We start from the raw sequence: 144,179 nt of genomic DNA on the forward strand, positions 1-144,179 counted from the left end.
GTCTCTTTGTGGTCTTGATTTGCATTTTACTCATGTTTACTAATGTTGAGAATATTTTCATGTACTTATTGGCTATTTTTATATCTTCTTTGGAGACATTTCTCTTCCAATTCTTTACCCTGTTTTTAGTTGGGTTATCTGTCTTTTTATTATTAAACTGTTAGAACTCTTTTGTATCATATACACATGTCCTTTATCAGATAAATGATTTGAAAATATATTCTCAAGTAGTAAGTTATTTTTCTTGCCAGTGTCCTTAGAAACACAATTTTTAAAAAAATTGATGGAATAAATCTTTAATAATTAAGTGTTTCCATACTCAGCTGAGTCTGTTAAAACTGTTAAAACTTCCTAGAAAGGCAACTCCCAGCACAGATGCCTTCACTAGTGAATACTTTCAAGTACTTAAAAAAGAAATACCACCAATCTTCCACAAACTCTTCCAGATAATCTCATACTAACACTCTCCAAGTCATTTTATGAGGACATAATATCCTTAATATCAGACCCAGATAAAGATATTACAACACAAAAGAATTTAAAAACAATTCCTTCCCTAAATCAAATATAAAAGAACTAAATAGAGTATCATATGAAAAGAACAAAACATCATGGCCAAAATGGGTTTATTACAAGATTCCATTATTGTTATTCCATTTTTCCATATTATTCCATTATTCCAAGATTCCTATATGTATAAAAATCAATAAAAATTATTCAATGAATTGTCAAAATAAAAGAAAAAAAAATATTATGACCATTCCAATGTTTCAGAAAAATTGATAAAAGTCAACATCCATTCATAATACTTTAAAAAAAAAAAAACCTTTTGCAAACTAGAAATAGAAAGAAATGCCCTTAATCTTATAATGATTATATAAAATCCCTATAAAATATTACACTCACTGGCAAAATATATACAGCTTTATCCTCTTCATTAGTCATCAGGAAAATATAAACTAAAACTTCACTATTAACTCATCATAAAAACTAAAATTTAAGGACTATCCCTATCAAGCATTGACAAGAATGTGGAGAAATAGGGACTCTCCCATACTACTGGTGAGAACACAAGTTAATAAACCACTTCAGAAAACTGTTTAGTGATAGCAATGAAACCCAAACATACATGCACCTTTCCCTCAGCCAATCCATTCCTTGATATATGACTAACAAAAATGTATAACTATGTAAACCAAAAGACATATACAAGAGTTATTGCAACCACATTAATAGTAATGGCCAAAAAACTGTGTATAATCTAAATGTGCATTGATCAAAGAATGAATTAATTATTTGTGGTATTGTCATACATGGGAATACTATACAACAATGGAATTAGCCACCATTTGCTACACAGGACAGACACAGAAAAGTATATACTAAATGATTCCAATATATATACAAGTATAATACTTCTATGGTGTTAGAAGTCAGGCTACTACTTACTTTGGGGAAGACAGAAGTGACTGGAGGCATCCACAAGGAAGGGGTACTTCTGGGGAGCTTACAGTACTCTATAGCATGATCAGGGCAGGGAGCTATCATTGTGTTTCACTTGGTGATCATTTTCTAGCTAATTTTGAATTTTGAGCTCTTTGCTTGGGATTTGTGCAGTTTTCATACATATTTTATACTTAAAGGTTTTAGAAAATATAACATTTAAATTTTCCTGCACATTAAATAGCAAAATAAACAACAAAAACAATAGAAGAAATGCCCACAACTACTATCGTAATGTGGTCAGGAAAATCCACTCTGAAGATGACACTGAAGCAAAGTCCTCAATCAAGAGGTAGAAGCAAGACCCAGGGGGTTGTGGGGAAGAATAATCCAGGAGAAGGACAGAGGGGACTGACAGTGCAAAGGTGCTGAGGTGAGAACATATTTGCAACGTGGAGGAACAGAAGGCCAATGTTCCTACAACCACAACAGAGTGTGCATGGAACAAAGTGACCAAGGAAGAGATTGCCAGGGGTCTGAACATGCAGGATGCTATCAGTAAAAGAGCAGCTTTGGGTTTTATTCTAAAAGTGATGAGAAGTCAGATGGAAATTTTGAGTAGCGGGGTATAATAATCTAAGACGTGTTTCCAAAAAATCATTCTGGCCACTGGTAGAAGATAGCTGGTAGAAGAGAGAAGAGTCAAAGCACCAGGATTGATTAAGAGTCATTTCACTATCCATGATTCAATTACTCTTTAAAAACTATAAGAGCATCATCCTAAAATGATACTTCCACCACCCAATTTATAGTGATTAGACTGGCTCATATCAATTCTGCCACTAGAAAAGACTGAATTTTCCCACCTGACCTTCCATTTTCACTGTTTAACTATTTGTTTATCAGAGAATTTTAAGTTAAGAGCCAAACTTTCTATGATGACCCAAATAAAAATGTCTACTATTTCTGTAACTGTATGACATTTATTTTGAATAATTCGTACGACATCTTGGAAAAACTATTTATGCTATTAGTATGCTAAAGCAAATTAACTATATTTAAATGTTGATATCTTTGTGCTTCTCCTTTAGCTATAAAGAGAATATTACGAGGTTATCAAGGATTCCCATGATCAGCCAGTGAAGCCCCTGGACCGAGCGGTCTTCTGGATAGAGTTTGTCATGCGCCACAAAGGAGCAAGCACCTGAGGCCAGCCACCCACAACCTCACCTGGTACCAGTACCACTCTCTGGATGTGACTGGCCTGTGTGGCAACTGCTGTCTTTGTCATCACAAAATGCTGTCTGTTTTGCTGCCAGAGATTTCCTAAAGCAGGAAAGAAGAAAAAAAGGGAGTAGCTCTATCTGAGGCCTAAAACAGGAATGCCCCATACATGACCCTCTTTCAGCTGACTCGAGCAAGAAGGAGTTATGATGAGGTTCCTGTCCTCCTGTGACAAATGGACTTTTCACAATTTAGCTTCAAAGGTCAAAATTTGCTTTCAAGGGGTTTTCATCCTGCTTGAGAGTTAGAAATATGTTGTGAAAAGAGAAAAGCTGCTGAAAATTAAATAAAAATAAAACTATAAGGGTATATATATTGAAATTGATTATTTTAATTAAAATTTTATACTAAAAAGAAATCATTGAATTTAATTCCATTTCACAAGATATGCACGGACAAAAGAACCATAACAAGTCTACTCACAGTATCAATATTATTTTGTAGATATTCAGAATATTTTAACTTTATTTTGGTGCAGAATTTTATAGTTTTATCTTGCTACAGAAACTGTTCAATACTTGAAATTGTGTAAAAGATACACTCTTCCATTTCATTTGTGAGTCCATGAACACTTCTTGGATTTTACTGTGCATCCAGCCTCAGCATCACTCCTTACCTAAAGCCATGGCAACTCACTTGCATTCCTCCGGGTTAAGTCATGTCCCAGTGAAATGTCTGTGGAATCAGTCATACAGCAACTGCTACCTGCTTCCTATTATAAAACTGAGCCATTTGTGAAAATCTTTGATTTCATGACTGAATGTTCTTTTTCTCCTTAACTTTAAAAATATTCACCTGATCTCTTTCATTCTTATATTCAGCCTTTGATAATAGATAAAACTTTTCAATTGTAAACCAAGAAAATATACAACCTGTACTCTACAGGGAATTACTGAATTTTCATTCTCTCCAAATGTACCTAAATATATTACATACCATATCTATATCTATATACATTCCTTCAAAACAAGACAGAGCATCACTTAGCTACTTGCAAAACAGTGTGAAATTCAATGTGTTTGTTAAACACAGAATGAAATAATTACTATTGTCCCATATACCATACTTCAGATTATGTGTGCCATTCTTCTGTCTCTTTTCTCAAGAGCTTAGTTCTCCATCTGTCCCACAACAATTATCTGTAAACATTCAATCCTTTGCCAAAACCAAAAATAATAAAAGCATCATTTTCTTTAAACCTAGGTCCTCCTTGACTTATGTAATCGGTAACAGTAGGTAGAATACAAAAATTATATAAATTTTATGGAAAATTGGTAAATCAAATGAAAGAAATCTTAAGGCACTCTTGAAAACTGCACATCAAGAAAGGACTTTAGTATCAAAGTGATCAGATGAGAAAAAGCATAATTGTCTTATTGGTCAAAACTATCATCTAAATCATATGACAATCATTCCTCAGCCTAAGGCATAATTTATTTTTAAAATAAATTACAACATTGATGTCTAGGGAATTATTGAAAAAATGTGCCACAGAATTTTCAATACAACTCATACATATACTTGACACTTTAAAAAAAAATGGAACTAATATGGTGTCATAGTATATAATATTTTTAAATCACATATCTAGACTTAAATAATTTTCTTCAAATTGATTCTACAACATGTGTAACAGAGAAAAGATTGGTAGTCATTGTCCAGTGAGAACTACTTCTAATCTCCAATAAAAAGTCATTCAATATGAAATTAGATGAAGCATATGAATTTTCAGGATTTTCCCAGAAGTGAAATTGCCAATGATATACGAAAGGTGACATAGGTCACTGATGAATTTGGAAACAAAAATTAAGTCAGTGAATTATTTTCCTGGAGATGATCTGCAGAACAAATAAACTTGGGGCACACCTTTTCTGAAGTATACTGTGGAAATACCCGTTTAAATAAAATATAAACATACTGTTTGAAATTGCAACTCTACATCTAGGAATCTTCATGCAGAAACACTTGTTTATGTTCATAATTATATTCTGAATATTCCCACTAGATTTTAAATGGCTATTCATTAGTGAGCATGGCTACAACATGGTATGCGTAATACAGCCAGGAGAGGAAGCACAGATTATGGGTAATACTGTTGAATGCTCTCCATGTCACTTTACTAAATAAAGAACAAGTCCAGAGATTACAAAAAAAGAGAGCATGACATTCTCCTTTGGAAATAAAATTAAATATATGTAAATTTGTAAACCATAGAGGAAATTCTCTTAAAGAATACACTGAATTCCCAATGATGAGAATTAAAATTTTTATTCTCTGGACATTATTATTTGACCTTTCACAATAGTTTTCATTTGTTAATTACATGGTTTAAAAATTAGTGAAATCAACATATTGATTCAAGATATTAAGTTCTATAATTTTCATATCTTATTATCAGTGTATTAGTTTCACTCAGAACACTTTACTGGAAACCTGACATACTATGAAATATATCAAATTAGGGCCTTTTTATAGTACACCAATTTCAGGTTTTATAGAGAAATATATTACATGTATTTGCAATTTCAATAGTCTTAAACGTCCTGACTCACAAAAATTTAATGACTTTACTATGGTTTTAATGTCAATACTGGAATAATTTTAGAATAGCTCAGGGACCTCTGCCAGCTTACTTCAAATATTTATATTTATAGTGTTTTATATAACTAAAAATACTTTGACATCTCTCCCATCAAGTAATTTCCACTCTCTTGACCTTTAGAAAGTCTTGTTGCTGGGAGGGGAAGGGTATAGCTCGGGATGTTGTGCGTGCTTAGCTTGCACAAAGTCCTGGGTTCAAACCCCAGGACTTCCATTAAAATAAGTAAATAAACCTAACTACTTCCCTTTCAAAAATTTTTTTTAAAGTTTAAAAAGAAAACTTTGTTGCTGTCTCACAAATGTTGCAGTCTAACCTCCAATACTCAGTTACAAAATGCAACACATTGTCTATTTATTTGTCTGTCTTTCTCTCTCTCTATCTGCCTCTCTCTTCCCTCCCTAGCTCCCTACTCATCATGGAGCCCTGAACCACACCCAAAGTCCCCATGGTAAATGATCATTTGTGGAGAGTTCATAGATATGTCTGAAAATATCCAGTACTTCGGCCCTCCAGCAGATTGAGTCTTCTAAAACCAATCACCAGATATGTCCAGATAATTACAACCCCAGCCACACAGGATTGTAACCAACTGAGAAACCTCCTACAACACTCCTGTAGCTAAGCGTAGACAACACCCAGAACTATAACAGATAAAAATAAAATGAGGACTGCTATTCTAAGCCCCTACTTTTAAGGGCACTTATTACGCAGTAATACCCCACTGGGAAAATAATTATACTTTTGTCGTAATATTACAATTAAGATATAGCTTAATAATGGGACATTATCAATGTTACGCCTTGGAAAACTGTAACCCAAAAAGGAGATCCACTATATCAAAACGGTTAAGAGGTTGCACTCTGTACTCAGACAGCATGGATTTAAGTCCCCGAAGAACTGCCACAGACTTGTGTGGGCTTGGGAGTGTTACTGTATCTCCCTAAGCCTCAGCTGCCCCATCAATGAAATGTAGATAAAGTAATGATATTAACCACTTCATGGAGTTGTTGAAAGTCTGAATACACTAACCTTGTAAAGCACTAAACGTAGTTGGTGTATATAGTGGAATATAGTTTACATTAACTATTCCCATTTAAAGGAATAGAAACATGTTCACAATACTTTTCATCCTCAGGTTTATGTAATATGTATTTTAACATAACTTGTTTCAAATGTAAATAATGATAATAATAGCATTTCCTGTAAATATGCAGAAATTAAATGAGGAATAAATCGATGGCACAGGACTGTGCCAAGAGTAGGAGGACATGGAGCTCACAATCCTCACAAACACATCAAAAATACATCTTCATGTGGAACAACTATCACAGAAAACTAACTGTAAACTGACAGAACTACAAAAGCAAAGCTACAAAAGTGTTCCCTATAACCAGATATGATGGAAAAAAGGTAAAGGATTGGGACCTCTGTCCCTGGGAAGGATCTAAAAAGAAAGGGTGGACCCTCACCCTATGGAGCTAATGAGTGGAGCCACGGACGGGGTGTCCCAGTCCTGGTGTTCTATTTGGAGAAAACAAGACTCTTAGATGCTGGGGAACTACTTAGACAAACAGCAGAGCTGGAGAGTCCATCAATCCACTCTCAAAAAATGCACAGGTGCTGGCTGGCAAAAACAAACAAACAAACAAACAAAACAGTAAGGATAAACTCTACACTGGCAGCTGTTGCCTTGCCAAAATCCCAGATATGAGGGAGGCAAGTATCCCATCCTGTTCATTCCACACCATAGATTGACACAAGATCTGGAATAGCTGGACCCTGGGAAAAGGCTCAGTCTAGCTGTGCAGAGAATGCTTGGGCCTTGGGTGTCGTCTGGTTGTGGAGGCCGTTTCCAGTGCTGTTGCTTATTAGCCAGCGTTACAAGAGTCACAGGGACCAGCAAGTGACAGTCCATCTACCAGCTGAACAAGTGCTCTGGCCCCACCTACTCCACATCTCAGTTTTGCAATACATCTGGTACAACCACAACAAGGTGAGGGACACAAACCAGGGCTGCACCTGAGCAGAGCCAAAGATGCCTACACACGTGGTATATCTTGACATCTGTGAGCACACAGGCCTTGCTTGCTTCAGCACTCCCTGCCCTTGGAGCAAGGAACACTATCAAAAAGAAAGGCCATGATTGTGTCCAAACATCCAGGCTTCTACTCCAACAACTGTGGAGCAGACATTCCCCTGCACAGGTTTTAGACAGCCACAACACTCCCTATCAAGGCAATAATGGCCAGCACAAACTAAGGAAAGACGTAGCTGACTACCATTTCCAATGAGGGCTCACATCAAAGACACTGGAAACATGCAGTTTACACAGGGATGCTCCCACATAAAAACACCCCTTCAAGACCACAATACAGAAGAGTTTCTCCTAAATTCAGAGACAGAGAAAGTTAACTGAAATGAAAAAGCAGGGGTGATACTTCCAATTCAAAGAGTAAGAGAAATTCCCTTAAAGAAGAAATAATGACACAGGAACACAAGTCTACCAGACCTTGAGTTCAAAAAGTAGGTAATAAAATAATCTAAGTGAATTCAGAAAAATTATAGATATAAATACAGATCACTGTAACAAATAGAAGTTATGATGACCAACTAGTCAAAAATAGATAATTCAATTTGTGAGATAAAAATTAGCACACAGAAAAACAATTTTAAAAAATGAAAGCAACATATGAGATCAATAGGATTATATAAAAGCACTGAATAATATAAAGCAAATACTAACAGAAATTAAGGCAGAAATTGATAGGAATACAATAATAGAAGGAGATTTATAACACCCCACAGACATCAATGGACAGATTGTTCAGACAGAAAACCCATAAGGCAACAGAGGTCCTAAAGACACAGTAGAACACTAGGATTAATATCTACAGAACACCACATCCAAAAAAGCAGAACACAGATGCTTTTCAAGCACATATGGAAGATTCTCTAGGAGACACCACAGAGTAGGTCACAAAACAAACCTCAAAAAATTAAAGAGGATAGAAATTACATCAAGCATTTATTAAACCACACAATGGTATGAAACTAGAAATCAGCTACAGAAAGAAAAAGAGTAAAAGGATGAACACTTTGAGGCTAAAAACATGATACTTAACAATGGATCAAAGATGAAATCAAAGAAGACATAAGAAAACATCACAAGACAGGGGGTAGGGTGTAGCTCAGTGGTAGAGTGCCTGCCTAGCATGCATGAAATCCTGGGTTCAATTCTCAGCATCTCTGCTAAAAATAAATAATTGATTAAATAAATAACCAATTACCTCTCCCCATTAAAAAAAGTTTTTTTAATCACAAGACAACTGAAAATGAAAACCCAACTTTACAAAATCTATGGGATGAAGCAAAAGCAGTTCTAAGAGGGAAGGTCATAGTGATGCAGGCCTTCCTCAAGAAAAAAGAAAAATCTCAAATAAACAACTTAACATACCTAAATAGACTTTAAAATAAAGACTGTTACAAGAGACAAAGAAGGAAACTACTCAATGCTCAAGGGAACAATCCAAGAAGATGTTAATATATATGCACCTAATACAGGAGCACCTCAACATATAAGGCAACTGTTAACAGACATACAAGGAGAAATCAACAATAACACAATAATAATGGAGGACCTTCGCACCTCACTTACATCAGTGGACAGATTATCCAGACAAAAAAATCAATAAGGAAACACAGGCCTTAAATGATGCATTAGGCCAGGTGGCCTGAATTGACATTTATAGAGCATTCTATCCAAAAGGAGCAGAATACACATTCTTCTCAAGTGCATGCGGAACATTCTCCAGAATAGATCACATGCTATCCTACAAATCAAGCCTTGGTAAATTTAAGAAAACTGAAACCACATCAAGTATCTTTTTCAACTACTACATCAGGAGATAGGAAATCAATGACAAGAAAAAAATTGCAAAAACCACAAACACACGGAGGCTAAACAATATGTTACTAAACAAACAATGGATCAGTGCAGAAATCAAAAAATACTTAGAGACAAATGAAAATGAAAACATGATGATCCAAAATCTCTGGGACACAGCAAAAGCAGTTCTAAGAAGGAAGTTTACAGTGATACAAGCTTACCTCAGGAAACAGAAACTTCTCAATAAACAACCTAATCTTACAGCTAAAGCAACTAGAGAAAGAACAAACAAACCCCAAAATTAGTAGAAGGAAAGAAATCATAAAGATTAGAGTAGAAATGAAACAGAGACCAAAAAAAAAAAAAAAAAAAAAGAAATAGAAAAGATCATTGAAACTAAAAGCTGGTTCTTTGAATAGATAAACAAAATTGATAAACCTTCCATCAGACTCATCAAGAAAAAAAGGAAGAGGGCCTGAATTAATAAAATCAGAAATGAAAAGAAGTTACAAAGGGATCATAAGAGGCTTCCATGAGCAACTATATACTAAGAAAAAGGACAACTTAGAAGAAATGGACAATTTCTTAGAAAAGGACAACTTGCCAAGACTGAACCAGGAAGAAATAGAAAATATGAATAGACCAATTACCAGTACTGAAATTGAATCAGTAATTTAAAATTCCCAACAAACAAAAGTACAGGACCAGATGGCTTCACAGGTGAGTTCTACCAACATTTAGAGAATAGTTAACATCTATTTTTCTGAAACTATTCCAAAACTTTGTAGAGGAAGAAATACTTCTGAATTCATTCTGTGAGGCTCCCATCACACTGATACCAAAACCAGAAAAAGATATCACAAAAAAAATTATAGCCAATAGCACTTACGAATATAGATGCAAAAATCCTAAACAAAATACTAGCATATCAACTCCAACAGTGCATTAAAAGGATCATACATCATGATCAAGTGGGATTTACCCCAGGGATGCAAGTATTATTCAATATCTGTAAATTAATCAATGTAACACACCACATTAACAAATTTAAGAATAACAACCATATGATCATCTCAATAGATGCAGAAAAACTTTTGATAAAATTTAACATCCACTTATGATAAAAACCCTTCAGAAAATGGGCATAGAGGGAACATAGCTCAACATAACAAAGGCCATATATGACAAACCCAGCTAACATCATACTTAATGGTGAAAAACTGAATGCATTTTCTCTAAGATCAGGAACAAGACAAGGATGCCCACTCGTACCACTTTTATTCAACATAGTTTTGGAAGTCCTAATTACAGTAATCAGAGAACAAAACAAAAGAAATCCAAGTTGGAAAAGAAGTAAAACTGTCACTGTTTGCAGATGACATGACATTATACATAGAAAATACTAAAGATGCTACCAGAAAACTACTGAAGCTCATCAATGAATTCAGTAAAGTTGCAGGATACAAAATTAACATACAGAAATCAGTTGCATTCCTATACACCAACAACAAATAGCAGAAAAAGAAACTGGGGAAACAATCCCATTTACCAAAGCATCCAAAAGAATAAAATACCTAGGAATAAACATGCCTAAGGAGGTACTTGCACCAAAAAAGACACATAGATCAATGGGACAGCATGGAAAGCCTAGAAATACACCTACACACTTATGATGAATTAATTTCTGATAAAGGAGATAAGAATATACAATGTGGAAAAGAGAATCTCTTCAATAAGTGGTGATGGGAAAACTGGACAGCTACCTGTAAAAGAATAAATTAGAACATTCTCTAACACCATATACAAAAAAGTAAACTCAGAGTGGATTAAAGACCCAAATGTAAAACTGGATACTCTCAAACTCCTAGAGGAAAACATATGCAGAACACCCTCAGGCATAAATTACAGTGATATATTTTTTGAACCAGCTTCTAGAGTAAATGGAAATCAAATAAAAAATAAACAAATGGGAACTAACTATACTTAAAGGCTTTTGAACAGCTAAGGATACCATCAACAAAACAAAAAGACAACCTACAAATTGGGAAAAAAATATTTGCAAATGATGCAACTGACAAGGGACTAATTGCCAAAATATACAAACAGCTCATTCACATTAATATTAAAAAAATTTTTAAAAATGGGTGGAAGAAATACACAGACATCACTCCAAAGAAGACAGATAAATGGCCAATAAGCATGTGAAAAGATGCTCAACATCACTAATTGTTATAGAAATGGAAATCAAAACTACAATGAGATATCATCTCACACCAATCAGAATGGCCATCATTAAAAAGTCTCCAAATGATAAATGCTGGAGAGGTGGTAGAGAAAAAAAAAACCCTCCAGCACTGTTGGTGGGAATGTAAATTGGCGCAGGAGCTATGGAGGTTCCTTAAAAAACTAAAAATAGACTTACCATATGATCCAGCAATCCCACACTATTTACAACAGTCAAGACACGGAAACAATCCAAATATCCATCTAAAGACGACTGGATAAAGAAAATGTATAAATACTATACACCCTAAAAAGAGAATAAAATAATGCCATTTACAGCAACATGGATGGACCTGGAGATCATAATTCTAAGTCAGCCAGAAACAGAGAGAAAAATATCACATGATATCGCTCATAGGTGAAATCTGAATAAAAAAAAGACACAAATGAACTTATTTATAAAAAGAAAAACTAACTCACAGACATAGAGAACAAACATATGGTTACCAGGGGAGGAAGGGGCTAGGAAGGAGTAAATTGGGAGTTCAAGATTTGCAGATATTAAATACTATATATAAAATAGATAAACAACAAGTTTATATTATATAGCACAGGAAACTATATTCAATATATTATAGTACCCTCTAATGAAAAAGAATATGAATATTTGTATACATACGTATGACTGAAACATTATGCTGTACACCAGAAATTGACACAACATTGTAAACTGACTATACTTTAATAAAAAATAATGAAAGTTTTAAAAATAAAGTATCCCTGCAGAAGAGCCTGAGCTTTTGGGGCTCAGACTCTGGAGCAATCTATGCTTCCAAGATATTCTCATCAACTATAGCCCAATTACCCAACAATTGGTGAAAGCAACAGTAAGAAAACAGACAGTCAAAAGGAGGTCCCTACTAAAACCTGAGGGTATAACTTCCAACTAGCCACATCAGAGGTTTTACACAGTAAAGGGAAGAGACTTCAGTAAAAGTCAACTTAGTCACTAAGCAAATAACAGCAACAATACATGGAACTGGAAAGAACCAGTATCCAGTGTTGCTACACTCTATTATCTAAATGTTCCTCTTTTTAGGAAAACTTTCACAAGACATAAAAAGAAATAGGAAAATGTGACCAACATGAGAGAAAAAAAAAAGCAAGCAATGGAAACTTCCTGTGGCAGGAACAAATGGTTGGCTGTAAGGGGGAAATTTTTCAATTTATCTGTTGTACATGGGTTCAATGACTTAAAGAAAACTACCAAGAAGACAAAACACTCAAAAATAAATAAATAAAATGAGAAACTAAAATAAAAAATATGAATGATCATAAGAGACTACTGTGAATCACAATATTCCTACAAATTGTACAAATTAGAAGAAACGCAAAAATTCCTCGAGGCATACAACCTACTTTCAGGAAACCATGCTTTAAGAAGAAAGGTATTAAAACAATATCCTAAGAACATCTATAAACAAATTGTATTTAACAAAAGAAACAAATGGAAATTGTGGAGCTGAAAATTATGGTATCTGAAATGAAAAATTCACTGGAGGCAGTCAACAGTAGATTTGAAGGAGTTGATAAAAAACCTGCAAACTTGAGATAGATCAAAGGATAACATAATCCAAATAAGAGAGAGAAAAAAGAATGAAAAAAATGGAGAGGCTTAGAGATAGTGGCAAAAAGAAAGAGGAACAGAGCAAAATATTCGAAAAACAGTTTCTGAAGACATCCCAGGTATAATGAAATATATTCATCTACAAATCTCAACAATTTCAGGTAAGATAGAGAAGAGCCACACGCAGACACAACTAAAATGTTAGAAGCTAAAGACAGAAAATGTTCAAGCAGTAAGAAAAAAGTAATTCATGCACACCAGCAAATTCCAATATGATACTGCTTCTATCTCATCAGAAGCAATGGAAGCTCTATGACTGTGGGATGACATATTCAAAGTGCTACAAACCTATCAATCAAAAACTCTGTATCAAACAAACCTACTTTCAAAACTGAGGGCAATATACAAATATCCCTCTATCTCATACTCCACCAAAATAGAATTCATTGGTGGGAAATCTGCCTTACAGGAAAAACTGAAGGAAGATCTTGATGCAAAAGAAAGTAAACCCCGACTGCAGTTCTACTCATCAGGATAAACCAGAGCACAGGTGAAGACAATTAACTAATTATACAACACAGTATAAGTGCACATTTCTTCTCCTTTCTTCTCTTAATAAATATAAAAATTAACTTCCAGGGGGTGGGGTGCAGAGCAGCAGCGGTGTGGCCCTGGTAACGGTGGGGCAGAGCGCTGGCTGAAGACCCAGGGTGAGGGGCAGAGCGCAGCCCTGCGGCCCCAGCAATGAGAGCTTAAAGCCCTGACTCAGGACTCACGGAAGGTGCGTACAGCAGCAGCAGCTCAGCCTAGGGAGTGGCCAGTCAGAGCCACAAGTAGGAATCCAGGGTGAGGTCCGAAGCAGTAGCAGCAGGGCCACATTTATGGCAGGACGCAACCCTGACTCGGAACCTGGGGCTCGGCGCACAGCAGCAGCTCCAGTCACACAGATGGCAAGGCCCGGTGGTAACTCCATCAGGGAGAGCAGGTTACAGGAGGGATGGGGCCCCAGGGTCAGGTCACACCACAGCGACATTTCCAGCCTCAGGAATGACGCAGAAGCAGGGACTCTGGGCAGCTCTGTCAGCTGGAATCTGTGTTGGTGAAGATCTTGGAAGTCCTCGGTGTCAAAGGCCACAAACACCTAGGGTGGAGAGGCTTGCTGGGGTCCTCCTGGTCTCTTCTTCCCCAGGGGGTGAAATGCCTTCAGGGCATCTCTGCTGTGACAGGCTGCTCTGAACTGGGGGATGAGGCGAGGTAGGTAAAGTCTTTCCTGTGCTTTCCTACATGGCCATCGTCAGTTTTGTACTCTGCAGGGATTCTGCTGCCTCTTCATTGTAGTCCAGAGATTTCCCAAAGTAATTCACATTGGTTGCCCTTGCTCATTTACAGTTTCTGCTGTTCTTGTGGAATACAAGTATTGGACTTTCTAACGTAACCCTCCATCTTGCTGATATCACTGTATCTAAATTCTGCATCAAGGAGACTGCAGACAAAAGAGCCTTTCGCTTCCTATTGTTCTCCATCAATCTTATTACTTACATAATACAGCTGACTTGCATGTGCAAGGTCATCGACATTTAGAGGGGTGACAGCACTGACAACACAACAGTAAACACACTGTAGAAACACCAAGTGTTCTACACTTTGCCCTTTCACTTGATTTCCACAGCTGCTGACTACTCATATAATGTACTAGTAGAGATTTAGAAGTTGTATTTTAACTTCCAGATTGATTTCTCCTTCGATATAAGCATGAGCGATAGCAAAAGAATACAATAATCTTTTAACAGCATTGCATCTGAACAAGATGTCTCTGAAATGGATCTCACTTCTGCTGCTGCTGCTGCAGCTGAATTGCTTCTTTAGCTCTGGGAGTTGTGGGAAGGTGCTGGTGTGGCCAGTGGAATATAGTCATTGGATTAATATGAAGACAATTCTGGATGAACTTGTCATGAAGGGTCATGAGGTGACTGTCCTGACATCTCAAGCTTCTGTTCTGATTGATCCCAGCAAACCATCTGCTATTAAATTTGAGATTTTCCCAACACTCTTAACCAAACATGATTTTGAGAATACCATTGAGCATATGCTCAATAAATGGACGTATATGGTAAAAGATTCATTTTGGACCTATTTCTCAACAGTACAAAGTATCTTTCGCGAATTTTTTGATATGCAAATGAAGATCTGTAAAGATGTTGTATCCAACAAGAAACTTATGACAAAACTACATGAATCAAGGTTTGACGTCGTTCTTGCAGATGCCATTGGGCCCTGTGGTGAGCTGCTGGCTGAGATACTTCAAATCCCGTTAGTGTACAGTCTCCGCTTCTCTCCGGGCTTTGCACTGGAGAAGTATGGTGGAAAACTTCCACTCCCACCATCCTACGTACCGGTTATCATGTCAGAATTAGGTGATCAAATGACATTCATGGAGAGGGTGAAAAATATGATGTACGTACTTTATTTTGACTTTTGGTTCCAGACATTTAATGAGAAGAATTGGAATCAGTTTTACAGTGAAGTACTAGGTAAGTCATGTTTCACTTGGTGGCATGAAGTCCTAACTTTTTAGTGCCTTGGGAGATGAAATCGTATAAATCAAAGTCACAGAAATTTATGTTCTATAAATTTGAACATGAAATGATGAAATGAAAATATAAAATTCGGCCTCAGTTTCATAATAAACATGGAAACATTAAGTTACAGGGCAAGGCATGACCCTGTGGCCCATTACTAGTGCAGCACACTCCGAAAAGTCATGAAACACAAATTGAAGCACTTAAGACATCTCCAAGCAATTATGTAATCCATCTTACTAAACTTCATTTTCTAACTTAAAAAAGGTCACTAGAAACCTCCTAAAATATCCTGAAAATAAAAACATGTAGATTTAAGAGCTATGTGCATATTCATACCACAAGTATCTGGATAGCATTTAGAAATACTTTCTACTTGTGTAGCACAGTTTCCGTGTTACAGCATAGTACAGATAATTAAAAATAGATTTGCTTTATCAAAAATAGACACATCTTTGGCTACATCCTTCCAGGTTCCATTTCAGAAATTATCTAACATTTTCACATGATAGTATTGCCATTTAATCTAACATTTGTTCTTTTTGTTCTCATTTTTCCTTTAAGGAAGACCCACTACATTATTGGAGACAATTGGGAAAGCTGACATGTGGCTCATTCGAACCTTTTGGGATTTTGAATTCCCTCGCCCACTGCTACCAAATTTTGAATTTGTTGGAGGCCTCCACTGCAAACCTGCCAAACCTCTGCCTAAGGTCACCTATTCCTGTGTGTTTTGTTTTTGTTACTTTTGCATTTTCAAGAGGAATACTTATGCATTCTTTGTTTAGAGTGATTAATACAGCAGAGAAATGTGCGTAGCTGGATAAACTGACTTGCTTATTAGAAACACATACATTTCTATACCAACACAAATATCTGAATTTCATTATCATTACAGAACAAATTGGGATGATTTGAAACTTTGTTAAACTACAGCCTTCATTATTCAACATATAATAACGCATCAGACAGTCATTAAAAGAATAATTATGAAGGGTCTAGCATCTTCCAGAAGTGAGTGCTCATATGCAGAGAAATAGTATAGACCCAGTTTCTGCTACTTGACAGTCCACCTGAAAAGACAGAATACAGGCAAGTCATAAACACTGTGTGAAGAGGGTTACAATAAGGAAAGACCACAATGCTAAGGAAACATTCACAGAAATCATAGAAAGTATCTCTGATTCTTTGATAATTAAGGTCAGATCTGAACATGTGCAGGAATAAGCAGAAGGGGTAGGTCAGGGGTGGAGGAAGATGCAAAAGACAGCCAGGCAGAGTAGTTAGTGACACTTCCGAAGAAGTCCAAGTTTAGTCTGAAAAGGAAGAGGCTGAGTAAAGACGCAGATGGTGCTGGAGAGATAAGTTTGGAGACAGACATTCTAAGGAGTTTGAAGCATTGAGTAAGACATTAGGGAGAAAATAAGAAGGTTAACCACGGAAGAGGTACGATCACATTTTTAAAAAGAAACAGCCAATGTAGTCACTGGGTTGGTATATAAAGGGGTAAGAGTGCAAAGGGAGACCATTTCACAGGTTGCTGAGAGATACAGGCAACAATGCTGAAAAAGTAGACTACAGTGTTCATAGAGACATGACCACGCTGACTCATGGTAAAAGTGCCAACCTCAAAAAGTTGTAGTGGGGAAAAAATTGTTAGTACACATGGAACATCCAAAATGTCTGGCATACTCACTGATTCAGAAGAAATACTGACTATTGTCATTATTGTTATTTTGTTACTATTACATACTAATAATAAACTAACGTGTGCCAGCCACCTAGATCTAATTCTTAATTGAATAGGAACTGGTTTTCCAAAACATCAAGATTATATCCTCTAGCAAATTCCAAGAGAGTAGATACTCCATGGAGGGCTTGAAAACTAAATTTTAAAATTTTTAATTAAAAAATTAAGTTAATAACAGTAATTTAGTAAAAACTTAAATAAAATGTAATTAATAAAATTAAGAATGTTTTAATGTTAAGAGTTTTTAAGGTTTTGGCAATCTGATGAGCAAGACGACAGGCTAAAATTTTTTTCTAAGGATTGAGGCACTTCACCAGGGCTATAGCTAAAAAGATCATTCCTCAACAATACAAATGTATGCGCTAACAATTTTTGCAGCCAAATCCAAAATTTCCTTCTTTCACAACAGCATTTCAGCCATTCCTTCATTTGAAATCTGAGAATTTTATATCTTACAGCATAAGAGACATAACTTAGTTTATTAGGGCAGGTGTTTTCTGCCTCAACTAACCCTATAGAAGACGTCAGTACAGCACTCTCAAGAATGTAGGTCTCAACCTTGTAGCTGCTGACAGAATGAGCACAGAGAAAATGTACACTGAGTATACAAGCACCATAAATTCTGGACATAAATAACGAAGGGCAAATAATTTCTATCACTGGAATCTGAAAACTTCCCATAGTGTCAAATTATAAAAAATTCTCTTCAGTTTATAGGATGCTATTCCTTATGAAAGGAAGCAAGAATCTAATCTGTTTTACATTAATATGATGTTTTAAATGAATTTAAGACATTAATAGGAGGCAAGCAATCTTTAGCAAACTATCTTGTGAACTTAGGAGATCCTTATTATTTTTTATTGGTGGAAAAATGAAACTGATATCTTTTTCAATGATAAAAATAATAAAATTTTGGACTGCAAATTCTTTTAACATTTTTTATTGAATTATAGTCATTTTAAAATGTGGTGTCAAATTCCAGTGAAGAGGGCAATTTTTCAGTTATCATGAACATACATATATTTGTTGTCACTTTTTTTTTTTTTTTTTGCTGTAAGCTACAAAGAGATCTTGATATATTTTCCTGTGGTATACAGTATAAACTTGTTTATCTATTCTGCATAAGCCTGTCAGTATCTACAAACTTTGAAATCTCATTCTGTCTCTTCCCACCCACCAGCCCCCTTGGCAACCACAAGTTTGTATACTGTTCCTATGAGTCTGTTTCTGTTTTGTATTTATGTTCTTTTTTTTTCTTTAGATTCCACATATGAGCAATTTCATATGCTATTATTCTTTCTCTTTCTGGCTTACTTCAGTTACCATGACATTCTCCAGGAGCATCCATGTTGCTGCAGATGGTGTTATGTTGCCAGTTTTTACGGCTGAATAGTATTCCATTGTAGAAATATACCACATCTTCTTCATCCACTCATCTGTTGATGGATATTTAGGCTCTTTCCATGACTTGGCTATTGTAAACAGTGCTGCTATGAACATTGGGGTGCAGGTGTCTTTTTGAAGTAGGGTTCTTTCTGGATATATGCCCAGGAGCGGGATGACTGGGTCATAAGGTAAGTCTATTCCTAGTCTTTTGAGGAATCTCCATACCATTTTCTACAGTGGCAGCACCAAACTGCATTCCCACCAGCAATGTAGGAGGGTTCTCTTTTCTCCACAGTCTCTCCAGCATTTGTCATTTGTGAACTTTTGAATGATGGTCATTCTGATTGCTGTGAGGTGATAACAAACTGTAGTTTTGATTTGCATTTCTCTGATAATTAGTGATACTAAGCATTTTTTTCATGTGCCTATTGATCATTTGTATGTCTTCCATGAAGAATTGCATGTTTAGGTCTTTTGCCCATTTTTGGATTGGGTTATTTGTTTTTTTCTTATTAAGTTGTATGAGCTGCTTATATATTCTGGAGATCAAGCCTTTGTGGGCTTCATTGTTTACAAAAATTTTCTACCATTTTGTAGGTTGTCGTTTTGTTTCACTTAAGGTTTTCTTTGCTGTGTAGAAGCTTGTAAGTTTAATTAGGTTCCATTTGTTTATTCTTGCTTTTATTTCTACTGCTTGGGTAGACTGCCCTAGGAGAAAATCTTTGAGATGTATGTCAGATAATGTTTTGCCTATATTTTCTTCTAGGAGGTTTATTGTATCTTGTCTTATGTTTAATTCTTTGATCCATTTTGAGTTGATTTTTGTGTGTGGTGTAAGGGAGTGTTCTAGCTTCATTGCTTTACATGCTGCTGTCCAGTTTTCCCAACACCATTTGCTGAAGAGACTGTCTTTATTCCAATGTATATTCTTGCCTCCTTTGTCGAAGATTAGTGACTAAAAGTTTGCGGGTTCATTTGGGCTCTCTATTCTGTTCCATTGGTCTATACGTCTGTTTTTGAACCAATACCATGCTGTCTTGATGACTGCAGCTCTATAGTATTGTCTGAAGTCTGGGAGGGTTATTCCTCCAGCCTCTTTCTTTCTCTTCAGTAATGGTTTGGCCATTCTAGGTCTTTTGTGGTTCCATATAAATTTTATTATGATTTGTTCTAGTTCTGTGAAATATGTCCTGGGTAATTTGGGAAAGATTGCATTAAATCTGTAGATGATGGCCTTGGGCAATGTGACCATTTTAACAATATTGATTCTTGCAATCCAGGAACATGGGATATCTTTCCATTTTCTTAAGTCTTCTTTAATTTCCTTCATCAATGGTTTATAGTTTTCCATGTATAAGTCTTTCACCTCCTTGGTGTGATTTATTCCTAGGTATTTTATTACTTTGGGTGTTATTTTTAAGGGGATTGTTTCTTTACTTTCTTTTTCTTTTGATTCATCATTAGTGTAAACAAATGCAAGTGATTTTTGAACATTAACCTTGTAATCTGCTACCTTGCTGAATTCTTCAATCAGCTCTAGTAGTTCTTCTGTGGACCTTTTAGGATTTTCTATATATACTAACATGTCATCGGCATTTAGTGACACTTTTATCTCTTCTTTTCCAATTTGGATCCCTTTTATTTCTCTCTCATGCCTGATTGTTGTGGCTAGGACTTCTAAGACTATGTTAAGTAGGAGTGGTGATAGTGGGCAGCCTTGTCTTGTCCCAGATTTTAGTGGGAACCTTTTGAAGTTTTCACCATTGAGTACTATGCTGGCTGTAGGTTTGTCATATATACGTTTTATTATGTTGAGATATGTTCCCTCTATACCCATGTTGGTGAGAGTTTTTATCATAAATGGGTTTGAATTTTATCAAATGCTTTTTCTGCATCTATTGAGATGATCATGTGGTTTTTGTCCTTTCTCTTGATGTGATGCATTACATTGACTGATTTGCGTATACTGAACCACCCTGTGTCCTTGGGATGAACCCCACTTGATCATGATGTATAATCTTTTTTATGTGCTGTTGGATTCTATTTGCTAATATTTTGATGAGAAATTTTGTATCTATGTCCATCAGTGATATTGGCCTATAATTCTCTTTTTTGGTAGTGTCTTTGCCTGGTTTTGGTATCAGGGTGATGGTGGCTTCATAGAATGAGTTTGGGAGTATTCCCTCCTTTTCAATTTACTGGAAGAATTTGAGAATGACTGGTATGAGTTCTTCCTTATATGTTTGGTAGAATTCCCTGGTGAAGCCATGCAGTCCTGGAATTTTATTTGTAGGGAGGTTTTTTATTGCTAATACTATTTCATTTCTAGTGATCGGTTTGTTCAAGTGGTCAGTTTCTTCTTGGTTCAGTGTTTGTGGACTGTATGTTTCCAGAAACTTGTCCATCTCCTCTAGGTGATCCATTTTGGTTCCGTATAGTTTTTCATAATATGCTCATATGATATTCTGTATTTCTGTTATTTGTTGTAATTTCTCCATTTTCCTTTCTTATTTTGCATATTTGTGCTCTTTTTTCTTGTTTGTGAGTTTGGCTAGAGGTTTGTCCATTTTATTTACTTTTTCAAAACACGAGCTTTTGGTTTCATTGATTTTTTTCTATTTTTTCTTAATCTCTATTTTATTTATTTCCTCCCTGATCTTTATTATTTCCTTCTGCTGCCTTTTGGGGTTTTTTTGCTATTCCTTGTCTAATTCTTTTAGCTGGTGGGTTAGACCGTTTATTTCAGATTGTTCTTTTTTAAGGAAGGCCTGTATTGCTATAAACTTCCCTGTTATCACTGCCATTGCTGTGACCCATAAAGTTTGTGTCGCTGTATTTCCATTTTCATCTGTCTCAGGATATTTTTTAACTTCAACTTTGATTTCATCATTGACCCATTGGATTACTATTACCATGTTGTTTAATCTCCATGCTTTCCTTTTTTTCTCCTTTGTTTCTCTGTAGTTGATTTCTAGTTTCATGGCATTGTGATCAGTAAAGTTGCTAGAGATAATTTCTATCTTCTTACAATCATAGAGGCTTCTTTTGTGCCCAAGTACATAATCAATCGTAGAAAATGTTCCATGTGCACTTGAAATGAATGTATATCCTATTTATGGGGTATGTAATGCTCTGAAAATATCCACCAACTCTAATTTTTCTATTGTATTATTTAGTTTCTCTGTTACCTTATTTATTTTCTGTCTGGAAGATCAGTCTAGTGATGTTAATGTGGTGTTAAAATCTCCAACTAGGATTGTATTTCCATCAATATCCCCCTTTATCTCTGTTAGTAATTGTTTTATGTACTTAGGTGCTCCTATATTGGGTGCGTATATATTAACGAGTGGAATATCCTCATCTTGTATTGCTCCTTTAATTCTTATGAAACGTCCTTCTTTATCTTTCTTTATGGCCTTTGTTTTAAAGTCTATTTTGTCTGAAATCAGTACTGCTACACCTGCGTTTTCGGCTTTTCCATTTGCATGGAATATCCTTTTCCATTCTTTCTCTCTCAATCTATATGTGTCCCTCTCCCTAAAGTGGGTCTCTTGTATGCAGCATATTCAAGGTTCTTGCTTTATTGTCCTGTCTGCCACTCTATGTCTTTTGATTGGAGCATTTAGTCCATTAACATTTACAGTAATTAATGATAGATGTGTGTTTATTGCCATTTTGAACTTACCTTTGCAGTTGATTTGGTATTTCCTCTTTGTTCCTTTCTTCTTCCTTTTGTGGTTTGGTAATTTTCCTTTGTATTATCATGGATTTAATTTAGTTTTTGTGACTCCCTTGTAAGTTTTTGGCTTGTGGTTACCCTTTTTTGTAAGTCTATTAACCCATTACTATAACTGTTTGTATTAAACAGATAGTAATATAAGCTCAAACCTATCCTACCGAGAACAAAAAATTCTAAAAAGAAAGAAAAAATACTCTATATATTCTTACCTCCTTCTCCCACTGTTAATGATTTAGAAGTCTTCTTTTACAATTTTGTGTTTATTCTATTTGCAATTCAGGTAGTTATCACCTTTCCAGTGATGAGTTTCTCTTTTCCGTAGCATCCTGCTTCTTTTCTATTGAGAGTAGACCTTTCCATATTTCTTTTAGCATGGGGTTACTGTTGCTAAACTCCTCTAGTTTTTGCTTGGCTGTGAAATTCTTTATCTCTCCTTCTATTCTAAAGGATAGCCTTGCTGGGTAAAGTATCCTAGGCTGCATCTTTTTTTTCATTCAGGACTTTGAATATATCTTGCCACTCCCTTCTGGCCTGTAGTGTTTGTGTAGAGAAATCAGCTGAAAGCCTTATGGAGGTTCGCTTGTAACTCACTCTTTGTTTTTCTCTTGCTGCCTATAGGATCATTTCTTTATCCTTGACTCTAACCATCTCGATTATATTCTTGGTGTAGGTCTGTTTGGGTTCTTCCTGTTTGGGACTCTCTGAGATTCCTGTACTTGGATATCTGATTCCTTCTTTAAGTTTGGGAAGTTTTCAGTCATGATTTCTTCAAATACCTTTTCAAACCCTTTTGGTTTTTCTTCCACTTCTGGAACTTCTCTTATGTATAGATTGGCATGCTTTATATTATCCCATAGGTCCCTTATACTGTTTTCATTTGTACTTATTTGTTTTTCTCTCAGCTGTTCTGATTGGGTGCTTTCTGTTGTCCTGTCTTCTAGGTCACTTACTTGTTCCTCTGCATCATCTAGCCTGCTTTGTACAGCCTTTAGAACAGCTCTCATCTCAGCCAGTGAGTTTACCAATTCTACTTGGCACTTTATAGCTTCAGTTTCATTTTTGACATATTTTACATCTCTAAACACTATCTCTTTTAGTTCCTTCAGTACTTTGATCACTCCCTTTTTTTTGAAATCTTGATCCAGTAGGCCATCAATGTCTATTTCATTGATCGTTCTTTCAGGGAATTTCTCTTGCTCTTTTAATTGGGAGTGGTTTCCTCTGCTTCTTCATATTGGTCAGATCTCTCTGGCACTGTGGCTTATGGAGTATCCAGTTACCTATTGTGGTCCTTAAGGAGTTTATTTATTTACCCATCTATAGCCTTTGCAGGAATAAAACTTTAAAAAGTACAATTTAAAAAGAAGGGAGAAAAAAAGGTTTAAAGACAGTGTATAATCAATAATGGAACAGCAAGTTGAAGCAGAATAGCAGTTGAGACATCTTTCAAATCCTTAAAAAAAGAGAAAAGATTAAAATATATATATGTTTGAGACCTGTGTATAATCAATTACAGAAGGTCAATACCAAGAGAAATAAAAATGAAATGAGATGGATTTTTAAAAATAATAATAACAAAAATATTTTAGAACAAAAATTTAAAAGGGATTAGAACTGTAGACATATACAATTGTTTAAAAATTAAAGATTAAAAAGGTAATATAAAAGAGAACAGATAAGAAAAGATTTTTTAAAAAAGGGATGTGTTCTCCTGGAGACTGTGCACTCTTTATGATTATATTGAGAAATATTTCTGTCTTCACCCTGTTTCGCAAACTCATCTTGCTGTTTCCAGAGGCCCTCCATTGATGACCTCATCTGTGCTGCTCCCAGTGCCTGTTAGCAAGCAGATTGCACCCTCTCCCAACACTGGGTCAGGTACTGCCCTTTTACAAGGTGGGTAGCAGGTCACTCCCCCTTCCAATGTCGCAGGCGGATGCTGTCTGTGCTCAACAGAGTTAAGCGGGCAGATCGTGCCCCCTCCCAGCATGGCGGTCAGGTGTTGCGTTTCTTCCAGGAAGGCTGGTGGCTGCCTGCCCTCTCCTGGTGCCAGTTGCTCCGCTGCTCTGTGCAGCTGTCCGCCTAGCCTCCGATTGGCACTCCATAGGCCGGCTAGGGGGAAGACCGTGAAACAGCCCCGTCCCTGCTCCATGCCAAAACTCATCTCCTTGTTTGTCTTGGCGGCCCAAGTTCTTTGACGTACCAGGGCAGAAAGATGCTATCTGCATCAAGCTGTAAACAGACCTCAGTCATGCCTAGAAAGTTGCAGAACCCCCAGGTGCGGGTTCAGGTCTTGGCCACACTCCCACCCAAGCATTGCACACAGGAGGATATGACAGCTGTGGCTGGGCCCCGCCTCTGTTCTCCAGAGAAGCGCCAGTAATGGCTCCGCGAGTCTGAAGAGACAAAGTCTACAGCGCCTCTCCCCCCGGGGCACACCAGTAGTGTTGCTTTGTTTTTGTTTTTTTTAGTAATTTATGGGGGACCCAGGTTGTTCTGCTCTGTATCCACTCCAAGCCATGGGGCACAGCACCCTGCATTCCCCCCAGGGTGCCTCAGTGCAGCTGCCCCAGTTCTCCGCCCAGCTTGGGCAGCTTGTCCTGTCCCACAGCTGCCGGCTCATGTCTCAGGCTGGGTGTCACAGGGACACTTAATGCCCGTTTAACTTATTCCTGTCAGTCAAGGGCGGCTGTGTACAGATCCGAGCCTCGGTGGCTCCCCCTCCGCTGCACTGGCCTCTCCGTTGGAGAGGGGGAGACCACATGAATGAGCACTATTCCTTCTTTGCCACTCACTCCCCATGGGACTGGTCCCGCACTGTTTTGCTTTTTCTTCTTTCTTTTTTCCTTTTCTCCTACAAGATTCATGGCGTCTTCGTCTTTTGAAGAGGGCAATGTTCTGTTGGAGTTCAGCAGGTGCTCTGGTGGCTGGGTAGATCAATGGATGTGAGTTTTGGTGTATTTGTGGGAGAGGGTAAGCTATGAGCATCCTTCTACTCTGTCATCTTGGCCCCAAGTTCTGGATTACAAATTCTTTCATTTATTTACGGTAACATTCTCAGTGTCCATAGGCTGAAACAACATTAGTAAAAGTTCTGTGCAATCTAACCCTATTTTTAAAAGACATATTCATTCCCATTTCAGGAAAGTCACAGTGTTTGTAAAAGGAGAAGTTAGGAGCAGAGAAAGGACAAATAGATGATTTGTAGTATAATGATATTAATTAGTAACTGTAGCTGTTTTATTAAGTTGCAAAACAAGATCTGAATCCAAGAGGATGACTGTGAATTTTCATTATATAAAAAAATCTATTCCTTCAAACTACTAATTTTTCCATTAGTTTTGAGTTTCACATAAAATTTCTGAGGAGTGTTATGGTATCCGGTCTTATGTTTAAGTCTTTGATCCATTTTGAGTTAACTTTTGTAAGAGAGAGAGATTCAAAGCAAGATGGTGGAGTAGAAGGATGCTTGTAGCTCACCTTCTCTCACAATACACCAAAACTCACTTCTACAGACCTACTCAGCCAACCAGAGCACCTGCCAAACTCCGACAGAACATCGCCATGCTAAAAGAAATATTGACAGGTCTACTATAAATAGAAAAGAAGCAGGATGCTACAAAAATGAGAAACTCATAACTGGAAAGGAGATAACTGCCATGAATTACAAAAACAATAAACATAAAATTGTAAAAGAAGCCATCAAAATCATTAAGAGTGGGAGAGGGAAGCCAGGAAAGCCACTGTGGAAAACTGCATGGACATTCGTCAAAAGAGTAGGATAGATTTACCATATGACCCAGGAATCCCACTCCTGGGCATAAATCCAGAAGGAATCCTACTTCAAAATGACACCTGCATCCCAATGTTCATAGCAGCACTATTTACAATAGCCAAGACATGGAAACAGACTAACTGTCCATCAACAGATGACCGAGTAAACAAGATGTGGTGTATTTATATGATGGAAAACTATTCAGCCATAAAAACCAACAACATAATGCCATTTGCAGCAGTATGGATGTTCCTGGAGAATGTCATTCTAAGTGAAGTAAGCCAGAAAGAGAAACACAAATACCATATGAAATTGCTTATATGAGGAATCTAACAACAAAACAAAACAAAACAAAACAAAAAACATAAATAGAAAATAGAAACACACTCATAGACAGAGAATACAAACTTGTGGTTGCCAAGGGGGCGGGGGATGGGAAGAGACAGACTGGGATTTTAAAATGCAGAATAGATAAACAGGATTCTACTGTATAGCAAAGGGAAATATAAACAAGATCTTGTGGTAGCTCACAGCAAAAAAAAAAGTGACAATGAATATATAAATATTCATATATAACTGAAAAATTGTGCTCTACACTAGAATTTGACACAACATTGTAAAATAACTATTACTCAATAAAAAAAAAGTTAAAAAAATTTTCTAGTAGAGTCTAAAATAGGGGTCCCTTTTCATTTTGTGCATTTGGTTATCCACTTTTCTGAGAAGAAAAAGAGACTAACTTTTCCCCACTGAGGGACTTCCCTCCCCTGTTGGATATTAGTTGACTATATATGTAGAGGTTTAATTCTGGACTTTGCATTCTGCTTCACTTGTCAAACTCTCTATTTTTAGGTCAGTACCATATTGTTAAATATGATAGCTTGTACTGCGATTTGAAATTGGTAGGTGTGACGCCTTGGGCTTTGGGTGGTGTGGATAGTTTAACAAGATCAATCCTTCTGACGCATGAACAAATGATGCCTTTCCATTTATCTCTCTTTTTTTTTTTTAACTTTCAACAAATTCTTATAATTATTACTGTACTAATCCTTCACTTCATTGGTTAAATTTATTTTTAGTTATTTTATTGTTTCTCATGCTATATTGAATGAATAGTTTTTCATATATTGCATTATTAATATAGAGAAATGCACCTAATTTCTGTATGATAATTTCTTTATCCTGCAACTTTACTGAATTCATTTACTACTTCAGGTTTTCTTTGACTCTCTGGAATTTTCTGTACAAAAAAATGGGTAATCTGCAAAAAAAAAATGAATATTTTACTTCTTCCTTTCTGAATTGAGTGTCTTTTAATTCTTTATCTTGCTTAGATGATCTAAGCTAGGACTTTTAGTTCTATGTTGAATGAGTGTGACAGTGGGAACCCTGGCCTTTTCCCGATCTTAGAAGAAAAGCTTTCAAGTTTTCACTGATGATGATAATGTTACTTTTGGGTTTGTCACATATGGCCTTTATTATGCTGAGGTATGTCTTCTATATACCGAACATGTTGAGGTTTTTTAATCATCAAAGACTATTGTATATTTTCAAATGCCCTTCTTTCTCTTGAGATGATCAAGTTATTTTATCTTTCATTCTATTAGTGCAATGGCCTATACTTATTGATTTGGGTATGTTGAGCCATTCTTGCGTTCCATGGGGAAATCACACTTGGTCATGGTATATAAAATTTTCAGTGTGTTTTGAATTTTAAATTTGGCTGGCTGATATTTTCTTGAGAATTTTTGCATCTATATTCATCTTGCATATTGGCTTATACTCTTCTTTATTTGTAATGATCTTATCTATTTGGTATCTGCATAATACTGTCCTTGTAGAATGAGTTTGGAAAGGTTCCCTCCCTCTTTCTAATTTTTGGAAGTGTTTTTGAAGGACTGGCATTAATTACTCCACAAATGTTAGAATTTAACAGTGAATCCACCTGGCCCTGTGGTTTTCTATGCTGGGCAGTTTGTGATTACTGATTTAAACTCTTCACTCATTATGACTGTTCACATTTCCTAAATCTATCTGTTTCAGTATTTACAGGTTGCATATTTCTAGAAATCTACCGATTCTTCTCGGTTATGTATTTTGTTAGCACGTAATTCTTCATAGAAATCCCTTATGATCCGATGTATGTCTGTAGGCTCAGTTGTAATGTCTCCTCTTTCATTTCTAATTTTATCTGAGTCTTCTTTCTTAGTTAATCTAGCTAGAGGTTATCATCAGTGTTCATCTTTTTGAAAACACAGAGCAAAACAAATACTGTATGATACCTTTATATGTGGAATCTAAAAAAAGTAAACTTGTAAAAACTGAGAGTAATACAGTGGTTACCAAGGGCTAGGGGATGGGAGAAAAGGAGAGATGTTATTTAAGAGTAAAAACTTGCATCTTATAGTAAATTACCCCTAGAGATTTAAGGTAAAGCATAGTGAATGTAGACAACAATTTTATAACCATCAAACTTGGTAAGAGACTAGATCTTAGTTATTCCAACTACAGAAAGGAATAATAATCATGTGTCACGATAGATGTGTGATATAACATCAAAACGGGAATCTTATTAAAATATATAAATGTATCAAATCAATATTCTATACAACTTAAATTCAATAATCTTACATGTCAAATATATTTATCTTTTAAAAATGACATAGCATTTTAAACTAAGGATCGAGAGTATAGATAAATCTTATTTAATTTTTATACATTTTCATATTTTGCATACTTTCATGCCATGAACTTTTATTTTCATAAAGATGTCAGACAATGAGAATAACCAGTCCACAACGGCAATTAAATTTTAAAGAAAGGATGTATTACAACAGTACGACAGAGATCCATCATCCCCAGGAGACATGAAGCAGCTTTGGGGGGCAAGCCAATGAGAAAAAAAACGCTGAAGACATAACACTTTAAATGCTGGAACATGGTCACAGGGAATACACACATTATCTGGATACACCATTAGACTCACAGGAAAGTTCAGCGAAATCAAAACTGAAACTGATCATCAGGGTGCAAATATACTTTTGAAGAATAATCTACACAATACACAAGCCTGGAGGGTAAGAGTTTGAAAAAAATTCCCTCTTGTCTTGTTCCTATTAAAACTAGTTTTGAAAAGAAGTTTTTAAAGAAGTTTCTACTCTATAGCACAGAGAAGTATATTCGATAACTTCTAATAACCTATAATGAAAAACAATATGAAAAGGAATGTGTATATATAACAATCACAATGCTGTATAGAAGAAATTAATATAGTAGAGTAAACTGACTATACTTTAATAAAAAATATGACATTAATCATGATCATAAACTATACATTTTAAACGGAAAGATGGGGTCAGAATTTTCCAGAGAGAAAATAATAGTGAATGTTAAAAAGAAGAAAGACATTTCAAAGAGAGCAGTATATGGTTTCATCAGATAATCAGGAAAATTTTGCTCCTCTGCATTTTTTTTCAATAGAGAATATTGAACATTGTGGAACTATTCTAGTGCAGAGTAAGAAATTTTTTTAATTAGGGTCAAGGACTACAAGACAAATTAATTCTGAGAGAATTCCAATCAAATACAGCTTCACCAGGAGCTTTATTTAGTCTGACATGAACTACTCACAGGTGACCAGATCTCTGCTACAGAAAGCCTGGTGTTCCTCTCCCACTGTGGGGCAGGTGCTCCCCCAGGGATTTAGTGAGGTGATGATGAGGGTCCCTCACAGCCCCTTGCACATAGCACATCCTACTGTGACAGCAAATATACAAGGTGATTTCAGAGCAGAGGGTGTCCTATGGAAACAAACCCAGCAGTATGCTCACTCAGAAATGCAACTACACAAGCATATCTCTTGCTTATTAATAGGACACACAGGGCTGTTTCACAGAAATTCTAAACTATAATACCAGACTCCTCAATGTCAGTGACTCGTAATTTAGAGACAGATTTGGGGAACTTCTGAGTAACTTAAAGTTAAGGTATGAGGATTATAGATCTGTGAGAAGGATAAAGTCATTCAAATCCTAACTTTTTCTTAGTGATCACAGTCAGGGAAATGAAATACTAATGACTACTCCAAACTAATTCTCTAGAAAGGGCCTGGAATAAACAAAGGATTTAGTAGAACTATAATAAGAAAGAATTAAAGATGAGTTAAGATCCTGCTGTGTGACCTCCTTCCAAGGATCTATGTTAGTAATTAATAACATGACTGATGAAGAGTCTAACACTGTTTACCAGTGTGTCCTCCTCACTACTGTGTACTGCCTCTATCTCATTTCTTCCTTATACGCACACATTTGCACACATACATATAACAGAAGAAACCGACCTCACATCACACATCTCCTTCCCAAGGACCTCATGGATGAGGCCTATTAAAAACAAAGCCATTACTAAAAACATTTCAGGAGTTTCCTCAAAAAATATAAAATAGAATTACCATATGGTCCAGCTATTTCTCTTCTGGATGTGTATACAAAAGAACTGAAGCTAGCACCCTAAGGAGATATTTGCACACCATATTCATAAAGGCATTATTCACAAGAGCCAAGAACTTGAAGCAACCCAATTCTCCATGAACAGATAAAGCAATAAACAAAGTATGGAATACAAAAACACTCGAATATCACTCAGTCTTTAAAAGAAGATTCTGACACATGACACAACATGAATGAACCTTAGGATAAGGGAAGTAAGCCAGTGACAAAAAGACAAGTACTTTACAACTCAACAGATATGAGGTATGTGGAGTAATCAAATTTGTAGAAACGTAGAGTAGAATCATGATTACCAGGGGCTGGGATCACAGAGGAAAATGGAGTTTTTAATGGGCACAGACTTCCAGTTTTGCCAGATGAAAAAGTTCTACAGATCGGTTCCACAATGTGAATGTACTTAATACTTTTGAACTACAGACTTAGGAATGACTAAGATGGTAAATTGTATGTTACATATATTTTATCAGGTTTTTTTTTTCAAAAAGCCACTACTGAAATAATTCCTGATTGTATCAGAATTTTTACTATTCAGCTGTTTGTAGCAATCCTTTCAATAACGTTTGCTATGCTGTTGCTCATTTGTAATGGAGAAAATTCTTTTTTGACAGGAAATGGAAGAGTTTGTCCAGAGCTCAGGAGAAGATGGTATTGTGGTGTTTACTTTGGGGTCGATTGTCACTAACATAACAGAAGAAAGAGCCAATGTGATTGCATCAGCCCTTGCCCAGATTCCACAAAAGGTAGATAAAGAAACATAATAGTAGACAACTATAAAATCAGACAGTTAAATCTTGTAAAAAGTTTGACTATAAACATACTTTGCAAGAAAGGTAAATTACTATGATAGCCCCAACATGTCTCAAATATTTAAAAGCCAGAATATACATAGCAGGTGCTGCAATAATACAGACAGTGTCTTGACAATGATTTTGGATACACACTATAATCAAGTAAATATACATGAGAGATGCAGTGCGAAATCTGGTTAGTATAATGGTACTGTGGGCAGGTAGAGAAATCACCAAATTCTGCCTTGTCATCGCTGCTTTCCTTGAAGGATTCCTGAGGACACAGTACACACACAGAAGTTCTCAGGAGTTAAATTTTAACAGTAATTGTACTAGCACAGTAACGTTGGGCAATATTGATAAAAGTCGGAAATGTGCTATGCAGTTTATACTTGCCAGGTAATCCTGGCTGCCTTTATTTTCCCTAAATTTTGGAACAGATCTATTCAGTGTGCTTTTCAGGGTGCTATTCAGAGAAAAGATGATCAGGGCTCCCCAAGCTGCCTGCAGACACCCAGTCAGGCACCATGATTTACACAAAAACAAACATCAGCCTGCCCTGGGTGCCTTGGTCCTACCAAAGCCTGAAGCAGGAAGATAAAAGAGAAACAGTGAAGATGGGGTTCTGCCCTGAAGGTGAACCCTGTGCATTGTAAAGGGTGGACTATAACGGACTCTGCATCCAGCCTATCAGATTACTCTTCCTGACTGAGGAGGGAGAATGGACTATTTGAGAAAGTCAAGCATAAGGAAGACTGGCATGGAAAAGATTCTACTGCCTCCTTCCCCATATTATACAGCAGTAACTTACTCTCTACAAAATAAAATACACCTGGGATCTTTGGTTATTTGTGACCTACTCCTACTTTACTATCTGATATTGTAGTCTTCTCTTAAACAACTGAGCTAATTTTTTGCTGAGAACATAACGTCACTTTCACTCACACAGCAAATAGAAATTGGACACCAGGAAATTATAATCCAATGTGTAAGAATTACTTGGAAATCCAAAATGGGTGGCTTATTTTGGTGCTGAATATGAAAACCGCATTAACCACTGCTGTCAATGCACTGTGCTTCACTGTTGAAGTGTTCAGGGTCAGCTGAATAATTTTAGCATCCCACTTTTGGAGCTTTTCCAATACCTTATTGTTACTTGTAAATTACCACATGCTCCTCCTTTCTAAACTTAAATGTTTTCACACTTACTAATAGTGGTAATAATCTGGATTTATGTCAAAAAATACCAATTCTCTCTTTTTTTTTTTTTAAAGCGCTTAACAATTTGTAATCTAAAAGAAGTTTTACTTTCTAAGCAGCATTAATTGTCTTATTATTAATAAATTATAAATAAGCAGAAATACTTACTTCTCTTAAGTGGCTAACTGCAGGTACTTTCTATTAGTAAATCAAAACATGTAAAATTCTAATAAAATAACTTGTCACATTAACGAGTGGATATACGTAAACTCCATTCCTTAAGAGTCGATAAGAAATAACTCAGCAAATAACAACTTTGAAAATAAGAGCTAGTATATAAAATAAAGCAAAACAAATGTGTAGATTATTAGTAATTTGCCACTGTTTTGCTTTTTCACTAGAATCCAGACTACCTAACAATTTCATAAATACTTGAATTTGTCATTGAAAAATTCATTTGTCAATGACATCATGTGTGATATGTCATGATTCATTCCATACCTCATTGAACATAAAAATAAGTACACAGAATGTGGGTATTCCTATTGATGTCAGTGCATTACTAGTCATCCCTACTTAGGATCTGCTGTCTTCATTTCCTGACCTGTCGTATGGAAGGCATTTAACTGGATGTCTTTTCATCTCTTTAGAATTCTAACGTGCTATAACTTTGAAGTTCAACTCATGAATAAGCTATCTACTTCACCCTAACAGGTTCTTTGGAGATACCATGGCAAGAAACCAGATACCTTAGGACCCAATACTCGGCTGTACAAGTGGATCCCCCAGAACGACCTTCTTGGTGAGACCTGGGAGAACAAATGTTGGAAACAAGGGTAACAGCTGAGGGAGTGACAGCACTGGGACAGGAAACCTACTTATCCGCACTTATTATTCAAACATGCAAAAATTCTTCAATGTTGTTTCCAGTCCTAGTGGGAAACCAGAATAAAACATAATAGTTGGTTTTTTATTGAAGAGTCACATCTTTTATGGACAGAATCTTTATTTTGGCTGTAATTACTTCTCACAGTAAAATTATCAAGAACACCCTGGCTTGTTGCTGTGTCTCTGAACTCACTCCTTATACACACACATCTTTCCCCCTCTTACGGGTATTTTAAATGTTCCTGAAAAACAGCGGCTCCTTTTTATTATCCCCATTTTCTGTAGGAAAATACTTTTAATTGTTTTCATGAAGCTGTCAACACAATTCATGATAAAATGTAGCTTTTCCTTTCTCTGGTCTCAGTGTCACGACCATTATCTTCCGTGTTGCCTTGACACCCTTCCTATCAGACTAAATGTCTTACTATTTCTTTAAGAGACTATGTTTTCTGACATGCCCTCACCCTTTTGTAGCTCATGTGGTTTTTTCTACCAGAATGGTCTTTCCATTTGTTCACCTGACAATCTGGAGTACATTTGTGAATTCAACTCACACAGCACTCCTTTCATGAAGGCTTCACTTCCCTCTCCAGCAGACTGAGTGGTTTCCTGATCTGAGATCTGAAAGCAGTTGGAATGCAGTTTCATGTGTATAATCATCTGTTATCGAAAGGACACTGCTTCTTTCACTGCCTTTTAATGGCCAGTTCTCATTTGATTTCTAACTATAATTAACCAATTTACTGAAATTCACTCAATCCTAGGTCATCCAAAAACCAAAGCTTTTATAACTCATGGTGGAGCCAACGGCATTTATGAGGCCATCTACCACGGGATCCCTATGGTGGGCATTCCTTTGTTTGCTGACCAACCCGATAACATCGCTCACATGACGGCCAAGGGGGCAGCTGTCAGGTTGGACTTCAATAAAATATCAAGAATAGATTTGCTCAATGCATTGAAGCAAGTCATTAATAATCCTTCGTGAGTACATATGTATATTTTTCTACTACATACTCTGTCTAGAGAAGTTCTCATAGGGAGGCCAGGGAGGCAGTAATACATTTTCACATAAACGCAATGAGGAGTAAGTGCTGGTCAATGCTTTGAACAGTCAGTGACAGCCTACTGTCAATGTTACATTAAGGTTTTGTTTTGGGGGGGGTGGGTTTGGCGGCTTAATGACAAAGCTTCCTCAAAGGTTTAAGGATAGTGGAGAAATTTGAAAGGGCTAATCATTAGAATGAGAAGAGTCACCAAAATGGTAACAGAAGGATTAAGAGGAAGCTGGACGAACAGGGTTCAGGATGGGAATCATGAGGTTATAAGAGTACCCACCCGCACAGTTATGACTTTCCTTCAGCATAAGAACTCCTCAAGTGTTTTAAACTCTTCCAAGATGCCTGTGCCATGTAAACTACATTCATATTCAATTTCAAATTCTTATTACATTCAACAACTTCCATGTTTTCTGTGCTAATATTCTGAACCCATTGCTGATAAGTAGTAAACAACTAGAACTTTATATAGATATAAAAGCAGTGTTATCTATTTTCATTTTAGCCCTTCTGTTCTCCTAAAAGAGCAGCATAAGGAGCACATTTTCCTCTTTTCTTAGGAAATCTATCTTTCATTTGGTGATTTTATGTAAAAGCACATTTCTCTAATATCATTATACCTTTTTAATTTTTAATAATGTAAAGCTGATGTCAGAAAATGAAGATAAGTTATTAGGTGCTACGTACAGAATGTTTACTACATGCTACACATTGTATGAAGTCCTTCGCACGTATTGAGTAACTTCTTCATGTTGGTCTTTCCCTATTGTATTACAAAAACTTCAGCATAACTTCCTCCTCTGAAAAACCCAAGGCTCGCCCAGCACATGAAGAGAATGTGCCTCCAAGGCTATTGCTACAGAGCCATGCTATCGCACTTTGTGATTCAGACTGCGTGAGCCATCTCTCCTTATTCCTCCTCCCCTCTGGTCTGTTAGTCCATAACCATTTCAGCAGTAACTGCGACACCTGAAACTGAAAGGTTGAGTACTTCCCAGATTCTAAAATCACTAACAAGAAAAACAACAATACTAGCAATGACCTACTGAGAGTGAATTGTGCACTACAAATACCTCTAAGAATCGATATTATTCCCCCAAATAATCACATGAGATCCTATTCCTAACCATTCCACTTAACAATAAAAACCTGAGGAAAGAAGAATAACAAAGCAGGCAACAAGGTAAGTGCCAGAGTCAGGATTCAAACCAAGGCAATCACTTCCACACTTTAAACCACCACTTCACTAATAAGACGTCAATACCAGTTCCTGCTCACTACCAGCTGCTGCCCAGCCCCACCTGGACGTGTCTCTGAACCTCGACACGGATTTTCCACCTATCTCTGGATTATTATAGTATTTCAAAACTTGTCTGTGAACAATCACTTACGGGGTCGTTCACTAGCTTGGAACACTCAAATCACGTTTTCTTGTTTGTTTTTTACTCTTGTGTCTCAACTCATTCCATTCTTTAGGCTAGAAATACTCCTCCTCTCCCAGTTTCTCTCTCTTTCCATAGCCTGAAATCAAATGCATTTAACAACCTCTAGCCATTAGCTAAGATCTCTATAATCATCTCTGAGGAAGATAATCTTTCCTTCCACTCACTGTGGCACTCATTCTTACCACCTGCATGAAAATCTTGCAGACTTTAATTTTCTAGATCACTCTCTAAATTGATGTCTATTTGTTTTTCCTTCAGCTACAAGCAGAATGCTATGAGGTTATCAACCATTCAGCACGATCAGCCAGTGAAGCCCCTGGACCGAGCAGTCTTCTGGATCGAGTTTGTCATGCGCCACAAAGGAGCTAAGCACCTGCGGCCAGCCGCCCACAACCTCACCTGGTACCAGTACCACTCTCTGGATGTGACTGGGTTCCTGCTGGCCTGTGTGGCAACTGCTATCTTTGTCATCACAAAATGTTGTCTGTTTTGCTGCCAGAAGTTTCCCAAAGCAGGAAAGAAGAATAAAAGGGAGTAGTTGTATCTGAGGCCTGATACAGGAACGCTCCATACATGGATCACTTCCAGTTGATCCCAGCAAGAAGGAATGAGGTTCCTGTCTTCCGGTGACAAAAGGACATTTCTCAATTTAGCATCAAAGATCAAAATTTGCTTTCAAGGGGTTTTCGTCCTGCTTGAGAGTTAGAAATATGTTGTGAAAAGAGAAAAGCTGCCAAAAATTAAACAAAAATAAAACTATAAGGGTATCTATTGAAATTTATTATTTTAATTAAAAACTTATGCTAAAAAGAAATCATTGAATTTAAGTCTGTTTCACATGGTATGCACGTACAAAAGAACCATAACAAGTCTACTCACAGTATCAAAATTATGTTGTAGATATTCAGAATATTTTCACCTTATTTTGGTGCAGAATTTTATAGTTTTATCTTGCTACAGAAACTGTTCAATACTTGAAATTGTGTAAAAGATTCACCCTTCCATTTCATTTGTGAGTCCACGAACACTTCTTGGATTTTACTGTGCATCCAGCCTCAGCATCACTCCTTACCTAAAGCCATGGCAACTCACTTGCATTCCTCCGGGTTAAGTCATGTCCCAGTGAAATGTCTGTGGAATCAGTCATACAGCAACTGCTACCTGCTTCCTATTATAAAACTGAGCCATTTGTGAAAATCTTTGATTTCATGACTGAATTTTCTTTTTCTCTTTACCTTTAAAAATATTCACCTGATCGCTTTCATTCCTATATTCAGCCTTTGATAATGGATATAACTTTTCAACTTTAAATCAAGAAAATATACAACCTATACTCTAAAGGGAATTATTGAATTTTCATTCCCTCCAAATGTACCAAAATATATCTATATCTCTATATATTCCATCAAAATAAGACACAGCATCACTTAGCTTATTGCAGATACACTATGAAATTCAATGTGTTTGTTGAACACAGATTGAAATAATGGATATTACTCTACATAACCATACTTTGGTTCAGTATAGCTCATTCTTTTGTCTCTTTTCTCAGGAGCCTATTTCTCCATCCATTCCATAACAATTATCTGTAAACACTCAATCCTTTGTCAAGAGAAAAAATAATAAAAGCATCATTTTCTTTAAACCTAGGCCCTCCTTGACTGACATAATTGGTAACAGTGGGTGGAATACAAAAATTATATAAATTTCATGGAAAATTGGTAAATCAAATGGAAGATATCTGAAGGCACTCTTGAAAATTGCACATCAGGAAAGGACTTTATTATCAAAGTGGTCCAGATGAGGAAAAGCATAGTTGTCTTATTGGTCAAAACCATCATCCAAATCATGTGACAGTCATTCCTCAGCTGAAAGCATAATTTATTTTAAAAATAAATTAAAACATTGACGTTTAGGGAATTATAGAAAACATGTGCCACAGAATTTTCAATACAATTTGTATGTATAACTGACACCTTGTATTTAAAAATGGAACTAAAATGATGCCATAGTATATAATAGTTTTAAATCACACATCGAGGCTTAAATAATTTTCCTCAAATTGATTCTGCAACATTTAAATATTATAGATAAATGTATTACTACTTGTATTTAAAATTTCAATAGTTTTAAAAATCTTAACTCACAAAAATTTAATGCCTTTACTTTGGTTTTAATGTCAATATTGAATTAATTTTACAATAGCTCAGGGACCTCTGCTGGCTTACTTCCAATACTTACATTTATAGTGTTTCTGAGATATCACTACAAATATTTTGACATCTCTCCCATCAAGTAATTTCCTCTCTTTTAAAGTTTAGAAAGTCTTGTTGCTGGGAGGAGAAGGCCATAGCTCAGGGGTAGTGTGTTTGCTTAGCATGCACAAGGTCCTGGGTCTAAACTGCAGTACTGCCATTAAAATAACTAAATAAACCTATCTATCTCCCTTCCAAAAAAAAAAGTTAAAAAACAATTTTGTACTTGTCTCACAAATGTTGCAGTCTAACCTCCAATAGTCAGTTACAAACTGCAACATATTGTCTATTTCTTCGTCTGTCTCTCTCTCTCTGTCTCTGTCCACTCCCTACTTCCCTACTCACCACGGAGCCCTGTACCACACCCAAAGTCCCCATGGTGAATGATCATTTGTGAAGAGTTCATAGATATGCCTCAGAAGTCCTAGTACTTGGCCCTCCAACAGATTGCATCTTCTCAAACCAATCACCAGATAATTACAACCCCAGCCACCACAAGACTGTAGCCACCTGAGAAACCTCCTACAATAATCACTTAGCTGAGCCTAGACAACACCCAGAACTATAATAGATAAAAATAAAATGAGGACTGCTCTTCTAAGCCCCTACTTTTAAGGGCACTTTTTATGCAGTAATACACCACTGGAAAAATAATTATACCTTTGTAATAATATTACAATAAAGATACAGCTTAATAATGGGACATTATCAATGTTACATTTTGAAAAACTGTAACCCAAAAAGGAGACCCACCATACCAAAATGGTTAAGAGTTTGAACTCTGTACTCAGACAGCATGGATTTAAGTCCCCGAAGAACTGCCACAGACTTGTGTGGGGTTGGGAGTGTTACTGTATCTCCCTAAGCCTCAGCTGCCCCATCAGTGAAATGCAGATAAAGTAATGGTATTAACCACTTCATGGAGTTCTTCAAAGTCTGAATATACTAACCTTGTAAAGCACTAAATGTAGTTGGTGTCTATAGTGCTATGTAATTTACATTAACTATTCTGATTTAAATGCATGGAAATACATTCATAATAATTTTAGTCCACAGGTTTATGCAGTACATTTTATGTAACATGTTTCAAATGCAAATAATGATAATAACAGCATTTCCTGTAAATATGCAGAAACTAAATAAGGAGAAATAAATTTGTGGTACAGGACTGTGCCAAGATGCCAGAGTAGGCGGACATGGTGCTCACGATCCTCACAAACACATCAAAAATACATCTTCACGTGGAACAGCTGTCACAGAAAACTGTAAACTGACAGAACTACGAAAACAAAGCTACAAGAAAGAGTTCCCTGTAACCAGGCACGATGGAAAAAAAGTAAAGGGGCAAGATGGTGAAGCGATAGGACCATGAGCTCGTCTCTCCTTGCAACTACAACAAAACCACAAATGACTGCTAAACAACCATCAAAAAAAAAAAAAAAGAGTGGAATCTAGCGAAAAAAAAAAAAAAAACTTTTTCAACTCTAAACATAAAGAGGGAACCACAGTGGGATGGTAGGAGGGGCATGCTTCCAATATTATCAGGCTCCATACCCCTGGGTTGAGTGACCCACAAGCTGAAAGACGATTAAGTTGCAGGGGCGCACCCACAGGAGTGAGACTTCTCAGCCCCACATCAGACTCCCCAGCCCAGGGTTCCAGCATTGAGAGGAGGAGGAGATCCCAGGACATCTGGTTTTCAAGGCCAGTGGGGCTTAGCTCCAGGAGCATCATGGGACTAGGGGGAAACAGAGACTTCATTCTCTAGGGAATAGAACACAGAATCTCACGTGTGCCAGGTCCAAGGGCAGAGGCAGTGATTTCATAAGAACCTGGGACAGACCTGTCTGCTGGTTTTGGAAGGACTCCTGGGGATGTAGGGGAAAGCTGTGGCTCACCTAGGGGACATAAAAGCTGGTGCTGGACATTACAGGAGTGTTCATCTGCATGAGCTTTCCTGGAGGCTGGTATCATTATTGGATCACTAGCACCAAGAACTAGCCCCACCCAACAGCCTGTAGGGAAACCTCAAGCCAAAAAACATACTGGGTGGGAACACAGCGCACCCATCAGCAGACTTCCTAACCCCACAAACACCTCTAGACAGGGCCCTACCCACCAGAGGTCCAGAACCAAGCTGCACCCAGCAGTGGGCAGACACTAACTCCTCCTGCCAGGAAACCTGCATAAGCCTCTAGTTCCTCCCTCATCCACCAGGGGGCAGGTACCAGAAATAAAAAAACAATCCCAAAGCTTGTGGAAGGAATCCACAAACACAGGCCAGACTCTACACTGGGACCAGCTGGACCCTGGCCCTTGAGTAACAAGAGAGGAGTGTACCGCTGGGATGCATAGCACATCTCCTACAGAGGGCCACCTCTCCAAGGTCTACAAATGTAACTGACCTACCTAAAAACACAAATAGAAAGACAGACAATATGACATGGCAAAAGAATACTGCCCAGACCAAGGCACAAGATAAAATCTCAGAAGAAATAAGTGATGAGTTGTGGGAGCCCATGACTGGGTTAACAAACTGTAATAATCCCAGTCACTTACCTCCTTAAAGAAGATGTGCTTAGTACCTGCCTTGAGGTTTTAGCAATGACCCAGGCCCCCAGCTATAAACGCTGGGCATGCCTGGTGTTAGTCTTCTATCCCCAAAACAGCCTTGGGCTGGAATGGTAAACAACTTATAGAAAGCTGCAGACTCAGAGGTGAGAAGGCTGGTTAGCCAATGACAGGTAAGACCCCCTGAGGGGGCAACCTAAGACAGGCACAGCCACCTGAGTCCAAGAAAATCTTGTCAAGCAAGCTGATTCTCATACGTTCCGCCCTGATAAGCTGAAAGGCTCAACACGATTATGATTCACCAAAAAGGGTCTTCTGACCTTGAGCCAAACACCAACAATAAACAAAGCCTTTGTACTCATTGTGATCCTACCCTGTACTTCCCTAAATTCCTGCTTCAACTGTACTCAGTAAATATGAGAGATTTGAGAGGCTTGTGGAGTTGGCTCCCGACTCCCTCTCGCTCTCTTGACATTTCCCCAGAGTCTTGAGTAATTCATTCCGTCTCGGTGGGACTTCTGCTGGCCAGAACCCACAAATGGTGACGAACCCACAATGAGAAGAAGGCAATTTATCTGAGGAAGGAGTTTAAAGTACTGATGGCAAAGATGTTCAGAGAGCTCAAGAGGTGTACAGATGCACAGAGGGAGTTTTTTAGCAAAGACTTGGAAAATACAAAGAATACCCAAACACAGTTGAAGGATAAAATCACTGAAATGAAAAACACACTAGAAGGAAACAAGAATAGACTAAATGAAGTATAAAAATGGATCAGTGACCTACCAGACAGATTAGTGGAAATTACTACAGCACAACAGAAAAAAAAGAAAAGAAAAGAAAGGAAGATAATTTAAGAGAACTCTGGGACAATGTGAAGCACACTAATTTTCACGTTACAAGAGTCCCAGAAAGAGAAGAGAGAGAGAAAGGACCTGAGGAAATTTCTGGAGAGATAATCACTGAAAACTCCCCCAACTTGGGAAAGGAAACAGTCATCCAAGTCCAGGAAGCTCAGAGAGTACCACACAGGATCAACCCAAAGAGGAACACACCAAAGCACACAGTCATCAAATTGATAAAAATTAAGGATAAGGAGAAAATATTAAAATTAGCAAGAGAAAAGCAAACAATAACATACAAGGGAACTCCCATAAGGTTATCAGCTGATTTTTCAGCATAAACATGACAGGCCAGAAGGGAGTGGCACAATATATTTAGAGTGATAAAAGGGAAAAACTTGCAACCAAGAATACTCTATCCTGCAAGGCTCTCATTTACATTTGATGGAGAAATCAAAAGCTTCACAGGTAAATAAAAGCTAAAAGAATTCAGCACCACCAAACCAGCTATACAACAAATATTAAAGGAACTTCTCTAGTCATCAAACCATAGAAAACAGAACAAAAAGAAGAAAGATTTAAAAAAAAAAAAAAACCTACAAAAGATTGCTTTGGCAGTTCCAAGGCTTTTGTGGTTCCATAATATACTGTATATGTGCAGTCAAATTTGTAACAATTCTATATAATAAAATTGAAAAATGAAAACCGGAAGGTAAAGGGTTGGGACTTTGCCCCTTGGAAGGATCTGGAAGAAAGAGAAGTTCCTCACAGGTGGACCTTCACCCTGGGGAGATAATGAGCAGAGCTACAGACTGGGCACCTCAGTCCTGGTCTTATACAGAGGAAACAAGTGTCTTGGATGCTGGGGAACTACTTAGACAAATAGCAGGGCTGGAGAATCCATCAATCCACTCTCAAAAAATGCACATGTGCTGGCTAGCAAAAAAAAAAAAAAAGTAAGGTCAGACTCTACAGTGGCAGCTGTTGCCTTGCCAAAATTCCAAATCTGAGAGGGGCAACTATCCCACCCTGTTCATTCCACACCATAGATTGACACAAGATCTGGAATAGCTGGACCCTGAAAAAAGACTCAGTCTAGCTGTGCAGAGAATGCTTGGGCCTTGAGTGTCGTCTGGCTGCGGAGGCCGTTTCCAATGCTGTTGCTTATTAGCCAGCGTTACAAGAGTCACAGGGACCAGCAAATGACAGTCCATCTACCAGCTGAACAAGTGCTCTGGCCCTACCTCTTCCACATCACAGTTTTGCAATACATCTGGTACAACCACAACAAGGTGAGGGACACAAATCAGGGCTGCACCTGAGCAGAGCCAAAGATGCCTACACACGTGGTATATCTTGACATCTGTGAGCACACAGGCCTTGCTTGCTTCAGCACTCCCTGCCCTTGGGGCAAGGAACACTATTAAAGAGAAAGGCCCTGACTGTGCCCGAATCTCTAGGCTTCAACTCCAACAACTGTGGAGCAGGTACTACCCCTGACAGGGTGGTGATAGTCATGGAGCAGAGAGCAGTCTCACCCCTGCCCAGGTTTTAGACACTCCAATAGCCACAACACCCCCTATTAAACTGATAATGGCCAGCACAAACTAATGAAAGATGTAGCTGACTATCATTTCCAAATGAGAGCTCACACCAAAGACATTGGAAACATACGGTTTACACAGGGATGCTCCCACATAAAAATACCCCTTTGAGATCACAATACAGAGTTTCTCCTAAACTCACAGAGGCAGAGAAAGTTAGCTGAAATGAAGAAATAGGGGTACTACTTCCAATTCAAAGAGTAAGAGAAATCCCCTTAAAGAATAAATAATGACACAGGAACACAAGTCTACAGACCCTGATTTCAAAAAGGAGGTAATAAAAGTCTAAGTGAATTCAGAATAATTTTAGATATAAATAGAGATCACTGTAACAAATGGATAGAAATTATGATAATCAACTGAAAAATAGGTAATTCAATTTCTGAATAAAAATCAATCTAGAAGCAATGAACATCTGACTAAAATACACAGAACAATGAATAGGTGATCTGGAAGATAGAATAATGGAAATCACCCAATTGGAACAGCACACAGAAAAACAATTTTAAAAAATGAAAGCAACATAAGAGATCAATAGGAATATATAAAAGCACCTAAAAATATAAAGCAAACACTAATAGAAATTAAGGCAGAAATTGACAGGAACACAGTAATAGAAGATTTATAACAGCCCACTGACATCAATAGACAGATTGCCTAGACAGAAAACCCATAATGCAGCAGAGGTCCTAAACACACAGTAGAACACTAGGACTAATATCTACAGAACACCACTTCCAAAAAAGCAGAACACAGATGCTTTTCAGGCACATATGGAAGATTCTCTAGGAGACACCACAGAGTAGGTCACAAAACAAACCTCAAGAAATTAAGGAGGATAGAAATTACATCAAGCATTTATTAAACCACAATGGTATGAAACTAGAAATCAGCTACAGAAAGAAACAGACTAAAAGAATGAACACATTGAGGCTAAAAACATGATACTTAACAATGGGTCAATGATAAATCAAAGAAGACTTAAGAAAATATCACAAGACAAATGGAAATGAAAACCCAACTTTACAAAATCTATGGTATGAAGCAAAAGCAGTTCTAAGAGGGAAGTCATAGCAATGCAGGCCTTCCTCAAAAAATGAGAATGATTTAATCTACTACCTACAAGAAAAAGAAAAAGAAGAACAAAGACCAAACATGGCAGATGGAATGAATTAATAAAGATGAGAGAGAAAGTAAATAAAATGGACATTAAAAAATCATTAGAAAAGATAAAAAAAGGGAATCATTTTTAAAAGATAAACAAAACTGACAAAACATCAATTGTGCTCAAAAAGAAGAGAGAAGACCCAAATAAACAAGATAACAAGTGAAAGAAAAAGAATACAACCCAATACCACTGAGATACAAAAAAAATCATAAGAGAATACTATGAATAGTTATATGCCAACCAATTGGACAACCTAGAAGAAATGGATGAACTTTTAGAAATACACTACTTGACGAGACTAAATAAAGAAGAAAGGGTCAATTTGAACAGAGTGATCACCAGAAGTGCAATAGATTCTGTAACTTAAAAAAGACAAAATTTGCCTGTAAACAAAAGTCCAGAACAGGGACTTCAACCAAACATATAAAGAAGAACTTATACTTATCCTTCTCAAACTATTCCAAGAAATTAAAGATGATAGAATACCCCAAATTCACTTTACAAAGCAACAATTAGCCTGATATCATAACCAAATACATTACAAAAAACTACAGGCCAGTATTTTTTATGAATATATATGCAAAAATCCTCAACAAAATATTAGCCAACAAAATCCAAAAATACATTAAAATAACCATTCACCTGATCAAGTTACAATTATTTTAGGGTCACAAGGATGGTTCAACAGAGGCAAATCAACCAGTGTGATACTGCTGTCAACAAAAGGAAACTCAAAAACTACATGATCGTCTCAATAAAATAAGATTTGATAAAAACATACATGAATAAAAACTCTCATCAAAGTGGATATAGAGGGAATATATCTCAATGTAATAAAGGCCATTTATGACATACCAACAACCAACAACCAACATAATACTCAACAGTGAAAATCTGGAAGACTTCCCACAAAATTCAGGTACTAGACAAGAATTCCCACTCTCACAGCCTCCATTTAACGTGGGATGCTATGTTCTAGCCACAGCAATCAGACAATAAAAAGAAAGAAAGTTATCCAAAATATAAGGTAAGAGGTTAAACTGTCACTATGTGCAGATGACATGATACTCTACGTAGAGAATCCGAAAGTCTCCACACAAAAACTGTTAGAACTAGGAAATGAATTCAGTAAAGTGGCAGGATACAAGATTTATATACAAAAATCTATTGCATTTCTACACACTAATAATAAAACATAAGAAAGACAAAGAAAAAGCAATCTCATTTAAAATTATATCAAATAATAAAATCAAATAAACTATCTAGGAATCAACTTAACCACAAAGTGGAAGGCCTATACACTGAAAACTATAAAACACTGATGAAGGAAACTGAAGATAATTCAAAGAAATGGGAAGATATCTCTTGCTCTTAGATTGGGAGAATTAATAATGTTAAAATAGCCATACTACTCAAAGCAATCTACAGTTTGTATGCAATCCCCACCAAAATTCCCAGGATATGTTTCATAGAACTAGAACAAATAATACTAAAATTTACATGGACCACAAAAGACCTCCAATGGCAAAACATTCTGGAGAACAAAGAACGAAAAAGGTGATATAACCCTTCTTGTCATCAGTCAAAACTGCAAAGCAATAGTAATGAAAACAGTGTGGTACTGGCATAAAAACAGACACATAGATCAATAAAAAAGAATAGATGGCCCAAAAATAAACGCATGCACCTACGGTCAATCTATGACAAAGGAGGCAAGAATAGACAAAAGAGAGAAGAGTCTATTCAACAAATGGTGATGAAAAAATGGACGGCCACATTAAAAACAATGATATAAGAACATTCCATCACGTCAAATACAAAAATAACCACAAATTGGTTTAAAGACCTAAATATAAGTCTTGACAACATGAAACATCTAGAAGAAAACATAGTCAAATCTTTGGCAAAAATCATAGCAAAATTTTCTTAGGTTAGTCCCCCAAAGGGGGAAAAAATAAAAGCAAAGTAAGCAAATGAGGCCTAATGAAACTTAGAAGTTTTGAACAGCAAAGGAACCGTGGACAAAATGAAAACACAACCTGTGGGATGCAAGCAAATAGTTACTAATGATGCGAACAAAAGGAGTTATTCAAGTACACAAACAGCTCATACAACTGAATAGCAAAAAACAATCCAATCAAAAAATGAGCAGAAGACCTGAATAGACATTTTTCTAAAGATGACATATACGTCTGACAATCACATGAAAATGTGAAAAACACTGTTAATTATTAGACAAATGCAAATGTGCAGAAAAGGAATACCTCATACACTGTTGCTGGAAATACAAATTGATGCAACCACTATGGAAAATTTATGGAGGTTCCTTAAAAACTGAAAATACAACTGCCACAAGATCCAAAAACTCCATTCTTGGGTATATATATGAAAAAATCAAAAACTGTATTTCAAAAAATTACATGAATTGCAATGTTCATAGCAGCACTAATTACAATAACCAAAACATGGAAGCAATCCAAATGCACATCAACAGACGATAGTCTTAAGAATTCATGATGTATGTGTACCAAGGATTATTACTCAGCTGTAAGAAAGAATGAAATATTGCCTTTGGGAGCAACATGGATAGATCTAGAGAAAATTTGGCTTAGTGAAATAAGTCAGACAAATGTAAATATGCTTTAAGTTATCAATTAAATGTTAAGTCTAAAAACTAAAACTATATACAAAACAGAAACAGATTCAGGAAATAGACAATAATGTATGCTTACCAAAAAGGAGGATGAATGGACAAATTAGGGGTATGTGGTAACAAAGTACTATGCATAAAATAGATAAAAAACAAGATTTATCATGGACCATGGGGAACTATTTCCAATATCTTATAATAACCAGTAATGGAATATAATATAACAAAACACTGAATAAATATGCTGTAACTTGAAACTGAACAAAATTGTATATCAGGTATACTTCAACGCAAGCAAGTAAATGAATGACTGAAAATTTAATTAATTAATTAATTAATTAATAAAATTATGTTACAAACTAGGGCTGAAGCCCACTGTCAGGACCCAAGGAGTGAGGTGCAGAGTAGCAGCACCTGTTCTCAGTAATGGCCTGTTAAAGCCCCCTGTCAGGACCCAGGGGGTGGGGTGCAGACCAGCAGCAGTGTGGCCCTGGTAACGGTGGGGCAGAGCGCTGGCTGAAGACCCAGGGTGAGGAGCAGAGCGCAGCCCTGCGGCCCCAGCAATGAGAGCTTAAAGCCCTGACTCAGGACTCACGGAAGGTGCGTACAGCAGCAGCAGCTCAGCCTAGGGAGTGGCCAGTCAGAGCCACAAGTAGGAATCCAGGGTGAGGTCCGAAGCAGTAGCAGCAGGGCCACATTTATGGCAGGACGCAACCCTGACTCGGAACCTGGGGCTCGGCGCACAGCAGCAGCTCCAGTCACACAGATGGCAAGGCCCGGTGGTAACTCCATCAGGGAGAGCAGGTTACAGGAGGGATGGGGCCCCAGGGTCAGGTCACACCACAGCGACATTTCCAGCCTCAGGAATGACGCAGAAGCAGGGACTCTGGGCAGCTCTGTCAGCTGGAATCTGTGTTGGTGAAGATCTTGGAAGTCCTCGGTGTCAAAGGCCACAAACACCTAGGGTGGAGAGGCTTGCTGGGGTCCTCCTGGTCTCTTCTTCCCCAGGGGGTGAAATGCCTTCAGGGCATCTCTGCTGTGACAGGCTGCTCTGAACTGGGGGATGAGGCGAGGTAGGTAAAGTCTTTCCTGTGCTTTTCTACATGGCCATCGTCAGTTTTGTATTCTGCAGGGATTCTGCTGCCTCTTCATTGTAGTCCAGAGATTTCCCAAAGTAATTCACATTGGTTGCCCTTGCTCATTTACAGTTTCTGCTGTTCTTGTGGAATACAAGTATTGGACTTTCTAACGTAACCCTCCATCTTGCTGATATCACTGTATCTAAATTCTGCATCAAGGAGACTGCAGACAAAAGAGCCTTTCGCTTCCTATTGTTCTCCATCAATCTTATTACTTACATAATACAGCTGACTTGCATGTGCAAGGTCATCGACATTTAGAGGGGTGACAGCACTGACAACACAACAGTAAACACACTGTAGAAACACCAAGTGTTCTACACTTTGCCCTTTCACTTGATTTCCACAGCTGCTGACTACTCATATAATGTACTAGTAGAGATTTAGAAGTTGTATTTTAACTTCCAGATTGATTTCTCCTTCGATATAAGCATGAGCGATAGCAAAAGAATACAATAATCTTTTAACAGCATTGCATCTGAACAAGATGTCTCTGAAATGGATCTCACTTCTGCTGCTGCTGCTGCAGCTGAATTGCTTCTTTAGCTCTGGGAGTTGTGGGAAGGTGCTGGTGTGGCCAGTGGAATATAGTCATTGGATTAATATGAAGACAATTCTGGATGAACTTGTCATGAAGGGTCATGAGGTGACTGTCCTGACATCTCAAGCTTCTGTTCTGATTGATCCCAGCAAACCATCTGCTATTAAATTTGAGATTTTCCCAACACTCTTAACCAAACATGATTTTGAGAATACCATTGAGCATATGCTCAATACATGGACATATATGGCAAAAGATTCGGTTTGGACTTATTTTTCAACGGTGCAAAGTATCTTTCAGGAATATTCTGATATGCAAATCAAGGTCTGTAAAGATCTTGTTTCCAACAAGAAACTTATGACAAAACTACATGAATCAAGGTTTGACGTCGTTCTTGCAGATGCCATTGGGCCCTGTGGTGAGCTGCTGGCTGAGATACTTCAAATCCCGTTAGTGTACAGTCTCCGCTTCTCTCCGGGCTTTGCACTGGAGAAGTATGGTGGAAAACTTCCACTCCCACCATCCTACGTACCGGTTATCATGTCAGAATTAGGTGATCAAATGACATTCATGGAGAGGGTGAAAAATATGATGTACGTACTTTATTTTGACTTTTGGTTTCAGACATTTAATGAGAAGAATTGGAATCAGTTTTACAGTGAAGTACTAGGTAAGTCATGTTTCACTTGGTGGCATGAAGTCCTAACTTTTTAGTGCCTTGGGAGATGAAATCGTATAAATCAAAGTCACAGAAATTTATGTTCTATAAATTTGAACATGAAATGATGAAATGAAAATATAAAATTCGGCCTCAGTTTCATAATAAACATGGAAACATTAAGTTACAGGGCAAGGCATGACCCTGTGGCCCATTACTAGTGCAGCACACTCCGAAAAGTCATGAAACACAAATTGAAGCACTTAAGACATCTCCAAGCAATTATGTAATCCATCTTACTAAACTTCATTTTCTAACTTAAAAAAGGTCACTAGAAACCTCCTAAAATATCCTGAAAATAAAAACATGTAGATTTAAGAGCTATGTGCATATTCATACCACAAGTATCTGGATAGCATTTAGAAATACTTTCTACTTGTGTAGCACAGTTTCCGTGTTACAGCATAGTACAGATAATTAAAAATAGATTTGCTTTATCAAAAATAGACACATCTTTGGCTACATCCTTCCAGGTTCCATTTCAGAAATTATCTAACATTTTCACATGATAGTATTGTCATTTAATCTAACATTTGTTCTTTTTGTTCTCATTTTTCCTTTAAGGAAGACCCACTACATTACTGGAGACAATTGGGAAAGCTGACATGTGGCTCATTCGAACCTTTTGGGATTTTGAATTCCCTCGCCCACTGCTACCAAATTTTGAATTTGTTGGAGGCCTCCACTGCAAACCTGCCAAACCTCTGCCTAAGGTCACCTATTCCTGTGTGTTTTGTTTTTGTTACTTTTGCATTTTCAAGAGGAATACTTATGCATTCTTTGTTTAGAGTGATTAATACAGCAGAGAAATGTGCGTAGCTGGATAAACTGACTTGCTTATTAGAAACACATACATTTCTATACCAACACAAATATCTGAATTTCATTATCATTACAGAACAAATTGGGATGATTTGAAACTTTGTTAAACTACAGCCTTCATTATTCAACATATAATAACGCATCAGACAGTCATTAAAAGAATAATTATGAAGGGTCTAGCATCTTCCAGAAGTGAGTGCTCATATGCAGAGAAATAGTATAGACCCAGTTTCTGCTACTTGACAGTCCACCTGAAAAGACAGAATACAGGCAAGTCATAAACACTGTGTGAAGAGGGTTACAATAAGGAAAGACCACAATGCTAAGGAAACATTCACAGAAATCATAGAAAGTATCTCTGATTCTTTGATAATTAAGGTGAGATCTGAACATGTGCAGGAATAAGCAGAAGGGGTAGGTCAGGGGTGGAGGAAGATGCAAAAGACAGCCAGGCAGAGTAGTTAGTGACACTTCCGAAGAAGTCCAAGTTTAGTCTGAAAAGGAAGAGGCTGAGTAAAGACGCAGATGGTGCTGGAGAGTTAAGTTGGAGACAGACATTCTAAGGAGTTTGAAGCATTGAGTAAGACATTAGGGAGAAAATTAAGAAGGTTAAGCAAGGAAGAGGTACGATCACATTTTTTAAAGAAAACAGCCAATGTACTGACTGGGTTGGGTTATAAAGGGGTAAGAGTGCAAAGGGAGACCATTTCGCAGGTTGCTGAGAGATACAGGCAACAATGCTGAAAAAGTAGACTACAGTGTTCATATAGACATGACCACGCTGACTCATGGTAAAAGTACCAACCTTATAAAGTTGTAGTGGGGATAAAATTGTTAGTACACATGGAACATCCAAAATGTCTGGCACACACTGATCCAGAAGAAATATTGACTATTGTCATTATTGTTATTTTGTTACTATTACCTACTAAAAATAAACCAACATGTGCCAGCCACCTAGATCTAATTCCTAAGTGAATAGAACTGGTTTTCCTAAACACAAGATTATATCCTCTAGCAAATTCCAAGAGAGTAGATACTCCATGGAGGGCTTGAAAACTAAATTTTAAAAAATTTAATTAAAAAATTAAGTTAATAACAGTAACTTAGTAAAAACTTAAATAAAATGTAATTAATAAAATTAATTAAGAATGTTTTAATGTTAAGAGTTTTTAAGGTTTTGGCAATCTGATGAGCAAGACGACAGGCTAAAATTTTTTTCTAAGGATTGAGGCACTTCACCAGGGCTCTAGCTAAAAAGATCATTCCTCAAAAATACAAATGCATGCTCTAACAATTTTTGCAGCCAAATCCAAAATTTCTTTCCTTTCACAGCAGCATTTCAGCTATTCCTCATTTGAAATCTGAAAATTTTATATCTTACAGCATGAGAGACATAACTTAGTTTATTAGGGCAGGTGTTTTCTGCCTTAACTAACCCTATAGAAGACGTCAGTACAGCACTCTCAAGAATGTAGGTCTCAACCTTGTAGCTGCTGACAGAATGAGCACAGAGAAAATGTACACTGAGTATACAAGCACCATAAATTCTGGACATAAATAACAAAGAGCAAATAATTTCTACCACTGGAATCTGAAAACTTCCCATTGTGTGAAATTACAAAAAATTCTTTTCAGTTTATAGGATGCTATTCCTTATGAAAGGAAGTAAGAATCTAATCTGTTTTACATTAATATGATGTTTTAAATGAATTTAAGACATTAATAGGAGGCAAGCAATCTTTAGCAAACTATTTTGTGACCTTAGGACATCCTTTCTTATTATTTTTTATTGGTGGAAAAATTAAACTGATATCTTTTTCAATGGTAAAACACAATATACCTTTGGACTGCAAATTCTTTTTTTTAAAACATTTTTTATTGAATTATAGTCATTTTAAAATGTTGTGTCAAATTCCAGTGTAGAGTACAATTTTTCAGTATATACATGAACATGCATATATTCATTGTCACATTTTTTTTTGCTGTGAGCTACAATGAGATCTTGTACATATTACCCTGTGCTATACAGTATAATTTTGTTTATCTATTCTGCATACTCCTGTCAGTATCAACAAATTTTGAAATCCGAGTCTGTCCCTTCCCCCTCCTTAGCCCCCTTGGCAACCACAAGTTTGAACACTGTGTCTATGAGTCTGTTTCTGTTTTGTATTTATGTTGTTTTTCTTTTTCTTTTTTTTAGATTCCACATATGAATGATATATGGTATTTTTCTTTCTCTTTCTGGCTTACCTCACTTAGCATGACATTCTCCACGGACATCCATGTTGCTGCAAATGGCATTGTGTTGTCATTTTTTATTGCTGAATAGTGTTCAGTTGTAGAAATATACCACATCTTCTTTATCCAGTCATCTGTTCATGGACATTTAGGCTCTTTCCATGTCTTGGCTATTGTAAACTGTGCTGCTATGAACACTGAGGTGCAGGTGTCTTTTTGAAGTAGGGTTCCTTCTGGATATATGCCCAGGAGCGGGATTCCTGGGTCATATGGTAAATCTATTCCTAGTCTTTACTTCAAAATGACACCTGCACCCCAATGTTCATAGCAGCACTATTTACAATAGCCAAGACTTGGAAACAGACTAAATGTCCATCAACAGATGACCGAGTAAAGAAGATGTGGTATATTTATATGATGAAATACTATTCAGCCATAAAAACCGACAACATAACGCCATTTGCAGCAACATAGATGTTCCTGGAGAAGGTCATTCTAAGTGAAGTAAGCCAGAAAGAGAAAAAAAATACCATATGGTATCACTCATATGAGGAATCTAAAAACAAAACAAAACATAAATACAAAATAGAAACAGACTCATAGACAGAATACAAACTTGTGGTTGCCAAGGGGGCAGGGGGTGGGAAGGGACAGACTGGGATTTTAAAATGCAGAATAGATAAACAGGATTCTACTGTATAGCAAAGGGAAATATAAACAAGATCTTGTGGTAGCTCATAGTGAAAAAAAAAATGTGACAATGAATATATAAATATTCATATATAACTGAAAAATTGTGCTCTACACTAGAATTTGACACAACATTGTAAAATAACTATTACTCAATAAAAAATGTTACAAAAATTTTTTTGTAGGAGAGTCTAAAAGAGGGGTCTCTTTTCATTTTGTGCATTTGGTTATCCAGTTTTCTGAGACGAAAAAGACTAACTTTTCCCCACTGAGGGACTTCCCTCCCTTGTTGGATATTAGTTGACTATATATGTAGAGGTTTAATTCTGGTCTTTGCATTCTGCTTCACTTGTCAAACTCTATTTTTAGGTCAGTACCATATTGTTAAATACGATAGCTTGTACTGCGATTTGAAATTGGTAGGTGTGACGCCTTGGGCTTTGGGTGGTGTGGATAGTTTAACAAGATCAATTCTTCTGACGCATGAACAAATGATGCCTTTCCATTTATCTCTTTTTTTTTTTTTAACTTTCAACAAATTCTTATAATTATTACTGTACTAATCCTTCACTTCATTGGTTAAATTTATTTTTAGTTATTTTATTGTTTCTCATGCTATATTGAATGAATAGTTTTTCATATATTGCATTATTAATATAGAGAAATGCACCTAATTTCTGTATGATAATTTCTTTATCCTGCAACTTTACTGAATTCATTTACTACTTCAGGTTTTCTTTGACTCTCTGGAATTTTCTGTACAAAAAAATGGGTAATCTGCAAAAAAAAATGAATATTTTACTTCTTCCTTTCTGAATTGAGTGTCTTTTAATTCTTTATCTTACTTAGATGATCTAAGCTAGGACTTTTAGTTCTATGTTGAATGAGTGTGACAGTGGGAACCCTGGCCTTTTCCCGATCTTAGAAGAAAAGCTTTCAAGTTTTCACTGATGATGATAATGTTACTTTTGGGTTTGTCACATATGGCCTTTATTATGCTGAGGTATGTCTTCTATATACCGAACATGTTGAGGTTTTTTAATCATCAAAGACTATTGTATATTTTCAAATGCCCTTCTTTCTCTTGAGATGATCAAGTTATTTTATCTTTCATTCTATTAGTGCAATGGCCTATACTTATTGATTTGGGTATGTTGAGCCATTCTTGCGTTCCATGGGGAAATCACACTTGGTCATGGTATATAAAATTTTCAGTGTGTTTTGAATTTTAAATTTGGCTGGCTGATATTTTCTTGAGAATTTTTGCATCTATATTCATCTTGCATATTGGCTTATACTCTTCTTTATTTGTAATGATCTTATCTATTTGGTATCTGCATAATACTGTCCTTGTAGAATGAGTTTGGAAAGGTTCCCTCCCTCTTTCTAATTTTTGGAAGTGTTTTTGAAGGACTGGCATTAATTACTCCACAAATGTTAGAATTTAACAGTGAATCCACCTGGCCCTGTGGTTTTCTATGCTGGGCAGTTTGTGATTACTGATTTAAACTCTTCACTCATTATGACTGTTCACATTTCCTAAATCTATCTGTTTCAGTATTTACAGGTTGCATATTTCTAGAAATCTACCGATTCTTCTCGGTTATGTATTTTGTTAGCACGTAATTCTTCATAGAAATCCCTTATGATCCGATGTATGTCTGTAGGCTCAGTTGTAATGTCTCCTCTTTCATTTCTAATTTTATCTGAGTCTTCTTTCTTAGTTAATCTAGCTAGAGGTTATCATCAGTGTTCATCTTTTTGAAAACACAGAGCAAAACAAATACTGTATGATACCTTTATATGTGGAATCTAAAAAAAGTAAACTTGTAAAAACTGAGAGTAATACAGTGGTTACCAAGGGCTAGGGGATGGGAGAAAAGGAGAGATGTTATTTAAGAGTAAAAACTTGCATCTTATAGTAAATTACCCCTAGAGATTTAAGGTAAAGCATAGTGAATGTAGACAACAATTTTATAACCATCAAACTTGGTAAGAGACTAGATCTTAGTTATTCCAACTACAGAAAGGAATAATAATCATGTGTCACGATAGATGTGTGATATAACATCAAAACGGGAATCTTATTAAAATATATAAATGTATCAAATCAATATTCTATACAACTTAAATTCAATAATCTTACATGTCAAATATATTTATCTTTTAAAAATGACATAGCATTTTAAACTAAGGATCGAGAGTATAGATAAATCTTATTTAATTTTTATACATTTTCACATTTTGCATACTTTCATGCCATGAACTTTTATTTTCATAAAGATGTCAGACAATGAGAATAACCAGTCCACAACGGCAATTAAATTTTAAAGAAAGGATGTATTACAACAGTACGACAGAGATCCATCATCCCCAGGAGACATGAAGCAGCTTTGGGGGGCAAGCCAATGAGAAAAAAAACGCTGAAGACATAACACTTTAAATGCTGGAACATGGTCACAGGGAATACACACATTATCTGGATACACCATTAGACTCACAGGAAAGTTCAGCGAAATCAAAACTGAAACTGATCATCAGGGTGCAAATATAATTTTGAAGAATAATCTACACAATACACAAGCCTGGAGGGTAAGAGTTTGAAAAAAATTCCCTCTTGTCTTGTTCCTATTAAAACTAGTTTTGAAAAGAAGTTTTTAAAGAAGTTTCTACTCTATAGCACAGAGAAGTATATTCGATAACTTCTAATAACCTATAATGAAAAACAATATGAAAAGGAATGTGTATATATAACAATCACAATGCTGTATAGAAGAAATTAATATAGTAGAGTAAACTGACTATACTTTAATAAAAAATATGACATTAATCATGATCATAAACTATACATTTTAAACGGAAAGATGGGGTCAGAATTTTCCAGAGAGAAAATAATAGTGAATGTTAAAAAGAAGAAAGACATTTCAAAGAGAGCAGTATATGGTTTCATCAGATAATCAGGAAAATTTTGCTCCTCTGCATTTTTTTTCAATAGAGAATATTGAACATTGTGGAACTATTCTAGTGCAGAGTAAGAAATTTTTTTAATTAGGGTCAAGGACTACAAGACAAATTAATTCTGAGAGAATTCCAATCAAATACAGCTTCACCAGGAGCTTTATTTAGTCTGACATGAACTACTCACAGGTGACCAGATCTCTGCTACAGAAAGCCTGGTGTTCCTCTCCCACTGTGGGGCAGGTGCTCCCCCAGGGATTTAGTGAGGTGATGATGAGGGTCCCTCACAGCCCCTTGCACATAGCACATCCTACTGTGACAGCAAATATACAAGGTGATTTCAGAGCAGAGGGTGTCCTATGGAAACAAACCCAGCAGTATGCTCACTCAGAAATGCAACTACACAAGCATATCTCTTGCTTATTAATAGGACACACAGGGCTGTTTCACAGAAATTCTAAACTATAATACCAGACTCCTCAATGTCAGTGACTCGTAATTTAGAGACAGATTTGGGGAACTTCTGAGTAACTTAAAGTTAAGGTATGAGGATTATAGATCTGTGAGAAGGATAAAGTCATTCAAATCCTAACTTTTTCTTAGTGATCACAGTCAGGGAAATGAAATACTAATGACTACTCCAAACTAATTCTCTAGAAAGGGCCTGGAATAAACAAAGGATTTAGTAGAACTATAATAAGAAAGAATTAAAGATGAGTTAAGATCCTGCTGTGTGACCTCCTTCCAAGGATCTATGTTAGTAATTAATAACATGACTGATGAAGAGTCTAACACTGTTTACCAGTGTGTCCTCCTCACTACTGTGTACTGCCTCTATCTCATTTCTTCCTTATACGCACACATTTGCACACATACATATAACAGAAGAAACCGACCTCACATCACACATCTCCTTCCCAAGGACCTCATGGATGAGGCCTATTAAAAACAAAGCCATTACTAAAAACATTTCAGGAGTTTCCTCAAAAAATATAAAATAGAATTACCATATGGTCCAGCTATTTCTCTTCTGGATGTGTATACAAAAGAACTGAAGCTAGCACCCTAAGGAGATATTTGCACACCATATTCATAAAGGCATTATTCACAAGAGCCAAGAACTTGAAGCAACCCAATTCTCCATGAACAGATAAAGCAATAAACAAAGTATGGAATACAAAAACACTCGAATATCACTCAGTCTTTAAAAGAAGATTCTGACACATGACACAACATGAATGAACCTTAGGATAAGGGAAGTAAGCCAGTGACAAAAAGACAAGTACTTTACAACTCAACAGATATGAGGTATGTGGAGTAATCAAATTTGTAGAAACGTAGAGTAGAATCATGATTACCAGGGGCTGGGATCACAGAGGAAAATGGAGTTTTTAATGGGCACAGACTTCCAGTTTTGCCAGATGAAAAAGTTCTACAGATCGGTTCCACAATGTGAATGTACTTAATACTTTTGAACTACAGACTTAGGAATGACTAAGATGGTAAATTGTATGTTACATATATTTTATCAGGTTTTTTTTTCAAAAAGCCACTACTGAAATAATTCCTGATTGTATCAGAATTTTTACTATTCAGCTGTTTGTAGCAATCCTTTCAATAACGTTTGCTATGCTGTTGCTCATTTGTAATGGAGAAAATTCTTTTTTGACAGGAAATGGAAGAGTTTGTCCAGAGCTCAGGAGAAGATGGTATTGTGGTGTTTACTTTGGGGTCGATTGTCACTAACATAACAGAAGAAAGAGCCAATGTGATTGCATCAGCCCTTGCCCAGATTCCACAAAAGGTAGATAAAGAAACATAATAGTAGACAACTATAAAATCAGACAGTTAAATCTTGTAAAAAGTTTGACTATAAACATACTTTGCAAGAAAGGTAAATTACTATGATAGCCCCAACATGTCTCAAATATTTAAAAGCCAGAATATACATAGCAGGTGCTGCAATAATACAGACAGTGTCTTGACAATGATTTTGGATACACACTATAATCAAGTAAATATACATGAGAGATGCAGTGCGAAATCTGGTTAGTATAATGGTACTGTGGGCAGGTAGAGAAATCACCAAATTCTGCCTTGTCATCGCTGCTTTCCTTGAAGGATTCCTGAGGACACAGTACACACACAGAAGTTCTCAGGAGTTAAATTTTAACAGTAATTGTACTAGCACAGTAACGTTGGGCAATATTGATAAAAGTCGGAAATGTGCTATGCAGTTTATACTTGCCAGGTAATCCTGGCTGCCTTTATTTCCCTAAATTTTGGAACAGATCTATTCAGTGTGCTTTTCAGGGTGCTATTCAGAGAAAAGATGATCAGGGCTCCCCAAGCTGCCTGCAGACACCCAGTCAGGCACCATGATTTACACAAAAACAAACATCAGCCTGCCCTGGGTGCCTTGGTCCTACCAAAGCCTGAAGCAGGAAGATAAAAGAGAAACAGTGAAGATGGGGTTCTGCCCTGAAGGTGAACCCTGTGCATTGTAAAGGGTGGACTATAACGGACTCTGCATCCAGCCTATCAGATTACTCTTCCTGACTGAGGAGGGAGAATGGACTATTTGAGAAAGTCAAGCATAAGGAAGACTGGCATGGAAAAGATTCTACTGCCTCCTTCCCCATATTATACAGCAGTAACTTACTCTCTACAAAATAAAATACACCTGGGATCTTTGGTTATTTGTGACCTACTCCTACTTTACTATCTGATATTGTAGTCTTCTCTTAAACAACTGAGCTAATTTTTTGCTGAGAACATAACGTCACTTTCACTCACACAGCAAATAGAAATTGGACACCAGGAAATTATAATCCAATGTGTAAGAATTACTTGGAAATCCAAAATGGGTGGCTTATTTTGGTGCTGAATATGAAAACCGCATTAACCACTGCTGTCAATGCACTGTGCTTCACTGTTGAAGTGTTCAGGGTCAGCTGAATAATTTTAGCATCCCACTTTTGGAGCTTTTCCAATACCTTATTGTTACTTGTAAATTACCACATGCTCCTCCTTTCTAAACTTAAATGTTTTCACACTTACTAATAGTGGTAATAATCTGGATTTATGTCAAAAAATACCAATTCTCTCTTTTTTTTTTTTTAAAGCGCTTAACAATTTGTAATCTAAAAGAAGTTTTACTTTCTAAGCAGCATTAATTGTCTTATTATTAATAAATTATAAATAAGCAGAAATACTTACTTCTCTTAAGTGGCTAACTGCAGGTACTTTCTATTAGTAAATCAAAACATGTAAAATTCTAATAAAATAACTTGTCACATTAACGAGTGGATATACGTAAACTCCATTCCTTAAGAGTCGATAAGAAATAACTCAGCAAATAACAACTTTGAAATAAGAGCTAGTATATAAAATAAAGCAAAACAAATGTGTAGATTATTAGTAATTTGCCACTGTTTTGCTTTTTTCACTAGAATCCAGACTACCTAACAATTTCATAAATACTTGAATTTGTCATTGAAAAATTCATTTGTCAATGACATCATGTGTGATATGTCATGATTCATTCCATACCTCATTGAACATAAAAATAAGTACACAGAATGTGGGTATTCCTATTGATGTCAGTGCATTACTAGTCATCCCTACTTAGGATCTGCTGTCTTCATTTCCTGACCTGTCGTATGGAAGGCATTTAACTGGATGTCTTTTCATCTCTTTAGAATTCTAACGTGCTATAACTTTGAAGTTCAACTCATGAATAAGCTATCTACTTCACCCTAACAGGTTCTTTGGAGATACCATGGCAAGAAACCAGATACCTTAGGACCCAATACTCGGCTGTACAAGTGGATCCCCCAGAACGACCTTCTTGGTGAGACCTGGGAGAACAAATGCTGGAAACAAGAGTAACAGCTGAGGGAGTGACAGCACTGGGACAGGAAACCAACTTACCCAGCACTTATTATTCAAACATGCAAAAATTCTTCATTGTTATTTCCACTCCTAGTGGGAAACCAGAATAAAACATAACAGTTGGTTTTTTATTGAAGAGTCACATCTTTTATGGACAGAATCTTTATTTTGGCTGTAATTACTTCTCACAGTAAAATTATCAAGAACATCCTGGATTGTTGCTGTGTCTCTGAACTCACTCCTTACACACATCTTTCCCCCTCTAACGAGTATATCAAATATTCCTGAAAAACAGCGGCTCATTTTCATTACCCCATTTTTTGTAGGAAAATACTTCACAATTGTTTTCATGAGGCTGTCAACACAATTCATGATAAAATGTAGCTTTTCCTTTCTCTGGTCTCAGTGTCACGACCATTATGATTCCTGTTGCCTTGACACCCTCCCTATCAGACTAAATGTCTTACTATTTCTTTAAGAGACTATGTTTTCTGACATGCCCTCACCCGTTTTTAGCTCATGTGGTTTTTTTACCCAGAATGTTCTTTCCATTTGTTCACCTGACAATCTGGAGTACATTTGTGAATTCAACTCACACAGCACTCCTTTCATGAAGGCTTCACTTCCCTCTCCAGCAGACTGAGTGGCTTCCTGATCTGAGTTCTGAAAGCAGTTGAAATGCAGTTTCATGTGTATAATCATCTGTTATCGAAAGGACACTGCTTCTTTCACTGCCTTGTAATGGCCAGTTCTCATTTGATTTCTAACATTAATTAATCATTTTACTGAAATTCACTCAATCCTAGGTCATCCAAAAACCAAAGCTTTTATAACTCATGGTGGAACCAATGGCATTTATGAGGCCATCTACCACGGGATCCCTATGGTGGGCATTCCTTTGTTTGCTGACCAACCCGATAACATCGCTCACATGACGGCCAAGGGGGCAGCTGCCAGACTGGACTTGGACACAATGTCAACAACAGATTTGCTCAATGCATTGAAGCAAGTCATTAATAATCCTTCGTGAGTACATATGTATATTTTTCTACTACATACTCTGTCTAGAGAAGTTCTCATAGGGAGGCCAGGGAGGCAGTAATACATTTTCACATAAACGCAATGAGGAGTAAGTGCTGGTCAATGCTTTGAACAGTCAGTGACAGCCTACTGTCAATGTTACATTAAGGTTTTGTTTTGGGGGGGGTGGGTTTGGCGGCTTAATGACAAAGCTTCCTCAAAGGTTTAAGGATAGTGGAGAAATTTGAAAGGGCTAATCATTAGAATGAGAAGAGTCACCAAAATGGTAACAGAAGGATTAAGAGGAAGCTGGACGAACAGGGTTCAGGATGGGAATCATGAGGTTATAAGAGTACCCACCCGCACAGTTATGACTTTCCTTCAGCATAAGAACTCCTCAAGTGTTTTAAACTCTTCCAAGATGCCTGTGCCATGTAAACTACATTCATATTCAATTTCAAATTCTTATTACATTCAACAACTTCCATGTTTTCTGTGCTAATATTCTGAACCCATTGCTGATAAGTAGTAAACAACTAGAACTTTATATAGATATAAAAGCAGTGTTATCTATTTTCATTTTAGCCCATCTATTCTCCTAAAAGAGCAGCATAAGGAGCACATTTTCCTCTTTTCTTAGGACATCTATCTTTCATTTGGTGGTTTATGTAAAAGCACATTTCTCTAATATCATTATACCTTTTTAATTTTTAATAATGTAAAGCTGATGTCAGAAAATGAAGATAAGTTATTAGGTGCTACGTACAGAATGTTTACTACATGCTACACATTGTATGAAGTCCTTCGCACGTATTGAGTAACTTCTTCATGTTGGTCTTTCCCTATTGTATTACAAAAACTTCAGCATAACTTCCTCCTCTGAAAAACCCAAGGCTCGCCCAGCACATGAAGAGAATGTGCCTCCAAGGCTATTGCTACAGAGCCATGCTATCGCACTTTGTGATTCAGACTGCGTGAGCCATCTCTCCTTATTCCTCCTCCCCTCTGGTCTGTTAGTCCATAACCATTTCAGCAGTAACTGCGACACCTGAAACTGAAAGGTTGAGTACTTCCCAGATTCTAAAATCACTAACAGAAAAACAACAATACTAGCAATGACCTACTGAGAGTGAATTGTGCACTACAAATACCTCTAAGAATCGATATTATTCCCCCAAATAATCACATGAGATCCTATTCCTAACCATTCCACTTAACAATAAAAACCTGAGGAAAGAAGAATAACAAAGCAGGCAACAAGGTAAGTGCCAGAGTCAGGATTCAAACCAAGGCAATCACTTCCACACTTTAAACCACCACTTCACTAATAAGACGTCAATACCAGTTCCTGCTCACTACCAGCTGCTGCCCAGCCCCACCTGGACGTGTCTCTGAACCTCGACACGGATTTTCCACCTATCTCTGGATTATTATAGTATTTCAAAACTTGTCTGTGAACAATCACTTACGGGGTCGTTCACTAGCTTGGAACACTCAAATCACGTTTTCTTGTTTGTTTTTACTCTTGTGTCTCAACTCATTCCATTCTTTAGGCTAGAAATACTCCTCCTCTCCCAGTTTCTCTCTCTTTCCATAGCCTGAAATCAAATGCATTTAACAACCTCTAGCCATTAGCTAAGATCTCTATAATCATCTCTGAGGAAGATAATCTTTCCTTCCACTCACTGTGGCACTCATTCTTACCACCTGCATGAAAATCTTGCAGACTTTAATTTTCTAGATCACTCTCTAAATTGATGTCTATTTGTTTTTCCTTCAGCTACAAGCAGAATGCTATGAGGTTATCAACCATTCAGCACGATCAGCCAGTGAAGCCCCTGGACCGAGCAGTCTTCTGGATCGAGTTTGTCATGCGCCACAAAGGAGCTAAGCACCTGCGGCCAGCCGCCCACAACCTCACCTGGTACCAGTACCACTCTCTGGATGTGACTGGGTTCCTGCTGGCCTGTGTGGCAACTGCTATCTTTGTCATCACAAAATGTTGTCTGTTTTGCTGCCAGAAGTTTCCCAAAGCAGGAAAGAAGAATAAAAGGGAGTAGTTGTATCTGAGGCCTGATACAGGAACGCTCCATACATGGATCACTTCCAGTTGATCCCAGCAAGAAGGAATGAGGTTCCTGTCTTCCGGTGACAAAAGGACATTTCTCAATTTAGCATCAAAGATCAAAATTTGCTTTCAAGGGGTTTTCGTCCTGCTTGAGAGTTAGAAATATGTTGTGAAAAGAGAAAAGCTGCCAAAAATTAAACAAAAATAAACTATAAGGGTATCTATTGAAATTTATTATTTTAATTAAAAACTTATGCTAAAAAGAAATCATTGAATTTAAGTCTGTTTCACATGGTATGCACGTACAAAAGAACCATAACAAGTCTACTCACAGTATCAAAATTATGTTGTAGATATTCAGAATATTTTCACCTTATTTTGGTGCAGAATTTTATAGTTTTATCTTGCTACAGAAACTGTTCAATACTTGAAATTGTGTAAAAGATTCACCCTTCCATTTCATTTGTGAGTCCACGAACACTTCTTGGATTTTACTGTGCATCCAGCCTCAGCATCACTCCTTACCTAAAGCCATGGCAACTCACTTGCATTCCTCCGGGTTAAGTCATGTCCCAGTGAAATGTCTGTGGAATCAGTCATACAGCAACTGCTACCTGCTTCCTATTATAAAACTGAGCCATTTGTGAAAATCTTTGATTTCATGACTGAATTTCTTTTTCTCTTTACCTTTAAAAATATTCACCTGATCGCTTTCATTCCTATATCAGCCTTTGATAATGGATATAACTTTTCAACTTTAAATCAAGAAAATATACAACCTATACTCTAAAGGGATTATTGAATTTTCATTCCCTCCAAATGTACCAAAATATATCTATATCTCTATATATTCCATCAAAATAAGACACAGCATCACTTAGCTTATTGCAGATACACTATGAAATTCAATGTGTTTGTTGAACACAGATTGAAATAATGGATATTACTCTACATAACCATACTTTGGTTCAGTATAGCTCATTCTTTGTCTCTTTCTCAGGAGCCTATTTCTCCATCCATTCCATAACAATTATCTGTAAACACTCAATCCTTTGTCAAGAGAAAAAATAATAAAAGCATCATTTTCTTAAACCTAGGCCCTCCTTGACTGACATAATTGGTAACAGTGGGTGGAATACAAAATTATATAAATTTCATGGAAAATTGGTAAATCAAATGGAAGATATCTGAAGGCACTCTTGAAAATTGCACATCAGGAAAGGACTTTATTATCAAAGTGGTCCAGATGAGGAAAAGCATAGTTGTCTTATTGGTCAAAACCATCATCCAAATCATGTGACAGTCATTCCTCAGCTGAAAGCATAATTTATTTTAAAAATAAATTAAAACATTGACGTTTAGGGAATTATAGAAAACATGTGCCACAGAATTTTCAATACAATTTGTATGTATAACTGACACCTTGTATTTAAAAATGGAACTAAAATGATGCCATAGTATATAATAGTTTTTAAATCACACATCGAGGCTTAAATAATTTTCCTCAAATTGATTCTGCAACATTTAAATATTATAGATAAATGTATTACTACTTGTATTTAAAATTTCAATAGTTTTAAAAAATCTTAACTCACAAAAATTTAATGCCTTTACTTTGGTTTTAATGTCAATATTGAATTAATTTTACAATAGCTCAGGGACCTCTGCTGGCTTACTTCCAATACTTACATTTATAGTGTTTCTGAGATATCACTACAAATATTTTGACATCTCTCCCATCAAGTAATTTCCTCTCTTTTAAAGTTTAGAAAGTCTTGTTGCTGGGAGGAGAAGGCCATAGCTCAGGGGTAGTGTGTTTGCTTAGCATGCACAAGGTCCTGGGTCTAAACTGCAGTACTGCCATTAAAATAACTAAATAAACCTATCTATCTCCCTTCCAAAAAAAAAAAGTTAAAAAACAATTTTGTACTTGTCTCACAAATGTTGCAGTCTAACCTCCAATAGTCAGTTACAAACTGCAACATATTGTCTATTTCTTCGTCTGTCTCTCTCTCTCTGTCTCTGTCCACTCCCTACTTCCCTACTCACCACGGAGCCCTGTACCACACCCAAAGTCCCCATGGTGAATGATCATTTGTGAAGAGTTCATAGATATGCCTCAGAAGTCCTAGTACTTGGCCCTCCAACAGATTGCATCTTCTCAAACCAATCACCAGATAATTACAACCCCAGCCACCACAAGACTGTAGCCACCTGAGAAACCTCCTACAATAATCACTTAGCTGAGCCTAGACAACACCCAGAACTATAATAGATAAAAATAAAATGAGGACTGCTCTTCTAAGCCCCTACTTTTAAGGGCACTTTTTATGCAGTAATACACCACTGGAAAAATAATTATACCTTTGTAATAATATTACAATAAAGATACAGCTTAATAATGGGACATTATCAATGTTACATTTTGAAAAACTGTAACCCAAAAAGGAGACCCACCATACCAAAATGGTTAAGAGTTTGAACTCTGTACTCAGACAGCATGGATTTAAGTCCCCGAAGAACTGCCACAGACTTGTGTGGGGTTGGGAGTGTTACTGTATCTCCCTAAGCCTCAGCTGCCCCATCAGTGAAATGCAGATAAAGTAATGGTATTAACCACTTCATGGAGTTCTTCAAAGTCTGAATATACTAACCTTGTAAAGCACTAAATGTAGTTGGTGTCTATAGTGCTATGTAATTTACATTAACTATTCTGATTTAAATGCATGGAAATACATTCATAATAATTTTAGTCCACAGGTTTATGCAGTACATTTTATGTAACATGTTTCAAATGCAAATAATGATAATAACAGCATTTCCTGTAAATATGCAGAAACTAAATAAGGAGAAATAAATTTGTGGTACAGGACTGTGCCAAGATGCCAGAGTAGGCGGACATGGTGCTCACGATCCTCACAAACACATCAAAAATACATCTTCACGTGGAACAGCTGTCACAGAAAACTGTAAACTGACAGAACTACGAAAACAAAGCTACAAGAAAGAGTTCCCTGTAACCAGGCACGATGGAAAAAAAGTAAAGGGGCAAGATGGTGAAGCGATAGGACCATGAGCTCGTCTCTCCTTGCAACTACAACAAAACCACAAATGACTGCTAAACAACCATCAAAAAAAAAAAAAAAGAGTGGAATCTAGCGAAAAAAAAAAAAAAAACTTTTTCAACTCTAAACATAAAGAGGGAACCACAGTGGGATGGTAGGAGGGGCATGCTTCCAATATTATCAGGCTCCATACCCCTGGGTTGAGTGACCCACAAGCTGAAAGACGATTAAGTTGCAGGGGCGCACCCACAGGAGTGAGACTTCTCAGCCCCACATCAGACTCCCCAGCCCAGGGTTCCAGCATTGAGAGGAGGAGGAGATCCCAGGACATCTGGTTTTCAAGGCCAGTGGGGCTTAGCTCCAGGAGCATCATGGGACTAGGGGGAAACAGAGACTTCATTCTCTAGGGAATAGAACACAGAATCTCACGTGTGCCAGGTCCAAGGGCAGAGGCAGTGATTTCATAAGAACCTGGGACAGACCTGTCTGCTGGTTTTGGAAGGACTCCTGGGGATGTAGGGGAAAGCTGTGGCTCACCTAGGGGACATAAAAGCTGGTGCTGGACATTACAGGAGTGTTCATCTGCATGAGCTTTCCTGGAGGCTGGTATCATTATTGGATCACTAGCACCAAGAACTAGCCCCACCCAACAGCCTGTAGGGAAACCTCAAGCCAAAAAACATACTGGGTGGGAACACAGCGCACCCATCAGCAGACTTCCTAACCCCACAAACACCTCTAGACAGGGCCCTACCCACCAGAGGTCCAGAACCAAGCTGCACCCAGCAGTGGGCAGACACTAACTCCTCCTGCCAGGAAACCTGCATAAGCCTCTAGTTCCTCCCTCATCCACCAGGGGGCAGGTACCAGAAATAAAAAAACAATCCCAAAGCTTGTGGAAGGAATCCACAAACACAGGCCAGACTCTACACTGGGACCAGCTGGACCCTGGCCCTTGAGTAACAAGAGAGGAGTGTACCGCTGGGATGCATAGCACATCTCCTACAGAGGGCCACCTCTCCAAGGTCTACAAATGTAACTGACCTACCTAAAAACACAAATAGAAAGACAGACAATATGACATGGCAAAAGAATACTGCCCAGACCAAGGCACAAGATAAAATCTCAGAAGAAATAAGTGATGAGTTGTGGGAGCCCATGACTGGGTTAACAAACTGTAATAATCCCAGTCACTTACCTCCTTAAAGAAGATGTGCTTAGTACCTGCCTTGAGGTTTTAGCAATGACCCAGGCCCCCAGCTATAAACGCTGGGCATGCCTGGTGTTAGTCTTCTATCCCCAAAACAGCCTTGGGCTGGAATGGTAAACAACTTATAGAAAGCTGCAGACTCAGAGGTGAGAAGGCTGGTTAGCCAATGACAGGTAAGACCCCCTGAGGGGGCAACCTAAGACAGGCACAGCCACCTGAGTCCAAGAAAATCTTGTCAAGCAAGCTGATTCTCATACGTTCCGCCCTGATAAGCTGAAAGGCTCAACACGATTATGATTCACCAAAAAGGGTCTTCTGACCTTGAGCCAAACACCAACAATAAACAAAGCCTTTGTACTCATTGTGATCCTACCCTGTACTTCCCTAAATTCCTGCTTCAACTGTACTCAGTAAATATGAGAGATTTGAGAGGCTTGTGGAGTTGGCTCCCGACTCCCTCTCGCTCTCTTGACATTTCCCCAGAGTCTTGAGTAATTCATTCCGTCTCGGTGGGACTTCTGCTGGCCAGAACCCACAAATGGTGACGAACCCACAATGAGAAGAAGGCAATTTATCTGAGGAAGGAGTTTAAAGTACTGATGGCAAAGATGTTCAGAGAGCTCAAGAGGTGTACAGATGCACAGAGGGAGTTTTTTAGCAAAGACTTGGAAAATACAAAGAATACCCAAACACAGTTGAAGGATAAAATCACTGAAATGAAAAACACACTAGAAGGAAACAAGAATAGACTAAATGAAGTATAAAAATGGATCAGTGACCTACCAGACAGATTAGTGGAAATTACTACAGCACAACAGAAAAAAAAGAAAAGAAAAGAAAGGAAGATAATTTAAGAGAACTCTGGGACAATGTGAAGCACACTAATTTTCACGTTACAAGAGTCCCAGAAAGAGAAGAGAGAGAGAAAGGACCTGAGGAAATTTCTGGAGAGATAATCACTGAAAACTCCCCCAACTTGGGAAAGGAAACAGTCATCCAAGTCCAGGAAGCTCAGAGAGTACCACACAGGATCAACCCAAAGAGGAACACACCAAAGCACACAGTCATCAAATTGATAAAAATTAAGGATAAGGAGAAAATATTAAATTAGCAAGAGAAAAGCAAACAATAACATACAAGGGAACTCCCATAAGGTTATCAGCTGATTTTTCAGCATAAACATGACAGGCCAGAAGGGAGTGGCACAATATATTTAGAGTGATAAAAGGGAAAAACTTGCAACCAAGAATACTCTATCCTGCAAGGCTCTCATTTACATTTGATGGAGAAATCAAAAGCTTCACAGGTAAATAAAAGCTAAAAGAATTCAGCACCACCAAACCAGCTATACAACAAATATTAAAGGAACTTCTCTAGTCATCAAACCATAGAAAACAGAACAAAAAGAAGAAAGATTTAAAAAAAAAAAAAACCTACAAAAGATTGCTTTGGCAGTTCCAAGGCTTTTGTGGTTCCATAATATACTGTATATGTGCAGTCAAATTTGTAACAATTCTATATAATAAAATTGAAAAATGAAAACCGGAAGGTAAAGGGTTGGGACTTTGCCCCTTGGAAGGATCTGGAAGAAAGAGAAGTTCCTCACAGGTGGACCTTCACCCCTGGGGAGATAATGAGCAGAGCTACAGACTGGGCACCTCAGTCCTGGTCTTATACAGAGGAAACAAGTGTCTTGGATGCTGGGGAACTACTTAGACAAATAGCAGGGCTGGAGAATCCATCAATCCACTCTCAAAAAATGCACATGTGCTGGCTAGCAAAAAAAAAAAAAAAAGTAAGGTCAGACTCTACAGTGGCAGCTGTTGCCTTGCCAAAATTCCAAATCTGAGAGGGGCAACTATCCACCCTGTTCATTCCACACCATAGATTGACACAAGATCTGGAATAGCTGGACCCTGAAAAAAGACTCAGTCTAGCTGTGCAGAGAATGCTTGGGCCTTGAGTGTCGTCTGGCTGCGGAGGCCGTTTCCAATGCTGTTGCTTATTAGCCAGCGTTACAAGAGTCACAGGGACCAGCAAATGACAGTCCATCTACCAGCTGAACAAGTGCTCTGGCCCTACCTCTTCCACATCACAGTTTTGCAATACATCTGGTACAACCACAACAAGGTGAGGGACACAAATCAGGGCTGCACCTGAGCAGAGCCAAAGATGCCTACACACGTGGTATATCTTGACATCTGTGAGCACACAGGCCTTGCTTGCTTCAGCACTCCCTGCCCTTGGGGCAAGGAACACTATTAAAGAGAAAGGCCCTGACTGTGCCCGAATCTCTAGGCTTCAACTCCAACAACTGTGGAGCAGGTACTACCCCTGACAGGGTGGTGATAGTCATGGAGCAGAGAGCAGTCTCACCCCTGCCCAGGTTTTAGACACTCCAATAGCCACAACACCCCCTATTAAACTGATAATGGCCAGCACAAACTAATGAAAGATGTAGCTGACTATCATTTCCAAATGAGAGCTCACACCAAAGACATTGGAAACATACGGTTTACACAGGGATGCTCCCACATAAAAATACCCCTTTGAGATCACAATACAGAGTTTCTCCTAAACTCACAGAGGCAGAGAAAGTTAGCTGAAATGAAGAAATAGGGGCTACTACTTCCAATTCAAAGAGTAAGAGAAATCCCCTTAAAGAATAAATAATGACACAGGAACACAAGTCTACAGACCCTGATTTCAAAAAGGAGGTAATAAAAGTCTAAGTGAATTCAGAATAATTTTAGATATAAATAGAGATCACTGTAACAAATGGATAGAAATTATGATAATCAACTGAAAAATAGGTAATTCAATTTCTGAATAAAAATCAATCTAGAAGCAATGAACATCTGACTAAAATACACAGAACAATGAATAGGTGATCTGGAAGATAGAATAATGGAAATCACCCAATTGGAACAGCACACAGAAAAACAATTTTAAAAAATGAAAGCAACATAAGAGATCAATAGGAATATATAAAAGCACCTAAAAATATAAAGCAAACACTAATAGAAATTAAGGCAGAAATTGACAGGAACACAGTAATAGAAGATTTATAACAGCCCACTGACATCAATAGACAGATTGCCTAGACAGAAAACCCATAATGCAGCAGAGGTCCTAAACACACAGTAGAACACTAGGACTAATATCTACAGAACACCACTTCCAAAAAAGCAGAACACAGATGCTTTTCAGGCACATATGGAAGATTCTCTAGGAGACACCACAGAGTAGGTCACAAAAACAAACCTCAAGAAATTAAGGAGGATAGAAATTACATCAAGCATTTATTAAACCACAATGGTATGAAACTAGAAATCAGCTACAGAAAAGAAACAGACTAAAAGAATGAACACATTGAGGCTAAAAACATGATACTTAACAATGGGTCAATGATAAATCAAAGAAGACTTAAGAAAATATCACAAGACAAATGGAAATGAAAACCCAACTTTACAAATCTATGGTATGAAGCAAAAGCAGTTCTAAGAGGGAAGTCATAGCAATGCAGGCCTTCCTCAAAAAATGATATGATTTAATCTACTACCTACAAGAAAAAGAAAAAGAAGAACAAAGACCAAACATGGCAGATGGAATGAATTAATAAAGATGAGAGAGAAAGTAAATAAAATGGACATTAAAAAATCATTAGAAAAGATAAAAAAAGGGAATCATTTTAAAAGATAAACAAAACTGACAAAACATCAATTGTGCTCAAAAAGAAGAGAGAAGACCCAAATAAACAAGATAACAAGTGAAAGAAAAAGAATACAACCCAATACCACTGAGATAACAAAAAAATCATAAGAGAATCTATGAATAGTTATATGCCAACCATTGGACAACCTAGAAGAAATGGATGAACTTTTAGAAATACACCTACTTGACGAGACTAAATAAAGAAGAAAGGGTTCAATTTGAACAGAGTGATCACCAGAAGTGCAATAGATTCTGTAACTTAAAAAAGACAAAATTTGCCTGTAAACAAAAGTCCAGAACAGGGACTTCAACCAAACATATAAAGAAGAACTTATACTTATCCTTCTCAAACTATTCCAAGAAATTAAAGATGATAGAATACCCCAAATTCACTTTACAAAGCAACAATTAGCCTGATATCATAACCAAATACATTACAAAAAACTACAGGCCAGTATTTTTTATGAATATATATGCAAAATCCTCACAAAATATTAGCCAACAAAATCCAAAAATACATTAAAATAACCATTCACCTGATCAAGTTACAATTATTTTAGGGTCACAAGGATGGTTCAACAGAGGCAAATCAACCAGTGTGATACTGCTGTCAACAAAAGGAAACTCAAAAACTACATGATCGTCTCAATAAAATAAGATTTGATAAAAACATACATGATAAAAACTCTCATCAAAGTGGGATATAGAGGGAATATATCTCAATGTAATAAAGGCCATTTATGACATACCAACAACCAACAACCACATAATACTCAACAGTGAAAATCTGGAAGACTTCCCACAAAATTCAGGTACTAGACAAGAATTCCCACTCTCACAGCCTCATTTAACGTGGGATGCTATGGTTCTAGCCACAGCAATCAGACAATAAAAAGAAAGAAAGTTATCCAAAATATAAGGTAAGAGGTTAAACTGTCACTATGTGCAGATGACATGATACTCTACGTAGAGAATCCGAAAGTCTCCACACAAAAACTGTTAGAACTAGGAAATGAATTCAGTAAAGTGGCAGGATACAAGATTATATACAAAAATCTATTGCATTTCTACACACTAATAATAAAACATAAGAAAGACAAAGAAAAAGCAATCTCATTTAACAATTATATCAAATAATAAAATCAAATAAACTATCTAGGAATCAACTTAACCACAAAGTGGAAGGCCTATACACTGAAAACTATAAACACTGATGAAGGAAACTGAAAGATAATTCAAAGAAATGGGAAGATATCTCTTGCTCTTAGATTGGGAGAATTAATAATGTTAAAATAGCCATACTACTCAAAGCAATCTACAGTTTGTATGCAATCCCCACCAAAATTCCAGGATATGTTTCATAGAACTAGAACAAATAATACTAAAATTTACATGGACCACAAAAGACCTCCAATGGCAAAACATTCTGGAGAACAAAGAACGAAAAAGGTGATATAACCCCTTCTTGTCATCAGTCCAAAACTGCAAAGCAATAGTATGAAAACAGTGTGGTACTGGCATAAAAACAGACACATAGATCAATAAAAAGAATAGATGGCCCAAAAATAAACGCATGCACCTACGGTCAATCTATGACAAAGGAGGCAAGAATAGACAAAAGAGAGAAGAGTCTATTCAACAAATGGTGATGAAAAAAATGGACGGCCACATTAAAAACAATGATATAAGAACATTCCATCACGTCAAATACAAAAAATAACCACAAATTGGTTTAAAGACCTAAATATAAGTCTTGACAACATGAAACATCTAGAAGAAAACATAGTCAAATCTTTGGCAAAAATCATAGCAAAAGTTTTCTTAGGTTAGTCCCCCAAAGGGGGAAAAAATAAAAGCAAAGTAAGCAAATGAGGCCTAATGAAACTTAGAAGTTTTGAACAGCAAAGGAACCGTGGACAAAATGAAAACACAACCTGTGGGATGCAAGCAAATAGTTACTAATGATGCGAACAAAAGGAGTTATTCAAGTACACAAACAGCTCATACAACTGAATAGCAAAAAACAATCCAATCAAAAAATGAGCAGAAGACCTGAATAGACATTTTTCTAAAGATGACATATACGTCTGACAATCACATGAAAATGTGAAAAACACTGTTAATTATTAGACAAATGCAAATGTGCAGAAAAGGAATACCTCATACACTGTTGCTGGAAATACAAATTGATGCAACCACTATGGAAAATTTATGGAGGTTCCTTAAAAACTGAAAATACAACTGCCACAAGATCCAAAAACTCCATTCTTGGGTATATATATGAAAAAATCAAAAACTGTATTTCAAAAAATTACATGAATTGCAATGTTCATAGCAGCACTAATTACAATAACCAAAACATGGAAGCAATCCAAATGCACATCAACAGACGATAGTCTTAAGAATTCATGATGTATGTGTACCAAGGATTATTACTCAGCTGTAAGAAAGAATGAAATATTGCCTTTGGGAGCAACATGGATAGATCTAGAGAAAATTTGGCTTAGTGAAATAAGTCAGACAAATGTAAATATGCTTTAAGTTATCAATTAAATGTTAAGTCTAAAAACTAAAACTATATACAAAACAGAAACAGATTCAGGAAATAGACAATAATGTATGCTTACCAAAAAGGATGAATGGACAAATTAGGGGTATGTGGTAACAAAGTACTATGCATAAATAGATAAAAAACAAGATTTATCATGGACCATGGGGAACTATTTCCAATATCTTATAATAACCAGTAATGGAATATAATATAACAAAACACTGAATAAATATGCTGTAACTTGAAACTGAGAACAAAATTGTATATCAGGTATACTTCAACGCAAGCAAGTAAATGAATGACTGAAAATTTAATTAATTAATTAATTAATTAATAAAATTATGTTACAAACTAGGGGCTGAAGCCCACTGTCCAGGACCCAAGGAGTGAGGTGCAGAGTAGCAGCACCTGTTCTCAGTAATGGCCTGTTAAAAGCCCCCTGTCAGGACCCAGGGGGTGGGGTGCAGACCAGCAGCAGTGTGGCCCTGGTAACGGTGGGGCATAGCGCTGGCTGAAGACCCAGGGTGAGGAGCAGAGCGCAGCCCTGCGGCCCCAGCAATGAGAGCTTAAAGCCCTGACCTCAGGACTCACGGAAGGTGCGTACAGCAGCAGCAGCTCAGCCCTAGGGAGTGGCCAGTCAGAGCCACAAGTAGGAATCCAGGGTGGAGGTCCGAAGCAGTAGCAGCAGGGCCACATTTATGGCAGGACGCAACCCTGACTCGGAACCTGGGGCTCGGCGCACAGCAGCAGCTCCAGTCACACAGATGGCAAGGCCCGGTGGTAACTCCATCAGGGAGAGCAGGTTACAGGAGGGATGGGGCCCCAGGGTCAGGTCACACCACAGCGACATTTCCAGCCTCAGGAATGACGCAGAAGCAGGGACTCTGGGCAGCTCTGTCAGCTGGAATCTGTGTTGGTGAAGATCTTGGAAGTCCTCGGTGTCAAAGGCCACAAACACCTAGGGTGGAGAGGCTTGCTGGGGTCCTCCTGGTCTCTTCTTCCCCAGGGGGTGAAATGCCTTCAGGGCATCTCTGCTGTGACAGGCTGCTCTGAACTGGGGGATGAGGCGAGGTAGGTAAAGTCTTTCCTGTGCTTTCTACATGGCCATCGTCAGTTTTGTATTCTGCAGGGATTCTGCTGCCTCTTCATTGTAGTCCAGAGATTTCCCAAAGTAATTCACATTGGTTGCCCTTGCTCATTTACAGTTTCTGCTGTTCTTGTGGAATACAAGTATTGGACTTTCTAACGTAACCCTCCATCTTGCTGATATCACTGTATCTAAATTCTGCATCAAGGAGACTGCAGACAAAAGAGCCTTTCGCTTCCTATTGTTCTCCATCAATCTTATTACTTACATAATACAGCTGACTTGCATGTGCAAGGTCATCGACATTTAGAGGGGTGACAGCACTGACAACACAACAGTAAACCACTGTAGAAACACCAAGTGTTCTACACTTTGCCCTTTCACTTGATTTCCACAGCTGCTGACTACTCATATAATGTACTAGTAGAGATTTAGAAGTTGTATTTTAACTTCCAGATTGATTTCTCCTTCGATATAAGCATGAGCGATAGCAAAAGAATACAATAATCTTTTAACAGCATTGCATCTGAACAAGATGTCTCTGAAATGGATCTCACTTCTGCTGCTGCTGCTGCAGCTGAATTGCTTCTTTAGCTCTGGGAGTTGTGGGAAGGTGCTGGTGTGGCCAGTGGAATATAGTCATTGGATTAATATGAAGACAATTCTGGATGAACTTGTCATGAAGGGTCATGAGGTGACTGTCCTGACATCTCAAGCTTCTGTTCTGATTGATCCCAGCAAACCATCTGCTATTAAATTTGAGATTTTCCCAACACTCTTAACCAAACATGATTTTGAGAATACCATTGAGCATATGCTCAATAATGGACATATATGGCAAAAGATTCGGTTTTGGACTATTTTCAACGTGCAAAGTATCTTTCGCGAATATTCTGATATGCAAATCAAGGTCTGTAAAGATCTTGTTCCAACAAGAAACTTATGACAAAACTACATGAATCAAGGTTTGACGTCGTTCTTGCAGATGCCATTGGGCCCTGTGGTGAGCTGCTGGCTGAGATACTTCAAATCCCGTTAGTGTACAGTCTCCGCTTCTCTCCGGGCTTTGCACTGGAGAAGTATGGTGGAAAACTTCCACTCCCACCATCCTACGTACCGGTTATCATGTCAGAATTAGGTGATCAAATGACATTCATGGAGAGGGTGAAAAAATGATGTACGTACTTTATTTTGACTTTTGGTTTCAGACATTTAATGAGAAGAATTGGAATCAGTTTTACAGTGAAGTACTAGGTAAGTCATGTTTCACTTGGTGGCATGAAGTCCTAACTTTTTAGTGCCTTGGGAGATGAAATCGTATAAATCAAAGTCACAGAAATTTATGTTCTATAAATTTGAACATGAAATGATGAAATGAAAATATAAAATTCGGCCTCAGTTTCATAATAAACATGGAAACATTAAGTTACAGGGCAAGGCATGACCCTGTGGCCCATTACTAGTGCAGCACACTCCGAAAAGTCATGAAACACAAATTGAAGCACTTAAGACATCTCCAAGCAATTATGTAATCCATCTTACTAAACTTCATTTTCTAACTTAAAAAAGGTCACTAGAAACCTCCTAAAATATCCTGAAAAAAAAACATGTAGATTTAAGAGCTATGTGCATATTCATACCACAAGTATCTGGATAGCATTTAGAAATACTTTCTACTTGTGTAGCACAGTTTCCGTGTTACAGCATAGTACAGATAATTAAAAATAGATTTGCTTTATCAAAAATAGACACATCTTTGGCTACATCCTTCCAGGTTCCATTTCAGAAATTATCTAACATTTTCACATGATAGTATTGCATTTAATCTAACATTTGTTCTTTTTGTTCTCATTTTTCCTTTAAGGAAGACCCACTACATTATGGAGACAATTGGGAAAGCTGACATGTGGCTCATTCGAACCTTTTGGGATTTTGAATTCCCTCGCCCACTGCTACCAAATTTTGAATTTGTTGGAGGCCTCCACTGCAAACCTGCCAAACCTCTGCCTAAGGTCACCTATTCCTGTGTGTTTTGTTTTTGTTACTTTTGCATTTTCAAGAGGAATACTTATGCATTCTTTGTTTAGAGTGATTAATACAGCAGAGAAATGTGCGTAGCTGGATAAACTGACTTGCTTATTAGAAACACATACATTTCTATACCAACACAAATATCTGAATTTCATTATCATTACAGAACAAATTGGGATGATTTGAAACTTTGTTAAACTACAGCCTTCATTATTCAACATATAATAACGCATCAGACAGTCATTAAAAGAATAATTATGAAGGGTCTAGCATCTTCCAGAAGTGAGTGCTCATATGCAGAGAAATAGTATAGACCCAGTTTCTGCTACTTGACAGTCCACCTGAAAAGACAGAATACAGGCAAGTCATAAACACTGTGTGAAGAGGGTTACAATAAGGAAAGACCACAATGCTAAGGAAACATTCACAGAAATCATAGAAAGTATCTCTGATTCTTTGATAATTAAGGTGAGATCTGAACATGTGCAGGAATAAGCAGAAGGGGTAGGTCAGGGGTGGAGGAAGATGCAAAAGACAGCCAGGCAGAGTAGTTAGTGACACTTCCGAAGAAGTCCAAGTTTAGTCTGAAAAGGAAGAGGCTGAGTAAAGACGCAGATGGTGCTGGAGAGTTAAGTTGGAGACAGACATTCTAAGGAGTTTGAAGCATTGAGTAAGACATTAGGGAGAAAATAAGAAGGTTAAGCACGGAAGAGGTACGATCACATTTTTAAAGAAAACAGCCAATGTACTGACTGGGTTGGTATAAAGGGGTAAGAGTGCAAAGGGAGACCATTTCGCAGGTTGCTGAGAGATACAGGCAACAATGCTGAAAAAGTAGACTACAGTGTTCATATAGACATGACCACGCTGACTCATGGTAAAAGTACCAACCTCATAAAGTTGTAGTGGGGATAAAATTGTTAGTACACATGGAACATCCAAAATGTCTGGCACACACTGATCCAGAAGAAATATGACTATTGTCATTATTGTTATTTTGTTACTATTACCTACTAAAAATAAACCAACATGTGCCAGCCACCTAGATCTAATTCTAATGAATAGAACTGGTTTTCCAAACACAAGATTATATCCTCTAGCAAATTCCAAGAGAGTAGATACTCCATGGAGGGCTTGAAAACTAAATTTTAAAAATTTAATTAAAAAATTAAGTTAATAACAGTAACTTAGTAAAAACTTAAATAAAATGTAATTAATAAATTAATTAAGAATGTTTTAATGTTAAGAGTTTTTAAGGTTTTGGCAATCTGATGAGCAAGACGACAGGCTAAAATTTTTTTCTAAGGATTGAGGCACTTCACCAGGGCTCTAGCTAAAAAGATCATTCCTCAAAAATACAAATGCATGCTCTAACAATTTTTGCAGCCAAATCCAAAATTTCTTCCTTTCACAGCAGCATTTCAGCTATTCCTCATTTGAAATCTGAAATTTTATATCTTACAGCATAGAGACATAACTTAGTTTATTAGGGCAGGTGTTTTCTGCCTTAACTAACCCTATAGAAGACGTCAGTACAGCACTCTCAAGAATGTAGGTCTCAACCTTGTAGCTGCTGACAGAATGAGCACAGAGAAAATGTACACTGAGTATACAAGCACCATAAATTCTGGACATAAATAACAAAGAGCAAATAATTTCTACACTGGAATCTGAAAACTTCCCATTGTGAAATTACAAAAAATTCTTTCAGTTTATAGGATGCTATTCCTTATGAAAGGAAGTAAGAATCTAATCTGTTTTACATTAATATGATGTTTTAAATGAATTTAAGACATTAATAGGAGGCAAGCAATCTTTAGCAAACTATTTGTGACCTTAGGACATCCTTATTATTTTTTATTGGTGGAAAAATTAAACTGATATCTTTTTCAATGGTAAAAATATACCTTTGGACTGCAAATTCTTTTTTTAACATTTTTTATTGAATTATAGTCATTTTAAAATGTGTGTCAAATTCCAGTGTAGAGTACAATTTTTCAGTATATACATGAACATGCATATATTCATTGTCACATTTTTTTTTTGCTGTGAGCTACAATGAGATCTTGTACATATTACCCTGTGCTATACAGTATAATTTTGTTTATCTATTCTGCATACTCCTGTCAGTATCAACAAATTTTGAAATCCGAGTCTGTCCCTTCCCCCTCCTTAGCCCCCTTGGCAACCACAAGTTTGAACACTGTGTCTATGAGTCTGTTTCTGTTTTGTATATTATGTTGTTTTTCTTTTTCTTTTTTTAGATTCCACATATGAATGATATATGGTATTTTTCTTTCTCTTTCTGGCTTACCTCACTTAGCATGACATTCTCCACGGACATCCATGTTGCTGCAAATGGCATTGTGTTGTCATTTTTTATTGCTGAATAGTGTTCAGTTGTAGAAATATACCACATCTTCTTTATCCAGTCATCTGTTCATGGACATTTAGGCTCTTTCCATGTCTTGGCTATTGTAAACTGTGCTGGCTATGAACACTGAGGTGGCAGGTGTCTTTTTGAAGTAGGGTTCCTTCTGGATATATGCCCAGGAGCGGGATTCCTGGGTCATATGGTAAATCTATTCCTAGTCTTTACTTCAAAATGACACCTGCACCCCAATGTTCATAGCAGCACTATTTACAATAGCCAAGACTTGGAAACAGACTAAATGTCCATCAACAGATGACCGAGTAAGAAGATGTGGTATATTTATATGATGAAATACTATTCAGGCCATAAAAACCGACAACATAACGCCATTTGCAGCAACATAGAGTTTCCTGGAGAAGGTCATTCTAAGTGAAGTAAGCCAGAAAGAGAAAAAAAATACCATATGGTATTCACTCATATGAGGAATCTAAAAACAAACAAACATAAATACAAAATAGAAACAGACTCATAGACAGAATACAAACTTGTGGTTGCCAAGGGGGCAGGGGGTGGGAGGGACAGACTGGGATTTTAAAATGCAGAATAGATAAACAGGATTCTACTGTATAGCAAAGGGAAATATAAACAAGATCTTGTGGTAGCTCATAGTGAAAAAAAAAATGTGACAATGAAATATATAATATTCATATATAAACTGAAAATTGTGCTCTACACTAGAATTTGACACAACATTGTAAAATAACTATTACTCAATAAAAAATGTTACAAAAATTTTTTTGTAGGAGAGTCTAAAAGAGGGGTCTCTTTCATTTTGTGCATTTGGTTATCCAGTTTTCTGAGACGAAAAAGACTAACTTTTCCCCACTGAGGGACTTCCCTCCCTTTTGGATATTAGTTGACTATATATGTAGAGGTTTAATTCTGGTCTTTGCATTCTGCTTCACTTGTCAAACTCTATTTTTAGGTCAGTACCATATTGTTAAATACGATAGCTTGTACTGCGATTTGAAATTGGGTAGGTGTGACGCCTTGGGCTTTGGGTGGTGTGGATAGTTTAACAAGATCAATTCTTCTGACGCATGAACAAATGATGCCTTTCCATTTATCTCTTTTTTTTTTTAACTTTCAACAAATTCTTATAATTATTACTGTACTAATCCTTCACTTCATTGGTTAAATTTATTTTTAGTTATTTTATTGTTTCTCATGCTATATTGAATGAATAGTTTTTCATATATTGCATTATTATATAGAGAAATGCACCTAATTTCTGTATGATAATTTCTTTATCCTGCAACTTTACTGAATTCATTTACTACTTCAGGTTTTCTTTGACTCTCTGGAATTTTCTGTACAAAAAAATGGGTAATCTGCAAAAAAAATGAATATTTTACTTCTTCCTTTCTGAATTGAGTGTCTTTTAATTCTTTATCTTACTTAGATGATCTAAGCTAGGACTTTTAGTTCTATGTTGAATGAGTGTGACAGTGGGAACCCTGGCCTTTTCCCGATCTTAGAAGAAAAGCTTTCAAGTTTTCACTGATGATGATAATGTTACTTTTGGGTTTGTCACATATGGCCTTTATTATGCTGAGGTATGTCTTCTATATACCGAACATGTTGAGGTTTTTTAATCATCAAAGACTATTGTATATTTTCAAATGCCCTTCTTTCTCTTGAGATGATCAAGTTATTTTATCTTTCATTCTATTAGTGCAATGGCCTATACTTATTGATTTGGGTATGTTGAGCCATTCTTGCGTTCCATGGGGAATCACACTTGGTCATGGTATATAAAATTTTCAGTGTGTTTTGAATTTTAAATTTGGCTGGCTGATATTTTCTTGAGAATTTTGCATCTATATTCATCTTGCATATTGGCTTATACTCTTCTTTATTTGTAATGATCTTATCTATTTGGTATCTGCATAATACTGTCCTTGTAGAAATGAGTTTGGAAAGGTTCCCTCCCTCTTTCTAATTTTTGGAAGTGTTTTTGAAGGACTGGCATTAATTACTCCACAAATGTTAGAATTTAACAGTGAATCCACCTGGCCCTGTGGTTTTCTATGCTGGGCAGTTTGTGATTACTGATTTAAAACTCTTCACTCATTATGACTGTTCACATTTCCTAAATCTATCTGTTTCAGTATTTACAGGTTGCATATTTCTAGAAATCTACCGATTCTTCTCGGTTATGTATTTTGTTAGCACGTAATTCTTCATAGAAATCCCTTATGATCCGATGTATGTCTGTAGGCTCAGTTGTAATGTCTCCTCTTTCATTTCTAATTTTATCTGAGTCTTCTTTCTTAGTTAATCTAGCTAGAGGTTATCATCAGTGTTCATCTTTTTGAAAACACAGAGCAAAACAAATACTGTATGATACCTTTATATGTGGAATCTAAAAAAAGTAAACTTGTAAAAAACTGAGAGTAATACAGTGGTTACCAAGGGCTAGGGGATGGGAGAAAAGGAGAGATGTTATTTAAGAGTAAAAACTTGCATCTTATAGTAAATTACCCCTAGAGATTTAAGGTAAAGCATAGTGAATGTAGACACAATTTTATAACCATCAAACTTGGTAGAGACTAGATCTTAGTTATTCCAACTACAGAAAGGAATAATAATCATGTGTCACGATAGATGTGTGATATAACATCAAAACGGGAATCTTATTAAAATATATAAATGTATCAAATCAATATTCTATACAACTTAAATTCAATAATCTTACATGTCAAATATATTTATCTTTTAAAAATGACATAGCATTTTAAACTAAGGATCGAGAGTATAGATAAATCTTATTTAATTTTTATACATTTTCACATTTTGCATACTTTCATGCCATGAACTTTTATTTTCATAAAGATGATCAGACAATGAGAATAACCAGTCCACAACGGCAAATTAAATTTTAAAGAAAGGATGTATTACAACAGTACGACAGAGATCCATCATCCCCAGGAGACATGAAGCAGCTTTGGGGGGCAAGCCAATGAGAAAAAAAAACGCTGAAGACATAACACTTTAAATGCTGGAACATGGTCACAGGGAATACACACATTATCTGGGATACACCATTAGACTCACAGGAAAGTTCAGCGAAATCAAAACTGAAACTGATCATCAGGGTGCAAATATAATTTTGAAGAATAATCTACACAATACACAAGCCTGGAGGGTAAGAGTTTGAAAAAAATTCCCTCTTGTCTTGTTCCTATTAAAACTAGTTTTGAAAAGAAGTTTTTAAAGAAGTTTCTACTCTATAGCACAGAGAAGTATATTCGATAACTTCTAATAACCTATAATGAAAAACAATATGAAAAGGAATGTGTATATATAACAATCACAATGCTGTAATAGAAGAAATTAATATAGTAGAGTAAACTGACTATACTTTAATAAAAAATATGACATTAATCATGATCATAACTATACATTTTAAACGGAAAGATGGGGTCAGAATTTTCCAGAGAGAAAAATAATAGTGAATGTTAAAAAGAAGAAAGACATTTCAAAGAGAGCAGTATATGGTTTCATCAGATAATCAGGAAAATTTTGCTCCTCTGCATTTTTTTTCAATAGAGAATATTGAACATTGTGGAACTATTCTAGTGCAGAGTAAGAAATTTTTTAATTAGGGTCAAGGACTACAAGACAAATTAATTCTGAGAGAATTCCAATCAAATACAGCTTCACCAGGAGCTTTATTTAGTCTGACATGAACTACTCACAGGTGACCAGATCTCTGCTACAGAAAGCCTGGTGTTCCTCTCCCACTGTGGGGCAGGTGCTCCCCCAGGGATTTAGTGAGGTGATGATGAGGGTCCCTCACAGCCCCTTGCACATAGCACATCCTACTGTGACAGCAAATATACAAGGTGATTTCAGAGCAGAGGGTGTCCTATGGAAACAAACCCAGCAGTATGCTCACTCAGAAATGCAACTACACAAGCATATCTCTTGCTTATTAATAGGACACAACAGGGCTGTTTCACAGAAATTCTAAACTATAATACCAGACTCCTCAATGTCAGTGACTCGTAATTTAGAGACAGATTTGGGGAACTTCTGAGTAACTTAAAGTTAAGGTATGAGGATTATAGATCTGTGAGAAGGATAAAGTCATTCAAATCCTAACTTTTTCTTAGTGATCACAGTCAGGGAAATGAAATACTAATGACTACTCCAAACTAATTCTCTAGAAAGGGGCCTGGAATAACAAAGGATTTAGTAGAACTATAATAAGAAAGAATTAAAGATGAGTTAAGATCCTGCTGTGTGACCTCCTTCCAAGGATCTATGTTAGTAATTAATAACATGACTGATGAAGAGTCTAACACTGTTTACCAGTGTGTCCTCCTCACTACTGTGTACTGCCTCTATCTCATTTCTTCCTTATACGCACACATTTGCACACATACATATAACAGAAGAAACCGACCTCACATCACACATCTCCTTCCCAAGGACCTCATGGATGAGGCCTATTAAAAAACAAAGCCATTACTAAAAACATTTCAGGAGTTTCCTCAAAAAAATATAAAATAGAATTACCATATGGTCCAGCTATTTCTCTTCTGGATGTGTATACAAAAGAACTGAAGCTAGCACCCTAAGGAGATATTTGCACACCATATTCATAAAGGCATTATTCACAAGAGCCAAGAACTTGAAGCAACCCAATTCTCCATGAACAGATAAAGCAATAAACAAAGTATGGAATACAAAAACACTCGAATATCACTCAGTCTTTAAAAGAAGATTCTGACACATGACACAACATGAATGAACCTTAGGATAAGGGAAGTAAGCCAGTGACAAAAAGACAAGTACTTTACAACTCAACAGATATGAGGTATGTGGAGTAATCAAATTTGTAGAAACGTAGAGTAGAAATCATGATTACCAGGGGCTGGGATCACAGAGGAAAATGGAGTTTTTAATGGGCACAGACTTCCAGTTTTGCCAGATGAAAAAGTTCTACAGATCGGTTCCACAATGTGAATGTACTTAATACTTTTGAACTACAGACTTAGGAATGACTAAGATGGTAAATTGTATGTTACATATATTTTATCAGGTTTTTTTTTTCAAAAAGCCACTACTGAAATAATTCCTGATTGTATCAGAATTTTTACTATTCAGCTGTTTGTAGCAATCCTTTCAATAACGTTTGCTATGCTGTTGCTCATTTGTAATGGAGAAAATTCTTTTTTGACAGGAAATGGAAGAGTTTGTCCAGAGCTCAGGAGAAGATGGTATTGTGGTGTTTACTTTGGGGTCGATTGTCACTAACATAACAGAAGAAAGAGCCAATGTGATTGCATCAGCCCTTGCCCAGATTCCACAAAAGGTAGATAAAGAAACATAATAGTAGACAACTATAAAATCAGACAGTTAAATCTTGTAAAAAGTTTGACTATAAACATACTTTGCAAGAAAGGTAAATTACTATGATAGCCCCAACATGTCTCAAATATTTAAAAGCCAGAATATACATAGCAGGTGCTGCAATAATACAGACAGTGTCTTGACAATGATTTTGGATACACACTATAATCAAGTAAATATACATGAGAGATGCAGTGCGAAATCTGGTTAGTATAATGGTACTGTGGGCAGGTAGAGAAATCACCAAATTCTGCCTTGTCATCGCTGCTTTCCTTGAAGGATTCCTGAGGACACAGTACACACACAGAAGTTCTCAGGAGTTAAATTTTAACAGTAATTGTACTAGCACAGTAACGTTGGGCAATATTGATAAAAGTCGGAAATGTGCTATGCAGTTTATACTTGCCAGGTAATCCTGGCTGCCTTTATTTTCCCTAAATTTTGGAACAGATCTATTCAGTGTGCTTTTCAGGGTGCTATTCAGAGAAAAGATGATCAGGGCTCCCCAAGCTGCCTGCAGACACCCAGTCAGGCACCATGATTTACACAAAAACAAACATCAGCCTGCCCTGGGTGCCTTGGTCCTACCAAAGCCTGAAGCAGGAAGATAAAAGAGAAACAGTGAAGATGGGGTTCTGCCCTGAAGGTGAACCCTGTGCATTGTAAGGGTGGACTATAACGGACTCTGCATCCAGCCTATCAGATTACTCTTCCTGACTGAGGAGGGAGAATGGACTATTTGAGAAAGTCAAGCATAAGGAAGACTGGCATGGAAAAGATTCTACTGCCTCCTTCCCCATATTATACAGCAGTAACTTACTCTCTACAAAATAAAATACACCTGGGATCTTTGGTTATTTGTGACCTACTCCTACTTTACTATCTGATATTGTAGTCTTCTCTTAAACAACTGAGCTAATTTTTTGCTGAGAACATAACGTCACTTTCACTCACACAGCAAATAGAAATTGGACACCAGGAAATTATAATCCAATGTGTAAGAATTACTTGGAATCCAAAATGGGTGGCTTATTTTGGTGCTGAATATGAAAACCGCATTAACCACTGCTGTCAATGCACTGTGCTTCACTGTTGAAGTGTTCAGGGTCAGCTGAATAATTTTAGCATCCCACTTTTGGAGCTTTTCCAATACCTTATTGTTACTTGTAAATTACCACATGCTCCTCCTTTCTAAACTTAAATGTTTTCACACTTACTAATAGTGGTAATAATCTGGATTTATGTCAAAAAATACCAATTCTCTCTTTTTTTTTTTTAAAGCGCTTAACAATTTGTAATCTAAAAGAAGTTTACTTTCTAAGCAGCATTAATTGTCTTATTATTAATAAATTATAAATAAGCAGAAATACTTACTTCTCTTAAGTGGCTAACTGCAGGTACTTTCTATTAGTAAATCAAAACATGTAAAATTCTAATAAAATAACTTGTCACATTAACGAGTGGATATACGTAAACTCCATTCCTTAAGAGTCGATAAGAAATAACTCAGCAAATAACAACTTTGAAAATAAGAGCTAGTATATAAAATAAAGCAAAACAAATGTGTAGATTATTAGTAATTTGCCACTGTTTTGCTTTTTCACTAGAATCCAGACTACCTAACAATTTCATAAATACTTGAATTTGTCATTGAAAAATTCATTTGTCAATGACATCATGTGTGATATGTCATGATTCATTCCATACCTCATTGAACATAAAAATAAGTACACAGAATGTGGGTATTCCTATTGATGTCAGTGCATTACTAGTCATCCCTACTTAGGATCTGCTGTCTTCATTTCCTGACCTGTCGTATGGAAGGCATTTAACTGGATGTCTTTTCATCTCTTTAGAATTCTAACGTGCTATAACTTTGAAGTTCAACTCATGAATAAGCTATCTACTTCACCCTAACAGGTTCTTTGGAGATACCATGGCAAGAAACCAGATACCTTAGGACCCAATACTCGGCTGTACAAGTGGATCCCCCAGAACGACCTTCTTGGTGAGACCTGGGAGAACAAATGCTGGAAACAAGAGTAACAGCTGAGGGAGTGACAGCACTGGGACAGGAAACCAACTTACCCAGCACTTATTATTCAAACATGCAAAAATTCTTCATTGTTATTTCCACTCCTAGTGGGAAACCAGAATAAAACATAACAGTTGGTTTTTTATTGAAGAGTCACATCTTTTATGGACAGAATCTTTATTTTGGCTGTAATTACTTCTCACAGTAAAATTATCAAGAACATCCTGGATTGTTGCTGTGTCTCTGAACTCACTCCTTACACACATCTTTCCCCCTCTAACGAGTATATCAAATATTCCTGAAAAACAGCGGCTCATTTTCATTACCCCTTTTTTGTAGGAAAATACTTCACAATTGTTTTCATGAGGCTGTCAACACAATTCATGATAAAATGTAGCTTTTCCTTTCTCTGGTCTCAGTGTCACGACCATTATGATTCCTGTTGCCTTGACACCCTCCCTATCAGACTAAATGTCTTACTATTTCTTTAAGAGACTATGTTTTCTGACATGCCCTCACCCGTTTTTAGCTCATGTGGTTTTTTTACCCAGAATGTTCTTTCCATTTGTTCACCTGACAATCTGGAGTACATTTGTGAATTCAACTCACACAGCACTCCTTTCATGAAGGCTTCACTTCCCTCTCCAGCAGACTGAGTGGCTTCCTGATCTGAGTTCTGAAAGCAGTTGAAATGCAGTTTCATGTGTATAATCATCTGTTATCGAAAGGACACTGCTTCTTTCACTGCCTTGTAATGGCCAGTTCTCATTTGATTTCTAACATTAATTAATCATTTTACTGAAATTCACTCAATCCTAGGTCATCCAAAAACCAAAGCTTTTATAACTCATGGTGGAACCAATGGCATTTATGAGGCCATCTACCACGGGATCCCTATGGTGGGCATTCCTTTGTTTGCTGACCAACCCGATAACATCGCTCACATGACGGCCAAGGGGGCAGCTGCCAGACTGGACTTGGACACAATGTCAACAACAGATTTGCTCAATGCATTGAAGCAAGTCATTAATAATCCTTCGTGAGTACATATGTATATTTTTCTACTACATACTCTGTCTAGAGAAGTTCTCATAGGGAGGCCAGGGAGGCAGTAATACATTTTCACATAAACGCAATGAGGAGTAAGTGCTGGTCAATGCTTTGAACAGTCAGTGACAGCCTACTGTCAATGTTACATTAAGGTTTTGTTTTGGGGGGGGGTGGGTTTGGCGGCTTAATGACAAAGCTTCCTCAAAGGTTTAAGGATAGTGGAGAAATTTGAAAGGGCTAATCATTAGAATGAGAAGAGTCACCAAAATGGTAACAGAAGGATTAAGAGGAAGCTGGACGAACAGGGTTCAGGATGGGAATCATGAGGTTATAAGAGTACCCACCCGCACAGTTATGACTTTCCTTCAGCATAAGAACTCCTCAAGTGTTTTAAAACTCTTCCAAGATGCCTGTGCCATGTAAACTACATTCATATTCAATTTCAAATTCTTATTACATTCAACAACTTCCATGTTTTCTGTGCTAATATTCTGAACCCATTGCTGATAAGTAGTAAACAACTAGAACTTTATATAGATATAAAAGCAGTGTTATCTATTTTCATTTTAGCCCATCTATTCTCCTAAAAGAGCAGCATAAGGAGCACATTTTCCTCTTTTCTTAGGACATCTATCTTTCATTTGGTGGTTTTATGTAAAAGCACATTTCTCTAATATCATTATACCTTTTTAATTTTTAATAATGTAAAGCTGATGTCAGAAAATGAAGATAAGTTATTAGGTGCTACGTACAGAATGTTTACTACATGCTACACATTGTATGAAGTCCTTCGCACGTATTGAGTAACTTCTTCATGTTGGTCTTTCCCTATTGTATTACAAAAACTTCAGCATAACTTCCTCCTCTGAAAAACCCAAGGCTCGCCCAGCACATGAAGAGAATGTGCCTCCAAGGCTATTGCTACAGAGCCATGCTATCGCACTTTGTGATTCAGACTGCGTGAGCCATCTCTCCTTATTCCTCCTCCCCTCTGGTCTGTTAGTCCATAACCATTTCAGCAGTAACTGCGACACCTGAAACTGAAAGGTTGAGTACTTCCCAGATTCTAAAATCACTAACAAGAAAAACAACAATACTAGCAATGACCTACTGAGAGTGAATTGTGCACTACAAATACCTCTAAGAATCGATATTATTCCCCCAAATAATCACATGAGATCCTATTCCTAACCATTCCACTTAACAATAAAAACCTGAGGAAAGAAGAATAACAAAGCAGGCAACAAGGTAAGTGCCAGAGTCAGGATTCAAACCAAGGCAATCACTTCCACACTTTAAACCACCACTTCACTAATAAGACGTCAATACCAGTTCCTGCTCACTACCAGCTGCTGCCCAGCCCCACCTGGACGTGTCTCTGAACCTCGACACGGATTTTCCACCTATCTCTGGATTATTATAGTATTTCAAAACTTGTCTGTGAACAATCACTTACGGGGTCGTTCACTAGCTTGGAACACTCAAATCACGTTTTCTTGTTTGTTTTTTACTCTTGTGTCTCAACTCATTCCATTCTTTAGGCTAGAAATACTCCTCCTCTCCCAGTTTCTCTCTCTTTCCATAGCCTGAAATCAAATGCATTTAACAACCTCTAGCCATTAGCTAAGATCTCTATAATCATCTCTGAGGAAGATAATCTTTCCTTCCACTCACTGTGGCACTCATTCTTACCACCTGCATGAAAATCTTGCAGACTTTAATTTTCTAGATCACTCTCTAAATTGATGTCTATTTGTTTTTCCTTCAGCTACAAGCAGAATGCTATGAGGTTATCAACCATTCAGCACGATCAGCCAGTGAAGCCCCTGGACCGAGCAGTCTTCTGGATCGAGTTTGTCATGCGCCACAAAGGAGCTAAGCACCTGCGGCCAGCCGCCCACAACCTCACCTGGTACCAGTACCACTCTCTGGATGTGACTGGGTTCCTGCTGGCCTGTGTGGCAACTGCTATCTTTGTCATCACAAAATGTTGTCTGTTTTGCTGCCAGAAGTTTCCCAAAGCAGGAAAGAAGAATAAAAGGGAGTAGTTGTATCTGAGGCCTGATACAGGAACGCTCCATACATGGATCACTTCCAGTTGATCCCAGCAAGAAGGAATGAGGTTCCTGTCTTCCGGTGACAAAAGGACATTTCTCAATTTAGCATCAAAGATCAAAATTTGCTTTCAAGGGGTTTTCGTCCTGCTTGAGAGTTAGAAATATGTTGTGAAAAGAGAAAAGCTGCCAAAAATTAAACAAAAATAAAACTATAAGGGTATCTATTGAAATTTATTATTTTAATTAAAAACTTATGCTAAAAAGAAATCATTGAATTTAAGTCTGTTTCACATGGTATGCACGTACAAAAGAACCATAACAAGTCTACTCACAGTATCAAAATTATGTTGTAGATATTCAGAATATTTTCACCTTATTTTGGTGCAGAATTTTATAGTTTTATCTTGCTACAGAAACTGTTCAATACTTGAAATTGTGTAAAAGATTCACCCTTCCATTTCATTTGTGAGTCCACGAACACTTCTTGGATTTTACTGTGCATCCAGCCTCAGCATCACTCCTTACCTAAAGCCATGGCAACTCACTTGCATTCCTCCGGGTTAAGTCATGTCCCAGTGAAATGTCTGTGGAATCAGTCATACAGCAACTGCTACCTGCTTCCTATTATAAAACTGAGCCATTTGTGAAAATCTTTGATTTCATGACTGAATTTTCTTTTTCTCTTTACCTTTAAAAATATTCACCTGATCGCTTTCATTCCTATATTCAGCCTTTGATAATGGATATAACTTTTCAACTTTAAATCAAGAAAATATACAACCTATACTCTAAAGGGAATTATTGAATTTTCATTCCCTCCAAATGTACCAAAATATATCTATATCTCTATATATTCCATCAAAATAAGACACAGCATCACTTAGCTTATTGCAGATACACTATGAAATTCAATGTGTTTGTTGAACACAGATTGAAATAATGGATATTACTCTACATAACCATACTTTGGTTCAGTATAGCTCATTCTTTTGTCTCTTTTCTCAGGAGCCTATTTCTCCATCCATTCCATAACAATTATCTGTAAACACTCAATCCTTTGTCAAGAGAAAAAATAATAAAAGCATCATTTTCTTTAAACCTAGGCCCTCCTTGACTGACATAATTGGTAACAGTGGGTGGAATACAAAAATTATATAAATTTCATGGAAAATTGGTAAATCAAATGGAAGATATCTGAAGGCACTCTTGAAAATTGCACATCAGGAAAGGACTTTATTATCAAAGTGGTCCAGATGAGGAAAAGCATAGTTGTCTTATTGGTCAAAACCATCATCCAAATCATGTGACAGTCATTCCTCAGCTGAAAGCATAATTTATTTTAAAAATAAATTAAAACATTGACGTTTAGGGAATTATAGAAAACATGTGCCACAGAATTTTCAATACAATTTGTATGTATAACTGACACCTTGTATTTAAAAATGGAACTAAAATGATGCCATAGTATATAATAGTTTTAAATCACACATCGAGGCTTAAATAATTTTCCTCAAATTGATTCTGCAACATTTAAATATTATAGATAAATGTATTACTACTTGTATTTAAAATTTCAATAGTTTTAAAAATCTTAACTCACAAAAATTTAATGCCTTTACTTTGGTTTTAATGTCAATATTGAATTAATTTTACAATAGCTCAGGGACCTCTGCTGGCTTACTTCCAATACTTACATTTATAGTGTTTCTGAGATATCACTACAAATATTTTGACATCTCTCCCATCAAGTAATTTCCTCTCTTTTAAAGTTTAGAAAGTCTTGTTGCTGGGAGGAGAAGGCCATAGCTCAGGGGTAGCGTGTTTGCTTAGCATGCACAAGGTCCTGGGTCTAAACTGCAGTACTGCCATTAAAATAACTAAATAAACCTATCTATCTCCCTTCCAAAAAAAAAAAAGTTAAAAAACAATTTTGTACTTGTCTCACAAATGTTGCAGTCTAACCTCCAATAGTCAGTTACAAACTGCAACATATTGTCTATTTCTTCGTCTGTCTCTCTCTCTCTGTCTCTGTCCACTCCCTACTTCCCTACTCACCACGGAGCCCTGTACCACACCCAAAGTCCCCATGGTGAATGATCATTTGTGGAGAGTTCATAGATATGCCTCAGAAGTCCTAGTACTTGGCCCTCCAACAGATTGCATCTTCTCAAACCAATCACCAGATAATTACAACCCCAGCCACCACAAGACTGTAGCCACCTGAGAAACCTCCTACAATAATCACTTAGCTGAGCCTAGACAACACCCAGAACTATAATAGATAAAAATAAAATGAGGACTGCTCTTCTAAGCCCCTACTTTTAAGGGCACTTTTTATGCAGTAATACACCACTGGAAAAATAATTATACCTTTGTAATAATATTACAATAAAGATACAGCTTAATAATGGGACATTATCAATGTTACATTTTGAAAAACTGTAACCCAAAAAGGAGACCCACCATACCAAAATGGTTAAGAGTTTGAACTCTGTACTCAGACAGCATGGATTTAAGTCCCCGAAGAACTGCCACAGACTTGTGTGGGGTTGGGAGTGTTACTGTATCTCCCTAAGCCTCAGCTGCCCCATCAGTGAAATGCAGATAAAGTAATGGTATTAACCACTTCATGGAGTTCTTCAAAGTCTGAATATACTAACCTTGTAAAGCACTAAATGTAGTTGGTGTCTATAGTGCTATGTAATTTACATTAACTATTCTGATTTAAATGCATGGAAATACATTCATAATAATTTTAGTCCACAGGTTTATGCAGTACATTTTATGTAACATGTTTCAAATGCAAATAATGATAATAACAGCATTTCCTGTAAATATGCAGAAACTAAATAAGGAGAAATAAATTTGTGGTACAGGACTGTGCCAAGATGCCAGAGTAGGCGGACATGGTGCTCACGATCCTCACAAACACATCAAAAATACATCTTCACGTGGAACAGCTGTCACAGAAAACTGTAAACTGACAGAACTACGAAAACAAAGCTACAAGAAAGAGTTCCCTGTAACCAGGCACGATGGAAAAAAAGTAAAGGGGCAAGATGGTGAAGCGATAGGACCATGAGCTCGTCTCTCCTTGCAACTACAACAAAACCACAAATGACTGCTAAACAACCGTCAAAAAAAAAAAAAGAGTGGAATCTAGCGAAAAAAAAAAAAAAACTTTTTCAACTCTAAACATAAAGAGGGAACCACAGTGGGATGGTAGGAGGGGCATGCTTCCAATATTATCAGGCTCCATACCCCTGGGTTGAGTGACCCACAAGCTGAAAGACGATTAAGTTGCAGGGGCGCACCCACAGGAGTGAGACTTCTCAGCCCCACATCAGACTCCCCAGCCCAGGGTTCCAGCATTGAGAGGAGGAGGAGATCCCAGGACATCTGGTTTTCAAGGCCAGTGGGGCTTAGCTCCAGGAGCATCATGGGACTAGGGGGAAACAGAGACTTCATTCTCTAGGGAATAGAACACAGAATCTCACGTGTGCCAGGTCCAAGGGCAGAGGCAGTGATTTCATAAGAACCTGGGACAGACCTGTCTGCTGGTTTTGGAAGGACTCCTGGGGATGTAGGGGAAAGCTGTGGCTCACCTAGGGGACATAAAAGCTGGTGCTGGACATTACAGGAGTGTTCATCTGCATGAGCTTTCCTGGAGGCTGGTATCATTATTGGATCACTAGCACCAAGAACTAGCCCCACCCAACAGCCTGTAGGGAAACCTCAAGCCAAAAAACATACTGGGTGGGAACACAGCGCACCCATCAGCAGACTTCCTAACCCCACAAACACCTCTAGACAGGGCCCTACCCACCAGAGGTCCAGAACCAAGCTGCACCCAGCAGTGGGCAGACACTAACTCCTCCTGCCAGGAAACCTGCATAAGCCTCTAGTTCCTCCCTCATCCACCAGGGGGCAGGTACCAGAAATAAAAAAACAATCCCAAAGCTTGTGGAAGGAATCCACAAACACAGGCCAGACTCTACACTGGGACCAGCTGGACCCTGGCCCTTGAGTAACAAGAGAGGAGTGTACCGCTGGGATGCATAGCACATCTCCTACAGAGGGCCACCTCTCCAAGGTCTACAAATGTAACTAACCTACCTAAAAATACAAATACAAGGACAGAATGTGAGGCCACAGAGGAATATCTCCCAGGTGAAGGCACAAGATAAAATCCCAGAAACAGAAGTTAGTGATAAGGAGATATGTATAATTTATTCGAGAAAGAGTTTAAGGTAATGATGGCAAAGATGTTCAGAGAACTGAAGAGGCGTATAGATGCAGAGAGTGAAGTTTTAGCAAAGAGTTTGAAAATATAAAGAAGACACAGAGTTGAAGGATAAAATCACCGAAATGAAAAACACACTAGAAGGAATCAAGAATAGACTAAATGAAGCAGAAGAACGGATCAATGAGCTAGAAGACAGATTAGTGGAAATCACTACTACAGAATAGACAAAAGAAAAAAGAATGAAAAGAAATGAGGATACTTTAAGAGAACTCTGGAACAATATGAAGCGCTCTAATACTCACATTATAGGGGTCCCAGAAAGAGAAGAGAAAGACAAAGGACCTGAGAACTGAGAAAATTTTTGGAGGGAAAATAACTGAAAACCTACCCAACTTGGGGAAGGAAACAGTCACCCAAGTCCTGGAATCGCAGAGAGTACCACAGAGAATCTACCTAAAGAGGAACACAGCAAGGCACATAGTCATCAAACTGACAACAATTAAGGATAAGGAGAAAATATTAAAACTAGCAAGAGAAAAGCAACAAATAACATACAAGGGAACTCCCATAAGGTTATCAGCTAATTTTTCAGCAGGAACTTTACAGGACAGAAGGGAGTGGCATGATACATTTAAAGTGATGCAACGGGGAAACTCGCAACCAAGAATACTCTATCCAGCAAGGCTCTCGTTCAGACTTGATGGAGAAATCAAAAGCTTCACAGATAAACAAAAGCTAAAAGATTTCAGCACCACCAAACCAGCTTTACAACAAATGTTAAAGGACCTTCTCTAGTCATCAAACCATAAGAAAACAGAACAAAAAGAAGAAAGAGGGGAAAGAAGAGAGACCTACAAAAGATTGTTCTGGCTATTCGGGGTCTTTTTGTGGTTCCTTATAAATTTCGGCTACAAACTGTACAATTACAACCAAACGACATTCTGTAAAAGGTACAGCTACAGAAACAATAAAAAGATTATGGTTTCCAGGGATTTGGGGAGAGGGAGGGAGGGAGGACTGAATAGATGGAGCACAAGGGATTTTTACACCAATGAAATTTTTCTGTATGATACTTTAGTGATGGCTACATGTCATTATGCATATGTCAAAACCCACAGAATGTACAACATCAAGAGTGAACCCTAATGTAAACTATAGACTTTGGTTGATAATAACGTGCCCATGTTGGTTCACCGACTGTACCAAATATGCCACACTGATGAGGGACGTTGAGGGTAGGGGAGTATATATGGGTGGGTGGGGAGGGCTATGTGTGAACTCTGTATATTCTGCTTAGTTCTGTTGTGTACCTGAAATGGCTCTAAAACGCTAAAGTCTATTTAAAAAAATAAAAGAAGAAGAAGAGGAGGAGGAGGAAAGAGAAGAAGGAAGAGAAGAATGAGGAAGAGGAAGAAGGAGGAGAAGGAGGAGGAGGAGAGGGAGGAGAAGGGAGGAGATGGGGGAGGACATGGGAGAGAAGGAGGAGAATGAGGAGAACGAGAAGGAGAAGACGACGATGACGACGACAAAGAAGATGAAGACGACGACATAGACGACGAAGACAAAGAAGAAGAAGAGAAGACCCAAAAACATTGCTTTGGTAGTTCCAGGTCCTTTATGGTTCCATACACATTTTGGAATTGCTTGTTCTAGTTCTGTGAAAAATGTCATGAGTATTTTGACAGGGGTTGCGTTGGATCTGCAGATTGCCTTGGGTAGTACGGCCATTTTGATAAGGTTGATTCTTCCAATTCAAGAGCACAAGCTATCTTTCCATTTCTTTGTATCATCTTCAATTCCTTTCATCAATGTTTTACAGTTTTCAGAGTATATATAACTTCCTTGATTAAGTTTATTTCTAGGTGTTTTGTTGTTTTTGATGCAATGCAAATGTTTATGCCAGTTATCAAATTCTGGTTTTTGAAGTGAAAGAAAAAAAAAAGTGAATGAAGGGCTGCAAATGGGTGGGTTGTAGTCTATTACATATAGAAGCTGGCAATTATAAAGAACGTTGCTGTTAAAAGCAGGGTTGTGTATCTTTTTGAATTAATTCTTATGTTGTGGTCGGCTTTATTCCTTTGATAACTATTTAGTTAAAAAAGCTAAAGTTCTTAACATTCTTAGAAGTAATAAACATAACATGTATGTAAATTATTAAACAATATGTGCAACATATTCTGTATATGTAGTTACATACAATATACTCTATATGTGCAAATTGTAACAATTTTACATAATAAAACTGAAAAATGAAAAAAAAATCTGCAATATGCTGCCTACATGAGACATAGTTAAAGGCAAAAGATACACACAGATTTAAAGTGAGGGATGTACACAAGAATAAACAAATGGGACCCAATGAAATTTACAAGCTACTGTACAGCAAAGGACACCATAAGTAAAACAAAAAGACAACCTACAGAATGGGAAAAATTTTTTGCAAATGAAACCGACAAAGGCTTGATCTCCAGAATATATAAGCTGCTCACGCGATTTAATAAGAAAAAAATAAACAACCCAATCCAAAAATGGGCAGAAGATCTAAACAAGCAATTCTCCAAGGAAGACATACAAATGATCAATAGGCACATGAAAAAATGCTCAATATCACTACTTATCAGAGAAATGCAAATCAAAACTACCATCAGTTAAATCCTCACACCAGTCAGAATGGCCATCATTCAAAAATTCACAAACAACAAACGCTGGAGAGGCTGTGGAGAAAGGGGAACCCTCCTATACTGCTGGTAGGAATGCAGTTTGGTGCAGCCACTGTGGAAAACAGTATGGAGATTCCTCAAAAGACTAGGAATAGATTAACCATATGACCCAGGAATCCCGCTCCTGGGCATATATCCAGAAGGAACCCTGCTTCAGGATGACACTGGCACCCCAATTTTCACAGCATCATTATTTACAATAGCCAAGACATGGAAACAGCCTAAATGTCCATGAACAGATGACCGGATAAAGAAGATGTGGTATATTTATACAATGGAACTATTCAGCCATAAAAACTGACAACGTAATGCCATTTGCAGCAACATGGATGCTCCTGGAGAATGTTGTTCTAAGTGAAGTAAGCCAGAAAGAGAAAGAAAAATACCATATGAGATCACTCATATGTGGAATCTAAAAAAAAAAAAAAAAACAAACAAAGCACAAATACAAAACAAGAACAGACTCATAGACATAGAATACAAACTTGTGGTTGCTCAGGGGACAGAGGGTAGGAAGGGATAGACGGGATTTCAAAATTGTGGAATAGATAAACAAGATTATACTGTACAGCAAAGGGAAATATACACAAGATCTTATGGTAGCTCACAGAGAAAAAAATGTGAACAATGAATATATATATGTTTATGTATAACTGAAAAATTGTGCTCTACACTGGAATTTGAAACAACATTGTAAAATGATTATAAATCAAAAAAAAAAAGAATAAAAAAAGATAAAACAGACAATCTTTCAGTCATGCTCAACAAGAATAAAGAAGACCTAAAATAAAAACAAAATAATAAACGAAAGAAAATGAGTATCAACCAACACCACAGAGATGCAAAAAAAATCATAAGAGAATACTATAAATAGTTATATGCCAACAAATTGGATAACCTATAAGAAATGGACAAATTTCTAGAAATATGCAACTTTCCAAGACTGAGTCAAGAAGAAACAGGCAATTTGAGAGACTGATAGCTAGAAGCGCAATAAAATGTGCAATATAATTTTTAACTCCTTGAAAACAAAAGTCCAGGAATAGATGACTTGACAGGGGACTTCTACCAATCATATAAAGAAGAACTTATACCTAGCCTTCTCCAACTATTCCAAAAAATTAAAGAGGATGGAACACCTCCAAATTCATTCCACAAGTCAACTAGTACCCTGATACGAAAACCAGACAAAGATATTGTGAAAAAAAAAAAAACTACATGCCAGTATTTTTAATAAATACAGATGCAAAAATTCTCAACAAAATATTAGCCAACACAATCCAACAATACATTAAAAGGATCATTCATCTGATCAATTTGAAATTATTCTAGGGCCACAAGAATGGCTCAACAGAGGAAAATCAATTAGTGTGATACACACATAAACAAAAGAAAAGTCAAAAACCATAATGATCATCTTAATACACACAAAAATGCATTTGAGAAAAGTCACATTCACTCGTGAATAAAAACTCTCATCAAAGTGAATATAGAGGGAACCTATCTCAATGTAATAAAGGCCATTTACAACATACCAATAACCAACAACTAACAGCCAACATAATACTCAACAGAGAAAAAGCTGAAAGCCTTTCCACAAAATTCAGGTACTAGACAAGAATGCCCACTCTCAAAGCCTCTATTTAATATGGGATGTGAGGTCCTACACACAGCAATCAGACAAGAAAAACAAAATTACCCAACATGTAAGGTAAGAGGTAAAACGATCCCTATTTGCAGATGACATGATACTCTATGTAGAGAACTCTAAATTAATATAAAGAAATCTGTTGCATTTCTACACACTATAACAAAATATCAGAAAGAGAAGAAAAAAACAATCCCATTGAAATCACATCAAAAAAATAAAATACCCAGGAATCAACTTAACCAAGAAGTTGAAAGACCTAACAACTGAAAACTGTAAAACAATGAAGAAGGAACCCAAAGATGATACAAAGAAATGGAAGGATATCTTCCTCTTGGATTGGAAGAATTCATATTGTTAAAATGGCCATATTTCACAAAACAATCTACAGATTCAATGCAATCCCTATCAAATTACCCAGGACACTTTTCACAGAATGTTAGAACAAATAATCCTAAAATTTATATGGAATCACTAAAGATGCAGAATTGCCAAAGCATTACTAAACAAAAACAATGAAGCTGGAGGAATAATCCTCCCAGACTTCAGACAATACTACAGAGCTGTAGTAATCAAAAGAGCATGGTATTGGTACAAAAACATATATGGATCAATGGCCAGAATAGAGAGCCCACAAATAAACCTACAAACTTCTGGTCAATTAATCTTTGTAAAAGGAGGCAAGAACATACAATGGAGTAAAGACAGTCTCTTCAGCAAATGGTGTTGGGTAAACTGGACAGCTGCATGTAAATCAATGAAGTCAGAACATTCCCTCACACCATACACAAAAATAAACTACAAATGGCTTAAAGACTTACTTATAAGACAAGACACTGTAAACCTCTTAGAAGAAAACATAGGCAAAAAGATATCCAACATAAATCTCAGCATTGTTCTCCTAGGGCAATCTATCCAAACAAAAGAAATAAAAGCAAAAATAAACGAATGGGACCTAATTAAACTTACAAGCTTTTGCACAGCAAAGGAAACCATAAGCAAAACAAAAAGACAACTTACTGAATGGGAGAAAGTATTTGCAAAAGATGAGAGGGACAAAGGTTTAATATCTCGAACATATAAACAGCTTACAAAACTTAATAAGAATAAAACAAACAACCCAATCCAAAAATGGACAGAAGACCTAAACAAGCAATTCTCCAATGAAGACATACAAATGGCCATTATGAAACAGGAAAATCATGCTCAATATCACTAATTACCATAGAAATGCAAATCAAAATTACGATGAGGTATCACCTCATATCAGTGAGAATGGCCATCATTCAAAAGTCCACAAACAATAAATGCTGGAGAGGCTGAGGAGAAAAGGGATCTCTCCTACACCGTGCGTGGGAATGTAGTTTGGTACAGCCATTATGGAAAACAGTATGGAGATTCCTCAAAAGGCTAAAAATAAACTTACCACATGATCCTGCAATCCCACTTCTGGGACTATATCCAGAAGGAATCTTAATTCAAAATGACATACACACCCCAATGTTCATAGCAGCACTATTTACAATAGCCAAGACATGGAAACAACCTAAATATCCATCAACATATGACTGGATAAATAAATTGTGCTATATTTATACAATGGAATACTATTCAGCCACAACAAATAATAAAATAATACCATCTGCAGTACCATAGATAGACCTGAAGAATGTATTTTAAGTGAAGTAAGCCAGAAAGAGAAAGAAAAATACCATATGATATTACTTAATGGGGAATCTAAAGAAAAAAGCAAGAAACAAATTTATTTACAAAACAGAAGCAGACTCCCAGACATAGAAAACAAACTTATGGTTACGGGGTGAGGGGGAGGAGGGAGTGAGAAGGGTTAAATTGGGAGCTTGAGATTTGGAGACACTAACTAATACACATAAAATAGATAAACAACAACTTAATACTGTATAGCACAGAGAACTATATTAAATATCTTGTAGTAAGTTATGGTGAGAAATATTAAAATGAATATGTATGTATGTATGTTCTTATATGACTGAAGTATTATGCTGTACACCAGAAATTAACACACCATTGTAAATATATATATATATACATAATACATATACATACATATATATACACACATACACACACACACACACACACACACACAGAGACACAGAGAAATGAAGAAATTTCTGGAGGCACAGAACCTCCCATCAAGAAATGATCCTTAAAGAAGAAAGGTATAATAAAAATGTCCCACCAAATAGCATCTATGAATAATTAGAAATTCTATTTAAAAAAATTAGCATATGAAAATTGTGGAGTAAAATTATACAATCTGAAATGAAAAATTCACTAGAGGGGATCAACAGTAGACTAGAAGGAGTTGATGAAAAACCTGAAAACTTGAAGATACACCAAAAGATAATATAATTCAAATAAAACAGAAAACAGAATGAAAAAAAATTAAGGCATAGACTTGGTGGGACAAAATCAAACACACTAACATATACAAAATGGGAGTGCCAGAGGAAAGAGGAGTAGTGCAAAAGACTACTCAAAATACCTGAAAGCATCCTAAATATGATGAAACATATTCATCTCCACATTCCAACTGTTCAACCAATTCCAAGTGGGATAAAGAGAGAACAGCCACACCCAGACACTATAGAAATGTTAAAAGATAAAGACAGAAAATCTTGAAGCACTAAGAGAAAAATAATTCATAGCAGTAAACTCCAGTAAGTTACAGCTTCTATCTCAGGAGAAACAATGGAAGCTCTATGACAGTGGGACGACATGCTCAAAGTGCTGAAACACAAACCTGTCAATCAAAAATTCTGTATCAAGGAAAGCTATCTTTCAAAAGTGAATGGAAAATACAGACATTCCTTTGTTTCACACTCCACCAAAACACAATTCATTGGTGTGAAATCTTCCTTACAGGAAAAACTGTAGGAAAGTCTTTGAGCTCATGAAAGTAAACCCAGACTGCAGCTCTACTCACCAGGATAAACCAGAGCATGGGTGAAGACAACTGACTAATTATACCTTGAAAGTGGGACCTATATTATAGCCTAACCCTCCATTTTGCTGATGTCACCGTATCTCTAATTCTGTGTCAAGGAGACTGCAGACACAAGAGCCCCTCACGTCCTATTGCTTTACATTAGTCTTATTACTTACATAATACAGCTGAATTGCATGTGCAAGGTCATCGACATTTAGAGGGGTGACAGCACTGACAACACAACAGTAAACACACTGTAGAAACACCAAGTGTTCTACACTTTGCCCTTTCACTTGATTTCCCACAGCTGCTGACTACTCATATAACGTACTACTAGAGATATAGGAGTTGTATTTTAACTTCCTGATTGATTTCTCCTTGGATATAAGCATGAGCAATAGCAAAAGAATACAATAATTCTTTAACAGCATTGCATGTGAACAAGATGTCTATGAAATGGATCTCCCTTCTGCTGCTGCTGCAGCTGAATTGCTACTTTAGTTCTGGGAGTTGTGGGAAGGTGCTGGTGTGGCCAGTGGAATATAGTCATTGGATTAATATGAAGACAATTCTGGATGAACTTGTCACGAAGGGTCATGAGGTGACTGTCCTGATATCTTCAGCTTCCATTTTTATTGATCCCAATACACAATCTTCTATTAAATTTGAGATTTTTAACTAAAGATGATTTTAAGTATGTCTTCAAGCATTTGCTTGATAAATGGACATATTTGGCAAAAGACTCATTTTGGACTTATTTTTCAACAGTTGAAAGTATCTTGTGGGAATATTCTGATATGCAAATGAAACTCTGTAAAGATGTTGTTTCAAACAAGAAACTTATGACAAAACTACATGAATCAAGGTTTGACGTTGTTCTTGCAGATGCCGTCGGACCCTGTGGTGAGCTGCTGGCTGAGATACTTCAAATCCCGTTAGTGTACAGTCTCCGCTTCTCTCCGGGCTTTGCACTGGAGAAGTATGGTGGAAAACTTCCACTCCCACCATCCTACGTACCGGTTATCATGTCAGAATTAGGTGATCAAATGACATTCATGGAGAGGGTGAAAAATATGATGTACGTACTTTATTTTGACTTTTGGTTCCAGACATTTAATGAGAAGAAGTGGAATCACTTTTACAGTGAAGTACTAGGTAAGTCATGTTTTCAGTTGGTGGCATGAAGTCTTAACGTTTCTAATGCCTTTGAAGATGACACCGTATAAATAAAGCGTCACAGAAATTTATGTTTTATAAGTGAAATGATAAAATGAAAGTATAAAATGTTTCATCAATTTCATAATAATTATGGAAAAATTACTTCACTGGGTAAGGCCCATTACTAGCGCAGGACACTCCAGCAGTCATAAACCTCAAATTGAAGCACGTACAACATCTCCAAGAAACTATATATCCATCTTAATAAACTTTGCTTTTTAACTTTAAAAAGGTGACTAGAAACCTCCTAAAACGTCTTGATAAAAAAAAAAAAGGTAGATTTAAGAGCTATGCATATATTTGTAGCATAGGTATGTAGGTGGCATTTAGAAATTGTTTCTACCTGTGTAGCTCAGTTTCCACATTATAGTATAGTATAGACAGAAAAAAAAATATTTGCTTTATCAAAGAACAGCCACGTACAAACATCTTTGACTACGTTATTCCAAGCTCCATTTCAAATATTGCCTAATACATTCACATGGCAATATTCTCATTTGATCGAACATTTGTTCTTTTTGCTTTTGTTTCTCCTTTCAGGAAGACCCACTACATTATTGGAGACAGTTGGGAAAGCTGACATGTGGCTCATTCGAAACTACTGGGATTTTGAATTCCCTCGACCACGGCTACCAAATTTTGAATTTGTAGGAGGCCTCCACTGCAAACCTGCCAAACCTCTGCCTATGGTAACATATTCCTATTTATGTGGTTGTCTTCACTTTGCATTTTCAATAGGAATACTTATGCATTCTTTATTTACAATGGTTAATACAGCAGAGAAATGTGGGAAGCCAGATAAAGTGACTTGTCAGTTAGAAACTCATATTTCTATACTAGCACAGGTATGTGAAATTCATTACCATTACAGAATAAATTGGGACATCTGGGAGACTTTGACACTATGTCTGTTAAATTACAGCCTTCATTATTCAACACATAATGAAGCATCAGACAGTCATAAAAATAATAATTATAAAGGGACTCGCCTATACCAGAAGTGAGTGCTCATATGCAGAGGAATGATATAAACACAGTTTCTGCCACCTGACAGTCTACTGGAAAGACAGAATACAGGCAAGTCGTAAACATTGTGTAAAGAGTGTTATAAGGGAAGACCACAATGCTAAGGAAACATTCACAGAATTCATAGAAAGTATCTCTGATTCTTTGATAATTAAGGTCAGATCTGAACATGTGCAGGAATAAGCAGACGGGGTAGGTCAGGGGTGGAGGAAGATACAAAAGACAGCCAGGGAGAGTAATTAGTGACAGTTCCCAAGAAGTCCAAGTTTAGTCTGAACAGGAAGAGGCTGAGTAAAGAGACAGATGGTGCTGGAGAATTAAGCTGGAGACAGACATTCTAAGGAGTGTGAAGCATCTAATAGGGGCATTCGGGAAAAAATTAAGAGTGTTAAGAAAGGGAGAGGTACAATCACATTTAAAGAAAAACACAGGATGTAGTCACTGGGTTGGGTTATGAAGGGGTAAGAGTAGAAAGGGAGACCATTTCACAGGTTTGCTGAGAGATACAGGCAACAATGATGGAAAACTAGACTACAATATTCATACAGACATGACCATACTGACTCATAATAACAGTACGAATCTCATACAGTTGTAGTTGGGAAAAAAGTTGTTAGTACACATGAAACATCCAAAATGTCTGGCACATACTGATCCAGAATAAACATTAACTATTGTCTTTATTGTTATTTTGTTACTATTACACTATCAATAATCCAACATGTGCCAGCCACCTGGATCTAAATCGTAATTGAATAGGAACTGATTTTCCAATACACCTATATGCTCTAGCAAAGTCCTAAAGAGAAGATAGCACATGGAGTGCTTGAAAAGCAAATTTTAAAAGATTTTTAATCAAAAAATTTAATAACAGCATATACTAAATTTATTAAAAACTGAATTTAAATAAAATATAATTTAATACACTTAAGTTAAAAATCTTAAATGTTGAGAATTCTTTCATGTTTTGGGCAATCAGATGAGCAAGATTACAAGCTAAAAACTTTTTATAAGGGTTGAGGCTCTTCACCAGGGACCCTTCCTCAAAAATACAAATGAATGCCCCAACAACTTCTGCACCAAATCCAACATTTCCTTGCTTCCACAACAGCGTTTAAACCATTCCTCATCTAAAATCCTGGAGTTTTACATCTTACAGCATGAAAGATATAAATTAGTCTATTAGAACAGGTGTTTTCTGCCTAAACTAAGCATACAGAAAACCTCAGTACAGCTCCCTTAAGGAACACGGGTCTCAACATTGTAGCTGCTGACAGAATGAGCAGACAGAAAATGTACACTGTGTATATAAGCACATTAATTCTGCACACTAACAGTAACGACCAAATAATTTCTACCACTTAAATACAAAAACTACCCATAGTTTCAAATTACAAAAATTCTCTTCAGTTTATAAGATACTATTCCTTATGAAGGAAAGCAAGAAGCTAATCTGTTTTAAATTGACATGCTGTTTTAAATTGATTCAAGATATAAATAGGAAGCAAGCAATCTTTAGCAAACTATTTTGTGATCTCTTAGGAGATCCTTTTTTGATTACTCCTTATTGGTGGAAAAATGAAACATATCTTTTTCAACTGTCATACACAGTATCTCATTTGTTTACAAATTGTTTTGGTATTCAATGGTAAACTATCACAGCGTTCAAAGGCTGAAATAAAATTAGTGATGATTATATCTCACTCTATTTTTTAAAGATATCCCCATTCTCCTTTCAAGCAAGTCACAGTGTTAGTAGGAGTGAAAGTAAGGACCAGAGAAAGAAGGACAAATAGAAGATGAACAGTAATATAACGATATTAGTAATAGTAGCTGTTGTTACTACGTTGCAAAACAAGAGATGAATGCAAGAGGATGTCTGCAAACTACTAACTTTCAAACTACTAACTTTTCCGTTAATTATTCCTTCAAACTACTAACTTTTCCATTAATTATGAGGTTCTCAGAAAATTACTGAGGAACATTATGATACCTGATCTTATATTTAAGTCTTTGATCCATTCTGATTTAATTTTTTGAGAGGTCTAAAGTAGGGGTCTCATCATTTTTTTTCCATGTGCTTATCCAGTTTTCTTAGAAGAAAAGAAGAGACTACCATTTCCCCAGTGGGTGGTGTTCTCTCCCTTGTTGAGTATTAGTTGACTATATATGCAGGCATTTAATTTGGGACTCTGTATTCTGTTTCACTTGTCGATCAACTTCTCTATTTTTAGGGCAGTACCATACTGTTAAATACTACAACTTTGTAGTAATACTTTGGAATTGGTAGGTGTGAGGCCTTTGGCTTTGGGTAGTGTGGATAGTGTAGCAATATTAATTCTTCTGATCCATGAACACTGGATGACTTTCCTTTTTGTGTGTTTTCTTCACTTCTTTCAACAAAGTCTTGTAATTATTACTGTACAGATTTTTCACTTCATTGGCTAAAATTATTTCCAGTTATTTTATTGTTTTTCATGCTATGTTGAATGGAATAATTTTTCATATATTTCATTATTAATAGAGAGAAAAGCAACTGACTTCTGTATGTTGAATTTATGTTATATCCTGCAACTTTACAGAATTTGTTCATTAGTTAAAGCTTTTGGTTGACTCTTTGGGATTTTCCATACAAAAAAATCATATCATCTGCAAAAAAAATGAAAATTTTACTTCTTCCTTTCTCATTTGGATGTCTTGAATTTCTTTGTCTTGCCTGGATGCTCTAAGCTGGGACTTTTAGTACTACGTTGACTGGAAGTGTGAGAGTGGGAACCCTTGCCTTTTCCTGATCTTAGAGAAAAACGTTTCATATTTTCACTGTTGACTATAATGTTAGATTTGGGTTTGTCATATGTAGCCTTTATTTTGTTGAGGAATGTTCCTTCTATATACCCAACATGGTCAGGTTTTTCATCTTAAAGAGATTTTGTATCTTGTCAAATTCTCTTCCTACAGCTATTGAGATTATCAACTTATTTTACCTTTCATTCTGTTAATGCAATGTATTTCATTTATTGATTTCAGCATGTTGAAACTTCCTTGCCTCTTACAGGTAAATCACACTGGGTCATGGTATATGGTACTATTAATGTGTTCTAGAATTTAGCGAACAGACACTGATTTGAGAATTTTTAAATCTATAATCATTCTGGATATTGGCTTATACCTTTCTTTCCCAGGAGTGTTCCTATCTACTTGGTATCTACATATACTGGCTTTGAAGAATGAATTTTGAAGTGTTCCCTCCCTCCTCTTCAGGTTTTTTTGGAAGAGTTTTTGAAGGACTGGCATTAAATATTCCTTAAATATTTGATAGAATTTATCAGTGAAGTCATCTGGTCCTGGGGTTTTCTGTGTCAGGAGCTTGTGATTACTGATTTAGTATCTTTACTTATTATGACTGTTCAGATTTTCTAATTCTTTCTTGTTTCTAGAAATGTAGCCATTCTTCTTGGTTATATATTTTCTTGCCATAGAATTCTTCATAGAAATCTCTTACGATCCAGTGAATTTCTGGAGTCTCAGTTGTAATGTCTTCTCTTTCATTTCGAATTTCATTATTTGAGTTTTCTTTCTTCTTTAGTTAGTCTAGCTGAAGGTTGTCACCATTGTTTCTATTTTGGAACATGCAGAGAAAGAAAAATTCTGTATTATACTTCTTCTGTCTGAAATCTAAAAGAGTCAGTTGTATAAACTGAAAATAGTATGGTGATTACCAAGGGCTAGGGGGTGGGAGAAAAGGAGAGATGTTATTCAATGTTATTATAAACTTTCATCTCATAGTAAATTAGCCCTGGAGATTTAAGGTAAAGGATAGTGAGTATAGACAACAATATATTCTAATCATCAAACTTGATGAGAGACTAGACCTTAATTATTCCAACCACAAAAGAAAAATAATAATCATGTGACATGACAGAGGTGCAACCTATCATCAAGATGGCAATCCTATTACCATCTATAAGTGCATCAAATCAGTAAGTTATACAACTGAAATAATGTTATACCTCTAACATATTTCATCATTAAAAAATATTTATAAATTTTAAACTAAGGATATCCCTAGACAGAGAATATAAATACATCTTATTTCACTTCTATAATTTTTCTTATATTGAATAATGTCATGAGCTTATATTATTTTCATACAGATGTCAGACAATGAGAATAACCAGTCCACAACAGTGATTAACTTTTAAATAGAGGATGTATTACAATAATATGATAGGGATGCATCTTCTACAGGAGAGATGAGGCAGCTTTGGGGAGCAAGCCAATGAGGAAAAAACAAAGAACACAGGTAACCTTAAATGCTGGGACAGGTCACTGGAAATACACACATTACCTAGATGCACCATGAAAGTCACAAGGAAGTTCAGAGACATTAATAGCAAAACTGATCATCAGGGTGAAATTGTACTTTTGAAGAATGATCTACACAATATAGAATGCAAAGTTAAATTTTGAAACAAATTGCCTATTTTCCTGTTCCTATTGAAAATAGTTTTGAATGCAGTTTTTAATAGGGTTCCTATTGTTTAGCACAGGGAACAATATTCAATATCTTGAAATAATTTATACTGAAAAAGAATATAAAAAGGAATGTGTGTGTCTGTGTCTGTCATATATATATGAATTAATACCAATGCTGTACACCAGAAATTAACACAACACTGTAAACTGAATATAATTCAATAAAAAAAGTAGTTTTATGACATTAATCATGATAATAAACTATTCATTTTAAATGGAAGGATTAGGTCAGAATTTTCCAGAGAAAAAAGAATAATGAATGTAAAACAGCAGAAAGATATTTTAAAAACAGGAGTATATGGTTTAATGAGATCCAGAAAATATTGCTCCTTTGCACTTTTTTTGTAATACAGTATGTTGAACAATGTGTAATTATTCTAGTGCAGACAGTAACAATTTTTTAGTGAGAAAGGGTCAAGGACTACAAGACAAAATAATTCTGAGAGAATTCCAATCAAATACAGCTTCACCAGGAGCTTTATTTAGTCTGACATGAACTACTCACAGGTGACCAGATCTCTGCTACAGAAAGCCTGGTGTTCCTCTCCCACTGTGGGGCAGGTGCTCCCCCAGGGACTTAGTGAGGTGATGATGAGGGTCCCTCACAGCCCCTTGCACATAGCACATCCTACTGTGACAGCAAATATACAAGGTGATTTCAGAGCAGAGGGTGTCCCATGGAAACAAACCCAGCAGTATGCTCACTCAGAAATGCAACTACACAAGTATATCTCTTGCTTATTAACAGGACACACAGGGCTGTTTCACAGAAATTCTAAACTATAATACCAGACTCCTCAATGTCAGTGACTCGTAATTTAGAGACAGATTTGGGGAACTTCTGAGTAACTTAAAGTTAAGGTATGAGGATTATAGATCTGTGAGAAGGATAAAGTCATTCAAATCCTAACTTTCTCCTAGTGATCATAGTCAGGGAAATGAAATACTAATGACTACTCCAAACTAATTCTCTAGAAAGGGCCTGGAATAAACAAATGATTTAGTAGAACTATAATAAGAAAGAATTAAAGATGAGTTAAGATCCTGCTGTGTGACCTCCTTCCAAGGATCTATGTTAGTAATTAATAACATGACTGATGAAGAGTCTAACACTGTTTACCAGTGTGTCCTCCTCACTACTGTGTACTGCCTCTATCTCATTTCTTCCTTATATGCACACATTTGCACACATACATATAACAGAAGAAACCGACCTCACATCACACATCTCCTTCCCAAGGACATTAGGGATGAGGTCTATTAAAACAAAGCCATTACTGAAAACTTTTGAGGAGTTTCCAAAAGAAAAAATATAAAATAGAATTACCATATGGTCCAGCTATTTCTCTTCTGGATGTGTATACAAAAGAACTGAAGCTAGCACCCCAAGGAGATATTTGCACACCATATTCATAAAGGCATTATTCACAAGAGCCAAGAACTTGAAGCAACCCAATTCTCCATGAACAGATAAAGCAATAAACAAAGTATGGAATACAAAAACACTCGAATATCACTCAGTCTTTAAAAGAAGATTCTGACACATGACACAACATGAATGAACCTTAGGATAAGGGAAGTAAGCCAGTGACAAAAAGACAAGTACTATACAAATCAACGTATAAGAGGTATGTGGACTGAGCAAATTTGTAGAAACGTAGAGTAGAATCATGATTGCCAGGGGCTGGGATCAAAGAGGAAAATGGAGTTTTTAATGGGCACAGACTTCCAGTTTTGCCAGATGAAAAAGTTCTACAGATCGGTTCCACAATGTGAATGTACTTAATACTTTTGAACTACAGACTTAGGAATGACTAAGATGGTAAATTGTATGTTACATATATTTTATCAGGTTTTTTTTTTCAAAAAGCCACTACTGAAATAATTCCTGATTGTATCAGAATTTTTACTATTCAGCTGTTTGTAGCAATCCTTTCAATAACGTTTGCTATGCTGTTGCTCATTTGTAATGGAGAAAATTCTTTTTTGACAGGAAATGGAAGAGTTTGTCCAGAGCTCAGGAGAAGACGGTATTGTGGTGTTTACTTTGGGGTCGATTGTCACTAACATAACAGAAGAAAGAGCCAATGTGATTGCATCAGCCCTTGCCCAGATTCCACAAAAGGTAGATAAAGAAACATAATAGTGGACAACTATAAAATGAGACAGTTAAATCTTGTAAAAAGTTTGACTATAAACATACTTTGCAAGAAAGGTAAATTATTACGATAGCTCCAACATGTCTCAAATATTTAAAAGCCAGAATATACATAGCAGGTGCTGCAATAATACAGACAGTGTCTTGACAATGATTTTGGATACACACTATAATCAAGTAAATATACATGAGAGATGCAGTGCGAAATCTGGTTAGTATAATGGTACTGTGGGCAGGTAGAGAAATCACCAAATTCTGCCTTGTCATCGCTGCTTTCCTTGAAGGATTCCTGAGGACACAGTACACACACAGAAGTTCTCAGGAGTTAAATTTTAACAGTAATTGTACTAGCACAGTAACGTTGGGCAATATTGATAAAAGTCGGAAATGTGCTATGCAGTTTATACTTGCCAGGTAATCCTGGCTGCCTTTATTTTCCCTAAATTTTGGAACAGATCTATTCAGTGTGCTTTTCAGGGTGCTATTCAGAGAAAAGATGATCAGGGCTCCCCAAGCTGCCTGCAGACACCCAGTCAGGCACCATGATTTACACAAAAACAAACATCAGCCTGCCCTGGGTGCCTTGGTCCTACCAAAGCCTGAAGCAGGAAGATAAAAGAGAAACAGTGAAGATGGGGTTCTGCCCTGAAGGTGAACCCTGTGCATTGTAAAGGGTGGACTATAACGGACTCTGCATCCAGCCTATCAGATTGCTCTTCCTGACTGAGGAGGGAGAATGGACTATTTGAGAAAGTCAAGCATAAGGAAGACTGGCATGGAAAAGATTCTACTGCCTCCTTCCCCATATTATACAGCAGTAACTTACTCTCTACAAAATAAAATACACCTGGGATCTTTGGTTATTTGTGACCTACTCCTACTTTACTATCTGATATTGTAGTCTTCTCTTAAACAACTGAGCTAATTTTTTGCTGAGAACATAACGTCACTTTCACTCACACAGCAAATAGAAATTGGACACCAGGAAATTATAATCCAATGTGTAAGAATTACTTGGAAATCCAAAATGGGTGGCTTATTTTGGTGCTGAATATGAAAACCGCATTAACCACTGCTGTCAATGCACTGTGCTTCACTGTTGAAGTGTTCAGGGTCAGCTGAATAATTTTAGCATCCCACTTTTGGAGCTTTTCCAATACCTTATTGTTACTTGTAAATTACCACATGCTCCTCCTTTCTAAACTTAAATGTTTTCACACCTACTAATAGTGGTAATAATCTGGATTTATGTCAAAAAATACCAATTCTCTCTTTTTTTTTTTTTAAAAGCGCTTAACAATTTGTAATCTAAAAGAAGTTTTACTTTCTAAGCAGCATTAATTGTCTTATTATTAATAAATTATAAATAAGCAGAAATACTTACTTCTCTTAAGTGGCTAACTGCAGGTACTTTCTATTAGTAAATCAAAACATGTAAAATTCTAATAAAATAACTTGTCACATTAACAAGTGGATATACGTAAACTCCATTCCTTAAGAGTCGATAAGAAATAACTCAGCAAATAACAACTTTGAAAATAAGAGCTAGTATATAAAATAAAGCAAAACAAATGTGTAGATTATTAGTAATTTGCCACTGTTTTGCTTTTTCACTAGAATCCAGACTACCTAACAATTTCATAAATACTTGAATTTGTCATTGAAAAATTCATTTGTCAATGACATCATGTGTGATATGTCATGATTCATTCCATACCTCATTGAACATAAAAATAAGTACACAGAATGTGGGTATTCCTATTGATGTCAGTGCATTACTAGTCATCTCTACTTAGGATCTGCTGTCCTCATTTCCTGACCTGTCGTATGGAAGGCATTTAACTGGATGTCTTTTCATCTCTTTAGAATTCTAACGTGCTATAACTTTGAAGTTCAACTCATGAATAAGCTATCTACTTCACCCTAACAGGTTCTTTGGAGATACCATGGCAAGAAACCAGATACCTTAGGACCCAATACTCGGCTGTACAAGTGGATCCCCCAGAACGACCTTCTTGGTGAGACCTGGGAGAACAAATGTTGGAAACAAGGGTAACAGCTGAGGGAGTGACAGCACTGGGACAGGAAACCAACTTATCCAGAACATATTATTCAAGCATGCAAAAGGAACACTCTGAATCTTCATTATTCTCTCTTGACCTGGAGGAAAACAAATAAAATATAAAGGTTGGCTTTTTTTTAACACCTTTATTATGGTACGATTCCTGTACAGTAAACTACACATTTTTCGGATGTACAATTTGATGAATTTTGATAGAGGTATACACCAATAAAACATCCACCACAATTGAGATGGCCAACTATTCGATCACTCTCCAAGAGGTGCAAATTTCCGATTCCCAACTTACCCTTTCCCACCCTCTTTACCCCTGGTAACAATAAGTTTCTTCTCTACTTAATAGTTGACTTTTTATTAAAGAGTCACATCTCTTACGGACAGAATCTTTATTTTGGTTGTAATTACTTCTCACAGTAAAATTATCAAGAACATCTGGGATTATTGCTTTGCCTATAAATTCTCTCCTTACATCTATCTTTTCCCATCTTATGGGTATTTTAAATGCCCCTGAAATACAGCAGCTCCTTTTTATTACCAGTGACTCCCCATGTTCTATAGGAAAATACTTCACAATGTTTTCAAGAAGTTATAACACATTTCATGATAAAATGTAGCTTTTCCTTCCTCTGGTCCCAGTGCACGAACATTCCCCTTCCTGTTGCCTTGACACCCTTCCTATCAGACTAAATGACTTCACTATTTCCTTAAGAGACTGTATTTTTGACACATCCTCCCCCTTTCTTGCTCTGTGGTTTCTTTCACCCAGAATGTTCTTTCCATTTGTTCACCTGACAATCTGGAGTACATTTGTGAATTCAACTCACACAGCACTCCTTTCATGAAGGCTTCACTTCCCTCTCCAGCAGACTGAGTGGCTTCCTGATCTGAGTTCTGAAAGCAGTTGAAATGCAGTTTCATGTGTATAATCATCTGTTATCGAAAGGACACTGCTTCTTTCACTGCCTTGTAATGGCCAGTTCTCATTTGATTTCTAACATTAATTAATCATTTTACTGAAATTCACTCAATCCTAGGTCATCCAAAAACCAAAGCTTTTATAACTCATGGTGGAGCCAACGGCATTTATGAGGCCATCTACCACGGGATCCCTATGGTGGGCATTCCTTTGTTTGCTGACCAACCCGATAACATCGCTCACATGACGGCCAAGGGGGCAGCTGCCAGACTGGACTTGGACACAATGTCAACAACAGATTTGCTCAATGCATTGAAGCAAGTCATTAATAATCCTTCGTGAGTACATATGTATATTTTTCTACTACATACTCTGTCTAGAGAAGTTCTCATAAGGAGGCCAGGGAGGTAGCAATGCATCTTCACATAAACACAATGAGGAGTAAGAGTTGCACAGGGCTTTGAATAGTCCACAATCACCTACTGTGAGTGTCACGTTAAGTTTGTTTGCAATGGTTTTAGCAGAAAGCTTATTCAGAAATTTAAGGAAAATGGAGAAATTTTGAAAGAGCTCATCATTAGAATGAGAAGACTCACTGAAATGGTGAAAGAAGAATTAAGAGGAAGCATAAAGGACAAAGCTCAAGTAGGGAATCATGACGTTGTAAGAGTACTCATCCGCAGTTATGACTTTCTTTCAGCATGAGAACTCCTCAAATATTTTAAGCTCTTCTAAGATGTCTATTTTCAGTAAACCACCATGACATACTCCATCTCAACTTCTCATTACATTTAGCAATTCCCAAGTTTTCTGTGCTAATATTTTGATCTTATCACTGATAAAAGGGAAACAACCAAAACTTTCTAATTTACCCAACTGCAACTATGTAGTCACTACTTAAAATCATAGGTATATTCTTAGTTCTTTTTGCTATAACTCTTTTTGACTATTTGGAAGAACTGAAATCAGAAAGTGACTTGGAAGAGATATGTTGGGATATTCCTGTTTTCTTTTAATTAGTTGCATATTATTTTGAAAGGTTACTTTCCTTTAACAGTTATAAAACTTATTGGCTATTTTCCCATTGTTGCTCAAAACATATTTGAACACATATTGCATCCAAAGTTTGTATCTCCTAGTCCACCACCCTTTTGTTTCCCCTCCCACTTCACTGGTGATGGATAGCTTCTTCTCTGTATCTCAAAGTCTGTGCTAATATTTTGATCCCATCCCTGATAAATGGAAGCAACTATATCTTTCTAATTTACCCAATTACAACTATTTAGAGACTACTTATGAATGTAGGTATATGCATAGATATTTTGGTTATACTTCTATTTGTCTATTTGGAAAACATGTTTGGATATTCCTATTTCAAAGCGATCGTATTTGGTTTCCAAATCATTTGAGGATTTACATGAATTTCAGTAATATTATTACTATTATTATCACAACTACTGTATGTATTTTCTCCCTTTTGTTTCATAATGACTTTGAATAGAAAACTTTTTGTGAATGTGTTCGTAATAATAGCAAAGTTGACATTTTGGCTTTAATAGCAGTGTTATTTTATTTTTTTAACTGACATAGTCGGTTTACAATGTAGTGTTAATTTATGGTGTTTCATAGTGTTTCAGTTATTGTATGATGTACGTATGTATATGTATGCGTTTGTTTGTGTGTGTGTGTTTATATATATCCTTTTTCATAATTGTTCTCATTATAGGCTATTAGAAGTTAATAAATGTAGTTCCCTAAGCTATACAATAAGACCTTGTTGTTTATCTATTTTATACATAGTAGTTAATATCTGCAAATTCCAAATCCTTGGTTTATCCTCCATTTCCAACCCACTCCCTCTAGTAAACTTAAGTTCAATTTCCATGTCTGTGTATTTGTTTGTGTTTTGTAGATGTGTCCATTTGTGTCAGTTTTTTTACATTCAACATATAAGTGATATCATATGGTATTTGTCTTTCTTTCTTCCATCCTGTCTTTATGACAATCTCCAGATCCATACATGTTGCTGAAAATGGCATTATTTTATTCTTTTCTTTTTTATACCTGGGTATGATTCTATATATATACACCACAACTTCTTTATCCAATTATCTGTCCATGGACATTTAGATTGCTTCCATGTCTTTGTTACTGTAAATGGTGCTGCTATGAACACTGAGGTACATGAAGCTTTCAAATTAGAGTTTTCTCCAAATATATACCCAGGAGTGAGATTGCTGGATCATATGGTAACTTTTGCTTTAGTTTTTTAAGGAATCTCCATACTGTTTTTCAAAATGGGTGCACCAAACTACATTCTACCAACAGAGTAGGAGGGTTCCTTTTCTCCACATCCTCTTTACCATTTGTCCTTTGCAGACTTTTTAATGATGGCCATTCTAACCAGTGTGATATGATACCTCATTGTAATTTTGATTTGAATTACTCTGATAATTACCTATACTGAGCATTTTTTATGTGCTCATTGGCAATTTATATGTCTTCATTGCAGAAATATTTGTTTAGCTCTTCTGCTCATTTTTGAATTGAGTTGTTTGTTTTTTTGTTATTCAGTGGTATGAGCTGTTTGTATATTCTGGAAATTAAGCCCTTGTCAGTCGCATAATTTGAAAATATTTTCTCCCATTGTGTAGGTTGTCTTTTGGTTTTGTTTACAGTTTCCTTTATTGTGGAAAACCTTACAAGTTTCAGTAGGTACCATTTGTTTATTTTTGCTTTTATTTCTATTGTCTTAGTAGACATGATTTCATAGGAGGAAACTGCTAAGATTTATGTCAGAGAATGTTTTCCCTATGTTTTCGTCTAGGGGGATTATAGTGACTTATGTTTAAGTCTTTAAGCTATTTTGAGTTTATTTTTGTGTATGGTGTGGGGTAATGTTACAACTTCACTGGTTTTGAATATCCAGCTTTCCCAGCACCACTTGCTGAACAGGCTGTATTTTCTCCATTTTATATTCTTGCCTACTTTGTCAAAGATTAATTGACTGTATGTATGTATGTTTATTTCCGGGCTCTGTATTTTGATCGATTGATCCATATGTCTTATTTTGTGTGTCAGTACCACATTCTTTTGATTACGGTAACTTTGCAGTACTGTCTGAAGTCTTAGAGGGTTATTTTTCCAACTTTGTTCTTTTTCTTCAATATCACTTTGGAAATTCTGGGTTGTTTGTGATTCCATATAAATGTTAGAATTATTAATTCCAGTTCTGTGAAAAAAACATCCTGGGTAATTTGATTGGGACCCCATTAAATCAGTAGAATGCTTTGGTAGTGTGACCACTTTAACTACATTAAATCTTCCAATCCAAGAGTATGGGATATCTTTGCATTTCTTTAAGTCATCTTTAATTTCCTTAATCAATGTTTAATACTTCTCTGCCTCTAAGTCTTTCACCTGCTTCGTCAGGTTTATTCATAAATATTTTATTTTTTTCTGACATGATTTTTGTGAAAATTTCCTTTTCTGATATTTCATAATTAGTGTGAAGAAATGCAACAGATTTCTGTGTGTTAAACTTCTATCCTGCTACCTAAAAACAGTGTTATTTATTTAAATTTTAACACAACTATTGTCCTAACTGAACAGCATAAGCAGCACACTTTCTAATTTTAAAGAAATATATGATTCATTTGGCAGTTTAATGTAAAAGTGTAACTCTTGGAAAGATTATACCACTTTAAATTTTTAATAATGTAAAGCTGGTGTCAAAAATGAAGATAATTTATTAGCTGCTAGATACAGAATGTTTGCTATATGCTACACATTGTATTAAGTCCTTTGCATATATTAAGTACCTTCTTCATGGTAGTGTTTCCCTATTGTATTACAAAAATGTCACATAAGTGTCTCCTCTGAAAAACCCAAGGCTCCTCCTGTGCTTTATACAGAACACAAAGAGATTTTACCTCCTTGTTATTGCTTCAGTGCCATGCTACTGCACTTCGTGATTTAGAGTTTGTGAGCCATATCTCTTTATTCCTCCCTTCCTCCTTGTCTGTTAGTCCATGGTCATTCCAACACTAGAGACAAATGCAACTGCAATGCCAGAAAGTGAAATGTTGAGCACTCGCCAGATTCTAAAATCACTCACAAGAAAAACACCACCAATACTAGCAAACGTTTACTAAGAGTCTGCTGTATGCCAGGAATACTTAAGAATTGATATACTATTCCTCCAAATAATCAGATCAGATACCATTCCTATCCATCCCATTTATCAATGAAAACCTAAGGAAAGAATAACACAGCAGACATCAAGGCAAATGTCAGAGTCAGGATTCAAAACAAGGCAATCACTTCCAAACTTTTAACCACCACTTCACTAATAGAAGATAAATACCAATTCATGCTAAATACCAACTGCTCACCAGCCCCGACTGGACATACCTCTGAATCTCAACATGGATTTTCCTCCTATCTCTGGATTATGATAGTATTTTAAAACTTGTCTAACAGGTCTATTAACAATTCCTTACTAAATGCAGTTTGGTGCAGCCATTGTGGAAAACAGTAAGGAGATTCCACAAAAGACTGAAAACAGACTTACCATATGATCCAGGAATCCTGCTCCTGGGCATATATCCAGAAGGAACCTAATTCAAAGACACCTGCACCCCAGTGTTCACAGCAGCACTATTTACAATAGCTAAGACATGAAAACAACCTAAATGTCCATCAACAAATGACTGGATAATGAAGTTATGGTATATTTGTACAGTGGAATACTACTCAGTCATAAAAAACGATTAGATAATGCCATTTGCAGCAACATGGATGGCCCTGGAGAGTGTCATTCTAAGTGAAGCAAGCCAGAAAGACAAAGAAAAATACCATATGTTATCATTTATATGTGGAAACTAAAAAAAAAAAAAAAGAAATGAATGTGTATATATAAAATAGAAACAAACTCACAGACATAGAATAAAGACTGGCGGTTGCCGGGGGGGAAGAGAGTGGGAAGAGATAAACTGGGAGTTCGAGATTGGCATATATTGACTGGTATATATAAAGTAGATAAATAACAAGCTTATACTATGTAGCACAGGGAAATATATTCAATATTCTGTGGTAGCTTATGGCAAAAAAGAATATGAAAATGAATATATGTATATGCATGGATGGCTGAAGAATTATACTGTACATCAGAACTTGATACAACTTTGTAAACTGACTATACCTCAATATAAAAAAATTTTTTGTTGTCATTATATACAAAGAAAAAAAAATCCTTCCTAGATAATACAAACTGTGAACACTCAAATCATGTATATCTTTTCTGTTCTTTTATTTCAACATCAGGACCTAACCCATTCCATTGTTTTCGCTACAAATACCTGTCCTCTCCTAATTTCTCTCTTTTCTCCATAGCTTGAAATTCTATGCATTCAACAAATTGTAGCACATAAGCTAGGATCTATAATCATCTCTGAGAAAAATAATCTATTTTTCTTCCATTCAATGTGGCACACATTTTTACCACGTGCATGAAAATTCCACATATGTATCTTTTCTAGTTTATTCTAAAAATTAACGTCTGCTTTTCCTTCAGCTACAAGCAGAATGCTATGAGGTTATCAACCATTCAACACGATCAACCTATAAAGCCCCTGGACCGAGCAGTCTTCTGGATCGAGTCTGTCATGCACCACAAAGGAGCCAAGCACCTGCGGCCAGCCGCTCACGACCTCACCTGGTACCAGTACCACTCTCTGGATGTGATTGGGTTCCTGCTGGCCTGTGTGGCAGCTGCTCTCTTTGTCATCACAAAATGCTGTCTGTTTTGCTGCCAGAAGTTTCCTATAGCAGGAAAGAAGGAAAAAAAGGAGTAACTCTATCTGAGGCCTGAAGCAGGAACACCCCATACATGGATCTGTTTCAGCTGATTCCAGCAAGAAGGAGTTATGATGAGGTTCCTGTTCTCCTGTGACAAAAGGACTTTTTACAATTTAGCATCAAAGATCAAAATTTGCTTTCAAGGGATTTTCTTCCTGCTTGAGAGTTAGAAATATGTTATGAAAAGAGAAAAGCTGCTGAAAATTAAATAAAAATAAAACTATATAGGTATATATTGAAATTGATTAGTTTAATTCAAAATTTTACTAAAAAGAAATTATTGAATTTAACTGTCTTTCACAGGGTGTGCATATACATAATAAAATAACAAGTCTACTTATATTATCCATATTATTTTGAAGATAATCTGAAAATTGTAAATTTATTTTGTTCTGGAATTTTATTACGTTATCTTACCACAAAAAGTGTTCCAATAATTGGAATTGTGAAAAAGATTCACCCTTCCATTTTATTTGTGAGACCACTAACACTTCTTGGTTTTTACTGTGTATCCAGCCTCAGAATCACTACTTATCTAAAGCCATGGCAAGTCATTTGCCTTCATCCAGTTTAACTCATGTCCCAGTGAAATGTCTCTGGAAGTAGGAATACAGCAACTGCTACCTGCTTCCTATTATAAAACTGAGCTATTTGTGAAAATCCTTGACTTAATTTTCTTTTTCTCCTTAATTTAAAAAATATTTACCTGATCTCTTTCACTCCCATATTCAGCTTTTGATAATGGATTTAAGTTTTCTATTATATATTAAGAAAATACGTAACATGTACACCAAAGGGACTTACTGAATTTTCATTCTCTTCAAATGTACCTGGAAACATCTATATACCCTGTCTATATCTATATATCTTTATATCTATATACATTTTTTCAAAACAATACAAAGCATCACTTAGCAGCTTGAAGATACGTTGTGAAATTCACTGTGTTTGTGGAACACAGATTGAAATAATTACTATTATTTTATATAATGATACTTAACATCATGTGTGTCATTCTTTTGTCTCTTTCCTCATGAACCTATTTCCCCTTCCTTCCCATAATACTTAAATGTAAATGTTTAATCTTTTGTCACAACAAAAATAATAACAGCATCATTTTCTTTAAACCTAGGCCCACTATGACTTACATAATCAGTAACAATAGGCTGAATACAAAAATTACATAAATTTTTTGGAAAATAAGTAAATCAAAGGAAAGAAATCTGAAGGCTATCCTGAAAACGGCACATCAGGAAAGCCCTTTATGATCGACATGGTCCAGATGAGGAAAAGTCTACTTATCTTACTGGTCAAGAAGAGCATCATCCAAGTCATATGTCAGACATTCTTCAGCCTAAGGCATAGTTTATTTTAAAAATAACTTAAAACATGATGCTTAGGGAACTTTAGAAAACATTTACCACAGAATTTTTCATACAACTCTTTCAGATAAATAAAACCTTTTGTAAAAAAAAAAATGGAATTAATACGGCACCATAGTAGATAATATTGTTAAATGATGCATCTAGGCTTAAATACTTTTCTTCAAATTGATTCTGCAACATGTGTAACACAAATAGGATTCATAGTCACTGTACAGTGATCACCACTACTTACCTTCAATAAAAAGTCAAACAGTCACAATGAAAATAGATGAAGCATATGAACAGGATTTTCCCAAAAGTGAAATTGCCAATGAGATACAAATGTTGACACAGGCCACTGGTGAATTGGGAAATGGGAACTGTCAATAAATTATTTGTCTACAGATGATTTATGGAAAAAACAATCTGGGATCACTATTTTTTCTGGAAGTATACTGTGGAAATACTCTTGTAAATAAAATATAAACAGTGTTTGACAATTGCAACTCTACATCTAGGAATGCAGAAAAACTTGCGTATGTTCATTATTATATTCTGAATATTCCACTAGAACTTAAATGGCTATCCACTAGTAAACACACTTAACTACAACATAGGTATGGGTTATACAGCTATGAGAGGAAACGGATAGATTATGGGCCATGTTGTTGAATGCTCTCCATGTCACTTACTAAATAAAGAACACGTACAGAGATTACAAACAAAGAAAGTATGACATTCTCCTTTGGAAATAAAATTACATGTATGTAAATTTATAAACCACAGAAGAAATGCTCTTAAAGAATATACTGAATTCCCAATGATGAGAATTTAAATTTTTATTCTCTAGACATCATTATTTGACCTTTCACAATAATGTTTTCATTTCTTATTTACATGGTTTAAAAATTATTAGTGAAAATAACATATTCATTCAAGATATTAAGTTCTACAATTTTTGATATCTTGTTACCAATTTATTAGTTTCATTCAGAGCACTTGAAATGACTAGAAATCTGACATATGAAATATATCAAATTAGAGCTGTTTTTTAGTACACCAACTACACATTTTACATATTATAGATAAATATATTACAACATATATTTGCAATTTCAATAGTTTTAAAAAACTTAACTCACAAAGATTTAATGATTGTGGTTTTAATGCCAATATTGAAGTAATTTTAAAATAGCTCAAGCACCTCTGCTGGCTTACTTCAAATACTTACATTTATATTGTTTTTGAGATATGACAAAAATCTTTGATACCTCTCCCATCAAGAAATTTCCTCTCTTTTGAACTTTGGGAAGTCTTGTTGCTGGGAAGGGAAGGGTATAGCTCAGGTGGAGGGTGCATGCTTAGCATGCACAAGGTCCTGGGTTCAAATCCCAGTACTGCCATTAAAATAAATAAATAAACTTAATTACCTACCCTCCAAAAACTTTAAAAGAAAAATTTAAAAAGAAAATTTTGTTGCTGTCTCACAAATGTTCCAGTCTAACCTCCAATACTCAGTTACAAAATGCAACACATTGTCTATTTCTTTCTTTGTCTCACTCTCTGTCTCTCTCTCCCTCCGTAGCTCCATACTCAGCATGGAGCCCTGCACCACACCCAAACTCCCCGTCGTAAATGATCATTTGTGGAAAGTTCATAGATATGCCTAAGAAGTCCCAGAACTTTGACCTTCCAACAGATTGAGTCTTCTCAAACCAATCACCAGCTATGTCTACATAATTACAACCCCAGCCACAAGACTGTAACCACCTGAGAAACATCCTACAATAATCACTTAGCTGAGCCTACACAACACCCACAACTGTAATAGATAAAAATAAAATGAGTACTGCTGTTCTAAATCCCTACTTTTAAGGGCATTTTTTTATGCAGCAATATACAACTGGAAAAAAATTATACTTTTGCCATAATATTAAAATTTAAGATATAGCTTAATAATGGGAAATTATCAATGTTACATTTTGAAAAACTACAACCCAAAAAGGGGATCCATCGTATCAAAACGGTTAAGTGGTTACACTCTGTACTCAGGTAGCATGGATTTAAGTCTACAAAACTACCAGAGTTATGCGGGGTTGGGCATGTCACCTTCCTATGATTCAGCTGCACCATCAGTGAAATGCAGATAAAGTAATGGTATTAACCACTTCATGGAGTTGTTGAAAGTCTGATTATACTAACCTTGTAAAGAACTAAATGTAGTTGGTGTATATAGTGAAATGTAATTTACATGCACTGTTCCCATTTAAATGCATAGAAATAATTTTAGTACTCATTTATGTAACATATTTTAGTGTGTCATATTTCAACTGTAAATGATTATAATAACAGCATTTTCTGTAAATATGTAGTTATAAAATTTAAGTTACAAGATTGTGTCAAGATGACAGAGTAGGAGGACACACAGCTCACTTCACCCACAAACACATCAAAAATACATCTTCATGTGGAACAAATGTCACAGAAAACTACCTGTAAACATACAGAACTCCTACAAAAACAAAGCTACAAGAAAGAGTTCCACGTAAGTGGGTAGAATGGAAAAAAAGTAAAGGGTTGGGGCCTCTGCCCCTGTGAGGAATTTGAAAAGAAGAGAAGGCCCTCACAGGTGGAGCCTCTTCTGAGCTTGGAGAACTCACTATGGAGCACCAGACTGGGCATTCCAGCCCTGGTGTCCTATATGGAGGAAATAACCCCTTTGGATGCTGGGGAACTAATGAAACAAATAACAGGGCTAGACTATCCTATACTCCACTCTCAAAGAAAGTATACATGTTGGCTTGCCAACAAACAGTAAGGACATTCTACAGTGGCAGATGCCTGCTTGCAATACTCTAGAATCTGAGTGGGCAAGCATCTCAGCCCAGTTCATTCCACACCACATCTTGGCTCTGGATCTGGGACAGCTGGACCCTGGAAAAAGACTCAGTCTAGCTATGCAGTGGAGGCATGGGCCTTGGGTGTGGTCTGGGGGGCAGGTTGGGGGAGGCTGCTGCGAATGTTGGTGCTGATTAGGTAGTGTTTCAAGATCCACAGGGACCAGTATGACACATCCCTCTAACATCTGGCCAAGTACTTTGGCCCCTCTTACTCCACAACACAGCCTTGCACTATTATCTGGTACAACCACAACAAGGTACAAGATACAAACTTGGGCTGCACCTGAGCAGAGCCAAAGATGCCTACACAGGTGGTATATCTGACTTCTCTGAACACAAAGGCTTCACATGCTTTAGCACTCCCCACCCTTGGGTTTAGGAATACTATCAATAAGAAAGGACCCTGATTGTGCTGGAATCTCCAAGCTTCTATTCCAACACCTGGGAAGAAGATACTACCCCTGACAAGGTGGTAACAGACATGGAGCAGAGAAATAGTCATGCCTCACACTCTACACAGGTTTTAGACACTCCAACAGCAACAACCCCCCCATCAATATGATAATGGCCATCACAATCTGTTGAAAGATGTGGCTGACTAGCATTTCCAAACGAGTGCGCACACCAGAGACACGGGAAACATGTAGTCTACACAGGGACTCTCCCAGATAAAAACACCTCTTCAAGACCACAGTAGAGAAGTTTCTCCTAAATTCACGAAGACAGAGAACATTCACTGAAATGACAAAGCAGAAGTAACATCCCCAATTGAAAGAGTAAAAGAAATCCTCCTAAAGAATAAATAATGACACAGAAACACAAGTTTATCAGACCCTGAGTTCAAAAAGGACGTGATAAAAAACCTACATGAATTAAGAATACTAACAGATATAAATACAGATTTTGATCAAGGAGAGGGGATTTATGATGATCAACTAATGAAAATAGATAATTCAATTTATGAGATAAAACTCACTGTAAAAGTGATGGATAGATGATTACAAAATACAAAACAATGAATAAGTGATCTGGAAGATAAAATAATGGAAATCAGCCACTCAGGCTAGCAGACAGAAAAGATTTTTTTAAATAAAAGCAACATATGAGATACATATAATTGTATAAAACATGCCAACTTATATATAATAGAGATTTCAGAGAAAGAAGAGACAAAGAAGTGGATTAATGTATGTGAAGAAATTATGGATGGAAACTTGCCAAAACTAAAGAAAGAAACAGATACCAAGGTACAAGAAGCAGAAGGGTATGAAACAGTGAACCCAAAAAAGACACACAAAAATACATATAATTAACATAGCAAAAGTTAATAATAAAGACAGAATGCAAAAGCACAAGAAAAAATAAGGAGTCATTTTGAAGGGATCACCCTAAAGTCTATCAGCTGATTCCTTAGCAAGAAATTTGCAGACCGTAAGGGAGAGGCATGTTATATACAAAGTCCTGAATGTGAAAATCCTGCAACCTAGGATACTTTGCTCAGTAATATTATCATTCAGAATAGAAGGAAAGATAAAGAATTTATGAGACATGTAAAAACTAAAACAATTCGGCAGTACTAAACCTACCCTAAAAGAAATGTTGAAGGGTCTTCCCTACATGAAAAAGAAGCAAAAATTTTTCTGAAGGGAAAATTCCAATAGCAAGAAAATACATAGTAATGACTGAGTATCACTTAAATACGCCAGTTCATAGAATACAAAGCAAACAAAAAATTGTAAAAGCAACTCAACTACAATAAACAGTAGATATACAAGCATGGTGATTAAAAAAAGGACATAAATAACAAAATGTGGGAAAGAGGAATAGACAATAAAGACCTTTTAGAGTGTGACTGAACTTAAATAATTATCAGTTTAAAGCAAATAGACACATTTATGGGTCAACATAAATAAATCCCAAGGTAACCACCAATCAAAACCATACATACATTTTAAAAAGCTAAAAATTAAAGAACTCATGCATACTGTGAAACAAAATTATCAAACCACAAAAGGAAAGACAAAAAGAAGTGGTGAATGGAGAAGAACTAAAAAAGCAACTGAAAAACAAGGATAAAAACGGCAATAAGTACCTACTTTTGAAATAATTACTCTAAATGCAATGAGCTAAATGCTCCAATCAAAAGTCTGGCTGAATGGATTGTAAAAAAAATACAAGAACTTACACTATGTGGCCTACAAGAGACGTATTTCAAGGCAAAAGACACACACAAATTTAAAACAAGGAGATGAAAAAAGGTATCTTATGCAAATGGAAACAACAAAGAAGTAAGGCTAGCAATACTCGTATCAGACAAAATAGACTTTTGAAAAAGGTCATAACAAAGGACAAACTGGTCATTATGCAATGATAAAGGAATTAATAAAAGAAGAAGATATAACCCTCGCTACCATATACACAATCAAAACAGGAGCACCTCAATATATAAAGCAAATATTAACAGAAATTAAAGCTGAAATTGACAGGGATACAATGATACAATGAGAGTTTTAACACCCCACTGACATTAATGGACAGATCACCCAGACAGAAAATTCATAAGGCAACAGTGCTCCGCAATGACACAAGAGACTAGTAGGATTTAATTCATATCTATAGGAAACTACATGCATAAATGCAAAGCACACATTCTTTCCAAGCATATACGGAAGTCTCTAGGAAAGACTACATAGTAGGTCACAAAAAAGCCTCAACAAATTAAAGAGGATAGAAAGTATATCAAGCATGTATTAAACCACAATGTTAAGAAACTAGAAATCACTTACAGAAAGAAAAAGAAGGAAAGAATGAACATGTTGAGAATAAACAACACGCTACCAAAGAGCCAATGGGTCAATGATGAAATCAAAGAAGACATGAGAAAATATCACAAGACAAATGAAAATGAAAGCACAACTTTATAAAATCTCTAGGATACACCAAAAGCAGTTCTAAGAGGGAAGGTCATAGTCATGCAGGCCTTCTTTAAGAAACAAAAAAAATCTCAAATAAACAGTTTAGCCTACTACATACAAAAAACAGAAAAAGAAAAACAAAGACCAAAGAAGCAGAAGGAAGAAATTAATAAAGAGAAAGAAAATGAAATCAAGACTAAAAAACCATTAGAAAAGATCAAAAAACCAAGAGCTCTGTTTTAACAAATAAAACTGACATTCAGTTGTGCTCAACAAGAAGAGAGTAGACGCAAATAAACAAAATAACAAATGAAAGAAAAAGAATAAAAACCAATACCATTGAGATACAAAAAACCACATGAGAATACTATGAATCATTATATGCCAAAAACTGGGACAACCTAGAAGAAATGTATGAATTTTTAGAGATATACAACTTGCCAAGACTGACTTAAGACACAATTTGAACAAACTAATCACTAGAAGTGAAATAGATGCTGTAAGTTAAAAAAAAAAAAAGTTTTGCCTGTAAACAAAAGTCCAGGAACAGATGGCTTCACATGGTACTTCTACCTAAAATATAAAAGAGAACTTATATCTACCCTTTTCAAATTATTCCAAAAAATTGAAGATGATGAAACACCTCACATGAATTCTACAAGGCAAATATTAGCCCTGATATCAAAGACATGACAAAAAAATTTACAAGCCAATATTTTGATGAATAAAGATGCAAAAATTCTCAATGAAATATTAGCCAAAAAATCCAAATATATATAAAGGATTATTGACCTGATCAAATTGGAATTATGATGGAACAAGGATGGTTCAACAGATGCAACCCTATCAGTGTGATAATTAAATTAACAAAAGGAAAATCAAAAACCACATGATCATCTCAATAAACACAAAACAGAATTTAACAAAAGTCAACATTCATTTATGAACAAAAACTATGATCAGTGTGGATATACAGGAAACATACCTCAGTGAAGGCCATTTACGAAATACCAACAACCTACATAATACTCAATAGTGAAAAAGCTGAAAGCCTTCCAGCAAAATCAAGTACTAGACAAGGATTCCCACTCACAGCCTCCATGGGACGTGAAGTCCTAAAAACAGCAATCAGACAAGAAAAAAAAAAGTAAATTCTTCAAAATGTAAGGTAAGGGGTTAAACTGTCACTATTTGTAGATGACATGATACTCTATGTAAAGAGTCTGAACATCTCCACACAAAAACTGTTAGAAGAAATGAATTCAACAAAGTGTCAGGATACAAGATTTATATACAGAAACCTGTTGCATTTCTATACACTAACAATGAAATATCAGAAATAAAAAGAAAAAATTTTCCTGTTTAAAATCACATCAAAACATCAAATTAAATTATCTAGGAATCAACTTAACCAAAGAGTTGAAAGACCTATACACTGAAAACTATAAAACATTGATGAAGAAACTGAAGATGATTTAAAGAAATGAGAAGATATCTCTTGCTCTTGCATTGGAAGAATTGACACTGTTTAAGTGGCTATATTACTCAAAACAATCTACAGATTTCATGCAATCACCACCAAAATACCCAGGATATGTTTCATAAAACTAGGACAAATGATACTAAAATTTATATGGAACCACAAAAGACCGCAAGTGGGAAAAGCAATCTGGAGGAAAAAGAATGAAGTTAGTGATACAACCCTTCCAGACTTCAGCCAAAACTGCAAAGCTGCAGTAATGAAAACAGTGTGGAATTGGCACAAAAACAGACACATGGAACAATGGAACAGAACACAGAGCCCAGAAATAAACCATCTACCTAAAGTCAATCTATGACAAAGGAGTCAGAATATACAAAAGAGAAAACACAGTCTATTCAACAAATGGTAATGGACAACTGGACAGTCACATTAAAAACAATGAGACTAGAACATTCCCTGACACCAAATACAAAAATAAACTCAAATTAGTTTAAAGACATAAATATAAGGCTTGACATCATGAAACTCCTAGAACAGAACATAGGTAAAACTCTCTTTAACATAAATCATAGCAAAATTTTCTTAGATTGGTCCCCAACGGAAAAATAAATAACAGCAAAAGTAAGCAAATGCGACCTAATGAAACCTAAAAGCTTTTGAACAGCAAAGGAAACCACAGACGAATTGAAAACACAACCAATGGAATGCGAGAAACTAGCTGCAAATGATGTGACCAGTAATGAGTTAATATCCAAAATACAAAAACAGCTCATACAACTCAATATCAAAAAACAATCCAATCAAAAACTGGGCAGAAGAACTGAATAGACATTTTTCCAAAGAAGACATATGCATGTGTAACAATCACATGAAAATATGCTCAACATTGCTAATTACTACAGAAATGCAAATCAAAATCACAATGAGGTAACACTTCATACTGGTTAGAATGAGTATCATCAAAAGTCTACCAGTAGTAAAGACTGAAGAAGACGTAGAGAAAAGGGAACCCTTCTACACTGTTGGTGGGAATGTACATTGGTGCAACCACTTTGGAAAAAAGAATGGAGACTCCTAAAACTTAAAAATAGAACTAATACATGGTTCAGAAATTCCACTACTCTCTTGTTTCAAAAGATCCAAGAATTCCAATGTTCATAGCAGCAGTATTTGTAATAACCAAAACATGGAAGCAAACCAAGTACCCATCAACAGAACTCTGTCTAAAGAACAGGTGGTACATATGTAAAATGGACTATTATTCAGTCATAAAAAAGAATATAAAATTATTTGCAGCAACATGGATGGACCTAAAGAATACTGGGCTTGGTAAAATAAGTCAGACACAGAGAGACAAATATTGTAAGATATTGCCTATATGTTTAATCTAAACAATAATACAAATGAATCTATACACAAAACAGAAACAGACTCATAGATATGGACAGTAAAGTTATGGTTACTAAACTAGAGGTGGGGAGGGACAAATAACGAATATGTAACAAAAAACAACTGTATGTAAAATAGATAAGCAACAAAAATTTACTATATAGCATGAGAGGTTATTCTCAATATCTTATAACAAATTGTAATGGAATATAATCTACAAAAATAACCAGTATGCTGTAACTTGAAACTAGCACAAAATTGTAAATCAACTACACTTCAGTGTATGTAAATAAATAAATTGAATTATGTTACAAACTAAGGGCTGTTCCACCATGGCCTCTTGACCAAATCTTAGCAGCCATTTGGGTTTTTACCACTGAGGTAAAATTCATATAACACAAAATTCACCTTTTTAACCATTAAATATTATACAATTCAGTGTAAGTTAATAAACATGCAGAGATGTAAACTGTCACCTCTATCTAGATCCAGACTATTTTCAGCACCCAAATGAATCTATATTCTCAGTAGACAGTTACTTCCCAATTACTCACTCCCCAGGCCATAGTAAATTGGCATTCTGTAAGCTTCATTCTACAGCATGTTAAAGCAATGCCCCACCTCAACCTCCCAAAAAGACATACAAGACTACAACATTAATCAGGTTTCTTTATAAATCTTTCATATATCTTCTTGGTTCTTTAATTAAAATTTTCTGAAATATTAAGATTTTCTTTTTCCTATCTTCTGTCTTTATTCTTTGTTTATTTTTATTTATTAATCTTTATTTATTACGTATTTATTACATATACATGTGCATGAAGGATATAGTTTGTGTAACTAGGTTATAAATAAGTGATGCACAGTAAGTACAGTTAATGTGATTACTGATCTACAACTTGCATTTTTACTTAATAGTATACCTTAGTGATCTTTCTGCATTGTTTAAATATTGATATATCTTATTCTTTTCAAGAACTACATTGCATGATTTTATATGATTATTTCTTGTTGATGGGAACATAATTTATTTTTATTTCAGGATTTCTCCCTTACTGAACATACGCAAGAACACAGCATATGTTCAAGAAGCAGAATGTAGAGAAATTTACAAAACTCCTTCAACCTCCCACTTTCACAATGGCAGTATGCCATGTTCTATGGACCAGCTTCCATGTGAATGGAGCATAACTAGACAAAAATTATTTTTAAATGACTATTTAAAAGGTCTAGAAATTGTCCTAAAGACATACAGCAAGTACACATTTATTCCAGAAAATACAAAATGGTAAAATCAGTGAGAACCTGTGCTATTTAAAACTCAACCCTTCTCACCTTCCTTAATCAGAGTAAGAGATATTCCTAGTAGGGTCAGAGAGAACTTAGGGCTCCGACTCCCCACATTCACATCTGAGTACTGTGGTATATTCTTAGAACTGTCAAGCCACTTGAATTTCACACACACACACACACACGCACACGCACACGCACACGTGTGTTACAGAGGATAAGTTCCAGACAAGTGTGGCCAACAAGATTCTCTCTTCTTCCACCTAGCCCCACTCATAGAGTGGAGGTCTTATTCAGGCACGACATATTGAAAATACTGAATCCCAAAGAGTCATCACCTAAGCTCATTCCCAGGTAGGAAGTTCCCTGATTATAAAGGCAAACTAAAAATAAAGGTTACTTCCTTCTTGTAAAGCAGGAATGTCACTCAGAGAGAAGTATGCCACTGTCCCAGCTCTAGAAGTCAAAGTTCAGAGAGTTTGACCAGAGGGAGACTCAAGACACAAAACGTGGACCTCCGAACTATTGCCAAGAACTCATTTTATTTAAAACAGACTGTAAAGAGGTCAACCCAAAGAGTGTCTTTAAACTATGAAAGGTTTCCTGGTAAGCAGTGAAAAGGAAGCTGATTGCTTCATGACAGACACAAACTAAACTGTTGCCAAGCTAGTTTGTCAAAGAAAACCAGACAAAAAAACAGCTAAGAGGCTTCCAGAGGTCAGAACACACCTTAGATACTGACATCAAAAGTATACCTGGGTTTTCAGTCAAGATGGCAGAGTAGTAAGCCCACAAGTTTGCCTCCTCTTATGAACACAACAAAACTGACTGCTAAACCACCATCGATTAAAGAAAAAAAAGACTGGAAGCTAGCAAAAAGGATCTACTTCAACCGGAAACATAAAGAGGGAACCACAGTGGGGCAGTGGGAGGGGTCTGCTCGCAATATAATTGGGCTCAATACCCTCTAAGTGGGCAACCCACAAGCTGGAGAAATATTATATTGCAGATGCCCTCCCAAAGGAGTGAGAGTTGTGAGCCCCACATCAGGCTCCCCAGCCTGGGGTTCCAGCATTGAGAGAAGGAGACTCCAGAACATCTGGTTTTAAAGGCCAGCAGGACTTAACTGCAGAAGCTCCACTGGACTAGGGGAAAGAGACTTCACTCTCTTGGGAGGTGCACACAGAAACTCACACACACTGAGACCAAGGGCTGAGGCAGTGATTTCACAGAAGCCTGGGCCAGAGATGCCTGCAGGTTTTGCAAGGTCTCCTGGGGAAGCGGGTGGCTCTGCCTCACGCTGGGCACATAGAAGCTGCTGGTAGACATTTGGAGAGTGTTTACCTACATGAGCCTTTCTGGAGGCTGACATCTTCCTTGGATCTTTGGTGCCGATACCTGGCTTTAGTGTGGGGAAGCCCAGGCCAAACAATACATGGGATGGGAACACAACTCCTTCCTTCAGCAGACTTCCTGAGCCTACAGCCACCTCTAGACACACCGAGAAACAGCCCTGCCTACCAGACTGCCAGGACCCAGCTCCACTGAGCAGTGAACAGGCACTGCCTCCTCCTTCTCGGAAACCTGTATAACCCTCTAGTTCAGCATTACCCACCAGGTGGAAGAGTCTAGAAGTAAGGAAACAACTTGTGGAAGGAGTTCCCAAACAAAGGCCAGATTATACTGGGACCAGTTGGACATTTCCCCTTTGGGTGACAAGAGAGGAGTGCACTGCTGGGATGCACAGGATGTCTCCTAAAGAGGGCCACTTCCCCAAGGTCAATAAACATAACTAACCTACATAAAAACACAAACACAAATTTAGACAAAATGAAGCATCAGAGGAGTATGTTCCAGGCAAAGGCAGAAGATAAAATTCCAGAAAAAAAGTGATGAGAAGATAGGCAATCTACTCAGGAAAGAGTTTAGTTTTAAACATTGTGAGAATGACCAGAGAACGTGGGAAGAGATTATATTCACAGAGCAAAGTTTTCAGCAAAGAGTTAGAAAATATAAAGACCACTCAAACAGAAATGAGGAATAAAATTACTGAAAAGAATAATACAAAAGAAGGAAAAAAAATAGACTATACGAGGCAGAAGAATGGATCGGTGAGCTAGAAGATAGGGTAGTGGAAATCACTGCTGCAGAACAGAAAAAAGAAAATAGAATGAAAATAAATGAGGAAAGATTATAAGGCCTCTGGGACAAAATGAAGCACACTAACATTGACATTCTACAGTTCCCACAAAGAGAAGACAGAGAGAAATTTTTTTTGAAGAGGTAACAACTGAAAATTTCCCTAACTTGGGAAAGGAAACAGTCACATCCAGGAAGCAAACACAGTCCCCTACAGGATTAACTCCAAGAGGAACATGGCAAGGTACATAAAACTCAAACTGACAAAAATTAACAATAAGGAGGAAATATTAAAGTCAGCAAGAGAAAAGCAACAAATAACATACGAAGGAACTCCCATACTTACCAGCTGATTATTCAACAGAAACTCTACAGGCTGTAACGGAGTGGCAAGATATATTTAAAGTGTTGAAAAGGAAAAACCAAAAAAGAAAAAAGAAAAGAAAAGGAAAAACTTAAAACCAAGAATACACTTCCCAGCAAGGCTGTTGTTCAAATTTGATGGAAAAATCAAAGGCTTGACAGACAAGCAAAAACTAAAAGAATTCAGCACCACCAAACCAAAGTTACAACAAATGTTAAAGAAGCTTTCTAGGCAGAAGAGAAAAGGCCACTACCAGAAACAAGAAGATTACAAACTGGCAAGGCTCACTGGAAATGTAAACATACAATAAATGTAGGAAATCATCCACACACAAACTAAAGAGAAGTTGAAAGAAAAAAAGTAGTAAAATCATCTGTATTTGCAATAAGCAGTTAAAGGATACACAAAATAATTAGATGTACAATACAATATCAAAACTAGTAATCATAAGGGGAGGAGGGTATGAATGCAGGGTATGTAAAATGCATCTGAAATTAAGAGACTAGTAGTGTAAAACAATGGAGAGAGAGAGAGAGAGAGGGAGAGAGAGACTTCGATGCCTAAACCTCATGGTAACGGCAAACTAAAAATCTATAATAGATATACACACAAAAAAGAAAGAGGACTCCAATTGTAATGTTATAGTCACCAAACCACAAGAGAAGAGAGAAAGAAGAAAGAGAAAAAAAGACCTACAAAACCAAATCCAAAACAATTAAGAAAATGGCAATAAGAATATACATATAGATAATTACTTTAAATGTAAATGGATTAAATGTTCCAACCAAAAGACATAGACTGACTAAACTGATACCAAAACACGACTCATCTATATATGCAGTCTACAAGAAATGCATTATACAGCTAGAGACACGTGCGGGTTGAAAGCGAGGGGATGGAAAATGGTATTCCATGAAAATGGACGCCAAAAGAAAGCTGGAGTAGCAATATTTATATCAGACAAAATACACTTTAAAATAAAGACTGTTACAAGACACAAAGAAGGAAACGACACAATGTTCAAGGGATCAATCCAAGCAGATGTAACAATTGTAAATATATACACACTTAACAGAGGAGCACCTCAACATACAAGGCAATTATTAACATATATAAAAGGAGAAATCAACAATAACACAGTAATAGTAGGGGACTTTAACACCCCACTTACATCAATGCACAGATTATCCAGACAAAAATTTAATAAGGAAACACAAGCCTTAAAAAAAGCATTAGACAGGTGGGGTGAATTGATATTTAAAGAGCATTCCAACCAAAAGCAGCAAAATACACATTCTCCTAAAGTGCACATGTAACATTCTCCAGAATCGACCACATGCTGGCCTACAAAGCAAGCCTTGGTAAATTAAAGAAAACTGAAATCATATCAAGCATCTTTTCCAACCACAATGCTATGAGCTTGGAATCAACAAAGAGAAAAAAACTGCAAAAATCGCAAACACGTGGAGGCTACACAGTATGTTACTAAACAAACAATGGATCATAAAAGAGGAAATACAAAAATACTTAGAGACAACTGAAAGCAAAAACACAGTGATCTAAAACTTCTGAGACAGGGTAAAAGCAGTACTAAGAGGGAAATTTATAGAGATATAAGCTTACCTCAGGAAACAAGAAAAATCTCAAATAAACAACCTAATATTACACCTAAAGAAATTAGAGAAAGAAGAATAAACAGAACCCAAAGTGAGTAGAAGGAAACAAATCATAAAAATTAGAGAAGAAATAAACGGAATAGAAACTTTAAGAAATAGAAAACATCAATGAAACTAAAAGCCAGTTCTTTGAACAGATAAACAAAATTGATAATCCTTTAGACAGACTCATCAAGAAAAAAAGGGAGAGGGTCCAAATGAACAAAATCAGAAATGAAAAAGGAGAATTTACAGCTGACACTAGACAAATACAAAGGATTATAAGAGGCTACTATGAGTAACTACACACTAACAAAATGGACAACCTAGAAGAAATGGAAAACTTCCTACAAATTTGCCAAGACAGAACCAAGAAGAAATAGAAAATATGAATAGACCAATTACCAGTACTGAAATCAAATCAGTAATTAAAACATTCCCAACAAACAGAAGTCCAGGACCAGATGACTTCGCAGGTGAATCCTAACATTTAGAGAACAGTTAACACTGATCCTTCTGAAACTATTCCAAAAAACTGCACAGGAAGAAACACATCTGAACTCCTTCTATGAGGCCACCATCACCCTCATACGAAATCCAGATAGACACCACAAAACAAGAAAATTACACCGAATATCACTTATGAATGCAGGTGCAAAAATCTTCAACAAAACACTAGCAAATCGACTCCAACAATGCATTAAAAGTTTCATACCCCATGATCAGGTGTTATTTATTTCAGGGATGCAAGGATTATTCAGGAGCTGCAAATCAATCAGTGTGATACACCACATTAACAAACTGAAGCATAAAAATCATATCATCATGTCACCAGATGCAGGAAAAGCTTTTGATAAAATTCAACATCCATTTATGATAAAATCTCTCCAGAAAGTGGGCATAGAGGTAACATACCTCAACATAACAAAGGTCACATATGACAAACCCACAGCTAACATCATACTTCATGGTGAAAAACTGAAAGCATTTTCTCCAAGATCAGGAACAAGACAAGAATGCCCACTCTCGCCACTTTTATTCAACATAGTTTTGAAAGTCCTACTCACAGCAATCAGAGAAGAAAATCAAATAAGAGCAATCCAAATTGGAAAAGAAGAAATTAAAACTTGTCACTGTTTGCAGATAAACATGATACTATAGAAAATCCTAAAGATGCTATGAGGAAACTACTAAAGCTCATCAATAAATTCAGTAAAGTTGCAAGACAAAATTAATATACAGAAACCAGTTGCACTTCTATACACTAACAAAAGAATAGCAGAAAAAGAACTTAAGGAAACAATTCCATTTACTATCACATGAAAAAGAATAATATACCTAGGAATAAACCTACCTAAGAGGCAAAGGAACTGTATTCCAAACACTGTAAGATAATGATGAAAGAAATTGAAGACAACACAAACAGATGGAAAGATAAACTGTGTTCTTGGATCGGAAGACTCAACATTGTTAAAATGGCAATACTACCTAAGGCAGTTTACAGAATCAATGCAATTCCTATCAAGTTACCCATGCCACTTTTCACAGAACTGGAACAAAAAATGTTAAAATTTGTATGGAAACATAAAAGACTCCAAATAGCCAAACAATCTGAAGAAAGTAGAATGGACCTAGGGGAAATCATGCTCCCTGACTTCAGACTACACTACAAGGCTACAGTAATCAAAACAGTACGGCACTCACAACATTGTAAACTGACTATAACTCAAAAAAAGAAAAACAAAAACAGTATGGTACTTCCACAAAAAACAAATACATTGATCAATGGAACAGAATAGAAAGTCCAGAAATACCCACCCACTTATGGTCAATTAATCTATGACAAAGGAGGCAAGAATATGCAATGGACAAAAGACAGTCTCTTCAGTAAGTAGTGCTGTGAAAACTGGACAGCTACTTATAAAAAATGAAACTAGAATATTCTCTAACACTATATGCAAAAATAAATTCAAAATACATTAAAGAGTAGGAAGGGGATAGCTCAAGTCGTAGTGCTCAGCATGCAAGACGTCCTGGGTTCAATCCTCTGTACCTCCTCCAAGCAGAAATCAGTGAATAAACCAAATTACCTTTCCCTCATAAAACAATATGGATTAAAGATCTAAATGTAACATTGGATACTATAAAATTCCTAGAGGAAAACATAGGCAGAACACTCTTTGACATGAATCGAAGCAATAGTTTTTTTTCAAACCAGCCCACAGAGTAATGCAAATCAAAGCAAAAGTAACCACATGGGACGTGATTAAACTTAAAAGCTTATGCACAGCTAAGGATTCCAACAGCAAAAAGAAAAAACAACCTACAGATTGGGAGAAAATATTTGCAAATTATGTGACCCACAAAGGACTAATTTCCAAAATATGCAAACATTTCATACAGCTTAATATCAAAAAAAACCCAAAAAGCAACCCAATCAAAAGTGGAAAGAAGACCTACATAGACATCTCTCCAAAGAAGACATCCAGATCGCCAACAGGCACAAGAAAAGATGCTCAACATCAATAATTATCAGCGAAATGCATATGAAAAGTACAACGAGGTATCACCTTACACCATTCAGAATGGCCATCATTAAAAACTCTACAAATAATAACTGCTAGAGAGGATGTGAAGAAAAACCAACCCTCCTACACTGTTCGTAGGAATGTAGATTGGTGCAACCACTATGGGGGTTTCTTCAAAAACTAAAAATAGACTTACCATATGATCCAGCAATCCCACTCCTGGGCATATACCCAGGGAAAACTATAATTCGAAAAGACACATGCACTCCAATACTCACAGCAGCACTATTTACAACAGCCAAGACATGGAAACAACCTAAATGTTGATTCACAAATGAATGGATAAAGAAAATTTTATACATATATATATATATATATATATATATATATATATATATATATATATATATGTGTGTGTGTGAATTACATGAATACTACTCAGCATAAAAAAGAATAAAATAATGCCATTTGCAGCAACATGGGTGGACGTGGAGATCGTCAATCTCAATAAGTCAGAGAGAAAGAAAAGTACCGTATGATATCACTTAGATGTGGAATCTTAAAAAAATAAAAAAGACACAAATCAACTTATTTACAAAAGATAAATAAACTCACAGACATAAAGAACAAACTTATGGTTGCCAACGGGGGGAGGAAGTAGGAAGGGATAAACTAAGTGTCTGAGATTTGCAAATACTAACTACTACATATAAAATAGATTAACAACAAGTTTCTACTGTACAGCACAGGGAACTCTATTCAATATCTTGTAGTAACCTCTAATGAAAAAGAATATGAACACGAATATATGTATGTATATGTATGACTGAAACATTGTGCTGTACACCAGAAATTGACACAACATTGTAAACTGACTATACTTCAATGAAAAAGAATGCAAAGTCTTTAAAAAGTATTTCTGCAAAAGAGCCTGAGCTTTTAGGCTCAGACTCTGGAGCAATTTATGCTTCCAAGATATTATCATCAACGTTAGCCCAATCATCCAACAATTGGTGATAGCTAACAGTAAGAAAAGACTCAAAAGGAGTGCCCTACTAAAACCACTGGCAGCCCAGGAGATGGGAAGATGCCTGCGGCAACCCCTTCCAAGTAGACACATCAGAGGCTTTACACTGTAGGGGGAACAAACTTCACTAAAATAGTCCATTTGGTCGCTAAACAAACTACACTAACAATACATAGTACTGGAGAGAACCAGCATCCAGGGTGGCTACACTCGATTATCTAAATGTTACTGTCTTTAAGAAAAATTTCACAAGACATAAAAAGAAATAGGAAAATGTGACCTACATGAGAAAAACAGCAGGCCATAGAAACTGCCTGTGGGAGGAACAAATGGTTGGCTGTAAGGGAAAAATTTCAATTTATCTATTGTAAGTGGGTTCAGTGACTCAAAGGACGTTACCAAGAAGACAAAACCTTCAAATAAATAAATAAAATGAGAAATTAAATTAAAAAATTTAAATGATTGTAAGAGTCTATTGTGAGTCATGATATTCTAACAAATTGAACAAATCAGAAAAAATGGACAAATCCCTGGAAGCATACAACCTACCATCAGGAAACCACGCTTAATGAAGAAAGGTATAATAACAACATCCCATCTAAGAGCATCTATAAACAGAAACTGTATTTAACAAAACCAACAAATGGAAATTGTGGAGTTGAAAATTATAGTATCTGAAATGAAAAATTCACTAGAGGCGGTCAACAGTCAATTTGTAGGAGTTGATGAAAAACCTGCAAACTTGAAAATAGATCAAAAGATAATATAATCCAAATAAGAGAGAGAAAAAAGAATGAAACAACTGGAGAGGCTTAGAGATGCTGGCACAAAATTAAGAACACCAACATACACAAAATGGGAGTGCCAAAAGAAAGAGGAACAAAGAAAATATTATTTAAAAACTTCCTGAAAACAAACCAAATATGATGAACTAAATTGATCTACACATCCCAATTGTTCAATCAATTCCAAGTAAGAGAAAAAGAGCACAGGCACACACAGACACTAGTGAAATGTCAAAAACTAAAGACAGAAAATCTCGAAGCACTAAGAGAATATTCATCCATACAATCAAACTCTAATAAGATACTGCTTTTAAAACATCAGAAACAATGGAAGCTCTATGACTGTGGGATGACATATTCAAAGTGCTACAAACCTATCAACCAAAAATTCTCTATCAAACAAAACTGCTTTCAAGAAAGAGAGCAAAATACAGATATTCCTCTGTCCCACACTCCACCAAAATAGAATTCATTGGTGGGAAATCTGCCTTAAAGGAAAAACTGAAGGAAGATCTTCGTGCTCAAGAAAGTAAACAAAGACTACAGTTCTACTTACCAGGATAAACCAGAGCACGGGTGAAGACAATTAAGTAATTATACAAAACAGTATTAAGTGTACATTTCTTCTCCTTTCTTCTCTCAATAAATATAAAAAGCAAGCAGGTAAACCATGCATACAGTTGTACTGTAGGCATAAGACACAGAGTTAATACATTTGGGGAGGGGGACTGCAGCAGTGGCTGAGGCCCAGGAGGGCATGGTCCTATAGCAGTAGAGCCCGGAGATGTACTGGGTCAAAGTTCCAATTCTGGCCCCAGGGGCGTCACAGAGCATCAGCACCTGTTCTCAGTGATGGCCTGTTAAAGCCCCCTGTCAGGACCCAGGGGGTGGGGTGCAGAGCAGCAGCGGTGTGGCCCTGGTAACGGTGGGGCAGAGCGCTGGCTGAAGACCCAGGGTGAGGAGCAGAGCGCAGCCCTGCGGCCCCAGCAATGAGAGCTTAAAGCCCTGACTCAGGACTCACGGAAGGTGCGTCAGCAGCAGCAGCTCAGCCTAGGGAGTGGCCAGTCAGAGCCACAAGTAGGAATCCAGGGTGAGGTCCGAAGCAGTAGCAGCAGGGCCACATTTATGGCAGGAACCCGCCCTGACTCGGAACCTGGGGCTCGGTGCACAGCAGCAGCTCCAGTCACACAAATGGCAAGGCCCGGTGACAACTCCATCAGGGAGAGCAGGTTACAGGAGGGACGGGGCCCCAAGGGTCAGGTCACACCACAGCTACATTTCCAGCCTCAGGAAAGACACAGAAGCAGGACTCTGGGCAGCTCTGTCAGCTGGAATCCGTGTTGGTAAAGATCTTGGAAGTCCTCTGTGTCAAAGGCCACAAACACCTAGGGTGGAGAGGCTTGCTGGGGTCCTCCAGGTCTCTTCTTCCCCAGGGGGTGAAATGCCTCCAGGGCATCTCTGCTGTGACAGGCTGCTCTGAACCAGGGCATGAGGCGAGGTAGGTAAAGTCTTTCCTGTGCTTTTCTACGTGGCCATCCTCAGTTTTGTAATCTGCAGGGATTCTGCTGCTGCTTCATTGTAGTCCAGACATTTTCCCCGAAATAACTTAACACCAGTTTGTAGTTATTCATTTATTGTTTTTGTTGTTTTTGTGGGTCTTAAAGTGTTGGGACCTCCTAACCCTCCATTGTGCTGATGTCACCGTATCTCTAATTTTGTGTCAAGGAGCCTGCAGACACGAGAGCCCCTCACTTCCTATTGCTTTACATTAGTCTTATTACTTACATAATACAGTTGATTTGCAGGTTGTAAAGTCATCGACTTTTAGAGGGGTGTTAACACTGACAACACAATATAAAACAAACTGTACAATCGTGGATTTTTCTACATTTTGCCCTTTCACTTGATTTCCATGGCTGCTGACTACTCATAAAATGTGTTTACTTAAGGTGTAGGAGTTATAATTTAACTTCTTTAGTGTAGGAGTTATACTTTAACTTCTTGATTGATTTCTCCTTGGATATAAGCATGAGCAATAGCAAAAGGATAGAGAAATTTTCAAAAGTTTTGCATGTGAACAAGATGTCCATGAAATGGCTCTCACTTTTGCTGCTGCTGCAGCTGAACTGCTACTTTAGCTCTGGGAGTTGTGGGAAGGTGCTCGTGTGGCCAGTGGAATATAGTCATTGGATTAATATGAATACAATTCTGGATGAACTTATCACGAGGGGTCATGAGGTGACTGTCCTGATATCTTCAGCTTCCATTTTTATTAATCCCAATACACAATCTTCTATTAAATTTGAGATTTTTCCAACACTTTTAACTAAAGATAATTTTAAGTATATTTTCAAGCATTTGCTTGAAAAATGGATTAATTTTGCAAAAGATTCATTTTGGACTTACTTTTCAACAGTGCAAAGTACGTTTTTGGAATTTTCTGATATTCTTATCACAGGCTGTAAAGATCTTGTTTCGAACAAGAAACTTATGACAAAACTACATGAATCAAGGTTTGACGTCGTTCTTGCAGATGCCATTGGGCCCTGTGGTGAGCTGCTGGCTGAGATACTTCAAATCCCATTAGTGTACAGTCTCCGCTTCTCTCCGGGCTTTGCACTGGAGAAGTATGGTGGAAAACTTCCACTCCCACCATCCTACGTACCGGTTATCATGTCAGAATTAGGTGATCAAATGACATTCATGGAGAGGGTGAAAAATATGATGTACGTACTTTATTTTGACTTTTGGTTCCAGACATTTAATGAGAAGAAGTGGAATCAGTTTTACAGTGAAGTACTAGGTAAGTCATGTTTTCAGTTGGTGGCATAAAGTCCTAACTTTTCTAATGACTTTGAAGATGAAATCATATAAATAAAACATCACAGAAATTTGGGTTTTATAAGTGAAATGATAAAATGAAAGTATAAAATGTTTCATCAATTTCATAATAATTATGGAAACATTAATTCATGGGGTAAGGCCCATTACTAGCGCAGGACACTCCGGGAGTCATAAACCATAAATTGAAGCACCTAAGACATCTCCAAGAAACTAAGTATCCATCTTACTAAACTTTTTTTAACTTTAAAAAGGTGACTAAAATGTCTTCTTAAAAAAATGTAGACTTAAGAGCTATGCCCATATTTGTAGCATAGGTAACTAGGTGGCATTTAGAAATTGTTTCTACTTGTGTAGCTCAGTTTCCACATTATAGTATAGTATAGCAGAGTCACAAAAAAATATATTTGCTTTATCAAAGAACAGCCACTTTCAGACATCTTTGACTACATCATTCCAAGCTCCATTTCAAATATTGCTTAATATATACACATGGCAATATTCTCATTTGATCGAACATTTGTTCTTTTTGTCTTTGTTTTTTCCTTTCAGGAAGACCCACTACATTATTTGAGACAATTGGGAAAGCTGACATGTGGCTCATTCGAACCTTTTGGGATTTTGAATTCCCTCACCCATTGCTACCAAATTTTGAATTTGTAGGAGGCCTCCACTGCAGACCTGCTAAACCTTTGCCTATGGTAACATGTTCCTATTTATTTTGTTTTCCTTACTTTGCATTTTCAGGGGAATACTTATGCAGTCTTTATTTACAATGGTTTATACAACAGAGAAATTGGGAAGCCGGATAAAGTGACTTGTCAATTAGAAACTCTTATTTCTATACTAGCACAAGTATGTGAAATTCATTACCATTACAGAATAAATTGGGACATCTGGAGGACTTATACTATTTTAAATTACAGCCTTCATTATTCAACACATAATAAAGCATCAGTCATAAAAATAATTATAAAGGGACTCGCCTATACCAGAAGTGAGTGCTCATATGCAGAGGAATGATATAAACACAGTTTCTGCCACCTGACAGTCTACTGGAAAGACAGAATACAGGCAAGTCGTAAACATTGTGTAAAGAGTGTTATAATAAGGGAAGACCACAATGCTAAGGAAACATTCACAGAATTCATAGAAAGTATCTCTGATTCTTTGATAATTAAGGTCAGATCTGAACATGTGCAGGAATAAGCAGACGGGGTAGGTCAGGGGTGGAGGAAGATACAAAAGACAGCCAGGGAGAGTAGTTAGTGACAGTTCCCAAGAAGTCCAAGTTTAGTCTGAACAGGAAGAGGCTGAGTAAAGAGACAGATGGTGCTGGAGAATTAAGCTGGAGACAGACATTCTAAGGAGTGTGAAGCATCTAATAGGGGCATTCGGGAAAAAATTAAGAGTGTTAAGAAAGGGAGAGGTACAATCACATTTAAAGAAAAACACAGGATGTAGTCACTGGGTTGGGTTATGAAGGGGTAAGAGTAGAAAGGGAGACCATTTCACAGGTTTGCTGAGAGATACAGGCAACAATGATGGAAAACTAGACTACAATGTTCACAGAGACATGATCATACTGACTCATATTAACAGCATGAATCTCATACAGTTGTAGTGGGGAAAAAAGTTGTTAGTACACATGAAACATCCAAAATGTCTAGCACATATTCACTGATCCAGAAGAAATATTAACTATTGTCTTTATTGTTATTTTGTTACTATTACACTATCAATAATCCAACATGTGCCAGCCACCTGGATCTAAATCATAATTGAATAGGAAGTGATTTTCCAACACATCAAGATTATATGATCTATCAAAGTCCTAGAGAGTAGATAGCCCATGGAGTGCATTAAAAGCATTTTTAAAAGATTTTTAATCAAAAAATTTAAGTTAATAACAGCATATACTAAATTAATTAAAAACTGAATTTAAATAAAATATATTTTAATATACCTAACTTAATCTTAAATGTTGAGAATTTTTTAATGTTTTGGACAATCAGATGAGCAAGATGACAAGCTAAAAATTTTTTATAAGCGTTGAGGCTCTTCACGAGGGACCATTCCTCAAAAATACAAATGAATGCCCCTACAATTTCTGCACCAAATCCAACATTTTCTTGCTTCCACAACAGCGTTTAAACCATTCCTCATC

At 36.6% G+C, this 144,179-nt stretch overlaps 3 protein-coding genes and 3 pseudogenes across 5 annotated transcripts in view; all 6 read left to right on the plus strand.

The window, feature by feature from the left end:
• LOC102521954 overlaps positions 1–2,801 on the plus strand; it is a 25,123-nt pseudogene extending 22,322 nt beyond the window's left edge.
• A 12,031-nt stretch (positions 2,802–14,832) lies between these two features.
• Positions 14,833–36,995, plus strand: LOC102522204 (UDP-glucuronosyltransferase 2B31). Of its 2 annotated transcripts, XM_032458932.1 has the most exons (6): positions 14,833–15,596; positions 16,209–16,357; positions 31,411–31,542; positions 33,505–33,592; positions 34,443–34,662; positions 36,440–36,995. In XM_032458932.1, exons 1-6 carry the CDS (start codon positions 14,873–14,875, stop codon positions 36,717–36,719), a joined length of 1,593 nt encoding a protein of 530 aa, XP_032314823.1. In that variant the 5' UTR covers positions 14,833–14,872; the 3' UTR covers positions 36,720–36,995. The 2 variants fall into 2 exon arrangements, with proteins under 2 accessions (XP_032314823.1, XP_032314828.1); XM_032458937.1 differs by lacking the exon at positions 34,443–34,662 and having other exon boundaries at positions 36,440–36,606.
• Positions 36,996–48,852: 11,857 nt separating this feature from the next.
• Positions 48,853–63,568, plus strand: LOC102513151 (UDP-glucuronosyltransferase 2B31). Of its 2 annotated transcripts, XM_032458942.1 has the most exons (6): positions 48,853–49,618; positions 50,231–50,379; positions 58,050–58,181; positions 60,143–60,230; positions 61,078–61,297; positions 63,072–63,568. In XM_032458942.1, the coding sequence occupies exons 1-6, from the start codon at positions 48,895–48,897 to the stop codon at positions 63,349–63,351; spliced, it is 1,593 nt and encodes a 530-aa protein (XP_032314833.1). In that variant the 5' UTR covers positions 48,853–48,894; the 3' UTR covers positions 63,352–63,568. The 2 variants fall into 2 exon arrangements, with proteins under 2 accessions (XP_032314833.1, XP_032314837.1); XM_032458946.1 differs by lacking the exon at positions 61,078–61,297 and having other exon boundaries at positions 48,854–49,618; positions 63,072–63,238.
• An 11,906-nt stretch (positions 63,569–75,474) lies between these two features.
• On the plus strand, positions 75,475–91,052 carry LOC116657220 (annotated as a pseudogene).
• A 10,932-nt stretch (positions 91,053–101,984) lies between these two features.
• On the plus strand, positions 101,985–119,343 carry LOC102504150 (annotated as a pseudogene).
• A 21,867-nt stretch (positions 119,344–141,210) lies between these two features.
• Positions 141,211–144,179, plus strand: part of LOC102523709 (UDP-glucuronosyltransferase 2B31) — a 15,463-nt gene continuing 12,494 nt past the window's right edge. The window contains exons 1-2 of the mRNA XM_032458923.1: positions 141,211–141,974; positions 142,565–142,713. Coding sequence (XP_032314814.1) covers positions 141,254–141,974; positions 142,565–142,713 — 870 coding nt within the window. The 5' untranslated portion in view covers positions 141,211–141,253. The remainder of the gene's footprint in view (positions 141,975–142,564; positions 142,714–144,179) is intronic.

This window comes from Camelus ferus, chromosome 2, assembly GCF_009834535.1.
Source record: "Camelus ferus isolate YT-003-E chromosome 2, BCGSAC_Cfer_1.0, whole genome shotgun sequence".
Taxonomy (NCBI): domain Eukaryota; kingdom Metazoa; phylum Chordata; class Mammalia; order Artiodactyla; family Camelidae; genus Camelus; species Camelus ferus.

Bases quoted from the DNA above. Each gene is read 5' to 3' on its own strand.
- LOC102522204 (XM_032458932.1), top strand. From the start codon at position 14,873: ATGTCTCTGAAATGGATCTCACTTCTGCTGCTGCTGCTGCAGCTGAAT. The intron at 16,358-31,410 runs GTCACCTATTCC...CTTTTTTGACAG, and splicing joins CTGCCAAACCTCTGCCTAAG to GAAATGGAAGAGTTTGTCCA. The intron at 31,543-33,504 runs GTAGATAAAGAA...TCACCCTAACAG, and splicing joins TTGCCCAGATTCCACAAAAG to GTTCTTTGGAGATACCATGG.
- LOC102513151 (XM_032458942.1), top strand. From the start codon at position 48,895: ATGTCTCTGAAATGGATCTCACTTCTGCTGCTGCTGCTGCAGCTGAAT. The intron at 50,380-58,049 runs GTCACCTATTCC...CTTTTTTGACAG, and splicing joins CTGCCAAACCTCTGCCTAAG to GAAATGGAAGAGTTTGTCCA. The intron at 60,231-61,077 runs GTGAGACCTGGG...ACTCAATCCTAG, and splicing joins CCCCCAGAACGACCTTCTTG to GTCATCCAAAAACCAAAGCT.